The 144,179-nt window shown below is 34.4% G+C and overlaps 8 protein-coding genes and 1 pseudogene across 11 annotated transcripts; 7 read left to right on the top strand and 2 right to left on the bottom strand.

Moving 5' to 3' along the window:
- The first annotated feature begins 30,244 nt into the window (after nt 1-30,244).
- LOC142608885 (histone-lysine N-methyltransferase ATXR7) lies at nt 30,245-41,228 on the top strand. Of its 3 annotated transcripts, none has more exons than XM_075780552.1 (19): nt 30,245-30,378; nt 30,823-31,014; nt 31,092-31,647; nt 31,778-31,894; nt 32,673-32,996; nt 33,079-33,429; nt 33,518-33,814; nt 33,995-34,411; nt 34,569-34,953; nt 35,047-35,526; nt 35,646-36,067; nt 36,142-36,264; nt 36,363-36,443; nt 36,878-36,931; nt 37,017-37,168; nt 37,668-37,714; nt 37,790-37,851; nt 38,914-39,019; nt 40,846-41,228. In XM_075780552.1, the coding sequence occupies exons 2-16, from the start codon at nt 30,842-30,844 to the stop codon at nt 37,687-37,689; spliced, it is 3,954 nt and encodes a 1,317-aa protein (XP_075636667.1). In that variant the 5' UTR covers nt 30,245-30,378; nt 30,823-30,841; the 3' UTR covers nt 37,690-37,714; nt 37,790-37,851; nt 38,914-39,019; nt 40,846-41,228. The 3 variants fall into 3 exon arrangements, with proteins under 3 accessions (XP_075636667.1, XP_075636662.1, XP_075636664.1); XM_075780547.1 differs by having other exon boundaries at nt 33,932-34,411; XM_075780549.1 differs by having other exon boundaries at nt 30,246-30,378; nt 30,826-31,014; nt 33,932-34,411.
- A 15,338-nt stretch (nt 41,229-56,566) lies between these two features.
- LOC142616247 (uncharacterized protein At1g76660) lies at nt 56,567-60,481 on the top strand. The gene is made up of 3 exons (XM_075789130.1): nt 56,567-56,907; nt 58,029-59,175; nt 59,929-60,481. Exons 1-3 carry the CDS (start codon nt 56,869-56,871, stop codon nt 60,135-60,137), a joined length of 1,395 nt encoding a protein of 464 aa, XP_075645245.1. The 5' UTR covers nt 56,567-56,868; the 3' UTR covers nt 60,138-60,481.
- A 2,225-nt stretch (nt 60,482-62,706) lies between these two features.
- LOC142622178 (histone deacetylase 19-like) lies at nt 62,707-69,267 on the bottom strand. 2 transcript variants are annotated; one of them, XM_075795610.1, is made up of 7 exons: nt 69,123-69,267; nt 67,922-68,457; nt 65,870-66,310; nt 65,213-65,443; nt 63,935-64,005; nt 63,765-63,822; nt 62,707-63,134 (listed from the first exon to the last, which is right to left on the bottom strand). In XM_075795610.1, exons 2-7 carry the CDS (start codon nt 68,447-68,449, stop codon nt 63,039-63,041), a joined length of 1,425 nt encoding a protein of 474 aa, XP_075651725.1. In that variant the 5' UTR covers nt 68,450-68,457; nt 69,123-69,267; the 3' UTR covers nt 62,707-63,038. The 2 variants fall into 2 exon arrangements, with proteins under 2 accessions (XP_075651725.1, XP_075651726.1); XM_075795611.1 differs by having other exon boundaries at nt 69,098-69,239.
- Nucleotides 69,268-73,667: 4,400 nt separating this feature from the next.
- LOC142611394 (stromal processing peptidase, chloroplastic) lies at nt 73,668-93,314 on the bottom strand. Its single transcript, XM_075783513.1, has 24 exons — nt 93,014-93,314; nt 91,845-92,088; nt 89,025-89,266; nt 87,029-87,227; nt 86,451-86,498; nt 86,099-86,206; nt 85,817-86,005; nt 85,417-85,716; nt 84,644-84,745; nt 83,774-83,908; nt 82,354-82,578; nt 81,305-81,508; nt 81,021-81,191; nt 80,590-80,739; nt 79,804-79,941; nt 78,889-79,116; nt 78,626-78,778; nt 78,302-78,428; nt 78,079-78,211; nt 76,877-76,997; nt 76,709-76,789; nt 76,314-76,415; nt 75,849-76,133; nt 73,668-74,051 (listed from the first exon to the last, which is right to left on the bottom strand). The coding sequence occupies exons 1-23, from the start codon at nt 93,178-93,180 to the stop codon at nt 75,900-75,902; spliced, it is 3,801 nt and encodes a 1,266-aa protein (XP_075639628.1). The 5' UTR covers nt 93,181-93,314; the 3' UTR covers nt 73,668-74,051; nt 75,849-75,899.
- A 5,289-nt stretch (nt 93,315-98,603) lies between these two features.
- LOC142621679 (uncharacterized) lies at nt 98,604-99,759 on the top strand. The gene has a single exon (XM_075795016.1). The coding sequence runs from the start codon at nt 98,941-98,943 to the stop codon at nt 99,520-99,522; it is 582 nt and encodes a 193-aa protein (XP_075651131.1). The 5' UTR covers nt 98,604-98,940; the 3' UTR covers nt 99,523-99,759.
- A 6,848-nt stretch (nt 99,760-106,607) lies between these two features.
- LOC142622176 (uncharacterized) lies at nt 106,608-107,660 on the top strand. Its single transcript, XM_075795608.1, has one exon. The coding sequence runs from the start codon at nt 106,933-106,935 to the stop codon at nt 107,515-107,517; it is 585 nt and encodes a 194-aa protein (XP_075651723.1). The 5' UTR covers nt 106,608-106,932; the 3' UTR covers nt 107,518-107,660.
- A 3,536-nt stretch (nt 107,661-111,196) lies between these two features.
- Nucleotides 111,197-112,063, top strand: LOC142608619 (uncharacterized). The gene has a single exon (XM_075780315.1). The coding sequence runs from the start codon at nt 111,282-111,284 to the stop codon at nt 111,876-111,878; it is 597 nt and encodes a 198-aa protein (XP_075636430.1). The 5' UTR covers nt 111,197-111,281; the 3' UTR covers nt 111,879-112,063.
- Nucleotides 112,064-117,047: 4,984 nt separating this feature from the next.
- LOC142643537 (uncharacterized) lies at nt 117,048-118,099 on the top strand. Its single transcript, XM_075818207.1, has one exon. The coding sequence runs from the start codon at nt 117,306-117,308 to the stop codon at nt 117,918-117,920; it is 615 nt and encodes a 204-aa protein (XP_075674322.1). The 5' UTR covers nt 117,048-117,305; the 3' UTR covers nt 117,921-118,099.
- A 3,058-nt stretch (nt 118,100-121,157) lies between these two features.
- On the top strand, nt 121,158-124,165 carry LOC142622181 ((+)-pulegone reductase-like; annotated as a pseudogene).
- Nucleotides 124,166-144,179: the final 20,014 nt, after the last annotated feature.

The following is a 144,179-nucleotide window of genomic DNA, read 5'->3' as shown; positions in this document are numbered from 1 at the left end:
GAAGAAAGAAAATACTGTAGACATAAGAACAATATTTGTAATCTATCCTTTAGAAAGAGAAATATAAGAACCAACCTCCTCAGCTTGAGTCCAAGGACAATTTTTGTTACACAAATTATCTCATTTGTATCATATTGTGATCTAGCTCACTATTTTTGTTATCTAAACTCATTAGATTCTAGATTTCTAACCCACTCTCTAAAAATTTATTGTATTGGGCTTTTTGGGCCTATTCTTTTCCTATTTTGGGCTTAGGTGCAAATTGCGTCCTTACAATTGGTGCCGTTTGTGAGAAAAATCAGTTGGCGAGTCCTCACCGATTTGGTGGCTAAGTTCGCTAAGCCCTCTTTAGAAGAAAATGCTGAGAGGTCGGGCATGGATGAAAAATCAGTTGGCACAATCTCCCTAAAGGCACCTTTGCCGTGGAAGGTGTATGTGGACGGCGCCGCAAATCAGAGAAGATCAGGAGTGGAGCTAGTTGTAATATCTCCTAAGAAGATCGTTATTGAGAAATCTTTGAGACTCGGCTTCTCAGCCACAAATAATGAAGTCGAGTATGAGGCCCTAGTAGTAGGGATGACCATGGTTCAGAAGATGGGAGGAAAAACAGTAGAGATGTTTTCAGATTCGAGATTGGTTATAGGCTCGGTAGAAGGGGAACTAATAGCGAGGAATCCGAGAATGCAAGAGTATCTAAACTAGGTTAGACATTTACAATTAAAGTTTGAGTCTTTCATCCTAGTGTAAGTCCCTAGGAGCAGAAATACTCATGCAGAGTCTTTGGCCACGTTAGCAACATCTTGGCATAGAGCCTACCTCGAGTTATCCTTGTAGAAGACTTATGTAAACCTACTAAATTAAATAGGAATGCGGTTCGTGTTCAACAAGTCAAAGTAGGGCCTAGTTTGATGGACTTCATTGTACTGTTCCTTAAAGAATATATCTTACCTCAAGAGAATTTTAAAGTGGACAAGGTATGTAGGAAAGCTCCTCGGTTATGGCTATTCAAGGACCAAAAGCTATACAAACGCTCTTTTTTTGGACCATACCTGCTGTGTATATATCCTGAAGTAACTGAGCTACTTCTTGAAGAATTACATGAAGGGATTTATAGGAGCCACACAGGAGATAGATCCTTATCTCACAAGGTACTCACCCAAGGATATTGGTGGCCAAATATGCAGAGAGAAGCACAAGAGTATGTGAAGAAGTACTACCAGTGTCAGAGGTTTGCTCCGAATATTCATAAACCAGGAGGCGTCCTCAATTCTCTATCTAGCCCTTGGCGCTTTGCTCAATAGGGCTAAGATATTGTAGAACCCTTCCATAAGGCAACAAAGAATAGGAAATGGCTACTGGTCGGCACAGATTATTTCACGAAATGGGTTGCAGCTAAGCCATTGTCAAATATTAGGGACTTGGATGCAAAAAAGTTCATCTAGAAAAATATTGTCACTAGGTTTGGAATTTCTCATAATCTCATCTCAGATAATGGTCTTCAGTTTGATAGCAAGGCCTTCAGAAGATATTGTTGCGATCTAGGCATTACGAACAAATATTCCACCCTAGCTTATCCACAAAGGAATGGACAAGCTGAGGCTATTAATAAAGTAATAGTGAATGGGCTCAAGAAAAGGTTGGATGATGCAAAGGAAAAATGGGTGGAGGAATTGCCACACATCCTTTGAACATATCGGACTACTCTTCGCAGATCCACAAGGGAGACACCCTTTTTCAATGACTTATGTGGCCGAGGCTGTAATTCCTCTTAAAAATCGGATTCCCAACACTGAAGACAAGTTCTTTTACTCAGGACAACTATGATAGATTGTTAGAGAGGAGCTTGGATTTGGTTGAAGAGCAAAGAGATAACGCCATGGTTTAGTTGGCATACTATCAACATAAGCTCAAACAAGGCTATGACTTACACGTAAACTTAAGGCCACTAGCGCCAGGAGATTTGGTATTGAGGAAGGTTTTGGGTACTTCAAAAAACCCAGCATGGGGAAAATTAGGGCCCAATTGGAAAGAGCCATATCGCTTTACGTCGGTGGCTGGGATAGGGGCATATTATCTTGAAGACTTTGATGAAAAAATTGTACCACGCCCATAGAATGTAAATTACTTGCGAATGTACTATTATTAATAAAGGTCCTTTTTGTTGCATGTCGTTTATAATATTATGTGTTACATTTCATATTTTTCTAAGTATCAAACAGAACATTGGTTATGCCTGGCTCCTCGAACCACATACCTTGGGTAAATTGATATTTTTCAACATTTTTCTACGTGTTAAACAAAATCTTAGCTATGTCTGGTTCCTTAAACCATCTGCTTTGGGTAAATTAGCACTCCAAGTTATTTTTCTAAGTATCAAACAGAATCTTGGCTATACCTAACTCCTCGGCCACATACCTTGGGTAAATTGATATTTTTCAACAATTTTCTAAGTGTTAAACAGAACCTTAATTATGTCTAGTTCATCGGCCCATCTATTTTGGGTAAATTAGCACTCCAAGTTATTTTTCTAAATATCAAACAGAACTTTGGCTATGCTTGGCTCCTCGGACGACATACTATGGGTAAATTGATATTTTTCAACATTTTTCTAAATGTTAAACAGAACCTTAGTTATGTCTGGTTCCTCGGACCATCTACTTTTGGTAAATTAGCACTCTAAGTTATTTTTTTAAGTATCAAATAGAATATTGGCTATGCCTAGCTCCTCGGACCACATACCTTGGGTAAATTGATATTTTTCAATATTTTTCTAAGTGTTAAACAAAACCTTAATTATATCTGGTTCCTCAGATCATCTACTTTGGGTAAATTAACACTCCAAGTCATTTTTCTAAGTATCAAACAGAATCTTGACTATGTCTGGCTCCTCGGACCACATACCTTGGGTAAATTGATATTTTTTAACATTTTTCTAAGTGTTAAACAAAACCTTAATTATGTCTGATTCCTTGAACCATCTACTTTGGGTAAATTAACACTCCAAGTTATTTTTCTAAGTATCAAACAGAACATTGGCTATGTCTGGCTCCTCGGACCACATACTTTGGGTAAATTAATATTTTTCAACATTTTTCTAAGTGTTAAATAAAATTTTGGTTATGTTCGACTCCTCGGATCACATATGTTGAAGATTCCCACAATAAGTGATCTAAACAAATAGAAGTTCATGAGCATCACTTAAAGGATTTGTAAGTATATCAAACCTATTTTTTGTCTAGTCAATACCTAATTACTTCCTCAAGATCATTAGGTTTATGGGGAATGATGTGAATGATTGCTCTGTTGTGATGTATGAATTATGAAATTACAAGGGCGTTTTACTAATATTGTTGACTTAGTAAGTTTTGATTCTGTTGATTAGTTAGGAAAGTATTATCCCTTATGCAGACAACAAAATGGGGAATGTCTCATTGTCCTACTAATTAAGAACTAAGGAAAACAGAAACTATACAAGGAAAAGATACAAACATCACAATCATGGATAAATGATTTGTAACTTTCATTGATTAAAGCCTTGGGAAGAGAAAATTTGCTTACAAAAAGTCATATTACATTGCAGTTTAAAAAAAAAACACTAAGTCTAAGAGAAAGAATAGAGGCTAGTCAGGGCTTCATCCTTAACACCAGTTTGTCCTTGGAAGTCTTTAGAGACAGGTTAAAAGCTATGTTGGTGGAAGCAGACCCCTTACCCTTGCAGTCTTCCTTAGGGGTGATAGGAAGGGTTGCTAGGACAATCTCCATCGACTGGGTAGGTTCCTTTTCCTTAACAGGCTCCTTGAGGACAATGGGGAATTGGGCAGTATCATGAGCTACTTCTTGGGTTGTTTTAGTTGGTTTCCCATTAGCATCAGACTGCTTAGTCTCCTCAAACGGATGACTGGAGGAAAGAAGGGCTTTGACTGGACTATCATTTCCAGCATCTGCTTCCTGAGAGGTAGCATCAGCCGTAGGGACAGATGGGCTAGGTGCCTGGATGGCTGGAGGATAGTAAACACTTTCTACCCTTCAAAGAGTAGAAGAGGCATCAATCCTAGCCTAGGCGAGGGCCTCATTCCACACTTGGAGGTAGTAGTGTCTACATACCTCTGAGACCTCCAACCTGAGGTTTTCCTTGGTCTCAGCCACCCCAGCATCATATCCATCCTGCTCAGCCTGATCCCTTACCTTCTCGGCTACCTCCTTAGCTTTTTTTGCTACTTCTCTGACTTTATTGGCCTTCTCCCTAGCCTTCTCAAACTCCCTTAGACTCTTGTTGAGGGCCTCTAAATGTTTCTTTGCCGCCACGTAGCCCTTATCGGCCTGGCGAAGCTGAAGACGTTAAGTCTCAGCCTGCCTCTCGACCACCCCAAGTGTGGCATTGGTGCTTTTATTCTCGCTTTCTGCCAAGTTTAGCTTGGCAGTGACCTCTTACAGCTTCTTCTTTGCCACCTCAAAGGTCTTCTGGGCAGCAACGCGTTTAGCCTTCTCATCCTTCATTGTTCTATATGTGCTGATTATTATTTCTTCAGCCCTATGAGCAACTTTGACGACCATTTTCCCATAAACAAAAAGAAATGGAGAAGCATACTCAGGTAAAAAAAAAAATTAAGTGTAAAAAAAAAAAAAAACAACAAAGCAAACAAATAAAGATGAGTGAATGAAAATTGAAGAAAAGTTGGATGATAATCTTACTAAGGTGAGCTCTTTCTTCAATGTTAGGAAGACCTCATACTTCCTTATTTGCTTCAGTTCGTTCATGTTCTTGGGCAGCAAAATAGCTTACTCTAGTGTGTCGGCCAAGCAAGCAGCTGTTCCTGGGTCAGAACTTCTGATGAAGGCGTCGGCAATGATAGCGTGATTGTCTAGGATCATGCCCGGGGCCCAAACCAGGGTGGATGCTGGGGCCTGAACCTCAGTCCTTTTCTCCAAGGTCATCTGTGCCATCCGAGCCTGCTTGGCTTCCTTTTGGGGCTCAACTTCCTTGGGAGGGTGGCCCTTTCCCCTCTCCACCACCTCCTTGCCCTTGGCCTGGTCCCTTTTTCTTTTATGATTAACCTGGTCGGTACGTTGGGGTTAGGCAGGTGGAAGGGAGGGAAGTTTGGGCTAGAGGGTCTTCTCTGGCTCTTGACCCTGAGGGGAGGGAAGTTTGGCCTGGGCGGTCTTCCCTAGCTCTTGACCCCTCACCTGAGACTCCATTAGGTCTCAGAGGCTTTGTCAGGTCCTACGTTCAATTGGCATTATGTCCGAGGTGGTGGGTTCTTCTTGTGAGAAGCTTGTTTGTTCTGAAAATATGAGGCCGAGATCACCAACTGGACTCCCTGGGAAGAAGGTAAATTGAAGACATCAAATTCGTCCTCAGAATTTGAGACGTCAACTATTTCTTCCTCCTCCTTGATGATGGGTTGGGAGGATGCAGCTTCACCAGTCGTGTGTTGAAGCGGAATACCTTTAAGGATTGATTGGGTGGTGAAAGTGCCTTGGGGATAGGAGCGCCCTCGGGGAAGAAGGAAACCCAGGGCAGCAACACTTATCCGATGTAGGCGTGGATCTTTTGCTCTGATCACACACTTCAGTGCCTGAAAGGATTTGGAGATAGCAATATAGCTGAGGATTAGATGTGTTGCTCGGAGCTGATTATCAGTGTGAAAAAACATTTCAACCTTCAATATCTCGCCTAACTTCAACTGGTTGACAAGACTGAAGTTTGGAATAGCAGTGCGTTTGTCGTGTAAGCATGGATCTTTTGCTTTGATCACACACTTTGGCGCCTGGAAGGATTTGGAGATAGGAATATAGCTGAGGATTAGATGTGTTGCTCAGAGCTAATTATCAGTGTGAACAAACACTTCAGCCTTCAATATCTCGTCTAACTTCAGCTGGTTGACAAGACTGAAGTTTGGAATAGCAATGCGTTGTCTGTAAAACCGTTAAGAAAAGCAAAAAACGTTGTCAACAAAAACAAGACTAATCAAAGGAAAACTTCTATATAGACACAAATAAAAGAAGAAGAAAATGGGGTGATTATAAATAATTGACCTAAACCTAGAGCCCCACCTGGTTTCCCCTATCTCGTCGAGCGGGGGAGGCCATTGTACCACTCCCCAGATACGATTAGAAAATCTTTATTTAGGCCCTTGTTGGAATCGGGGAGGCATTAGATGAGCCTGACCTCGGGATACCTAGACTTTAAGTAGTATCCCTGCCTCGTTAGGTGGTGGAGATTGTACATCCAATTAATGTCGTGGTGGGTGAGTCCCAAACCCATCCTCTCATTAAGCGCATCTACACAACCTAGGACTTTAAACATGTTTAGGGCGCACTGAATAGGAGCTAATCTATGGGCCCTGAGGTAATCCCTAGTGATTGTGCCCATGGGGATTCTCATTCCCCCCTCTATAAAGGCAATCATTGGGATTATTACTTCTCCTTCCCGCCTTTTCTCATGCCACTCTCCTTCCTTACAATACCTAATAGACGCCCCTGGCGGAATCCTATACTGGATTTTAAAAGCCTCTAATTTCTCCTCAGAGTCTACCAAAGAAGCGAATCTACCCATTTTCAAAGGAGATTTGAAGGTATTAAAACGATAAAGAGAGGGATGAAGAGCCGAGGAGAAAAAGACAAAAAAGAGAGAAGTAGATGAAAAGAAAATAAAGGAGGAGATTTATGAAGACTTACACGAGACAAAAAACTCTCCTCAGACTAGTTCTTGGTAGTTGCGAGGGTACGAGTGAATTAGATAAGCTTGTAGGTTCAGCGTATAAGTGCAAAAGTGAGATGAAAAATTGATTTGGACAACTTTCATATCCAAGAGGAGCTGCAAGCGGGAAAACTCCCGCCCTGATTTTGATAAAATCCACAGCCGTTGGATTTACATCACGCCGTACAATGTGGGGGACATAAAGCCGTAAATTTTTAATCGAGGATGCGTCTCGTGTGTCGAAGCGTCGGGAGCGTGCCTCGGGCAGTTGAAAAGGCGCTTGCGCAGATAGATATGATGTATGATGGGCACGAAGTAATTATGAGGAGAAATATCGAGATCCTCATTTCTTCCCGAGAAGCCAAAAATAAGAATCTCGAGGGGTTATTGTAGGGGTAATGGGCCCAAGAATACATATCTATGTATCTATTGGGCCAGAGGCTCAATCCAAGGACATTAAGAAGTCCGAGGACAAGAAAATATCTTCTTAAGGATTCGGGTTGAAAAGTAAAAAGATAAAGTCTGACCAAGATCGTCCAAAAAGGTGGTCTAAGGAGGAATACTTCCTTGGTGGAGTAAAGCCGAGGTTGGGAGGGGTGGTTTATCACCAAAAAGCAATTTTCTAGGAGATTTTCTTTGTAAGGATGTACATGGTAAGAGTATAGGACAAGGAAAGACTATGAAATATTTAAAGAGAAAGCTGCTGCAACCGCATTGAATGCTCTGCAACTAACTCTCTGACCACATTAATGAGGAAGTGATGCCTGAGTAGCAGTGTTCAGCCTTACAGCTATCTTCAAAAGCTTCAAGAAGGTGCTGATGGGACAAGTATTCAACCTGGCAATCTGATCCATACATGGAGGGTAGAGAGAGGAGAAAGGGGAGTATAAAAGGAGAAAGAAAGCCCCAAGATAAGGGGACCAAAGGAGGAAGAAAGAAAACACTGTAGACAGAAGAATAATATATGTAATCTGTCCTTTAGAAAGAGAAATATAAGAACCAACCTCCTCAGCTTGAGTTTGAGGACAATTTTCGTTACACAAATTATCCCATTTGTATCATATTGTGATCTAGTCCACTATCTTTGTTATCTAAACTCACTAGAACCTAGATTTCTAACCCACTCTCTACAAATTCATTGTATTGGGCTTTTTGGGCCTATTCCTTTCCTATTTTGGGCTTAGGTGCAAATTGCGTCCTTACAATTGGCGTCGTCTGTGGGAAAAATCAGTTGGCGAGTCCTCGCCGATTTGGTGGCTGAGTTCGTTGAGCCCTCCTTAGAAGAAAATGCCGAGAGGTCGGGCATGGATGAAAAATCAATTGACGCAATCTCCCTAAAGGAACCTTTGCCGTGGAAGGTGTATGTGGACGGTGCTGCAAATTAGAGAGGATGGGGAGTGTGGCTAGTTGTAATATCTCCTAGAAACACAACAAAGCTTTAAAACATTAAATCTAACATACTGACATGCTTTTTAGACATACAAATGCATAAACCTAGATTACATAAGCATATTAAAGCATAAAACAACAAACAACTAAAACAAACAACAAGATTAAAGTGCAAAAAGGAAAAGGAAAGTTTATACTAGATACCTCCAATAAAAGCTCTTCAATCTTGATTTTTGACCGTTCCTCTCAGTCAAATTTCTTCACAATTCAATAAAAAGGTGATTAGTAATCTTAAACACAAAGATTAAGGCCAGAAAAAGTCCTAATTCAAAGAAAATTAACTTGAGGATGTTTTGTAAAAAACTCCCACTTTGATTCACTATTTTTAGTGAATCATAGTGTTTTTCTCATGGGATTTCTGTCTCTTTTGAAAACATATCATGTAAGTCTACTTATATTGTGAAAATAGGGGTATGGAATGACTCTCAAATGATATGAGATTCGTTCCAAACCTCAGCATTAATGCAGAAAATTTGTCTTATTTATGTTTTTGGAATCCGCTATGCGTGCGCAAGATCTTGTTTGCATACACATGTAGAAAGCTACGTGTGCAGACTAATTCTTGCGTGTGCACAGTGAGGGTTTCCTTGGCTTAACTTTTTCAAAAATAGATTTATTTACTCATTAAAAGTTACATTTTTCATTTTAATATTTCCGAAGTCAATTTATCATCTGATTGGGCCCTAAACCAATCTTGGGGTCTTAGAATTTAGCATCATTGGGGAATGGGGGCCCTAGTTCTAAAGGATACAAAATGCGGTGTCTACACCACCCAGGAGATTGTATTAGTCCAACCCAACTACCCAGCAAATCGACACAATCTGACCAACCCACCCACCAAATTGGCTCTTGTTGAGCTCGCAACCATCAAATAAATGCAATTGGAGCTCACCACCACCACATCGACGTAATTTGAGATTTGTCAGAGCTTGCCACTAGTTCGTCTCGCTACCAACAAATTCATAAATTCAAAACTTGCCATCCACAAAGTCTAACGTTGTTACCATTGATTGTCCAAAGCCCACCACCATTCACCAGCCACCAACTGAAGCCTTAAAGGCTGCATGTAAGGTTGTCAATGGACTGGCTCGGGCTGAATGGCCCATGGGCATAATGGGTTGTTGACTAGTCAATGAGCTAGGCCAAAATGGAGAAATTGCAGCACATGACCGCACCCATTGGCGATTTACATTTTATCTTTAACGGGCTGGGCTACTGTGTTGAGTCTAATGGGGGCTACCCATGAGCTTGTGTTAACATCTTGTTTATTATTTTTTATAAGGAAATAATCAATAATTTTCAGGGAATAATAAAAAAAATTAAGGAAATAATCAAAGAATTCTAAACTTATTTAAATTTCTTTGATAGTCAAACCTATTTAATTTTTTTTTTCTACAAAAAGAGATAAAGAGAAGTGGGGGGGGGGGGGGTGTGAATTAGGATTTTTTTTTTACACCAAATTTTGGCACAAAACCTTTTACAAGTTTGCTTTTCTAGTCAACAAAAAATGTTTTACAAGTTTAACCACATTTTACAACGAAACAAATCCTAGAAAATAAGGAAAATGTATTCTGGAAAACATTTTCAAAGATCATCTTCCTTTTTGCTTGTGATAACTAAACACTTTTTTCTCTCATCTTAACTTCAAATTAGTCATTTGATTCCATTTATGTCACTAATAAGCTTCTCCCATTACTCTCTCACTCTCTCTATTTAAATAAAAAAATTTATACACACACACTTAAAAAAAAAAAAAGACTACTAAGTGCTGACTTTTCCATTATATTTGAGTTTTATAAGTCTTTGAATATTATTATTATTATTATTGCAAATTATAATATTTTCTCGACCTAATTTCAAACTTATAAACTTGAATTTTATATTCAATTTTTCAAAATTTTTAATTTTAATTTTTTTAGTTGTTTTAAATCATATTATTTATTTATTTATTATTATTATTATTATAAACAATGGTACCCCGATCTCTTCGAGTATTTGACTATTCCCTTAGGTATATACAGTCCCCCTCTCCCACACATACAAAGTTATTACAGGGGAATTCCTTAAGAGTGACCCCAAGTTGTTGGCAAGAGGTCTCCAACCTAGGATCTCATGGATATCATGAGACCGTAGAAACCTAATCATATTTATTTTCTATGTGTAAACAGTTTAAGGTTTTTTTTTTTTTGGGTAGTCTATTTGATTTTACAGTGTTTTCCAGGATTTTCCCCGCTCTTTTGTTGGCTTCAACTTTATTATTACTAATCAATGTAAATTGTAAACTTCGAAGTTCCAACTGCGTAGAGCGTATTTAAAGAAAGAAACATTTCATTAGAAAATAAATCCAAGAGAGAAGAAAAACAACTAGGCTACCTAGGTCTTTCAACTTGTTTTGGTAGTTTTTGCATAAAATCCTTCGAATTGTACCCTAAGGCCCCGTTCGTTTGGAGTGAAAATAGGGAGGATAGAAAACAAAAGGAGGAAAATAGGGTGAAAAATAGCATTTTTCATTGTTCGTTTGAAGAGAAAAAATAGGAAGGATGGAAGACCAGGAGGAAAATTTTCCTCCCGGACCCACAAATATTTTCCTCCCAATTTTGGGAGGAAAACGTTGGGGAGAAAACGTTGGGATGGGGGCTTTTACTAAAATCCCCCATCCCACCTGATGCTTCTCATCTTTTTTTTTTTTTTTCTTCAACGTTACTGAATGTTCTCTTCTTTCTTTCTTTTTTTCAACGTTACTGAACGTTCTTTTTTTTTTTCTTTTTTTTTCAACATTACCTGAATTTTTTTTTTCAACGTGACCTAATCTAATTTTTACATTATAATAATAAAAATAAAAATAATAATTTATATATATGATGTGATAAATTTTATATTATGTAATGAGTATAAATAAATCTATTTCTTACATATTATGTAACAAGGGTATAATAGTCAATTTATATAAATTACATTTTCCATCCTTCCATTTTTCTCTCCAACCGAACAAAAGAGTTTTCCACCCTCTCACTTTTCCACCCCTCCAACTGAACACACAAGAGGGAAAACTAAATATTTTCCACCCTCCCACTTTTCCACTCCTCCAACCGAACAGACCCTAACTCTCTCTTCTCCCTTGCTTGGTTGAATAACTTCTCAAAGAACGAAACAAATATGCATTTACAATTAAAAAATATGATAGTAAGTAGCCAAATGTTGTCAAAAATGGTTTTTTTAAAGAGTAAAAATTAGGTGCTTAGAAACCTCATTTTACACCCTTTACAACTTAAACCCAATCCTTAATGACAATACCTAAAAGACCAATTCCCGAGAGGTCTTAGTCAAGCAAGATGCAAGATGACTTGAAGTATTTTCAAAGACCCTAAATAACCCTCTAGAACCTCCCTTGAGGCCAAAGTGGAAGCAACTAAAAATTATTCAAAAGCATGCTGAAACTCATTTCTGCTAAATGAACTTTGCTCACTCTTTTGCCAATATCCCTTGAACTACTGCAAATTTTTTGATGAGTTTTTTTTTTTTTTAAGCATACACATGGGGATTCAATTTAAGCACAATAATGACCTATTTTGGATATGAAATGAGTGACATAATTTTTTGAAGTTGATCCTACTTCTTGTTACGAGAAGTTGAAGGAAGATATGAGAAAACACGGGTTCAAGGTTTATTACCTTGAAGCATACATATTTTGTTTATTGTGGCTTTCTGCCTGCATCACCGATTCACCAAACCAATAATCTATTTGGATATGGTCTTAAAGATCACATTTTGATGATGTTTGGAGTGGGTGTTAGGGGAGAATTGTGGAGTTGGTATTTGTGATCTTTCTCACTCTTAATAGTTGACTTTGATACCACTGTTTGTCCCATAAAGGGATAGGCCCGTAAAGGTGGTGATGAGATTCAAAGAAATCTTCTTTCTTTCTTTCTTTCTTTTTAGGAGAATGGAGTGACCTAAATGATTCCACATTCATCTTATTTTTAAATGAGCAAAAACCATTCATGGAAATGACAGCCATAGGAAGGGTAATATTGAAGGTTACAACACAGCTGTATTATGAAAAAAAGCATCCTTTCAAATGTGGAATAAATTATATGTGGTTCATTATGTTATGGTGTATTCAACCCAAACATCTTAAGGCTAATTATATGGTATTGTATAAAAATAAAAACAAAATTTTATATTATAAATTATCCATATTTTAATTATATATCTCTTTAGAACTCCATGAAAAAAATAACATTTTTTAACAAATAAGATGTATAGTGTTTGGGTTTTGTTATCGTATGTTGTTATCAATAAAAACATAAGTTACTTTCAAGTTGACGAGCATTGTTGTTTTATGATCATGTAAGTGCACATGTAATTGATACATATTCTTAGTTACTATTTGTAACCATTTGCATGCTCTTTTTCTTTGTCTCTTTTTGTGATACAATTTGTCTCTAATTTTTAATTTTTTATTATTATATAGTGTATAAGTGATTAATATATTTCTCTTAATTTATCCTTATGGCTTCAACAAACACATTTCAATAAAATTATCATGTGTGTATCAATTTGTATACAACTAATACATTACTCTACATATTAAACAATAGGCGAAAACCACATTTTCGTCCCTACATTTTCACGCGATTCCCACTTTGGTCCCTAACTTTTTTTTCCACCGCTTTTTAGTTTCTATCCTGGAAAACTCGTCTCGTTTTTGTCCCTGTCGTTACATCAGAGACGGACATTGCACAAGTGGCAAACGGCATAAATTAAAAATATTAAAATAATGTCTACATAAACCAAGTGGCTTTCTATGTCAGCATCTAAATTAAAAACATAAATAAAAATAAAAAATTACATTAATTGAGATCTAAGTGTGTCTTAAACAAGAACACAAACCTAGATCTAAGAACACAAAATTAAAATCCAAAAGTCACAAACCCAGAAACACAAACACAAACCCAGCAACAAATCTTCCTTGTCAACCAAACACAAAAGCAACAAACACAAACCCAGCAACTGATTTTTCTTGTCAACCAAACACAAAAACAACAAACACAATCCCAACCATCAGTTATTCATACCTAATATATGGATTTGAAGAAATCCATTATAGTCAGCTCTTCGTACCCATTTTGCTTCGGCTACACCTCCCGATTCGCTTCGGCTCGACCTCGTTCCAATCAAACGAAGTGAGCGGAGTGCAGAACTCGAAAGTCTTGTTGTTGTTCAGCACGCAGAGTGGCTCGATCGAGTGGTCGCAAAGGTGCCAGAGGCGGATGAAGTCGTCGAAGGAGGCTAGGAGGTTAGGGTTCAAGGGAGAAGACGATGACGACGTGGCGATTGGGTGGAACATGAGCTTCATCAGCGGGTATGGGCGGTCAAAGGAGATAGAAGGTTGGAGAGGCTTGAGAGAGAGAGTCTCCAGGTCGAAGCTGAGGATGTTAACCCAGTTGTTGTAGGTCTCGATGAAGCTAGCGACGGTGATGCGGTTGTGGTGGGACCGAGTTGGGGACGAAGAGATCGCTAGGGAGTAGAGTGGGTATGGGGCCTCGTGGATTATTGAGTTTTGTTGGTATTGGTGTTGGAATTCTTGAGTTGAATTCTCCATTACTAGTACTCCTACTGTTTTTTTGGGATTTTGTTTTCTGGGGATTTTGTTTTCCATGTATGATAACACAATTCATATTGGTGTTGGGATTGTGTTTGTGTTTGTGTTTGGTTGACAAGAAAAATCAGTTGTTAGGTTTGTGTTTGTGTTTCTGGGTTTGTGACTTTTGGATTTTAATTTTGTGTTCTTAAATCTGGGTTTGTGTTCTTGTTATTCTTGTTTAAGACACGCTTAGATCTCAATTAATGTAATTTTTTGTTTTTAATTTTTTTTAATTTAGATGCTAACGTGAAAAGCCACGTGGTTTATGTGGACATTATTTTAATATTTTTAATTTACGTCGTTTGCCACCTGTGCAATTTTTATCTCTGATGTAACGGCAGGGACAAAAATGAGACACGTTTTCCGGGATAGGGACTAAAAGCGGTGGAAAAAAAAGTTAGAGACCAAAGTGGGAATCGCGTGAAAATGTAGGGACGAAAATGTGGTTTTCGCCTAAACAAGGCGAAAATGCACTTTTCGTCCTTACATTTTGGGTCAATTCCTATTTTGGTCCCAAAATTGATTTCGTTACGAATTTCGTCCCTAAAAAAAGAAAATCGTTTTTAAAATGGTCCCTGCCGTCAACCCATTGACGGAAACCTCCTACGTGGCAAACGGAAGGTCCTGATTGCTGACGTGGCAATGACGTGGCCATTAAAATATTATTAAAAATAATTATTTGAAATTTTTAAATGCCACCTCACATTTTAATTTTTTTTAAACAGAATCACGTCAGAAAATTAATATAAAAAATAAAATAAATTTTAAAAAAACCTTAAATCTAATTTAATTTAAAAAAAAATTACTTATCATTATTAATTTTTACAAGATCATTACACTTGTTCTTCATGTCCTTCCCAATCAAACCCAGCAGTGTTTTTCCCAATCAAACCCAGATTACAAGAACACAAACCCACAACCAATAACTCCAATCAAGATCACAACAACACAAACAAAAAAAGAAAAAAAGAAAAAAAAAAGAGATCGGAGACCCAGATCAAAATCAAGATCAACCCAGATCCACCGAGGCTCGTCACCTCCACCGTTCAGATCTTCCTTCGACTCGGTGGACCTGAAGAAGAGCGTTGCTGCTTCGGTGGTGCAGGTGGACTCGCTGGGGTCGGCGGAGGAGAGAAAGGTCGATCTGACCCACCACGCAAAGCCAAAAGACCCGACCCAGAGAGATCGGAGAGAAAATCCGACAGCCCAGATCCACCGAGGCTCGTCACCTCCATCGTTTAGATCTTCCTTCGGCTCGTTCCCTCCACCACCCAGTCCGTCTTGTTCAACCCAGATCGATATCTTCCTCTTTTCTTTTCTTTTTTTGGTTTTTGGCTTCAGGTGTTCTTGATGAGAGGAGGAAAGTTTGAGTTGATTTTTGGCCTTCGTTCTTGTTGATTAGAGAGAGGGAGGAGGAAGACGTTTTTGGTATTGTTTAGTAAAACAATTGAAGCTTGTTGTTCTCTGAAATGAGAAACATCAAGCTTTTTGAATTTTCTAATTAATTTAATTAAATAAATAAAAAAATCGTTTAAAACTAAAATAGTAAAATTTTTGTTTGTTTTTTATTTTTTTTAAATTAAACTTAAAATTGAGGAATTAAAAAAAATTTAAAATTTTTTATTAATTAAAATGCTGATGTGGCATTTAAAAATTCCAAATAATTATTTTTAATAATATTTTAATGGCCACGTCATCACCACGTCAGCAAGCAGGACCTTCCGTCTGCCACGTAGGAGGTTTCCGTCAATGGGTTGACGGCAGGGACCATTTTAAAAACGATTTTCTTTTTTTAGGGACGAAATTCGTAACGAAATCAATTTTGGGACCAAAATGGGAATTGACCCAAAATGTAAGGACGAAAAGTGCATTTTCGCCCCTAAACAATATATATGTTTATAAGTAAGAGCTTTATACCTTAACTAGTTGACACTTTTTGGTGTTTACAACGAAACATCTTGGGTTCAAAACTCTCTTTCCACAACTTTTTTCTTTTGTTTTTGCTTTATATATAGATATATATGTGTGCGTGTGTGTGCGCGCGTGTGTGTGTGTTTATACATTTGTTTCAACTTATAGTATGTTTTTAATTAGATGTGGAGTTCTAGACTTTTAATTATTTTAATCTTATTTTTACATTTTTATTAATTTTTCTAACCACAAAAATATCAAATTACATTTTAGTTTATGCATAATATGCGTATCTATTTTTTTGAAGGGAAAAAAATTATGCTTTAATTATTAGTTTTTTGTTTTTTGGAGTTGTTACTAATCACATTTGTTGTCAGATAAATTTATTAAGCCTTTTGTAATAAAAGTTTGTAATAATTTTAGCATTTTCATATTAGATTTTTGCATAAAAACGAGATTTTTTTTTTAGAAACAATTTAATTGTTAAACACACATACAAATGCTCACCATGGTTGGCAACTCGGCCAACTCCGGTTGAAGAAAATTGACATACAAATGCTTGGGAAGACATTGCTGACATTCGACAAAGCCATCACAAACCTAAAACATGATGCTTCATGTTAATTTAAATTTCATATATAGAATACAACATAATAAATTTCATATTAACTCATGTTGTGAATTCATAATCAAAATTTGAAATCATTTGAAGTCAAATCTAAATTTACATGAGTTGCAATTCTTGTCACAATATTTTAATATATGATTTGTACCCCCTTTTTTATATTATTTTGCAATACAATGTAATAGTGTAAATTTAAAATTTTTTTAAGTTACAATATCATATACAAAATATTACAAAATAAATTTCATCTTAATTCAAGTCATTCATAATTAAAATTTGAAATTATTTGAAGTCAAGTCTATATTTATATCTCATGAATTGCAATGGTTGCCACAATATTTAAATATATGATTTGCACCTTTTATTTTTTATTTTTTGCAATACAATTTTTTAGTGTAGATTTTAAATTTTTATTTCATTAGATAATATAATAATTGTTATCATTATTTTTAATCTATGTTCATGAATTCAACAAATACATTTCAATGAATCTACAATGTGTATCTATTTTCGTGGGCATGATGGACAGAGAGAGTGGAAGAGAGAGAAGTGAGTTTATATTATATCATGAATAATGCTAGAGATACAAACTATTTTACAAAATATTTTACAAACTGCTGATGTGTTGAGTAATTATTGGCAAATGAAAAAGTGATATTAATAGTAGGCTTAGATGAAAACCAATAAGATGTTGGCCACATCAACATTTTGTAAAAATGTTGTAAAATAGTTTGTAACTGTAGCGTTATTCTTATATTATTATTCAATTGGTAGTTTATATTATTTTAATGAGTTGTATATAAAAATAGAAATTGAGATGTTAGGTGGGTTGTAAAATAAGATGGTAAAATAGATAAAGTGGTGTTTGAGGATGCAAAATAGGTTCTTTTTTGCATCTCCGGATGCTAATGCTCTAAGGCACCAAAGATAGGATCTTTCTAAGTTCTAACTTATGTAATCAAATAAGTTTCTAACAGGATCTTTCTTAACATGGTAAAATGTAATCAAATAGTTTCTAACTTATGTTTCTATACAACAATAAGTAGAAAATAAAAAGAAAATGTTCACTGGATGTGTTCGTGTGTTTTAATAAGTATTACTGTTTAAAAAAAATATATATTAACATCTTCGTTTTCTTACACACTTACCTCTTTGTCTTCCTCTTCAACTTCAATATGGGGATTTTCACACCTCAGCATAATCACTTAAATGTACAACGTGTCCTTAATATGAAAGATTAAAAAAAACAAATTATTTGGAGAGAAACCTTTTCCCTTCACTTTTAGCCCACTCATTCGGTTAACATAGATTAATTAGCAGCGGAGCCAAGGGGGGCAGCTACCCCCTGACCTGCCCAGAATTTGTATATTATAATAGTATAATACTCGAGTTAGATGTTAGAAAGCCTAAATTGCCCCTACACATATTAGAAAGGACTTACTTTAAGAGAAAAAGACAATCACCATACTAATTTTCGTCTTTTCTTAGTGGGTCACTTAAATAATTAAATTCACTATTATAGAATTTCTTTACTTCTCACAGAGTTAGAGTATATAGTACAAACTACATACTACATACTGACATTTTTTAGATATAAAAAAGGGTCAATGATGAAAAAATTGAAATCACCTTTTTTTTTTTTTGTGTAGAGCATTAAAAAAATCTATTGTGTTCTTTCCATTAGGATGCAAACCACAATATATGATTTAAATTTTTTTTAATGACCCACATCTACGGGGTGATGTGCTAATTTGAGGAATGTTGTGAAATTGATGTGAATTTTTATTGTGTCATTGACATGACTCATTTTTGCTTCTAATTTTTCACAGTTTCATACTCTTTCTATAAATCTAAATTTTAACTACTTAAACAAATAAAAAAAATATATGCTTAATTCTACAGAATTTTTTAAAAGAATTCAAGGCACTAAAACATTAATACAACTTTATAGGTATATTATTATATTTTTAACACTCCTACATTATTTTATTTTCTCAACATTATGTATTTAGATGATTTTTTATTATTATTTACTATAGTTTGATTATTTTTGTTTTCTTTATTTGAATGATATGAAATACACACACACACACACACACACACACACACATATATATATATATATACACATGTTGTTAATTGAGCTTATGAAGAAACATGATCATAATAATGAGTATCAATGTGTCATTTAATCTTGCCCCTCTGCGTTGAAATCTTGGCTCCACCACTGTTACTTATATCATGTTCTCCTTTGGTATCACAGACTTAAATCACAGTACTTTGTGCAACCCTATTTGTTCTTCTATTGGTACTCACATTGACATGGTTTTTATTCTTCTTAACTCATGCCAAATTTAAATCCGAGAAATTCAGCTTTAGCATGCCTGGTAATCAATTAACAGAAGTGAGCATTTGGCAATTTTCTATAGCTAGATTGATCCCGATTAAAAATAAAAGGAGACCCAAATTAAATGACTGGAGCAAAAGCAGTACTTTAGCTTAATATATTGCAGGAATTACTTCTTAAGTACTCTTCTCAAGCCAAGGGCTATATCTCGTGCAACTTTTATATTATATCCTTGCCCCTTTTCTCGCCTAAGTTTCTTCCTGTAGGATCTTTGAGGTTTCTATTCCTAGAAATCTGTTGTTTTTCTATCTGTATATATCTAGTTATTAAGGAGGATACCCCAAGTAAGAATCTAGCAAAGACCAAGAATGTTCTGAAGCTACTACCCCTTCTTTATCATTCCTCTAAAGTGACTCTAGAGAGTGTTCTGAAGTCATGTTCTGTAAAACATGCTTGTTAGGATATTTATGAATAAAATGAAAAAACTATTAACATTTTCTAAGTAATAGGTGATTAATGTATAAATTCACTTATATACAACAAACAAATCAAAGTAACCCTACATAGATATGAAAATTTCACCTTCAAAGCATTGGGGTCACAGAAGGTTAAAAGAAAATGTCTGTATCATCCTTAGGAGGTACACAACACCACTTGCTTCTCTAAAATTACAAAACACACATATCAAGCAAAATTTACCAAATAACATGTTTGTAGAAAAAAAAAAAAAGGAGAATAGCACACAACCAAAGTTATTTAGCTACGTAGCACATTTTTTGGAACTCGTGTTTGGATGACAAACTCGAATTCCAAAAGTATGCTATATAACTAAATAACTTTGTCTGTATAGGCAAATATTTTACAAAATGACAAAATAATTTACAGTGAAGAAATGTGAATTCTGACTTCCTTCTTTACAGTTGTCGAAGATTTGTGATGATGCAGTGCCAGCTGTCTTCTGAATGAGTAGGAATTATTTTTCTGCAGGATTCTTTACTAACAAAGAGAATTATGGAACTGAGGGAAAGGACGAACCATCATGCATGAAAATAGTTGAAGTCTTGAAGGAGGTGGGTCGGCAATGAAGAAAGGAAAGCCAAGACAAAAGTGGTCCAAAAGTGGGTCCCACAAATTTTTTTTTTTCATATATCTTTTGTATATATCTTTCTCTAATCATCTCTTCCTTAGAACCATTCTTCATCAATTTCTGCATCTGGATCGTGGTTATGGTAATAAGGATCATCAAAGTCGAAAGGATTGGGCATTTCCCAATGGTGTTGATGGGGCCATTGCTGTCGGCAAACATCTGGGTCTGCTGGCACAATGTCTGGAAGGATTTCTTGATTGAGGGATTCTGCCATTGTGAGTGAATAGTGACAGGATATCCAAGATACGTCCATGTGTCTGTGAATAGTTCCATCGGCATTTGTTACCCAATGTACTTCTGGAGGGTGGACAATTCCTTCTGCTTGGACATTATTTTTGGAGTTCAGCTTAGCTACTAGACATGCTGAATTGATTTTGTGACCAAACCGGGGGTGATCTGTTTTGTGATACTTGAACCATTGACCATCATGAGCATCATTTTTCAAAATTTCATGCCAAAATTTGTTAAAATATTTATTTTCATGAGGAAAAGTGTATGAGTAGAATCGTGGCTCAAAATGAATGCATAAGTAGTACTCATTGAGTAAGTACCACATGTAAAAGTAATGTGCAACATTCCAATATGTTATCCAAAACGCAAATAAGGTTTTCTATGGTTGTTCAATATCTGGAAAAATGGTAAGGAAATGGCTTTGGTGTTGTTTGAGGTAATCATGGAGGACTCGAATGATTCTTTTGGATCTGGCTTGGAGGGTCAGGGTTTTTATTTGGTCTTTTATGTCTGGGGGAAGGGTTTCTATCATGTTCATGATATCATCAGAGGATGAAGTAGAAGGGTCAGAGGATGAAGAAGGACCTAAGGATGAGAATGGATCTGTTATTGGGTATACACATAATGGTGGAAGAATTATTGTGGTATAGAGGACTGAAGGCTTTCTAGAAAGGTAATCAGTGATAAGGTTATCCGTACCTTTGATGTGTTTAACTTGGAAGGATCATTGTGAAAACCAATTTGACCATCTGAGTAACTGGGGATGGGAGAGCATTTTTCTTTTGAATTGAAGCATTTTTGGGGAAAAAGATATATCCATTTCTACAAGAAAATTGTGACCAAGGAGGTGAAACTGGAACTTTTCAATACCATGTTTAACTGCCAGGATTTCTTTGAAAGTGGAATGATAATGGAGTTCTGAAGGCTTAAATGCACCGCTTTTGTATCCACAAATGTTTCTTTTTCTATCAATTTCTTCAAAGAGAGCTGCTGCCGAATACTCATCACTTGCATCTGTTTGTAGAATTCTTTTTCCTATTCCTAGAATCTACAAAGCAGGAAGTTTTTCTGCTAATTTTTTCAATTGTTGAACTGCTTCTGTATGGACTGAATTCCATGCTGGAGGAGATTTTTTCAACAACTTGGACAAACAATCTCTGTGTTTGAAAATTTTTGGAATGAAATCTGACATGTAGTTAACAATTTTAAGAAACTGCTGGATCTGTTTGGTGCTGGTGAGTGTATCTGAAAATTCACTGAGAGAGACCGCTATGTGAGGCTGCAGAGTGTACTTTCCATCTGAAATATTTACTCCCAATAAATCAATAGAAAATACTCCTATGACCATTTTTTTTTCTGAAAGCATTATCCCTTGGGCTTTTACTAAATTTTAGAATTCAGTAAGTAATTTTTCATGGGATTCTGCATCTTTTGAGAATAGGAGGATATCATCTACATAGATCAATGCATTTGACAACAGTGGTTGAAACAGAGTTACCATTGATTTTTGGAACTGGGATGGAACATTTTTTAGGCAAAAAGGCATTACCGTCCATTGATAATAGTGGTCTGGAATGCAAAATGCTGTCTTGTATCTTTCTTCTGGATGGATTCCTAATTGCTAAAATCCTGCTTTGAGATCAAACTTTAAAAATACTTTGGCATTGGAAAGATGCTGGAAGAGAGCACTTTTGTTTGACAGTGGAAACTTGTCATCAGCAAGGAAATGATTAAAATCTTGGTAATTGATTACCAATCTGAGCTTTCCTCGAACTTGTTCTGCATGCTTATTAACATAGAAGGCTTCACATGCCCATGGAGAAGTTGTGGGTTCAATGAGGTTTTCTGAAAGAAGGGTAGCTAACTCTTGCTTAGTTAGGGACAAGTGTTCTGGGTTCATACCTCTATAACTCGCTTTTGTAGGGTTAACATTTTCATTTTTTTGAAGGGGAGGGTTATAAAAAAGGCTGAGTTTTTCCACAGAGGATTTGGGTTTTTGAGGAAGAATTCTGAGTGGGTGGCTGCACAACATTCATTGATGATCTAGAATTTTAAGGAGTCAAAAGGATTTATTGAGAACAAATGTGGTACTTGGGTCCATGTGAGAAGGTGTTGTTTATGCAAAAGGCCTTTTGAGGACCATCTGAGGTTGGGTATCTGGTGAAGGAGGTCAAATCCTATGAGGAGGTCTCTGCCTGTGAGGGGGGATCCAAGGACTTGGTGTTTAATGGTAAGGGTTGAGAATATTCTAATGTGAATGGGTTTACTTTTCTGGGTAATCAGGAATGTTTCTCCATTGGCTACTTTGAACATCTGATGATGGGGTAACCAAAAATCTTCTGGTAAAATCTTAGGATGGAGGATTGTTGTTGCTGCTCCTGTATCAAACAAAGCTATCATTGGGATAGGTCTGGAATAGGTATCAAGGAGGATGTGAACTTGGGCTATTGGTGTGGGACCAATTATTGGGGCTATAAGAGGTTGAGATGTGTATATGGTTTGGATTTCTGGGTCTGAATCATCAGTAGTGCTTAGATCTGACTCATCTTCTGAGGTTGAATATGCCATGACTACCAAGGCTTGGGGAGAATAATCATCATCAAGTGAAAAGAGTGATTCAACATCTGAAAATGGTGTATCATCTGCATGAATCTGGGCTTGCTCCAAAAGCTTTACTGCTTTTGCTTTCTTTGGACAATTTTTTGCAAAATGACCGGGCTTTCTACATACAAAGCAAACTTTTGAAGTTTTGCCTTTGAACTGCTTTCTTCTAAGAAACTTCCATTTCTTTTTTTCTGAAAAACTTCTTCTTTGGATGAGAATGTTTCTTCTTCCAAGAGTACTTCTTGTAATGATCTCTTCTCTTGGTTGGACAAGCACAAGTTTTGTCATAACACTTGATCTGCAAATCTTTCCTTTTGCAATTGTCTTTAAGTTTGCTGTGGATTTTGTCAATCTCTGAAATAAACTTTCTTTGATTGCAAAGTTTTTCCAAAGCAATAAGGACATGCTGATAAATCTCACCTAAAGAGGCTTGCTTCAAAGTGATTTTTTAAAGATTCATCATACGAAGAGTCTCAACACCAAGTGGTTCTGGGAATGAATTCAAGAAAGTGTGCTTGGAATTCACATCATCCATGCCATTAAAGGCGTAGTATCTGCTTGACATTCTGTCAAAATGTTCTTCCAAATCTTTTCTTTCAAAAGAACAACATTTCATCAGTAGGAATTTATCTCTTGTTACTTCAATGTAATGGACTAATGAACCAAGAAATTCATTATGGAGAATCGTGAAAAAATCCTCGAGTGTGTTACACTGGGCTGCTTGTCTTTGCCTGTATTCTCCAAGGTTAATCCACCATTGTCATAGTCTGCCTGTTAGTCTTGCTACAAATTTGGCAATAATCTGGGCAACTGTATTGTTTGGGGCTTGAAGTTCTGCTGTACACCATGAATACATGTTGAAAATCTCATCATGCCATTTTGAAGGAGGACTGCTATCAAGGGTAAACAAGTGCTTTGAGTCTGTGGTTGATGAGTAGGTTAATCTTGTGTGATGATCAGGGATGAAAGGTGGTGTAGGAAATATTGGTGGTGGAGGTGGAGGTTGTTTAGGGCGAAGGACATCATCTTCTTCTTCTACTTTTGGCTCAGTCATGAAGACTTCATCTAGGTCAAGGCCAGACAAGTCTAAATCTGTGTTATTAATGACCGGGAGGACAAAGGGTTCTGTTAGTTCTTGAAGAGTTAAAGTTCTGAGAAATGATGATATCGGGTTTGGAGGATCAGAATTTATGGCCAACATGTTCATATCTAGGGGTCTGGAGGAAGCACCAATAGTTGGATCTAGTGGTTGGTATAATGGTTCTTTGTCTTTTTTGATGGGAGGAAGTTCCTTTTGTGGTTTGGTTTGAGGTTCTGGTCTGGGTTGAGATTCTAGTTGGGGTGGTGGTGTTGGGTTTGTTGTGCTGGAAAAAATTCCACATGGTTTGAAAGGGTTTTGAGCTGGATGTGTCATGTTTAGTGGTTGGAGGTTTTGATATGGGGAAACTGGGAAAAATGGTGAGGGTACAGGTATGGACAGATCTTTATACAATGATTGACGAGGTTGGTATGGCATGTAGACTTGCATTGGAAGTGCTTGGGTAGCTGCCTTTTGTGAGTTTTCCAAAGACTGGAGTTGCATCAACAACTGCTTTTTTTCTTTTTCTTTTTGCCTGATGAGTGGAAAAGAGACAGACAAATCTTTTACTGTGGAGGCAATTGTTTCCAATTCTTGTTCAACTGATTGTATTTTCTTCTTCAAATCTTCAATGAGAGAATTTGAGGATGAGAAGGTATGAGTTACTGCTTCAGTCAACTTTTGTTGATTATCAAGAATCTTTGAAAGGACTTGGTTTTGTGCAACAGCATTTTTTGCCTGCCAATTGAGAGCTGCTTCAGCTAAGGAAACTTGTTTTTTGGTTCCATCTGGATTGGTTCCAACAGGGTTTTTGATTTTCCAAACATGTTTAACATTGGCTTGTGGGTGGTCAAAACTTTCTAAAGAAGGAAAATTTTGTGAATAGAAGGGTGATGCATGGTCAAACATATAACAAGGTAAGGGCTTTTGTGTGTGGGTTTGATTGGGAGGCTTGGGTTGACATTTTTGTATTTTGGGAAGGACTTCTTGGTAATATGGGATTAGTGGTGGTTTCTGGTTTTGTTGGTTTGGATGATGACTTTCTTTGCATGGGGAAAGGGATGGAGGTTTTTGCTTTCTAGATCTGGGATAAAGGACATAGTAGTCAAACCTTCTTGAAGGTTCTCCAAGGAGGTCAACTTCTAGGTCTCCTGCTTCATATCTTTCTTTAAGAAGCTGCTGTGAAGACTTTTTCTTTATTCTTTTCTGATCTTCTTCAAATATTTCTTCTTCTCTGCATTCTTCACAATCACAAACATCCTACCATATATGGCCAGTGGGTGATTTTCCTTCATAGACAGGTTTTCCATCTTCTCTAAATGCTTTAATCTGAAGACCATCAAGACCTTCATATGAAATTGGTTGGATCATTGCCGTAGGAAAGACTGTGACTTCTTCTTTTTCTGGTGTGGCTATCATATACCTAACTTCAACATCATCATTCTGGTTTCTGATGAAGAAAGGAGTGTTGGACTGGATTGGTTGAGATACCTGGTGAAGAGTCTCATATTTTGTGATCCATGATTCTGGAAAGAGTTTTTTCATCTGATCTTTGTTCAACTGTCTTGGAACAAATGTGCACATAGGCGTCATGCCTGGATCAACTTGAATCAAAAGAGCATCATTGGACTAGGCTATCTCTGGTATAGCTATGTCAAAAGCATGGTTTTGGAGTCTGTAAACAAGCTGATAGTGAAGTATGGCTGCAAAAGTATCAGGTACTTGGGAAGCTCCTGTAATCTGAACTTGGACTTTAAGAGCATCACAAAGGTGAGGGTCTTTAAGAGACATGTTGAAATTGGGGAAAAGGGTGACAAAGACTGTTCCCGCATTGAGTGTGGTTTGGATAGTTCCTATAACTGCATTGTGGTATTCCATAAATCTAGAATCAAGAAGAGCAATTCTAGAAGCTATAAGGAGTCCTTTTCTGCCATGAAAAGTGAGTGCGAGTCTTACTGCACCAAAATGGAGGTGAGTATAACCTTGTCTTTGCCATGGAATGACAAATTCTCTAGGAAAGGCAAGAGTGATAAAGTTTTCTTTTTCACTAGCTGGAATATTAAACTGGTCAAACTTTGAAGCTTGGACATATTCTTTTACACTAGAAGGATGAGAAGGACCTAAAAACTTTTTTATGGATTTTTTGAAGGTTTTTTTATTTTCACAATTTTTCATTTCAATTCTCTAAATTTGCAGTTTGTCATTTCAGTCCTCTAAGTTTCAAATCTCCTCAATAAAGTCATTTGTTAACTCACATCCATATCTGCTGTTAACTTACCCAAAACGGGACGTTTTGGCTATAATTTAATATTTAATATTTATTTTATTATTTATTTCTTAATTTTAAAAAATGTTAATTAAAAAAAAAATCTGAAATTAAAATAACCCATTTACCCCACGGTCCCTACTCAACCTCTTCTGAAGAACAAAAAAAAAAAAAAAATCCCTCGCCTAACCCAAATATGAGAGACTAAGAGGGTGAAAGAGAGATCAAGAGGGAGAAGGAGGTGTTTTCAGTGGTTCTGCTCTAGGGTTTCTTGGTGGCTCAACTCCACTCTAGAAGGTCTACTCGGCGACTCCGGCCAAGAAGAAGAAGAAGAAGCAATAGATGGGAGAATATATGATTAGAAAAAAAAAAAAAAGAGCTTTAATGTGAAAAAAAAAATCATAGCTCTTTGAATTATCATTTTTCTTTTTATATTTTCCTCAAAGAGCAGTTTTTTCTTTTCTGGGTCTTCTTTATTTTACCTTAACTATCCAAAAATTTGGATGAAAAGTGAGGCTTTGTGTTGTTGTATTTGGGGAGTCTTAGGATTGGAAAGTGTTTAGTTTGGAGAAGTTTGTGTTCCTGTGGATTGGTTGGTGTCTTCAAGCTTTGTTGTTCCTCACAACTGCTATGGGTTTGTAGGTCCTTTTTTTATTCTCATTTCTCTGATCTTTTTCTTTCTTCTTTCTTGCTCTTTTAAAATTTGTATTTTAAAAACCCCATTATCTTAGGCTGCTAAGCTATAAATATTGCTCTCTTTCTCCCTCTCAATCTCTCACATATCGGATCAGGCTGGGGATTTTGTGTTCTTCAGATGATGTGGATTGTGGGTAATTGGGGTTATTTCAATTTCTGGGTTTTTTGTTTATAAGAAAATTTTGTTTTAAATTAAGAAATAAATGATATAATAAAGTATTAAATTATGGTCAAAACTAACGGTATATATGGATGGTAAGTTAATAGAAGACTGAATTTAGGAGATTTGAAACTTAGAAGACTGAATTGACAAAATGCAAACTTAAAGGACTAAAATGAAAAGTGGTGAAACTTAGAGGGTGAGTTTTGCATTTTGGCCTAAATAAAACTAAACCATTAAAGTTGCAAAGATCATTAATTGATACAAATCCATCACTATTGCGAATAGGGCAATCAAAACTAAATGAGAGAGAGAGAGAGAGAGAGAGAGAGAGAGAGAGAGAGAGAGAGAGAGAGAGAGAGAGAGAGAGAGAGAGTGTGTGTGTGTGTGTGACATCGAAAAGATCCGCTCATGCTTTTGAATCTCCAATCTTTGTTCGGTGCCTAGAATTTTCATAGCAACTAAATAAATAAATAAAATACGAGCCTCTAAATTTGTAATTGTACGACAGGTCAAAACACTTCTTTGAGTATGAATGGCTAATAAGGGTAACAAAAAGAAGAGAGAACTTAACCAAAAAAAGAAAAAAAGAAGAAGAGAAAGGGGTTACACTTACAAGGTGGACCTCCAAAGGTTGTTTGAGGATGTATTGCACTTACATGATGGACCTCCAAAGGTTGTTTGAGGATGTATCCCTCTTTTATTCTGATTTTTGCCAAAGGATAGTTAGTCAAGTCATTCGTAATGTCTTTAGTGTTTGAGAGAGACGTTTGACATTTGGAAGAGGCAAGAGAGGTACGGAAATCTGAAGTAAATTGCTTGGTTTACATTCTACTATTCTAGTCCCCTCCACTTTAGCGCCAATATTGTGAATATGGTTTTTTGTGTGGATCATTTGGCACCAAAATTGAAAGAAAAAAGAAAAGAAAAAAGGACACATGGCACAAAATTAACCTATAGTTAAAATCCAATTTTAAATCAAATTTAATTTTCTCTAAACTTTGTCTTTAAATATACCATGCAATTGTTATACTTAAGATTAAAAAAAAAACCTTTTAATTTTGCTTTATTTTCAAATCATTTTGTAATATTCTCATTTATTAGTTAATTTTATGTTTTTCTTAACTTTTCGATTGTAGTGGGAATTCCAATTTACCATTAGTAATTTAACCCAAAAAGAGAAGAAGAGATTTTCTTAGTAAATACGTGCTCATTTATTCATGCTAAATGCAAGGAATCGATTCCTAAACTAAAGAGGTCACCTAGCTATTGATGTTTCATGTAGGTGTTTAAAAATATGTGTGATTTGGTTTAAGAACCAAGTTGACTATAAACTTGGTTATTGTCAACGACTATAATTCTATTCAATATTTTTTAATTGGATGTGAATTTTAACAAATTCACTATTGGATAACATTTATTCTTATATCTGTCATGTTTCTAAAATTTATATAAAATCAAAAATTAATTGTTATGTTATCAATTAAATGTTTAAATTTCAGATTTTTGTAGTATAAAATTATGCATAAAAATAAGTTTATGGATCAAATATTAAATAATATCCGATTGGCATGAAATTTGATATTTTTGTTAAGAATATAAAGAACATGCAATTTAACTATCAGATTTTCAAATTATGTAATCATGTTAAGTTTTTTAATTGGAGTTATAGTGATTGGTTACAATTAAGCCTGTAGCCAAACTTTATTCTTACTTTAATTTCACTTTAAAAACATTTAAAATACACAAACTACATTTTCAGTTTGGGCTAATGTCACCTACTATCAGTTTTTTATTTTATTTTATAAAATATCTAAGTTGTTTCTTAAGCACAAATGTCACTTAATATTATATAGTCAAGACAAGTTGTTTGCAGGAAGTAGATGATTTTTTTTTTTAGACAAAAGAAATATCCTCTACCTCCTTTCAGCAACTTTTAAATAATGTGAAGTGTCATTTGTATTGAGGGAGCAAATATAATATTTTTAAAAAATTTTGGTAGTAACTTGTATTAGCTAAAACTTCGGTGGTTTTGTATTTTATCCTTAACTAATTATAGCAAAAAAAGAAGAAGTTTGGATTACAAACTTGATTATAGCAATGACTACAACTCTACTTAGAGCACTTGTAGCAGTGGAGCTAAATAGCTATATAGTCATTTTAGCTCCACCAAAACACAAAAATCAACCATACAGCAGTGGAGCTAAATGTATTTTTTTTTTTACCTTCATTGCTACAGTGCACAACTATCTATGGCTGTGCACTATAGCTGGGAGCTATTTTTTTTTTTTTTAATTCTCCAGCCCGGATTAAAATAATATATGTTTGTTTATTTTTTTATACTATTTTATTCTCAATGTGCCTCTGTCTCTCAATGTCACTCTCTGAAGCTCTCATTTCTCAAAACTCTCTCAAGCTCACTCTCTCAAACTCTCACCTCTTTGTTTCACTGGTGATAGTGGCCTGACTTATCCTCAACGTCACCGACCCACTAGCTGTCCCAAGCCGCTGATCAGCGTCGGTTGGTGGCTGGGTTCATCGACATCGGTGGGCTGTGGTGTGGTTGAATAGTCGGCATTGGTTGGGTTCATCGGCGTCGGTGTGCTGTGGTGTGGTTGGTGTGTTGTAATGGGTCAGTGTGGTTTATGAGTGGGTTGCTGGGTTTAATACGGTGTCAGTATGGGTGGGTTTGTGGGTAGATCGGTGTGTTCGTGGTGGTGGCTGGGTGTGGGTGTTGCCTGGTGAGTCTGGTAAGTGTGGGCTTAGTTGATTTTTTTTTCTTTGTTGTGGGCCGTGGTGATGGTTGTGTGTGTGGCTGTGATGGTTGTGTGTAGTGGATATATTATTTTATTATAGTAGATATATTATTTTATTGTGATGTTTATATTATTTTATTGTGTTGAAAGCTAAAATAGATTTACTGCTGCAGCACGTGTGTAAGTAAAATAACTAAATTTTTAGCTTTACTGCTATGGATGTTCTTATTTTTTTTATTGGACGTAAATTTTGAGAAATACACTAGAATTACATTTTCTTATAGCATCTTTTATACTTGCAAAATTTATAAAATATGAAATACTAATAATTATGTTATTAATTAAATTTCAAAATTTTTTAATTAAAAATTATGTATAATAAACTAGTTTATAGATCGAATAATATCTGATTGTCACAAAATATGACTTACAAATTAAGAATATAAATAACCAGCGATTCAACGATTTAAAAATGAATAGGGGAAACATAACATGAACTTGTTCGAGACTCAAATCCGTCTCTCATTGATTGTAGCTATAGAATATAAAATTAATTAAATAATTTGAAAAGAAAAAAAAAAAACCCGAGCACAAAAGGCTTTCGTGAATCGGGCGATCCTTATTGACTTATTACTCCTCAGTCCTCACAACAGATATAGAATAAAGAGAGAAGAGGGGTGGCGAGGGCTAGAGGAGGACCGGCGAAGTAGAAGGAGAAGAAACAAACCGACGTCGTTTCATCCACTCGTCGACCACAACAGGTATTACACTGTTCCAAATTCTAACCGTAACCCTAACCCTAATTGACCTTCTCTTTTTTTTTTTTTTTTTATAAATTTTATTGTCTTCTCGTTAATCGAACTCAACGATTAATGGATTTAAGAGATCCATATTCTTCAATTGTTCCTTAAATTCTATAATCAAGATCATCAGGGTTCGAACTTTAACAATAGAATCAGATTATTATCAGAATTAGCTTTGTATCTCATCCTCTCAGCTCGTCCATCGTCTAATTGATCACATATGTGCTAATATATATTCCAAAATTAACAATTTAATAAAAAATAAAAAATTAACAGTTTCTTTTCCAGAAGATCATGGCCTTGATGATGATGATCCATTGTTACTTTGTTAGTAGTTATATATCGCATAACTTTTGCATATTGGTTTTCTACTTCTTGAGTCCTCTGTCTCCCTTGTTGCAGCAGGGTATTTTTAGGGCGCATGGTGTCCTCTACAGGCCTTATGCGGGAACAATTCCCGTCTTTTGTCTCCAGAAAAAGGCGGAAGGTTTCGGATTTCGAGTGCCAAGATCAAGACTCACATGTATGCATAGGCAATTATGTTGATACTTCCTCATCCGTGCAGTCTACTGAGGAAGGGTGCTCTTCTCAATGGTATTATATGAATTCCGTTATGTGTCTGTTTTCGTTTGTTCCATTTTATATTATCATTTTGACTAAAGGTTCTTCAGGTGTGCGGATCTCGTTAATGTTTCTTCGTCTTGCTGCAATTTTGATGAAAAATATGTTTCAAGTTCTGCGAGGGAGATGAGCTGCCAGTCGAACGGCAATGGCAGTGATGTTCCACAGTCCTGTAATACCGGGGGAACTTCATACCCGGATAAGAGTTATAATGTGTATGTACCGCCTGCTTTTGTGAGTGGCTGGATGTATATTAATGAACAAGGACAAATGTGTGGTCCTTATATTCAGGAACAGTTGTACGAGGGTTTGTCTACTGGTTTCCTGCCTGATGAGCTTCCTGTGTATCCTGTGGTAAATGGGGCATTAATAAATCCTGTACCGTTGAAGTACTTCAAGCAGTTTCCCGATCATGTTGCCACTGGTTTTGCATATCTAAGTGTTGGCATCTCAAGTACAACTACTCCAACAAGTTTAAACTCCTGCCCAAGCTCTTATGCAGGTTCACAGCCAATTTCCCAATTACCTGTCAACAGCAGTTATGGCTCAAATCAGCCGATGTTAAATCTTGATGCAGTTCATTCTATTACTTCATGTCAACTACCGGTATATATATATATATATTTTCCCTTTTCTTGGTTGTTTGAGCCATTCTGATTTGTTTTCCAAGAAAGGCATTTTGAGTTGTGTTTTACCAGCAAGTTGTCAGTCTGATTTATTTATCTTTTACCTCCAGTCAGGTGAGGAATCTTGTTGGTTGTATGAGGATGACCAGGGGAGGAAACATGGGCCAAATTCTCTTTCAGAGCTACATGCTTGGCATAGCTATGGCTATCTCCAAGATGTATTAATGGTAAACTATGAAATCACGGTATTATGATAGAAGTTGAATGAGTTCAGTGCGGAGGCCGTTGGGTTTTTTTAACATGTATTATTTCCGGTTGAATGGTTAATCAATGTAATTATACTCATTTGTGTAAATAAGACTAAAAAAGTGAAATCAGTATTCTAGTTATATGTTATTGAGAGTTAAAAAACTTCCAATTGTTGATGACGTGGTTTATTGCAATTGAATGTTTCGAAACTGTTGCAATTTGCTAAGGCATGGATTATCTTCTAATGAACAGCTCTATCACTTGGCATTTGCCTGATAGATTTCCTTTTTGAGTCCTGCACCGCTGCAATGCGTTTGAAGGTTCAACCTTGTTGAATAGTTGGAGATTCTTACGGAAAAAGTAAAAGAAGGGGGAAATTTTGTTGTAGAAAATTGTTCTGTGATTGCCCATACTATTGGGGTAAAGGGCAAATACTGGACATTCCTGCCCAATTTGGCAACAAATATCTTTTCCTTTTAACAAAAAGTTTGTGCTCAGCATGAATAATAGTATAGTTCTACTAAAAGAGAGTAGCTATTTTTTTTTTCCTGCTCAACTTAATCAGTAATATAGTTCTGCTAAAAAAGAGATAGGAGGGAGGGGGTGGGGGGTAGGGGATTTTTCTGGATAATATTTTGTAGTGAGTTGTTGGGTGACAATTTTTATTGCTTGGACTTATATTTTTGCAATCTGTTTTGTGTTACAAGTTATCGTTATTGTTTCTCACTGTGGTATTCTGGTGTTTTCATTCTGCAGATATATCATATTGAAAATAAATATGGACCCTTTACTTTGCTGTCTATTATGAATGCATGGAAAAGAGATGGACCTGAAACTTTCTCCACATCTGTTGCCGAAAGCAAAGAGACTGGCTCTTTGCTAAGCTTCATTTCTGAAATTTCTGAAGGAGTTTCTTCCCAACTGCACTCCAGCATTATGAAAGCAGCTCGTAGAGCTGTGCTGGATGAAATCATTGGAAACGTTATTGGAGACTTTGTTACTACAAAGAAAAATAAAAAACATCTTAAACTTGAATCAGTAAATCATGAAACCCAAAATTGCTCTTTAAATGGAACAACGGTAATGCATCTGATTGCTGAAGAAAATACTGATTGTGCGATATATGCCTTGCCTGATAATTTAATATGTTTTCCTTTGACAGTCTAAAATTGCAGGGGAAAGGAAGGATTGTGCTGCTCCTGCATGTGAGGTTGCATCCTCCGTCTCTGTAGTTGACCACGCTTGTATAAATAAAATCTCCACACAGTCTCCTGCAGTCACTAAATCTGTTGGAAGCATTGAAAGCTTTTGGAGATCTAATGAAGTTGTTTGTCGAATGCTTTTTGATTATTGCATGCAAGTGATGTGGAATGCTGTCTTTTATGATACTGTAGCAGAATATTCATCTGCCTGGAGAAAGAGAAAACTTTGGTCTGGTCATACAAAATTTGAGATACCTGCTGGTGAATTTAGGAACTGTGACCAAAAGCCTGAAACACTACCTGATGAAGATGTAAGTTGTTAGCAAACTTGATGTTCCTTTTCTTATTTTTTACTGCTTTTGTTGTATGTATCACAATTTTTTTTTATTCGTTTTACAGTCTAGGCAAAAGGAATCTGTGTGTGTTGTTGATTGCCCTCCTGGTTTTGAACCAATGGCAATGGTTACTGATGATCATGCCCAGTCATCCTCGGCCCCTGGAGGAAATTCATCTGCAGAGAAAACCTTGTCATCCACTGATCATCATAGATATGCAGACATGACATGTATTTTAGAATGTGTAGAAAATGAGCTTCATTTTTCTGCAAGGGCGTCTTTGGAGGAGTATCTTGAAAGTTTTGTTGAGGAGGAAGTGAGGAAATTCTTTAACTCTATAAATGATGACAAATTGAATGAGGTAACTTATAAAATCTTGTTTTTCCTTTTATCATTTAAACCTGCTCCCCCAGTTACAATTTTAGGTAGTGGTACACACACACATCAAATATGTTGAAGGAACATTCTATCTATGCAGAACACTGTTGATTCTCTCATTCAGTGCCCTCATAGTATTGAATATGGTTCTTCTGATACACAGGATGAATTAAGGACTGGTGCAAATAAAACATCTGATGATTACCTGTCACAAGCAGCAAAACCCATTAGTCAGTCTCTATCTGACAATGGTGTGTCTAATTTGTTGGCAAGTGCGTTTAAGGATATTTGCACAAATGAGGATATGGGTGAAAATGAAGAAATTAATGAGCCACTGCCTCCTGGATTCGAAGACAATACTAAAACTGTTGTTCCATTGCGTATTTCTAAGTTTCGACCCTCAAGGTCAGATGAGTGTATCCCTAAGATTGGAGAATATGTTGCAATGGCAATGTTCCGGCAAAAGTTGCATGACGATGTTCTTAGGGAATGGAAATCTTTGTTTATGGATGCTTCTCTTCACCAATTTCTTGTATCATGGCGCACTCCTAAGAAACCCTGTCAACCTGACGGCATTGAGGTACAAAATTTGTAATCTAAAGTTTCAATAAATGCTCCTACAAAACCAATAATTAAAATTTGGTTTGACTACTCGTCTTTTTACCCTCCCTGTGTGTGTGTTTGTCGGAAGTAACCAATTTTTTGGAACTTCAAATTGATGTTTATACTTGTTTTAGGAAGGAGAATTTGATGCAAGTGAAGAACATTCTGGCAATTCTCTGACTTCACTAAGCAAGCACATTCATAGTCTTGCCTCTTTGAAAGAGTCCCAGGTGGTTGGTAAATATATTTATTACCGCAAGAAAAAGATATCACGGAAAAAGTTGGGACCTACCCCTCATTGTTTGATGCCAGTTGATGCTGGAGTAAGGAGTCAATCTGCAGAAAAGTCTAGGAAACAAGTTGCTTGTAAAGTGTCTGAGACTGCAGAAGTTGAAACTACTGCTGTGGGGACTAAAAAATTGGGGTCAAAATCAAATAAAAGCTGGGCTGAATCATTTGTGTCCCGAGACATTATTAAGAGTGGTCAAAAAGGAATGAAAATTGCTCATACAGTTCAAAGTATGTCACTTTATTTATTATTTGTTTTGGTAGTCTAAAGTTTTAGAAGATTATGTATCTTTCTAATGTTAGCACTATTGATTATTTCTTCAGATGATGAGCTTGCAAAAGATGTTAAACTTAAGGTTCCAAGGGATGCTATTAAACCTAAGGTTCCTAAAGATGCTGTTAAACCTAAGGTTCCAAAGGATGCTGTTAAACCTAAGGCCCCAAAGGATGCTGCTGAACCTAAGGTTCCAAAGGATGCTGTTAAACCTAAGGCTCCAAAGGATGCTGTTAAACCTAAGGCTCCAAAGGATGCTGCTGAAGCTAAGGCTCCAAAGGATGCTGTTAAACCTAAGGCTCCAAAGGATGCTGCTGAACCTAAGTTTCCAAAGGATGCTGTTAAACTTAAGGTTCCAAAGGATGCTGTTAAACCTAAGGTTCCAAAAGATGCTATTAAACCTAAGGTTCCAAAAGATGCTGTCAAACCTAGCAGGGATAGAGTTTTGAACTTACCTAAGAATCCTAATGATGTTGAGAAGGTTGTTGATAGCAATGGCCATGATGCTGCAATGCAGGGAGATTTTACTGGTAATTGCTTAAAAAATAAATGTGCTAAAATGTTTTTTTTTTATGGACATTTGTGCTATTTATTATCCTATTTAGAATGTTTTAAGGACATTTTATGGATTGCCTGTTTGTGTTTACAGCAACTAAAGTGTCAAAGTTAAAAAGAAAGCATATAATGGATGGTGTGCTACTGTCACGTCCAGCTAAGGTTTCAAAAGTAGCTAATAGTGCTGCCAAACAAGCAGCATGTGGACAGGTTGGAGTGCAAAAGACCAAGTCCAGTAAATCCAGGACATTAAATCCCTGCCCTAGATCTGATGGTTGTGCTCGATCATCAATTAACGGCTGGGAATGGCATAGATGGTCACTAAGTGCTAGCCCTGCTGAAAGAGCTCGTGTGAGGGGAGTCCGGTATGCTTATACCATGTATTGTGGTTCTGAGGTAAATGCTTCTCAGTGGTCAAATGGTAAGGGTCTATCAGCAAGAACAAACAGGGTGAAGCTACGCAATCTTCTTGCTGCTGCGGAGGGTGCTGACCTTTTGAAAGCTACTCAATTAAAGGTGAAGAATTAATTGTTTTGGAAATTTACATTGCTGACTTTGATCATTACAACGTGTCTATTGTTACTTGCCAGGCAAGGAAGAAGCGCCTACGTTTCCAACGGAGCAAGATACATGATTGGGGTCTTGTTGCCCTGGAGCCAATTGAGGCAGATGACTTTGTCATTGAATACGTTGGAGAGCTAATTCGTCCCAGGGTATAGTTGACTCAATGTTTTCAGTTACCCTTTTTTTAGAAGATCCTAAATGATTCTTAAATTAGTCAATGGTTAATTTGACTTTCTGGATTTTTCAGATATCTGATATACGTGAACGTCATTATGAGAAGATGGGGATTGGCAGCAGTTATCTTTTTAGACTTGATGATGGTTATGTGGTAAGTATAGCAACAATGATTGTGTTGAGATTTATTTAGATCTGTGCTAATATTTATCTCCATCTTTTGGGTACTTCATATATCATGTGGTATCTGTAATTATTTTGCCAGTTCATGTCTAAGCTTTTTAATTGTTGGCCTTGGCCAAGAGCCTTGTAGCTCAACTGGTTGGCACCTCTTGGTGATTCCAATGGAGACATCTAGGTTCGAATTATCAAAATTGTTGGCCCTGAACCTGATTTTTTTTAAATTATTTTTACATTAAAGTAATTTTCTAATTATGTTTAGAAATTTTAACTTACCTTCTTTATTTATTTTTAATAGAGATGATTTTCATATTGTATGTAATATTCTCTTCTATTATTTGATGTTATTGTAATGGGCTGGTGGGTCAGTGCACTTTGTGGAATAATCTCTCTTCGAAATACATGTAGGTTGATGCTACGAAGCGTGGTGGAATCGCTAGATTTATAAACCATTCTTGTGAGGTAACTGTAAAATTTTAATATAAATTTGTTTATCAAATAGAAACATGATTTCTTTGTCCTCATGATCAACTCATATGCTTTTCAGCCTAATTGCTACACCAAGGTTATTAGTGTTGAAGGACAAAAAAAGATTTTCATTTATGCAAAACGGCATATAGCTTCTGGTGAAGAAATTACTTACAATTACAAGTTCCCTTTGGAGGAGAAAAAAATTCCCTGCAACTGTGGTTCTAGAAAGTATGTATTATTATTATTATTTTTTACCTTTTGTGTTTTTTACTTTGCGTCACTTTTTTATTGATAAGTTACACGCTTTGAAAGGGTTTAAACCCAGAACCTCACCCTCTTCCACCCTCTCACAAGGGGGGAGGTGTGCCATTTGAGTTGGATCTCATTAGCTTACTCTGTGCTGTTCTTGATGGCTTTGGTTGCTATGAAGCAAGAGTTACTGTAATATATATTTATTCACATTGGGAATCTTAAGGCTATAGATGCTGATTGTATGAGGCTTCAAAGAATCTAAAAGTTGTAGTTACTAATGAGCTCTATTTCAAATGGCATTTGCACCCCTAGTAATAGCAAGGTGGAGGGTGAGATTATGCGTTCAAGACCCCCTGGGTGCGTGTGTAACCTACTGATAAAAAAAAAAATATAAAACTTGCAGTTACTTAGGCTTACAACTCATAGTTTGAACATTTTTGCTAGACTGTTTGTAAAAATGCTCTCTTTTGTTTAGGTGTCGTGGATCAATGAATTAGGAAGTTGTTGGACTTGCCAAGCCTGGTACGTTCTATACATAATAACTTCTTAAAGTGAGCTTTGTGCTAAGATTCATATTAACTCTTATCCGTTGTTCAGTGCTTGTGTAGGTCATTCTCTTGGGTTTTGCTTCTCATAGTGGGCTATGAATTTTGCCATAGGTATGCTATGGCGTTCCTTAATTTTCAATCTTTTGAACTGCATCTTACTTCAGTCTGTGCTGCTGCATACCACTCTAATGTTAGGCCCATATGTTGGAAAGGTTCAGTTGAGAAAAATTTGCTTAGTAGTGTAGACGCTTCTTTTATTCCCCCCATGTTTGAGTTATTTGATGTGAATTGTATTTAGGCCTCTGGGGAATTCAATCTGTATAATTTTTTTCCTCTATTTAAAATGCTCCCAAATTTAGATTGCTATCTTGATATGTGAAGTAATCTGGCCATGTGCTTATTGGTTGCTGAATGCATGGTCACAAAAATTCCCTACTACAGAGAAATTGCATCTTGGTTGCATGTTATGTATCATGGCTAATACTTTACAGTTTCAGCTGGAATTTTATTGCTTTAATCGGTGCACAGAAATTGCTGCTGGTCATGTAGGCATCAAGAAATATACTCTATGTTTGGTCAGAGAAAGTGCTAGTGATGTTGACAAGTTGCTTGGGCTAAAAATCTTGGTGGGCTAACCCATGGCCCAAGTTCTCTGTTATATTTATATGAGTTGATAGGGAAAGTATTCTAACTTAAAATTTAGCAGTGAAGAATGAACTGAAATTAAGAGATAGGAAAATTACCCATTCTGGCTAATTGTTCAGTACAATAACCAAAGTGGCTACTTGGGACCTTGGATGAACCAGATTGTTCCATCATTGTGAAATTTGTACTTGTTTTATGATTGGGTCTGTTGGGAGTAATGGTCGAAGCGTTGGTTGAGAATTGAAATTATCTGTTCCAGTTGGTTTTTGTGCAAAATTACATTTTCTTTAGCCTTCGGGATTCTACTTTGTCGATTCATGTCCAGGAATTCCTTGTTATAATCTTTTGTGAGTTAGAGGGATCTTTTATATATTGGCCTGAAAAATATTCTGGTTGCCAAAGGGATTGCCGACATTTTATTGTTTTCAATTGTGTTGATGTGCAATGAATATTTCTTGGTGGTTACTCTCACAGTTGTTTGAGTAAATGTGCATTTTAATGGACATGAACATTTTTTCATTACTGTAGGTTGGCACTCTTGGGAGGAGTTTTGGTATTGGCCTGCAGTTGGAGTTTTAGAATAAAAAGATGAATGAGTTGCAGCTGAGACCTTTGGCAGAGCTGATTATCAGTTGTATGTTTCCAATCACCACTGGTTAATTGCAGTTGGATTTCATAATCTTTTTATTTTTTATAAGTAAGAAAAGTCTATATTAAAAAAACTACATATGCAAAAAGAGCAAAAAGTAGTCAAAGAGTAAATGGGAGAGAAGAACAAAAAAACAGAAAACTAATTACAAGAGAGGAGAGAACTAGTGAACAAATGGAGAGAATCACCAGATGTGAGTTCCCAAACCCGATACTAATCTAACAAAAAACCACTAAAAGAAGCAAGCAATTAGTCCCCTGAACTATCCACGTTCTCAAATGTATGTCTATTATGTCCCCTCCATATACATCACATCGGCACAATGGAACTAAAATTTAAATGTCTGACGAATGCTTCCACAACCAATTCCTCCGGACAAAAAGAAGATCTAGTACCATTCTTGGTAGGACCCAAGAAAACCCCAAAAGATCGAAGGACAAAACACCATAACTAAGGAGTCTTCCCACAATGAAGCAGTATAAATGATCCACTGTCTCCCCACTATAGTGACACATGCAGCACTTGTCAACAAAAGCAAGACTTTTGCTCCTCAAAATATCACCTGTGAGTCTCTTGCCCCAAGCTGCAGTACAAACAAAAAAAGAAACTCACCTAGGTGCCTTTAATCCCCCAAATACATTTCCAAGGAGACAGAAGAGGAACCTCATAAAGCATTATAATGCAAGTGGATGTCAAAAAACCCATTCTTCTTCAACTTCCAATTTATATTATAATGAACAATCAGTACCATCTTTTACATATGGGGTTATATTTTGCATGTAAAGTTGTTCATTTACCTTCTTCTAAGAGGTGAAACCTTGGTGCAATGGCAAGTGCCCTTTACCCAAGTGACGGGTAACAAGTTCGAGTTCGGGAATCAACCTATTCAAATTTAGGAATGTATATATACCTCTTGCTATATCAGTCCTCCGTTACTCCATTAAAAAAAAAAAAATCCCAGTTCCTTTTTAAAAATATTTATGTTTGACCAATGTCGGCACCCTTTCATCTGTCTGCAATGGATTATATTCCTCTCCCATTTTGTTTGTCCACTATTCCAATTTTGATGTCCCAAAATGCTTGCCCAGTTTTAAAGTAAAGTGGCCATTATTTTACTGACTACGCGTTAAATCCCTGCCCTTTATTTTATTCAGATTTAAATTCTCAAGTGTTTATGAGGGCAATATTGAAAAGATGGAGGGGGTAGTTTTTATCAAATTCTGGACTTATTACTGGGTTGTATCCAACACAGTGCAATGTGTCTTTATGATTTATGTAACAGTAAAGCCTTGCCACTTGTCCTGCTATTGCAACAGAACCACATCATCTTGTAGTAAGAGTGACACTGATGAAAGTGTCCCACCAAGTAAATACATAGTGGTTTGCACGTTGAGCAGCCAACCTGCCAACAATATCAAACATGTTCACTAGAAGCCACTGGGTTGGTAGTATCAACTAGTAGCAATTTGCAATTATATAGTCTGCCTAATCTATAGTGTTATCATCTTTTATATATAAAAAACTAAAATTAATTCTTCCTTGACATTATAGTTAAATGAAGTTGTGTAACCAACTTTGTTCTTGAATGAAATCCCCCATAAATCAAATTGAGCCAGCAAGCCAATGGTGTTACTGTGTTAATACTTAATCCTACAATTCAATATGACTTCCATCTTTTACCCATGCATGAACTCATCTTTTGGCGACAGAAATTGGGTTTTTATTTCTATTGAGCTTGCCCATTAGCAAAAAATAATGAACCATCTCTTGCCTGAGTTGTTGGCATTGATGTGAGTGTTATGCTGTTTCAGGCTGCACAGCTAATAGGCATCAAGAGAAGCGGGATGATGTGATTATGATGAACGTCATGGTTTAGACTTCTGCCTGCTTGTCAAAGATGAAATACTGTCCCATGTGCATTCTTGTAGATACCTCTGTGTTGCAGATGAGTTTCTCCCCTTAGAAACTGTAAATCAGTTTATTGTTTCTTTGCTTACATGACAAATTGGAATATCAATTTTTTGTACGACATGCATTATTCTTTATTTTTATATACAAAAAATAAGTTTTATGTTGCAAATGCTTGAATGATTACAAGGTTTATGTTGGTTATTTGTAGTTATTACTAGTAAAAACTGTTATTTCCCTTTTGCTCAAAACTGTCTTAACTTTGCTCGTGTTATATAATGAGAAATAAATAAATAAATAAAAAGAGAGAGGGGATAACTGAATACGTTTCCCCAATTCCCAATAGCTAATATTAATTACAGGGAAAGCTTGGGCAAGCCACCAATTACTTAATGTGTCTGATGGTTGGGCTTGCATTTTGAGCAGCTATCTTGATTGCAGGAATTAGTCACAATCTGTATGGTGGATCTGATTCAAGTCTTGCTCTTGTTGATGTGACTTCCTAATAATGAAAGCCCCTCAATCCATTGTGGTTTATGAAAAAATGGTGTGAATTTGACTTTAAAAAGGGGGAACATTTGATTCATGCTGGTAGCTCTGTGAATCATTTTATCTGGGAATGGTTGTAAGTAAAAAGGATAAAGTGAAAAAAGAACAAGAAAAAAAAAACGTTTTACTTGTTTTTACTAGTTTCTTGGACTATGCTCATATTCTATACCAGATCATTTTATGGTTTTAAAGGATAAATGAAAGTTGCAACAAATGAAGTGGGAAGAGATGGTTTGCTCATTTAGCTTGCTTGCAAAAACGATTCATAACTTGCTAGAGTTTTTGCTCTAGTGGATTGTTGATTACAATCATTTGAAGGCAATTTTTTAAACTCCAATTCGCCAGAGGTGTTAGTGTGGTCAACTTAGTTATGCAAACTCTAAACCGTTAGCTGGGTTTTAATTCTTTTTTTTCAGGAGAAGCCAAATGGGAAATATTTTCTTTCTCAGACAAATCTATAAAATTCTGTGAGAGTTTCCTGTCTTCCTTTATTTTGTTTCTCTTTTCATTAATTTTTTTGGTTGCAGGAGTAGATCGACTAGGAACACCACCTTAGCTGCTGGGTGGAGGTCTATTTGTGTCCTCTTGGTACGTTTTTCTTTCCTTCTTTTTATCATTCCTGGTACTTTACAATTCTTGCGACTCCTAAATTTTTTGAAAGGTATTGGGCCCTCTCACAGATACTGATGGTCGATGAAAGCTTAAATTAACAAAAAAAAAAGAAAAAAGAATTTTTTTTGGCCATTTTGAAGAGGCATTGGACCCGCAAAGAAGAATGCATGCAAATAATTTTCCGACTCGAATTCCAGTCTAACTGAATTGAGAAATATAATTTGGCAACAATATGGTAACTAGTGACGAGAACCACTAAAAAAATAAAACCTATAAAAATCAGTTCAACCAATTGAGTTGGTTGGCCAACTTGGCCATACAGGTTCCAGAAATTTGAAATGAAGTTCAAAATAAAAAATCGATGTGATCCAATTCATGTTTATGGGAACTTGTGGTATAGATTTGGGGCCTTCGTGGAAAATCCAATTATAGCACTTTCCAACGGTCTATATTTCAAAATCTGATCTTCCACCTCAATTTTTATGACTGGAGAATTCATATTTGAACTAGTTTATCCTAGATCTCCAATATTTCTGTTTCTCGGTTCAATTGGTTGAACTGGTACTATAACCTGGGCACGATGGCTATGAGCAATTGGATATTGAAATATTGACTAAACAATTAAATAATACGCAATGATGGCAAAGGTTCTTAGTCCCCTATGAGCAAATTTTCTGCATTAGGGCGTCAGAGTTATTGCTATACGCAAACAATTTGTTTTGCACCTTCCTTTCAACGCCACATTAGACATCACTTGTCTTATTCAAGTTGTGTACAAGACGTAGGACCTGCAAAAGAAACTGTGTAATTTCGTTTAGTCATTAATAAGGGTGTGCTAATGGAAATGTTGGAAATTAACTTGGTCTTGTATGCTAGAATTGAGAAACTAAAGAACTTGGGGGATTGAGCTTTAATAATTGGAGGCAGTCTTGACTTTCCTTAAATGTGGGTTGAGTCAGAAGGCGTATAAGTTGACAAGCCCAAATATACTGTCATGTTGTGTGCTGGAAGTGTTGTACTTTGCTAGTCTTACCCACAAGCATAAATGTTATTCAAGGAGCGCATATGCTTCATGGTTCTTATGCATATTGCTTGACGCATAATGGTCGTTAGCTCAGTTGATTTGAGTAAAATGGTTACAGTCCTTAATCCTGAGACTCATTAATTTTTTAAAAGAATGTCTGACCACCTTCATCTTTCCTCTCCTCTCCTCTCTCTCAAATCCTTTGCATTGAAATGTAGGGTTGGTTCCTTGCTCAAATTGGGCATATTAATGAAATTGAAGATTCTTCCCATTAATCTGGTGTATGAAAGAAGTAACTCCGCCTGTGTTTATTTTTTTCATTCTCTTGTATTTGACACAGCCGGTCCCAAGCCCGGATGAAGGAGGAGGGTTCGTGTTTTATTTAGAAAAATAGATTATAAGATGCTTTTTCGGATGGAGCTTATGTCAAATAGGAATTATAAAGTTGATTCAATGAGGTTTGTGGTAAGGCTTCATTAGTTGTATATAAACTTGAAGTAACCCTAGATAGTTTGTCCAAGAAAATGAGATCGTTAAGAACTGCACGTGCCCAAAAGTGTTACATAGCCATCATTTGCATGGAGGACTATTTTCGACATGCGGGAGCAAACAACATAAGCTGGTTAGAGAAGATTTGTATGGTCGAAGGTGGAATTTCATGGTTCAATAGGTACTGACACCGCAACTTGTTAATATCTTGAACGCTCCATTTCCAAGACATACATTGGTTAGTGTCTTCAAATTTGTTCATTGCTATCTTGTCCCTGTTCCCACTCCTAGGTTACTTGGGGGTACTTGCTTTGGATCTTCATCTTCATGCAATCAACAACTCTAATGACAATGAATTTCTCAACATTTTTCTATGGTAAATTGTGATTGGTGTACAATAAAAATGACGTTAATGGCAGTCTCATGTGAAGTGATGTTACACTAATCACTATCTATCACTTAGTATGAGAAAAAAAAAAATTATGAAATTTGTTATATATGTAGCATTGGTGTCATCTCCATGTGGTGCTATTTGCTAGATTAGTGTTGTCTTGCAACTAATTTCAAGATAATATGAGGCATGGCTATGTTGAATTAAGTAGAAAAGAAATGGGATCGTGTGCCCAAATTGAAAGGAATTTGCTATTTGGTCCAAAAGCAACCTTCAGTTAGCCGAAAGTCCATAAAATGAAATGAAAAGCTTTAAAAGAAAACTCTATTTCCTTCAATTCCAATTTGTCCTTTTTTTTTTAGCTAGACCCCTAAAATTCCTCATTTGAGATGCTTGCCGTTTTGAGAATTGTTGTCGCCATATATTAGCTCTGTGTTGATGGGTATGCAAATTACATATGAAAAAAAGAAAGAAAAACTCATTCAAGTAGATGTGCTTTAATTTTTATCCAAGCTATTTTGTTGTTATGAGTCTGACTGTCTGACTTCATTTTGAGTACATATGAAAACTTAATGAAATTTAGCTTAGACAGCATAGCATCAATTTATTGCTAATCCTTTTTACTGGCTGTTCTATTTCATTTTCTCTTTAATAAGTCTTAAACTTGCTACTTCTCTTTTTCATGGATTATTTATTTATTTATTTATTTGATAAGTATTCTCTTTCCCATGGATGACGTGGTTGCTATCAAGTTATAAATTTGAAGACTAAAGTTTGTCATATGTTCATGTATTTGTAATATGGTACGTAATTATAGTCTCTTATAATTAATTTGTATAAAATTAATCAATGATTTGTTATCATCATTATTAGTGATTTTTCACCTTTCTTCTATGAAAAGTAAAATCTTATGATCATCTGATCAATCTTATGATCTGATCCCTGAGACATCTCAACGATCCTATGTAGGATCCTGGTCCTAAACCATGTTTGTTAGAGATTGCAATAAAGATTTAATATACACACATAATTTGTAATCCTATAGTACATGTATTGCACATCAGAATTTGTCCTACATCTAGAATTAGTCTATAGTTAGTTTAAAGGTAGTCTTCTTATATCGACATCCCATAGGTTTATTGTAACACAACAATTCGAAATGGTAGATAGCGCTTGGGAATGGAATTATTCCTATGTTTGGTTTGGTTAAGAATGTACTAAGATTCCATGAAATATGAGATTCCTATATTTGTTTATTCTTTGGAATCTTATAATAATTAATAATTGTTTACAAAATATCTTTAGATTTATAAACAAAATACTTTTGTGGGTTTTTTTCCCCTGCAAATAGATAATGAGAAAAATAATAGAAACTATAAATCAAGTCAAATTTAATACAATAGTCTAACTTTTCCTATAATACAACAATACAAATTTAAAATTTATGTTATTCATCACATATCACGACATCAAGTTTTGTCAATAAAATAATTTATTTTCTTCTAGCACTTAACTAAATCTCAAATACGAGATGCAAATCAAGAAAATATCAGATTTCATATTTCTCTTTTTTATTTTATTTTTGCTAAGTTAGAGTAGTTTTATTTTTATTGATTAAAGAGTGAAGATGAATGAGGTAAAATTGTTAGTTTATATAAAATAAAACTTTTTCTAGGGATGAGAATGTGTATTGCCACATTTTAAAAGGCAAGCCACATTCCTACAAAAGTAGGATTTGAGTGGGAATTCATATGCCCTCAAGCATATGGATTCTCTTGTATAATTTGTAACCAAATATGAGAATGCTAAGAAATTTTTCGATAGTCACAAGAATCTTAAAAGGTCAACCATTATCATAAGGTTTTTTGTCATAGATATAGGTTGTCAAGTTGATTACATTAATCTTTGCTTCTACTTAATTTCTTTGTTGTAGATATAGATTGTCAAGTTGATTACATTAATCCTTGCTTCTACTTTCGATTTTTATCTCTTATTTCTCCCACTTTCTCAATCCAACTAACGATTTTTGCATAATATGAGAGTTAGTTCTCATGAGGGTAGATACGCCCCTCAAAGGTTTAAACCTGTTGTCGACCAAGCTAGTCCTCTTAGGGGTAGATGTGCTCCTCAAACCAAATGTCCGCCAACCAATAACATCTCAGCCATTGGCATATCTTGCATTTCAAACGTAAGGTATCTTCAAGCTTTTGCATTTATTTTAAGAAAGGATTTTAGAGATATCATTCTAGAGTCAATGTACTTGTGCAATTTGTACTACTTCAATATTTATACTGCACATCATAGCTTGTACTACATCCTACGTTTAGCAACAACAAAAAACATCCTAAGATTAGCCTATGGATAGTTTAGGGTTTTTCTTCTTTTATATATTGCCTTTAGTAGGCTCAATTGTAACACAACAAGTGCATTTAGTATAGATGTAGCCTCGTAAAGTTTGCTTTCAAGCCGTCCAATGCGAACTAGGTCAATCTTTGCTTCCACTCTCCAATTTCTCTCTCCTACTCTCTCAATACAATAAATAATTATAATACAACCTCTTCCATCTAATGAACAAGTTTAACGATTTTAGAGATATCAAGACTTAGCCCTAATCGAGGCTTGAGTATATTATATAACTCTAGGCCTAGTCATAGTCCGTTTGGGAACAACAACTTATTTAGTTGAAATTGAAACTTTTTTGCTAAAAGTGTAAAAAAAAAAAAGAGTTAAAAACTAGTTTAATAGTACAATAAAACCCATAAATAACGCCAAAAAGTGCAATATGACTCATGAATAGTACCAAAAAGAAGCTAAAAACTCAAATAAGCTGAAACTTGCATCACATCCCAAACCGGCTAATATCTAATCATAGTTGGAGTGCAAGTGAAGGAATCATAATCTTTCTTGAAGCACAGGCAATCATAATTATATTTGTAATGTAAGTATTGTAGTAATATTAAATTAGTTTATGGTTAATTTAGGATTCAGCCTACTATAAATATCTGTTAATGAGTTCATTATAATATATATATATATAGAGTTTAGCATACATAAATCCACTAGTTACGACAAAGTATGCTTATTATAGACAACCTCTCCTTAGGGTCAAACAATTCATTCTTTTTTTATTTTTATCCAAAGTCCTTCTCTTATCGCTACTTCTAGTCATTCTCTTGCTATAGACAACCTCTCCTTAGGGTCAAACAATTCATTCTTCTTTTTTTTTTTAATTTTTATCCAAAGTCCTTCTCTTATCACTACTTCTAGTCATTCTCTAGGGCTCATCCTAATCTACTCCATAATATTGACAACTTTAGAACTGATATTTTCCAGTAAGAAAATTTTAGTGATTTCAAGTTTCAACTACATTCAATTGGCGTGTGCATCTTTCTTTTGCTCCTAGATTTTGGATTTATTTTTGATCATGCGTTCTCAACCATATTGACTAAATCCTTCTTTTTGGTTGTTTATCTTTATCAGCGTTATTCAAAAAAACGTGGCTCTATCAATTTTAGACAGTTTTTTAGCCAACACTTCTAATTAATAGCCTTCACACGAATGATGCATTGTGCTAAGCATTCATGCCTCAAAGATCATTGCACACATCTCACCTTTGTTTCAGCCTATCATCTATGCTTCATTTAATTCTGTCCAACCTGATCCACTTTACATTCAATTTGGTTATGCTTTCTTTCAATGTTTCACATTCTTTCCAAACTCAAGTTGTCCTCAAGTTTCCACCTTCAGTTTGAGGGGGATGTTAGAGATATTAAGATCCCACCCATCAAAGCACATATAGATTATGTAAGTTATAACTCTACTCCATGCTCATTGTATTTAATCATTTTAGAATGCAAGCAAAGTATTCATAATTATAATTATACTTATTGCGCAAGTATTGTAATTATAAGTTATTTTAGGATTTAACATACTATAAATGCCCTTCAATAGATTCATTGCAATGTAGAACTTGTCAGTGACTTTCCATTATGGATGCAGGATTTTAACATTTAAAAATTAATCCTCTACGTTTTCTTTCTCTTTCTCTTTCGGACTTATTTATTGTCTACTCTATATTTTATCATGATATAATAGTTCTTACTTTTTGTCTTTTTCTGATATGATATTCTGGTATAATATCAGAGTTGTGTTTTTATTTTTATAAAAAATAATAATGCAGCTTTTGACTTTAAACAAAAAGTTTGTGTCTTAGCGTTTGTGTAAAGGGTTCGTATGGGCAAGTTGGTTGAGGTAAATGTCTACCGAATTTCAATCTGGCCAGTGTTGGTTGCGGGAGCTCTAGAAATTCCTCCAACTTTTCAAAGTCCTTCTTATCCATGGAATAATGGATTGACTTGTCAAGAAATTAAATTAATATTTTAAGAATTAATGTCTCTATCAAATTCGCTAGCAGTGATCGATGAGTTAATGGAGTCGTTCACTACCTTGCTGTGAAGGTTAGACAAAGCTTAATCCCTCTAATTGAGTATCAACTCATCCATTGGAACTAAAAAGATGGTTATTTGATGATAGTAAAAAGAAATAACCAAATCAATCCATTGACTTATCGATCACTGCTAGCGAATTTGATAGTATTTTTTCGATAAGGTTATATGATTTCGCATCCTAGACTCAAGTTAACTTATCTGTCTAGTTGTGGGTGAAAAGAAATTTTTTTATAAGTAAAAAGAAATAAATAGGCGAAAATAACTGGAAGAAAATTAAAGCGAAGAGATATTAGTAAAATTTTGAACACAAATCATATATTTATCTTTCTATCATAAATATATTATCATGTAAAGCAAAACTTGAGTTTAGTGCTTTTGGATCACAAGAGCACTAGATCCAATAGGATGCAAAAATGTGGCAAGTTTTGGATACATGCCCACCATATTAGGTTTTATTTTTTATTTGGTTAATTGGTATTTACTCCCGTTGACAATTAGGATTTCATACTAATGTTGAAACAAATTTTATTGATATTAATATTATAATTTTTTTAATAGTTAAGATATACATATTTCACTAACATGAATAAGTTAGAGACTAAAAATAATGCAAAGGTGTTTCAAAAATAATAAAATATTCAATTTATGTTCTCCCAAAAGTAGCCAAGGTGTTTGCACATTTATTCACTTCATTAAATACATGAATTTCACATTTATTCACTTCATTAAATTCATTAAGAAATACATATTTCACTAACATGAATAAGTTAGAGACTAAAAATAATGCAGAGGAGTTTCAAAAATAATAAAATATTCAATTTATGTTCTCCCAACAGTAGCCAAGGTGTTTGCACATTTATTCACTTCATTAAATACATGAATTTAAGCTGTAGTAGAGATGAAACCAATAACAAGAACATCCAATTCAATATCCCTTAGCATCCAAAGCTCTATCATCACACTTATGATCACATTAATATGTTATGAAAAACTATAACCACTTACTATAGTGTTCCCTAACAACATTATCGCTCTATAAACTTGTATCAGATTTCTTATTCAGTAAAAAGCAAGACCATCACTCCACAAAGTTGTACTAGAATTCTTATGCAGTAATCTTGTATCAGAATTCTTATTCAGTAAAAAGTGACACCATCAATCCACAAACGTGTACTAGAATTCTTATTCAATAAAAAGATGTTTTCAAGATCAAGGCTTGAAATCTCAACCTTACCTAAATAGAATATGCTTTTCTTTTTTATACATAAAAAGCTAAAACATTTGATTTGTATGTTTTCATCAAGTGTATTTTAACTTTCTTTTATACCATATTTTTGCAATGAAAATGAAATGATAGTATTTTAACTGACACAATTTCATATATTGATAGTTAAAAACTTTAAGTTTTTCAAGTAAAATTTTCAATATGCTTTCTAGTTTTCTTTTATGAGTATTGTAAATCAACAATAATTTCATATAATTAGCCAAGTTATAACATAATATGCGATGCATTTGTCATTAGTTTACTCCAATATTTAAATAATATTTCTAGTAAAATATTGTAATTTTAAGTGTTTTACAAAATAGAAAGACAAAGTAGTGTTTTAGTGATTTGCTCATACTAGATGTGTTTTCAAGTTAATAATTGCATGATATAGTCATGCTTTATGGCTACTCAAAAATGCAAATATCATTTTGATAAATTAAAAATTCAAACATCCTTCAATTATTTGAGTTTTTTTTTAATTTTTTACATTCTTGATTGTGTGTCATTAATTTTTTTTTTCTTTTATTGGGCTTTGTTTTAATTGCGCCAAAAATAACTAAATTTGAGGAAGAATAACATATTTCAAATAAATTATATATTTCTTCTATAAATCTTAGAAAAATGATATAAAAATTTTATTATACTTAAATAATTAATGCACAACTTTAAAAATAATTAATATAATAAAATAAATGTATTTATCCTATTAGTAATCTTTTAGATTACTCAAAGAAGTTAGGAAATCTAAATGGTTAAGATTAATTTTAGTGAATTCTCAAATATTTAATTTTTCAATGGTTTTTATGTAAATTGCTTTAAAAAAAACTAAATATGAGAAAACTTGTAATATTATTATTTTAAATAATAAAAATTTCTTATATAAAATTTATGTAAGCGTGGAACCACTTACTAGAGGATCCCGCACCCCCCCCCCCCCCAATCTCAAATATTAGAGAATTACCCCCAAAATTTTCCTAAAATTTTCAAAAGATATATGATTGGCCCCCAAGCTCTTCATATTTCTTGTATAACACTTTTGAATTGATTCAATTCTATATTTATTAATATTTCTGCTTCCCATTCATAAAATTATAGTTTCTAATTAATATATGTATTGACTCTATTATTTTCCACAAAAATATTAGTATTAATAAGTCCTAAAAAATAGCATGTAGTTTTGGTGTTGGCGTGTGAGTGTATTCCCTTATCTTATCTCCCTTCCCCTATATATGTGTGTGTGTGTGTATTTCTAAAAAATATATATATATATATAACTCCTGAAAATTATTTTCCACAAAAATATCAGTTTTAATAATTCCAATATGGCCATATGTCTATAAAAAGCTTGTATTCCATTAACTAATAAATTTGAACCTTTTTGTGTGTATATATAGCTATATGTATAAAAAACTTGTATTCCATTAACTAATAAAATTGAACCTATTTGTTTGTATCTACTTTCACCTTCTTCTTTTTTGGTTGAAAACCAGCATAACTTCATTTCACTCTACTCAAATAGATTACATCATTATTCAAGTGTTCCAATGGAAATTTTGAAGATCCCTCTATCCAAGTTATAAAAGTGCAAAAATTATAGGAGTCCAAACTTTACGACACTTTTTACCACAACTATCATGGTATGTTGGTGATTATGAATGGTGGTCTGACAAGTGTTTATGAAAGTGATAAATAACAAATCACAATCTGTCACATAAAATAGTTGTGAGAATAGAGTACAAGAGTCTATTCTATACTTCTATATAGGTAGGCAATATATACTGTACAAGTAAAATACGCTATGGGCCTAAGTCCATTGGGCTTATATTCTCACAGCCCCCTCAAACTCATGTTGGATGAAGTGATGTTAACTTGAGTTTGGAAGTTCATTCTCAAAAAAAAAAAAAAAAAAAAAAAAAAAACTTGAGTTTGAAAGTCAAAGCACTGAAGTATCTTGGTGGAGGAGGCGTAGTAAAGATCAGCAAAGCATGTTAAAGTCTGAAAAACTAGGTATAAAACTGTAAATAATATATTACAAGGGTCTGCCCTGTATAGGTAGACAATATGTGTTAAAAAAGTAACCTACACTATGTGCCTTAGTCCATTGGGCTTACAATATGAGCCTAAGTCAATTGAGTTTATATTCAAAGAGGTATACTCATGAAAGTGATTGTATCTCCTTCCAAAATGTTGTCACGTTAGCCCACTTCATGTGCAAAATTTGATAGCTTGAATAGCTGCTTCGAAGCAGTGTAAGTCCAAACCGATTTCAATTTTATGTTTAATATTTAATAAAGTCGAAGTTTTCAATTCTCTGTTGCATCACTCCTATGCATTCTGTTGATAATTGATGGAATCCTAGATTGACAGAGGACACAAATTTCAAAATAGATTTCAGCAGCAAACTATTTTTCCAAAATTTCTTTCTCAATGTTTTATATTTCCTTTTTTCCTTTCACATTCATTTGTCAAATTTATACTTGATTTTCAAGATTAAAGGTAAATGCAACCAACACATTGTCAGAAACATTATGAAAGTAATACTATTAGTATAATAGTTTAATTTGAAAATTCAAGAAATAATTTATATAAGAGACAAATTTTAAAGAGCATAGTATAAAAATCGTTTCTCGTTCTTTCTTTTTGATCGTGTCTTTATTTGTATTATTAAAATTAGCCCAATCATCATGCATGAGGACATGCAATCTGATCCACAAAAAAGGAAAAAAAAAAAAAATCTTCCTTCAAGATTTTTTTTTAATTTTTAATTTTTTTTCTTGATCGCGTTTTGTTTGGAGAATGCATGAGGCCCACCACTATGTATATTGAAGTGGGCCCAATGCGGCCTTATAAAACAAATCCCAGCTGTTCTAGACGGGCCATGTGTAACATAACGGGCCTAGTTGAAGTCGGCCTAATTTCATCATTTCAATGAGAAGTGACGTGTATAACAACTTTTATAACAAATTTTAAGTGATAAGTTGTTACTAATTCTAATTTAAACTATTTGTTAAACTTATTATTTTGACCACTAGTAATAATTTACTACTTATAATTTGTTATCAAAAATGTTATGAACATAGTTCTATTTCCATCATATCATTTTTTGATAAATTTTTTTAGAGTAATATTGTGTCCACAATATTTGTACAACAAATTTTAAGTAGTAAGCTGTTATTACTTACTAGTTGAAATTTAGACTCACTATTGACATCACTTTTTTACTCACTAATAACAACTTTCCACCTATAATTTGTTATAAAAATGTTGTGCACATGACATAATTTTTTTTTTTTTAAAGAAAAGAATTCAATTACAATTATTTAGGTCTGTAATTTATAAATTTTGAATTAAATTTAAGCATGCAGTCACATTGAGCATATAGTACAAACTACAAACACTATTATCTTTCTCTAACTATAGTTAAATTTCAACCATTTGGCTTATAGGCTAACATAACTATTTGATTAAAATTTAATGGGTGATACAACCTAAGAACCATTTTTTTCACTCAACATGTCCCCTTTAAGGCTTTTCTTTTCACAACCCTCTAGGAATTTTTCTTTAGCTTTTCCTTTTCCACCTAAACACAAGGATTTCAATAGCATGTAAACATAAATACCTCGAATAGTTGGTTAAGATGATGATGATCTGAAATTAAGATATCTTAGAGCTCTTATATTTAATTTTATTAAATTTTGTCCCCAGAGATATTATTGTACATAAATGTATTGTGGAGGAAGATAAAAAAAAATAAAAAATAAAAAACATTGAATCTAAGATGCATCATGTCTATTTATCTCCAAACTATAAAGAAGTATCAAGTATGACTAGCGCTTTAAATTTTGGATAATGCTTTAACTGAAAGAACCAGCAAATGAGCGCACATTGGGTGGATTATTCACGTGTATCTGCTATTTGGTTTTTTTTTTTTTGAGTAAACAGTAATATTTATTAGAACACACACGAAAATAGTAATATTAATATTTTAAATCGGGTTTATAATACATTACATAACCAGAGTACAACTATAAAATAATTGTCTAACCTTTGGTTATTTTGTTGCATCTTTGTCATTGGGTAAGTGTAATAATTTAACATTTTTTTAATAGAAGCAAACATAAACGAGAGAGAGAGAGAGAGAGAGAGAGAGAGAGAGAGAGAGAGAGAGAGAGAGAGAGAGAGAGAGAGAGAGAGAATGTGGTTCTAAAATAAAAGTATATCACAAACTCCACTAAAAATTTAGTGTAACTTTTACGGAAAGGTGTAACAAGTTATACTATATGTATGTATATATATATAAAGATTCCTCTCTTTCAACTGGACTTTTATGTAGTTCAAAAATACCCTCATTAATAAAGAATAACTTTGTTTAGAAATAGGATCATAAATGTCAAATAACAAATTTCATTTTGAGATCAAAAAGAGAATTCCTACAATTTAAGATTTTTTTTCCCTTTATATTCAAAAAAGAAATTGCAGTTATTATTGATCTCTAAAATTTATCATTTTTATTTGTTCGAAAAAAAAAACTTCTAAATTATAATATATGCAAATTATACTTTTACCGAAATAGAAAAAAGAAAAAGAAAGAACAAACACATGAGAGCGTATTCAGAGGTATATATATATACACACACACAACACAATACTCTTTCCAAACCAATATGAAACAGTTATTCATTTAGCATCTATTACAAACTTTTTGTATATAACAATTAATTTAATAACCGAACTTAAGAATAAAAAGTAATTATTTAATAAAAATATATTTTATTCTTACTAAAAATAATAATTTAAAAAACCAAACTTACGGAATAATTATTTAATTATAATATCTTCTATTTTTACTAATAATTAATATTAATGAATATAATTGTCATTCAATGTATCAAACGTGTTGGAAACGCGTTGGATACGCATGGAGATTTGGATAGGTGAAAATGACAGTAAATACACGCTCGTTATTCCTGTCTCTATATGTGTGAATAATTTTGGTAAGGGAAATGCAAGGACGGACTAAGGAGGGGCGGCACATGTAATGTAATGTATTATGTAAAACTAAAGGAGCATCATCAACTTTTACGGGCCCCACTCCAAAAACCCTTAAAGGGCCCAGCCCACCACCACCTCCTTAAAAGCTCTAACTTTAATGTAATGCTTATGCCGTCTCTTTTCCTATTTTCTCTGCTCTCTACACTAACCTCTTGCTTCACTTCACTCTTCACTCCCAAAAAAAAAAAAAAAAAGTTCTAGCTTATCCACTAAAAAAAGCTAATAATTCAATGACCTTTTCCCCAAACCCTATAAATATCAAATTTATTCTTTACATAATAAATGCATCAAAACAATAATAAAAGGAGAAGTGGATAAAACTTAGGTATAACTACTTACCGTTGTGTCTTAAATTCTTTAATTAAATTCAATAATATGGTTTTATTAACTATACATAATATCACCACATACTTTTTATGCGATGGTTACTCTTCAAGTATAAGTGTTTGTGGGGTGTAGAGAAAATTATGAGAATTAATAGTAAATATTTATTTTGATTGTGTTTATATATGAAATTTGATAATTATAATTTTTTAAGAGAAGTGCAACGTTTACAACATTTTCACAATAAATTATATGTGCTAAGTTGTTATTAATTCTAATTTAAACCTATTACTAAAATTACTTTTTTGCCCATTAATAACAACCCATAACAATCTGCCATTTATAATTTGTTGTGAAAGTGTTATGGTTATAACATTTTTTTAATAGAGAAATTATTATATTTATTAATAAGTATTTATGATGATTATGTTTTTATATGAAACTATTATATACATATATATATATATATATATACACATAAAATAATAATTAGTATATATTTAGTATGATTATGTTTGTATATTGAACCATCTATTATATACATTTTTTCTTCTATTATATCAATTTTTTAAAGAAAGTATTATATACTTTAATTGATGGTTTAGCTATACAATAGAATTTAAATCCAATAAAAAAATATTAAAAATTGACACTTAGGATTGTGAGGACAAAAAAACTTATATGGCAAAATATTATATGATTAACCAAAAGTTAAATATCTTTGATTATATATATATATATATATAATAACTATTATTATTAATAAATATTTAGTATGATTGTGTTTTTATATTGAATTATCTATGATATCAATTTTTTAAGAATCTATTATATAATTTAACAAAGGGTTTAATTATATAATAGAATTTAAATCCAATAAAATATATATATTAGAAAATTTACATGTAAGATTATGAGGACACGAAAATGGATGTGGTAAAATATTATACTGTTAACCAAAAGTCAAATATCTTTAATTTTATATATATTATGAATTATAGATTATAGTTGTTAGTCATTAACTTTGTTGTAACCTGTTATCAAAAAGAAGAAAGAAACAAGGAAGTAATACTGAAGGTGAGCAGCAAGAAGGAAGAGTTATCAAAAAAAAAAAAAAAACTTTGTTGTAACTTAAAATTCCAATTTATTATTATGTATAACTTTGTAAAACCTTTTTTTTTTCTAAATACAATTACATTTGTACACAATTTACTTTTAAACAAAATAAATTTATTCAAAGTCGAATCACACACTACAATAACTCCTAAAAAAAAAAAAGAAAAAAAACTAGCATCGTCTCTCTCTCTCTCTTTAAGAGTCTCACACACAACAGCACACTGGTGGTTCACTTTCTTTTTTATCTCTCCATCTCTATCACTTGAATCTTTTTTCGCTTTTGTCTTTCCTTGTCCTCTAATCAATAATTAATTAATATATCAATATCCTTTTTCTTTTTCTTTTGTTTTTATTTATTTTTATTAGTAGTACTATCATTAAATTTATTTTGATCGATCTTTCTCTCCCAAACTTTTCTTTTTTTCCTTTCTCTTTCTTTGGAGCAAAATCTAAATGGTGTCAGCTTCTGCTTAAGAAATGTGAGAATGGTTTCTTTGGGGTGTGTTAGTTACTGCACTCTCTAACTAACAACAACAAAAATTCAAACCCACTATTAACTAATATAAACAGAACAACAACAACAACAGCAAGCTGAAGAAGAAGAAGCTGAAGATAGCTCACTAACTCACTCAGTGTCTCAGCTCTGTATAATACATGGGTTCGGAGCAAAATAGATTCCCTCAGCAAGAACGGGTACTGCTTCTCTCTCTGTCTTGATTTCTTTTGGTTCTTTGTTCATTCTTTTTTGTCTTTTGGGGGCTTTGATTTGATGCCAGATCTGGGTTTTTGTTTTGGATTCTTGCATTTTCTATTTGGGTTTTGGTTTTCAACTTAAAACCTGTGTCTAAGCATTCGCATGTAGTTTGTTGCCCAGATCTGGGCTGGCACTGGTACCTATTTGATTAATTAGCCCAAAAAAGAAAGGACCAACAACATCAACTAACTCCATTAACTACTTGTGTAATTCTCTAAGTTTAGATGTACTAAGTTAAAGACAGAGAAAAAAAGTTGTTGTTTCCTCAGAGAGACTTTCAGGCTCTGGATTACACTTGGAAAAGGGTTTGCCTTTGGTAATTTATTTTACCAGAAAATGAATGCATCAGTTTCACAGAATTAGCCGTCAGATCTGATGGAAACTCTCTTTGGCTTTGACCCACTTACTCAGAGTGAAGATCACGCCATCCTAGTTAAATTTTGCTTGTCAACGTCAACATTATTTTTAGGCTTTTCTTTGAGTTAGATCTCCAAAACATGTACTTAAATAGGGACACATCCAACTTACCCAATTGTGAAAACACCATTATCCAACTTCATTTTAGGTCATCATTAACTATTATAAAGCGTATCTCCTCATTTTTCCCCTTAAAATCTTTGCATGAATATGATATTAAGCATTAATGACTATGATATGCTTTTAAATGATACCCTATTCTCAGTTTTTTTTTTTTTTTAAACTGCTAATTGTAGTTTTAATATCCCTTTTAGCTTGATGTCATTTTGCATTGTAGCAGACTATTGTGAAGTGAAAATTGTTCAGTCAAATTAATTTTCTATATTTTTATTACATGGCTTCATATACATGATCATGCATGAAAAACAAAGGAACTGGGTGGATGGTCAGAATGAACAAAGATTTAGTTAATGCATTGAGCTACTTGGGCGGATTTTTGGGCCAACTATGAACTGTTTTGTCAAAAATTTAGTATGAATATCTTCTTGTTTAAATTCAATTCATGCAGAAACACACAATAAGACAAAAAGCTTTGTTGACTTAGAAATGTTAAATGAAATATGATGCTTAACTGTCTTGACAGCGAAAGAGATGGGCAGGATGTTGGAGTGCATTGTCTTGTTTTGGTACACAGAAAGGTGGAAGGCGTATTGTACCTGCATCTCGTATTCCTGAGGGAAATGCAGCCGCAACCCAGCCAAATGGACCTCAAGCGGCTGGGTTGACCAATCAGGCTACCGCACTAGCTCCATCTCTACTTGCCCCACCTTCGTCACCAGCATCCTTTACGAATTCTGCACTCCCTTCAACAGCTCAATCACCCAGCAGTTTCTTGTCATTATCTGCCAACTCACCTGGAGGTCCTTCATCCACAATGTATGCCACTGGGCCATATGCCCATGAAACACAGCTCGTTTCTCCTCCTGTTTTTTCAACCTTTACAACTGAGCCATCTACTGCTCCTCTCACTCCCCCACCAGAGTTGGCTCACCTTACTACACCCTCTTCTCCAGATGTGCCTTTTGCTCAGTTCCTCTCGTCTTCAGTGGAACTCAAAAGCACTAATAAGACCAATTACATGGGTGCAAATGATCTTCAAGCAACATATTCACTTTATCCGGGAAGTCCAGCTAGTAGTCTCAGATCACCAATGGGATCCTCGTTTCCTGATCGGGAGTTTACCACACAATGGGATCCTTCAATTTCTCCCCAAAATGGCAAATATCCAAGGAGTGGTTCTGGCAGGCTATTTGGGCATGACACAACCAGTGCCTCCATGGTGTCTCAAGATTCTAATTTCTTCTGCCCTGCTACATTTGCTCAATTCTATCTGGATCATAATCCGCCATTTCCTCATACTGGCGGGAGGTTAAGTGTGTCCAAGGATTCAGATGTTTATCCTTCTAGTGGAAGTGGACATCAGAACAGGCACAATAAGAGCCCCAAGCAAGATGTAGAAGAAATAGAAGCTTACAGAGCATCCTTTGGGTTCAGTGCAGATGAAATTATTACTACCACCCAATATGTGGAGATTTCTGATGATGTAATAGAGGATTCATTTACCATGACTCCTTTTACCTCTAATAAACTACCCATGGATGAAAATACAGAATATGCATCAGTGATTGAAGGACTGAAAGCTCAGAAAACACAAACAAACTTGTGGAGTCAAAAAAGCCTTGATGAGGGTGTATACTGTGATGTGCCAGTGTTATGCAATGGCCATGAAGGTGAGTTGTCATTATTTGATTTAAAACTACACATTGCTCCATTGGTTGTCAAGAAATCACAGTAAAGGGGAAAATAAAATAGGGGAGGTGGGGGTGGTTGGGGGGCTTTTAGGACAGCTGATCAACCCTAATCTGTCATAAGCTTTCAATTCTATGGTTTCTCAAAAATCAATGGGAGCATACCTGTTTTATGTTGTTATTATGTTTACACGTCTTTATTTCTCATGAGTTGGGTTTCATGCGAGGAGCATATATAGCATATTGATTCATGTTATCTTTAAATTACAAACTTAATTATACTCCATCAAATCATTGACCTCTTTGAATAGACAGCAATTAATGCCAAATTTGTCCTACTTTTTTTCCGTTCAATTGTTGCCTTCCAATTATTTTAACTAGATCTGCAGGGGGGGAGGGGGGTGGTTGGGGGTTAAAAAGCAGCTGAAATTATTAAATTGAAGGAGAGTTTCTGAAATTATTTGTGTGTGGGGACCCTGCGCATGTGCGCAGGGGGGGGGGGGGGGGAGAGGTTGGATTGGAGGACAGTTCTTGTCGTGGAGGGACCTTGCCTTGAACTATATTGAGGCCATGTACGTTCTATGACTCTTTGATTGTGCTTATACTGCATGCAAGTCTGTCTCCTTGTAAGGTGTCTTTAGCTTATTAAGATGCATCTGTGCTTTCTCTTATCATAAGATCCCTCCTCCTTTCTGCATGCTTGCTGGCAATAATGTTCATTTCATGTATACCCAGATAATAAGTCACGGAGACAACCTAGCAATCTCTCCGGATCAAGTACGCCCGGTACTCTGACTGATGAAGAGGACATATATTCGAAGATGGAGTTATCCAAAAAGGGTAGCAGAAAATACCCGCTGGGTTTGTCTTGCTCTGATGCAGAAGTTGACTATAGGCGAGGAAGAAGCGTAAGAGAAGGCAGAGGAGATTTTGCCTGGCATTGACTGAGAATCAGTTCAAAATAGGTTGTCAGTTGTTTCCGATGTGAATTAGTTTGCAGGTTTCTTTGGTCATACACTTTTGTTTGGGGTTCTCTGTGATAGATGGAATGGTCTAACCTATGATCTAACCTGTTCTCTCTCTCTCTCTCTCTCTCTCTCTCTCAGGTGTGTGACGTGATCTTTCTGATTGATGAATGTATCTCTATGTTCCTATTTCCTGTTAAGTTACATAGGTGGTGCATCTAATTATATGTATTTGGTGAATGCAACTGGTTTAAGTCATTTATACTATGGAACAACTATTGCAACATCAGTTTAGCTGATGTTCTGGAGTATTTTCTGTACTATCTTTGGGGGCTGTGACGGTCCTAATTGTGAAAAATCTTTTTATCAAAAGGGAGTCTTTTTTTTTTTTTTTTTTATAAATTTTTTTAATGGGGTGGATATTACCGGGCAACTTTGTTAAAATAGTAGGAAGTGTTGGTTCAGCTAATTAGCAGATAATAAATCTAGGCAAGGTAAGGTTGGAGAATGGGCCAGAGTTTGAACCTCAGTCGTTGCGTGTGGGGGGATTGGGTAGTCTTTTTAGGATTGGGAGGATTTCCAAGCATGTTGCTCAAGGGACCAAACTTTACTCTTATTGGAAGGTGGGTTCTCTTTTAGAATGATGGGTATATACATTACCATGGTTTGGTTTGGTTTGGAAAAGTACTATTTTTTTTTAAAAAGTAATAATTAAACAACTCTTGGGATTTTTTTTTTTTTGTTGATAGGAAAACAACTCTTGGGATTATTTTTTGGAGATGCAGATACTATTTCATGATCCGGCGGCTCCATTGCATGTGCATGATCTGGCGGCTCCATTGCATGTGCATGATGTGGGGTAGAAGTTTTGTATAAATGTATTTAAAAAAAAAATAAGATAAAATTCAATATTTTAAATGGGAACCGTGATAATCTGAAACACCAATTAAGTTATAAAGACTTTTGGTAGTAATAGTTATACATCTAATTTCTAATAAAATGTCTCTACATTGGTAATTGCTTCTATAATGCATTTAACAATTAAAAAAAGAAAAAGAAAACTGTATTGGTTATATTCATAATCTTTTAGGGACTAATTTTTTACTAAACATGTTGAGTATGTAACATGGTTTTAAAAACTAAATCAGATTGGCCAGTTTGACCAGTTGAACCAAGAACTGCCAACAACTCCAAAATCAGTCAAAATTGGCTAAAACCGGTCAAAAACCATGTTGAACCGGGAATCGGAGGCAAAAGCAGTTTTGCCCCGGTTTGGTTTTTAAAACCATGGTTCACGCCATTGAAAATAAGAATTTGAGATAATTATTTTTGTTTTATACATGTTATTTGAAATGGGAAACGTGATAATCAGAAACACCAATTAAGTTATAGAGACTTTTGGTAGTAATAGTTATACATCTAATTTCTAATAAAATGTCTCTACATTGGTAATTGCTTCTATAATGCATTTAACAATTAAAAAAAGAAAAAGAAAACTGTATTGGTTATATTCATAATCTTTTAGGGACTAATTTTTTACTAAACATGTTGAGTACGTAACATGGTTTTAAAAACTAAATCAGACCGGCCAGTTTGACCAGTTGAACCAAGAACTGCCAACAACTCCAAAATCAGTCAAAATTGGCTAAAACCGGTCAAAAACCATGTTGAACCGGGAATCGGAGGCAAAAGCAGTTTTGCCCCGGTTTGGTTTTTAAAACCGTGGTTCATGCCATTGAAAATAAGAATTTGAGATAATTATTTTTGTTTTATACATGTTATTTGAAAATTTTAGCTGACAAAGCAAGATGAGTTCATAAACCATTGTAATAAAGAATTTAAATTTTTTTTTTATTTGCGTGTGTTATTTGAAATTAGTAGACTATATATTTTAGGATAATTGACTTAAGGTTCATATTAATTTTCTTATTAAGTTAATGATATTTTGAGAAAAATAAATAATTAAATAAATAATTTCTAGAAATGTTAATGATATTTTGAGAAAATTAATAGTAATTTCCATAAAATTTCTAGGAATGTACCAAATAAACTGTTACATTTTCCATAAATAATAGTCTTTTGAGATTCTTAATTAAATCACATGCAAGCATAGTTGCATTTTTAGGCATCTTGGCTCTCGGGCTTTACTTTCTTGGGAGTCTGGATGTCGAGGGGATATTAAATTCAATAAAAACTAAACCTTATGTAAGGGGTTTACTATTATCAAAAGGAGAAAAAAAAAAAAAGTAAAACCATGTAAGGGGTTTACTATTATCAAAAGGAGAAAAAAAAGAAAGTAAAACTTGGTAAATCAATAATTCTCATGGTTTGATTAAAACTAGAATTAGGACATTATCTAGGCCCCCAAAATTTTCCCCTCGTAAGGGGTATTTTTTAAATCATTTATCAAAGAGCTCATAAGATAATAGTTTAGGTATAAATCATTGCATATAAATTCAAGTTTAGAAAATGCCATCACTATCAAAAGAAAAAAAGAAAAAAGAGTTGCCTCATGGCTAAGATAAGTACGTCGTTTGGCCAGCCAATATGCAGAAAGTATCTCAAGGTACTACCACAGTTTTACAATTACAAACTACAAGAATATCTTCCACCAACCAAGTGAAGAGAAATCTAAAATAATTGATTGTGGATGATAATTGAAAATGCGACTAATAACACCAATGGTATCGTTGAAATAAGCACAGAGGGGAAGAACAAAGGGCACATGCTTCCAAGGATCACATTTTTTAATTTTCACGCCAATTCAATAAAGCGTTTGAAACAATCCCGTTGAACAATGTGAGAATGCTGTGATTGAAGCCACAATAAATACAAGTGTACAAATATTGCATGCTATTGAGGCACTCGATCGATCTTTGGTCATGAGTTCATATCAGTGTGTTGATCCGATGATTTGTTCGAGTTATCCTGCTCCACTTTGATGGATGGCTCATCTATTGCCATCATAGTTGGTGCCTAAAAGTGACAAAAATACTTAATTAATGCCTTCAATAGTGGCATAATAGACAAGGGAGGTGTTAACTCAAATGACTCTTTTCTATGTAGTAAACTTCACTTTCAACAGCTAAAGTTGAACTATACAAGTAAACAGAATATTACACACTTTTAACACAACAGAAGGAAGCAGAAGACATAAGCCATAATTTTTATATAGTTTAAAGAAGGGGCAAAAAGAAAAGAAGAGATGCGTCTTTTGTAAACTTCAAAACGCAATTGGGAGAACTTAAAATAACATTTCACGGGTTCCCAATAAAAGACAAAAAGGAAAAATAAAAAGGGTAAAAGAAGACCTATATAACTTCCACTTGCCTAATCTAGATAAGACTCCTATGAATGACCAACAGTGGAGACATTACATTGAAGAGCAGATTCAATGCTTTATAAACAGAATTCCTTTTCTTGGTCAGGAATAGAAACATTGACCTCACTTCTTTACTTTCAAGTATAACAGCAGAGATAAATTACCACTTGAAACTAAAAAAAAATCATGCCAGAAAAGACAAATTAATCTCTAGCTGTGTAGCTAAGTTAAGATGTGTGATACTAATTTTGGTAATTACAGAGAGATAACAGATTTGAACATACCAAATTTTTAGGTTCAGATTCGACGTATTCTCTTTTTACTCGACCTGGCAAAGGTTTACTGCGCAATAAAAAGAGACAAAATTGTTAGCAGCCTCAAGAAACAAACAAACAAACAAACGCGCGCGTGTGCGAGCACACACACAGAAGGAGGGGAGGGGTACTTTGCATACCGGTCATCATCAGAATCCATGTCAGAATCAGGATCCCATCTAGCATCTCCATCATCTTGATCTTCATCATCCTGAAGACAAACATTTTTAATCATTAACTTAGACAAATTCCACCTATATATTGGAATTTGGGCAATGACATCAGAATATTATAAGCAATATAATACCAGACCAAAATAATGGCAACAAAAAGAATGACAACAAACATGAGATTGGGAAGGGAAATGGGGTTTGAAACAAGACTGCATAGTGCTAACTCACACCCCAACGAGCCCATGAATAACAGTTAGATGTTCTGCTTTACTTTTCTAGAAACTCACACTAATCTATTGTGTACATGCATAACACTAACATTCCACATATTTGCATACTCTTGACTTCTCCTAAGCTTGGATTAGCCAAGTATGACTATAGCAGGTTTTAATATAGCAGCATCCAACGCATGTGATTGTTTGAAATTAAAAAAAGAAAAAGAAAAGAATTTGATAACATCCAAATTCCTTCCCATTGCATGCTAAGCCATAAAATGAGAGTGGCACAAAGTAAGCACTCTAAGCAACAAACAAAAAGGAACAAAAATATTTTGAAATGAGTAGCCACAATGAAGTACATTCTAGATGGGTCAAGTCAATCAAATAGTGTTTTGGTTCCTACCATTAGGATATTTTGGGACTTCCATATCTTTTATGTATATTTGTGCTAACAAATAAGAATTTCTCAATTATGCAGCAAAATTTCCTGCACCAAACATTAAACACAAGTTTCAAAGCACTCTGTACCGGTTTCCACAGACATATTTTCAACTAATTTCTACTCCTTTCCTCATTAACACCAAAGCCTTCAGATTAAGCTATATGTATCACTCCACAAATAATAAATTGCAAATCCAACATCCACAGTTTAGAATCATAATATATCATCATAAAAGACAGAAAACTTGAATAATTACACTTATTCTGATCTAACATCCACAATGGTAGAATACACAGTTGGAAGAACATAGAGAGTTACAAAATTATTAATTCTGAGATTTAAGCTCTATAAATTGGTTTTCATTTTTCATTCCTTCCCTTTTTTTTTAATCACTATTTTAGAGAGAGAGAGAGAGAGAGAGAAACTAAGATTTTTTTTTTTAATTTTAAGAATGTCGCATAAATGAACAAGGATTTATCAGTTTAGTGTTCATAATAGAACTTACTTGAAAATGTTAGGCAGAGAAGAAACAAGGACAACATATACCATGGCAATATAATGATAGTACGAGATGCAAAAACAAACCTCGAGAAGCTGTGTATCAGGTGGGCGCTCTTGGAACTGGGCACTTGGTGCATGTTGCAGCTTAGATAGATAATCAAGGAGTCTTTCTCTTATCTCATCCAATAATTGACGGGAGTTCTTGTTTTCCATGTTACTTGGAGCTACATGAAGATTATAGTCTGGACCAAAGTACTCGTAATACTCATGTTGTGGCATCTTATCATCAACTTCAATCCCAAGAGCAACACCTGTCTGCTCAACAAATAACATGATAATGAGTCTTAGGACCACATCAAACCTTATAACAATGACAAATGCAATACTTAAAGAATCAAGGTTTCAACATTTTAAAATTAAATGAGGGCTTTTATACAAAATAAGGACACATATCTTAGGCTCATAGCTTTTTGTTATTTTTCATTGTACTTTCTAGTAAACTCCTGAATTTTAAGATAATTGTAAATCACACTGCACATATTGATTTCTTACTATATATTTATTAAAATTTCCAAATGTCACCCAAATTCCATGTCATGTGGCATTTTCTAAAGTTTTTGTTAAAAATGGTCATTATACAACAACCAAAACCAACATATAACATTAAGCTTCTTAAATCAATAAATTATATAGGTTTATCTGAAGGAATCTCAATAATTGCATTGCAAAAATATAGAATACCTCATAACACCAGCAACGAGCAACATTTCGTATTGTATAACCACCTCCACCCACCAATAAAAGCGGAACATTGAAAGATCTAATAAATCTAACACACTCTGCATGGCCTTTAATTGATAGATTAAAACACCCTAATCTGTCACCAGACAAAGAGTCTGCACCACACTGTAGGACCACAGCACCAGGCCTGTAAACTTCCATCACTTTCCCTATTATTGGCTTAAACAGTGACTGGTAGCTCTCATCATCAATACCATCATCTAGGGGAACATTAAGAGAATAATATTTCCCTTTTCCATATCCAATATCACGAATATCGCCCGTACCAGGGAAATAGTCTCCAAATTTATGAAATGAAACAGTCATGACTCTATCAGTTGTGTAAAAAGCCTCCTCTACACCATCGCCATGGTGGATATCAATGTCTACATACAAAACACGCTGCATTGATATGAGAACACAGAGTTATATTGATGGCCATTTACAGCAAATAGTAGATAGTAACACATGCTAATAGAAAAATAAAAGTTTGTCATTTGCTATATCTTAGAGCCAAATTGCAACATCTCTTTTTCAGCCAGCCAAAATCATAGAGCTGAATTCAAGTTGCCATCTGAAAACAATAAAACTAATGATGATCATGATAATTAAAAGGATCGGTGTCAATTTGTCATTAATCCATGGCATTCACAAAAGCTTAGCAACAATTAGTGACAAATTCCATGAAACAACTTGTCATTCATCAAATTAGTTCAAGAATTGTTTGAACTCAAGCATAGCTCAAAGCGAAATTTTGCACTGAGAATGACTGGTGACACAAATGCAAAAACGTACCTCATGATCTTGGTCAGTCCAAGAACTGTTATCACACCCCAACACCCAAATTCAAAAACAACCATCAGACTTTACAGTTTTAGGTTTTTTCATTTTAGAAGGCATCCTGTTATAAAGAAGAATATATACATACATATATATATATATTATTGGTAAGTTACGCACACACCCGATGAGTAATGAACTTCCCCACCCTCCACCTTGCTGTTACAAGAGGTAGAGCCGTGGAGGTGTCATTTGAGTTAGACCTTATTGGCAAGAAAGAAAGAACAATAATGAGCAATTAACAATCAAAAAGTAATTTTAGAACACATCCTAGGGGATCGATTGATACAAACAATGGTAACACTGTGAATGGCACTTTTTGCATAGAAACTCCTATTGAAAATGACTGACAGACAATGCAGTCATTTTTTTTAATCACTTGTATTTATGCAAATGCAAGACTTGATGGTAAAGTCCTAGAAAGAGCAAAATGTTTATCAAACGTTTATACCAAAGGCAAAAGTAGCTGAAAAGAATGAATAGATCAACATAATACCACTATCAGTTGCATGATGTGTGTGTTGCACTTTATATCACACTTAACTCAAGCTAGATGAGTAGCTTCTAACTAGACCTCAAAAAGAAAAAGAAAAAGAAAATTTCTTGCTCATCTCAAAATAGAAAAACAAAGAAATAGAGAGTACAACAGGAAAAAAATCAACCAGAAAAAAAAGGCATCTGCAGCTCTTCTAAAATTAGTAGAATAATAGTGCCTTCAACATAAATAACAAAATAGACAAGGATTGGCACCAAACAGACATTTTTAGTGATGAACTTGAGAGAGAGAGAGAGAGAGGGTCTATATATGTAACTGTATGGTGTTTTATCATCTTAAGTGTAGACAACACATCTCAAAACCTAACAATGCAAAAAGCTGATTCCTCCAATTCAACAATTCATCAAACAACAACAATAAAAATTACATGGACTTTTCCTTGATGATTTATAAATTCAGTTCAATTCATTCAAGAATTAGTGCAAACTGCCAATAAGCTATAGTTCAAATGGCATTTTGTACTCCCACAAGAATGGGGTGGAGGGTGAGGTCATGTTTCAAGGCCCCATTGGGTGTGTGTGGGTGTGTAACATGCCAAAAAGAAACATACATTCCAGAATTGGTCCCGATCTCATACATGAAAATAAACAAATACGAGATAAGAAAATTTGACAAACCTCATGTACTTTGAGAAGCTCCAGAATTCCCAAGACAATATCATTCACATAGCAGAATCCAGAAGCCTCACACTTTTTGGCATGATGCAACCCACCAGCCCAGTTTATCGCAATATCACAGCTTCCTTGATTCAATTTAACAGCACCACCAACTGAACCCCCAGCATAAGTCTGACAGAATGCGTAAAGACCATCAAATACCGGGCAGTCTTCACCAACATTAAACCTCTTTAGCAGCCTCAGCTGATCTTGCTGCGTCTCCGGGGTGATGGCTCTAAGAAAATTCACATAATCATCAGCGTGGAACTTGCAAAGATCCCTATCTCTAGCAGGAGTGGGCTTCAAGACCTGCATATGTTGAAGCAATCCATAGTGGGCTAAAAGAGCATGTGTCATTCGAATCCTATGAGGCTTCATTGCATGACCTTGTCCATAATAATAATTTCCAACTTCCGGGTCATAGAAATATGACACTTTCCTCTTCACCCCATCAGGGCCAGACGGAAGGGAATTGCCTCCCGTTTCCATAATGTGATCTGAGAAGAGGTGAATTTAAAGCTAATCAAGATTAAAAACAACACAGTTTCCAAATAAATCAAAAATTTAACAGAGTTTCCAGCTCTCCACCTAAAGCAAATTAACTGCAATTGGTTCCACAAAGAACCTAATGTGGATTTGAAGTCAGATTGAAAAAACAAATAAAAAAATTGATTTCGAAAGTAAAACACCCATGTACACATTTCACATAAAAAGGTTAGAAATTACTTAGTCAAAGCACATAAGAGAGACCCTTTTCTTTTCTTGGATTAAGTATGAGATAGCAGACTTCTTTCATTCCAAATTAACAAGTTTGGGCAACACAGGCATAATGATACATAAAGAAAACACAGAAAAAAGTGTACTAACAAAATAAATATATTAATTTGATGCATAAAGAAAACACAGAAGAAGTGTATTAAGAAAATAAAAAATATTAATTTGGCATAATAATCTTTAATAATATATCTAAATAAAATACAAACAAAAAAAAAAACCCAAAAAAAAAAAAAAAGGTGTGGCACACAAGGACAAATCTAATCAGTGAATATATCCAAAGAAGTGCCATAACTAAAAGCAACAATAACAAGAAGATGTGAAAGCTAACAAGCAAAATCAAGACTCTATGAAGAAACTTACAACGAAGTAGGGAGAGAGAGAGTACCTTAGTGCCGCAGAGACACCACAAACAAGAACTCAAGAAGAGTTGGAAGAGTCCAGAGAAATATGACCTCGACCGCCTCTTTTGCTCTCTCTCTCTCTCTCTCTTTTCTTTCTCTTTCTTTTCTAATTTCTACTATTACTGTGTCTGTGGGATTATTATTATTATCATTATTGATAGAGATGTGGGATTATTATTTTTGTTCTGTACTTTCTGTTTTCCTTTTTTACGTTGTTATAATATAGAATTATTTAGAGACCGACATACAAAATGCAAAAAAAAAAAAAAAAAAAAACCATTATTTTAGGTTTAAGTTGAATTTTCTTCATCGCTTTGCACTGCAAACCCAAAGTAGAATAAAACATGTACATTTGCTTTATAATTTGATGACAAGCTCCTTATTTTTGTTAGCTTATTTTCCTTTTAGATAAAGAACAAAAATATTATTGTAATTACAAAAGATAAAACTTTAAAAATTTTACTGTAAATAAATAAATAAGTTAAAGAAAAGCAAATTCGCTTTTAAAAAAATAAAAATAAAAATCTATGGCTTGGCTTGGCTTTACGTGTAAAAAAAAAAAAAAAATCAAATAAGTTGGCAAGCATTATTTTTTGCGTTGCACACTAAATATGTTTACATAAACGGGGATTCAATCTTTTAGCTGTTCTAAATCTGATCGGATGTAAATGTAAACAAAAAAAAACTCCACTTTTTAGAATGAAAAACATGTATACATTATCTTCTCATTATAGCTCAAATTATATTTATATATATATATATATATAGATATATAATTATATAATTTGATCTATAATGGAAAGATAATGTGCACATTTAGGGTAATGAAAAAGCAAGTTGGGGATTGAAAGATAATGTGCACATTTGGAGTACTTTCTATCGTCCTAGTATTGTGGCCTCAAGTTCTTTTTCCTTAAAATCTCCCCCAACAATATCATCACCACAGACCACAGTAGAGTTTAACCACCAATTATTTTGGAATGGATTGGTGTTGTTGCTCTACACCAAGGAAAAAGATCCTCTCTATTTTTTTATAATTCAGAGTTTAAATATTATAAATGTAAAGATGTATAATTATATTTTTTAAATTTTAAATAAACACGTCAATTTACACACTTTAAAATCTAAAAAATAAAATCTTAATTATGAAATAGACAAACTCCTTTCGAATAAATTATTGTGTTATAAATTATTATTTACACTAGGAGGATTGTTGATGTAGTCTTCCCTAACCAATGAGATGATGTTATCTATGCAAATGTATGTGTGAGCTTCTTAATTAACATAAGAATAAAAAATAAAAAATACCAGATGATGTCACATTTACATAAATAATAACATTTTATTGCTGAGAGGTCAGAAGGACCACGTCAATGAGAAATTATTATTTATACAGAGAGGCATGTTGATGTGGTTCTCTCTAACTAATGAGATGATGTCATCTATACAAATGTATATGTGAGCTTCCTAATTAGTATAAGGAATAAAAAATAAAAATTATCATATGATGTCACATTTGCATAATTGCATAAATAACAACATTTTATTGGTTGGAAGGTTAGGGAGGACCACGTCAATAGTCCTCCTGATGGACTTAATAATTTCTTCACATCAATAATCCTCCTGGTGGACATAATAATTTTTCCTCCTCTTGTCTCTGTAATAGGATAGTTTACATAGAGAATGAGGTTAAGCAAGCAACAAAACAAAATCAAGTTACTGTTCATGCAATCTCAGTCGAGCAACTGTCGAGTAAAGGTCTTGCGAACTTCCAATTTAAGTTTCAGTTGAGCAAGTCTCATGAACATTCCGTTCGATATTTGCACAAGCGAGAAAATTTTTACTCAAGTCTTCTGTAGCTTGAGTTCTGAATTTATACTTCTTAACTCGACTTAATACAGACTAAACTTAAATAAAATACTGCTCATACAACACTTTATTTTGACACGGCAATTTAACCAACAATTTAAAACCTTACAATAATTGAAGTAGTTAGTGAGAAGATTACCGTCTACCATTATCTTTTTGTATTTAAATGTAGAGAGGTACTACGTTAACAATGCTTTTACAACATTTTCACAACAAATTATAGTAGTTAGTTATTATTGGTTCAAATTTGAACATGACACTAAGATTATTTTTTTGCTCCAACAATAACAATCAGTAATAATCTACCACTTAGAATTTGCTGTAAAAATATTTTGAAAATGTTGTGAACATATCATTTCTCTTAAATGTAAGCAGTCATAGGCTTAGTAGTACCTCCATTTCACAGTAAAGAGTTTATTTCTTATACCAAACAATATATATATATATATATATCATATTGCGGCGGGGCAAAAAGCAAAAAAACAGCTTTATGTCTTAAAAGATAAGTTTGCTATTTGCTGTCACGGAAAATTATTGAATACTCCGGGAGTATCATAAATACGTACTCTCCCTCTTATATGAATTATGGATCCCACCATAAATTTAATTAGTGGGACTTACAATTATGTGAGAGGAGGAAGTACGCATTTATAGTACTCCGGTAATACCCAATAATTACCCTTGTTATCACATTAATTTTTTTAGAGATAAGAAGTCAAGTCTATTTTAAAATATCCAATACAAAGATCAAGAAGGCTTATGTCATAGAATTAAGGGAGGAATGGTATTTATATCATTGATGTTCAGTTTGAAAGATGATTAAAAGAAAATACAAGTGTAGATCCTCAGGTCTTTTCCGAGAAAGATGTTACAAAACAAATGAACTCTCTCTCTTTTTTTTTTTTTTTCTCCTTCTCTAGATGTTTTATTTTGCTTTATATATCCAGTTTTAATGCATCTGAACTCTACACTTGGAGGGTTAGGATCACACTCCTAAAATTCCTGTCCCATCCAGAACTTACCAGCAAGTTTTACACTAAAATCTTAGCTGTGCCACTGTTTATAGTCACTTCTTCATTAATGCGACCAGAAAAGTGGTTGTCTTGTATTTAATGTAGAGGGAATGACTTCTATACCATTCTCTCTTCATCTTTCTTGCATTCCGTGCCAAGTCGGTTTTCTTTCCTTTTTGGTGGTTTAGCTCTATACTCTTTATACAACTAGTGCTTGTCCCTTTGAGGTTTGAAGTATGTCTTCAGAATCTTCAACAGGTAAGTTACCCCAATTTCCCTTCAAATTGTGGGATCGCTGCCCTAGGTCATTTTTCGGGTTTTTGCTCCTTGGAAATAACCTTGACCGCCCGTTTACTTGTTTTTGGATCCTCGTCCCCCCACAAATATAATATGTCATTTAGAATTCTAAATAACTAGTGTTAAGCCCATGCAATGCACAGCTTAATAGAAAAATATATGTAAATCAAACAATTTGTTTCAATAATATAATTAAATTACTTATCTAAAAAATTAAATTAAAGACTTTGAACTTATAAAGGACATTTGAACAAAAATAAAAATGTAATAAGCATGTATAAACATTTTTGTTCAATATGGATTTCATAAATTATGAGAGAAGGAGAATTATTGGTAATGGGGAGAGAATTGATTAGAATAATAAGTAGTTTTTCTATTTTATATATATATTAGAAATCCTAACTCAATTAGGATTCAAAGTCTTCATCTAATAGATAATCTCAAAAAATAATAATAATTTTTCAATTCATGTAAATGACACCCATAATTCTAACTTGATAAGTTTAGAGGGTCCTAGCCATGAATGTTTCTCTCTAATTGGTCCATCTCTATAGGAAAAAGACCTGAGTTATCAAAAATACAAAAAATCGGATAATGAATTTATGTTTTTTTCTTATTATAAATAAACAAATGACTTTATAGGGTTACCAAGTAGACTTGGATGAGTAGTATATTCCAATGTGTATGTAACTCCTATTCATGTAAAAAGGAAAAGAAAAAAAAGAGTAAATATGTGTGAAGAGGAAATAATCGCAATGAAAAGTGATTTGTCTCAATAATCAAATAGATCTAAGTTATAACTCTCCAACTCATGCGCATGTCTAACTCTTCCTAACTATGCACGTTCGCTTTTTTAATCCAAAGAAACAATAAAAAGTAACCTTGTATGACTGAAGAGGGAAAAAAATAGTAATAAATAAATTAATAATAAAATGATTAAAATTTGGATTGTAGTTAAATTAAGGTTTTTATAAACTTAGAAATTATAGAAGAAGAAGATAAGATTAAAAAAAATTATTATATCTATTTTCTTAAAAATCTAAATAAATTTCTGCAATTTGGTGAAACTACTTGGCGCAACCATGACTTCTAAACCCAACTTATATTATATAGTATATAACATGATGTCACACCAGATATTACTGCTTGCCAAGTCAATGAAACAAAAGCACCAAGAAGAAAATCAAGCATAAATAAATTGTACAGGAAAAATCAAAATGAAGGGGAAAAATAAACAAGAGCTTGTTCAAAAAGATTGGGCAGCAGGTTGGTGAACCACCACTTATGGTCCCTGCAAGTGTGAAACTAAAATTTAAAAAGAGAGAGAGAGAGAGAGTTGACTCCAGCGTCTATGCTCTTGATCAAGCCAAAAAACCAACTGCTGGCTTCTGTATACTAAAAAAGCTATACATTTTTTGTTTCCTCGTCCAATAATTACATTGTATCAATAAATAATCAGTACCAATGCTTTTCAACTACTGATAAAAATAAAAAGCAAAATTGATCAGGACAAGATTTTATTACGCATGTAGCGATCAATCAACTTGATGTATAGGCTTACTACTTTGGACTGTTTGAAGTTTGAACGTCCAAGGCCCAAGGCAACGAGCAAATTCCACCAACAACTTCAGTAAAAGGGTCTTCACATCAAGACATCAAGGCATCAAGCAATGTGAGCTTTTCACCATGCGTCTATGTCAATCTGATGGACGCTCGTTTTTTTGGCAGGCAAATCTGACATGCAAAAATGAGTTCACTATTAATACCCACAGCCACACACACAAAAGGGAAAGCAACAATGATATCCCTAGTGCCACACATATACAAGTAATTGCAACTGACAATCAAGTCTTCGGCACATAACTTATACATACAAGGATTGAAGACAAAGCATTCACATATATTGGCAGATAGCATGCTCTCTCATGCAAACTATAAACTAAACCTATATATATTTCAAAAAATGTGGTGAAGTTTTGATTATCCAACATTGCTGAACAGAGGGTAGTTATCTAATGCTGTGAATGTTAGTTTACAATTCAGGTTGCTGCTGAAGGGATAAGCACAGGTTTCTATGATAATCTCATTTCGTTTCCGAGAGCTTTCACAGAGCATCTCAATGTAAGAAGCAAAAGCCAACTTGGGAGCTCTTTCACAACAATACATTTAAACAAAGGATCTCCACAGCTTATCACAGTCATCTTCTTGTCTTCTTCTGCACCATGTCACAAGATGACGTTAGGGCAAGAAATTGGTGGAATGTCAGGTTTTGGAATCCAAATAAATCAGAGTATACCCTGCCTGATGACCTACAAGATAATGGGGAAGTAACTGGAAGCTTCCTTTAAAGACTTATAAGAGGTGAGAGAAAGCTGGTTCTAGTGCTCAAGCATTAATTTGTGATGTTTTCAATGATGGAGAGCTCTCTTGGGACCTTGCTTAGTGAGTCTAAAGTTGAATCAAGTCTTATTTTATTGTTTTTTTTTTCTTGTTTATTTGCTGCTTATCAGCTTTGACTAAGTTTTACTAGAATACGGGCAACTTGGTAATTTTCAAATTCATGGAATGGGCTGTTCTCGGCTGTACCAAAGGTCCAAAGGCCCATAAGTCTTTATTGTTTTGGTACTTTTCCTATTTGGTTTAGAAGTTCTTAAGTACTTTGTTAGTTTTTTTGTTCTTAGTAATCCTAGTCATTCTAGGAATGGATTATTTAGAGTCCTAATCCTTCTAGGAAAAGATTTAATAACAGCCTATATGAAGTCTTTATTGTAATCACTAATACTCACAGTTAGATTGATTTTAATAAAATTTCAGCAGCTTATTTAATCTTTGAGGGTGTGATTGTCTTCTCCTACCTAACTGTGATTGCTTAGGAAAACCTAGGTGTGTTTGCCTAGTGTTCACCTTTCTTTATTTCTTGTTCTATTGACTATTCACTGTTTAACACCAAACAACCATCAAAGTATTTAAGATTCAATATTTTCTTTACCTGAGCCCTTAAAAATCAATCCTTATTCAAGAACCCTTCAAGATCTCATCAAGAAATCAAATTTAGTGCTGAATTCCTAAAGATCCTACATCACAAGAGCAATTAGTGCCTTGTAAATGTACTGCTAATATTATTGCCTACATGATAGTAGTATGCGCCATTAGGTAGAGAGTATGATGTCTGGAAGTTGGACTCAACATACATTCATTCTCTCTCTCTCTTCTTTATATGGTAGTCCCCCCTTTTGTTTCTTTTTATAAATAAAAGAAAGAAATGCAACACAAGGACTTCCCAAGAGATCACCCCTAATACTACTCGCAATTCTAGAGCACAACGTTTTCAAAGCTCCAAGCATAATAGCTTCAATCCCATAATAGTATGTTTTTGTGTGTGATAGTAGGTTTGTGTATGTGCGTCTAGCTTGCATGCTAGTAGAAGACCCAAGCTTGTGAAAAGTTAACCTCAAACAAAAGAAAAATTACACACACATACATTTATTGGAATGCATTTTAAACACAATTACGTGCTACCAAGAAACATACCTTCTAGCCTCAATAGCAATTCAGTACAAGACAACAGAGTAATTTCCAAGGTCATGTTGTAGGCCGTGTCATTGTCGATAAACCACGTCCCACAGGAAGAACTCCAGGAAAACCTTCACCTGATCCATCCTCACTAGTAATTTCCTCACCAGCCTTAGCCCCAGCAACCCCAATACACGAATACAAAGAATTCTCATCTACTTTCAACTGGTCATAAGCAAGGTATATGTCCTTGATACTGGCAGCTTCATATAGTGATGTAAGATCTTTGATGCATGATATGTCCTGAGCCAACAACATCACAAGGGGCATATATTAATACAAAACAATGAACATAAGAAATTATAGGGAAATGTCAAGATTCCATGCAACATAGGCAACTAGACTCTATTTTTGCTTCCAACAGCAAAATTTCTACTTGATATCTATCATTTATCTTCTCTCAAGGAGATGTTCCCATTTTACCTTCCTTGGAACAGAAGAAGCTTGCAAGTGGGCTAACAATCCAAGCCAATAGGCATTTGACTTGATTTCAGCTTCATGTCTCATGAGAAGGGTCCGTCTAGCCTGCAAATGCAATAGGTGCAAGGAATGGACAAACTTTAAGCAAAAATACTAATATATTTTATTATTGCAAAGACAAACTCTTGGTCTTATGCCAAGAAACAAGGGGGAGCGAGGGGGAGGGGGGTGGACAGATGTTGAACCACCATGCCAAGTTAAAGAAGACTTGGAGCACCTGAACTTCTGAAAAAGTTCATTTCACATATCTGGCACTTGTCATGCTTGCTTAATTGGAAGTTTTCAAAATAATAATGCTATCATGAGAAGCAACACAAGCAGTTTGGGTAGTAACTAACCCTATCCAACTCCCTTGGAGTAATCTGGTTGCTATGCAAACCTCTGAGAACACTCTTGCACGCCTCAACAGCTTTATGTACCTGAATATTTAGTAAATCCAAACAGATGAAAAAGGTTGAAATGACAGGAAAGCAATTTTATAAGACTACTTGAAATTGAACCCGCACCTTCCCTGGAGTTGATGTTACTGATATTACATACCATCCAAGCTTAAGCCTATCAAATAGGTTTAATTCGAATGACACATCATATGTCAGCCCAAGAGAATCCCGGACGGATGTAAAAAGCCTATACAAAGCACATGGAAGGAAGTAGTCAATACCATATTGGAGACTTTCGGTTTGGTCAAAATATTTCAGTACTGGTTAATACCAGTGTATTGTTTTGGCTTTACCACTTTATACATATTCATAAATGTGAAACTAATTTGACAATTTAAAAACTTACTTAACATTATACACAATAAACCATAGTATAAAATATCATAATTACAAATTAATACAACTTAAAATACATGCTAGGCTATACACCAAACGTCAAAAAAACACAAACACAACTTAGAGTTCACAATTACAATCATTACATAGAATAGATTTTCCATTTAATGATACTGTCCCAAATTTCAAACTCAAACGAAAAAATCTATCATATATATATTAATGGTGTTGTTTTTGCTCTAGAAGTCCCACCGTGGTAGGCTTGTAACTCTCTATCTCTGTGTCTAAGACTGAATGTCTATTTGTGTGTCTCAAGACCCTAAATTCTAAAACACCACTCATTCTATGAAGCCACATTATGCAAGATATTGAACTTAGGGTGATGCAAGCAAACAGAAAAACCAAAGTTAGTGGAGGAGAACAAATAGCAAAGACCACAGAGAGATCAAAGAAGAAGTTTCAACTGTCACCAAGTCATAGAAAATTTCAAAAAACTCCAAAAAAAAACTGTCTTGTATCAGCCCAAGACTACTGAAATTGGCCAAAAAGACCAGAACTAGTTGAAATGTCCCAGAATCTGACCCATAAGTTTCTAGGGAGTTATTATACTGGTTTGGTGACTGGTAGGATATATTTCAGCCATACCATCTGGTATGACACAAAATTCATAACTTTGCATGGAACACTTTTTCCAGTAATGGAAACTAGAAAATCCAGACAAACAGAAGGTGCTTGAGAAATATCTACAGCCATCACAGCAAATGCTCCTGCTATGCAATTCCGAAGCTATATTATCACATTTTATGTAAATTAATGATGACAAGAAATCCAAAGGAAAACAAAAGTTTCAGAAACCATATTCTAATCTGATGTTATTCTGATACATAAACATAAGTTTCAAGAAAAATGTACAGTTGTGCAGGAAGAGCTACCTAGAATTTATGACCTCGGCCAGCAACCCCATAGTGATGCCAAAGAAAAGTGGATGACCACGAAGTTTTCTTTGCCTTTCTTTCTCCAAATCTGTCCCCTCCAAGTGCAGTTCTTCAGATTTTGACTGTGCAACTGCAAAGGGCATTGCCCAGCAATGCCATATGAATAGCCAATTCCCAATCACATTTTATACCTAGTTCTAGATATGATGCACTAACTCACCTTCAGCTGTTGAAATATTACTAATTGACTTTAACAGGTCTTTGCCATCAACTGTAAGACCCCAACGGTTTGGTGCTGGGCCGGCAATATATGCACATGCTCTCTCATCGGTGTCTTTCAAGAATACCTGGACAAATAAAATCTAAGTACTCACATGGTTGATGTATAAACTACAGCCACTCAGAATTCAAAAGCTCCCAAAGAAGAAAAAAACTTAAACTAGGCACAACTCAATCAAAAAGTACTTCAGATGCATCACAGAATTAATAATGTCCAAAGCATCAACAAATGCAAGTATTCAACTAAACCAGCTTTGTTTCTCACTTGCTGAAACTGCAAATCAGATGGAGATGGTCGAAAGAGGATTGGCCTGAATTCATGTGTACTCTCAGAATTTCTTGGTGCTCTGACTGTGCCCAGGTAATCAAGAATACAAGACTCAATCTCCTCCTCCGAGAAGTCCCCAACAATACTCACCTGTCCATTGAATACATACAAGCTTTTCATGATAAGAAATGCAGTGTTCAAAAGCAATATGCCATCCAGTGATGTTCACAAAAAAGATCTAGAAGTAGGTAACTATGCACCTCCATGTTATTGCCAACAAACTGATTCATCACTGCATCCTTCACAGATTGCAATGTCAAATTTTGTAGAGAATTTGGTGTAGGCTCAACAAAACGCTCATCTCCATCCAACATTGCTAACATGAGTTTGTGAGCAGTTGACCGCTCTAAGCTTTTCGGAATGGACCGGTAATATGACAAATATAACTGTCTCGCTCTATCAAATGCGTCTTCAAGCCAGACACTATGCTGCAAACCCAGAAAACCACCATTAGGTATTTGAATGAACAAAAACATTAATATCCCTAGCAAGGGCACAGGGAAGAGGAAGGAGGGCTCAGGAAACAATCTCCCCACCCATTGCAACCCCTGGAGTGTGTAATACATACAAGTTCTTTTGGGTCATAGAAATGCATTGTCCCACAACTTTTAATGGCAGTCATTTTGATGTAAACCTAACTGGTTTGGGAAAAATAAAATGGAATGTGCAAACTGTAATTTCAGGAAACATTGATGAAAGCGCATGCTTCTTTTTTCCTTTTTGGTTCATTTCTATGTTACAAATAAATCAATGTTTTAAATTAAGATAATAATGATTATGACTTAACAATTAACAAAACTCTTTTTTTTTTTAATTCATTTAAAAAATGATAAATGATAAAACTCTTTTCATTTTGTAGTAACTTTTGGTTTCTGGTCAAGTGACAGAAGAACTGAAACCCAAATCACCTACCTCAATCTCCTCAAATATCTGTTGGTCATAGGATGTGATCTCATATTCACACAGAAGTGAACATTAAAAAACAGTCACTCACATGAATTTAAGGGGATTAATTAGGGTTCTAATTCTTACTCTGCTTGGGACAAAAAAGTGAAGCCCAAAACTTCAAAACCATTACTGACTGAAACCACAAGTGCTGTTGACAATGGGCTTACCTCCAGCACCATATGAAGTAACTGGAAAGCTGCACGCATCCCATTATCTCTTAATGTAAAACGGAACTCCATACAAATAAACTCCTCTGTAGACTCCAAAGAGCAATTTATCAGATGATTCACACAGAAAAGTTCTACCTGCAGAAGCACATTAAGCATATGGCACACAATTAGCATAACATGAGGAGGTCAATCTATCCTGACAGAATACAAGTAGAACAAGCACATTATTTGGTGATAAGAGCAAATGAGTGTGGGTCTCATCAAATAACAACTGACTAATCACTCTGTCCCATGGTTCAAATCAAATACACCAGCAGGGAAAGGGAACAGCAGCTATATATATAGTAATAACATACATGAGTTGCTCCTTATTTTTTAGCTATCATTCAAATTATCTAAATTCAAATAGTTTCAGATACTTTAAACACAAAATTAATTCAGAAACTATTGACCGATGCTTGAAATATAGTCAACCAATACGAATCTTCTCTCTGCCAATGATTAGTGATAGTAAAAAAAAAAAAAAAAAAAAAGAACAAACAAAATACCAAAACCCTCATCTAATTTTTTTTTAACGAAAAAACCCATAAGTGACAAACATTATCTAACATTTTTTAGAAAATTTCATTTAGCTTTAAATCCTTACGATAGCATTGTGGTAAAGTTGTATCTCCCCATCTTGAAACTGGGATGCAAAATTAATATTATGGTTCTGGCCATATGGAATGTACAATTAAGGATTGTTTTCATTTGGTTAAAATTGGAAAAATAAAGTGTTAATACCTGCTCCCTTGAAAAGTTGCCAACACGACCTCCTTCACTAAGAGTTCGAACACCCACAACAACAGCTCCTTTTGACTCAGAGCTTTCAGCTGCTCGCCCCCCACCAACTATAAGCCTCATTACACCTCCTTGAGCTTCAGTACTAGAAATCTGTTTATAAGAAAGATGTGAATAGTAAACGATGAACATTAGAGAGAAAGAAGCTTAAAGGTAAAAATTAAATTTATATTAAAAGAAGAGAAATACAAACATGTCTCACAACAAAAACTGCATCTTAAACCAAGGTTCCGTTCTTCTAGAACCATATCTAAACACATACATGCAGATACAGTAGACCAGATCCAATCACATTTCAAAAATATTGAAATAGTGAATGTCCATTCATTGTAATTGCTTCATGAGCAATTGAATACAAACATCTCCAAAAATACCTTGTAATTAATGGGAATTCCGTTTGAAAGACGGCATTGAGTGATCCCCGTTTCCTTGTCATGCACTTTTGTGGCATTCGTTTCTTGACTTAAAGGAATAAATGATGGTCTTAGTTGGAGCCTTAACTCCTGTAACTGTGATGACGTAATCAACTCTTTTGGCACCTCAAGCTGCTCAAAAAAATATGGAAAACGAAATCAGCAATAAAATCTACTTTGCAAGAAGTTTTTACCATATGAAAAAATTTAAGTGGGAAGGAAGCAAAATTGATGATAAAGAAAACCTCAGGCTCAGCCTCAATGGGTTCCTCTAATCCAGCTTTCATAGCATCTGTAATCTCATTTGGGGATATCTCGAACTCGGTTTCACCCATTCCTTCAACATGCACTTTCTTGGGAACACATGCTACAATCGCTGCAGGAAGGGGTGCAGTGGCTTTTCCAAAATCAGCAATATACTCCAACACCTTAGCACCAACAGAATTTACCTGGACCACAAAATTTATTTAGAAATTGAAAACATAAAATGCAAGACAGCAATGCAAATAAAAAACTGGAGAAATAAAAGTGATCAGATTATAGCTCCAAAGGCAAACTGAAACATTTCAAGAGTAAACCAGCCCACATGCACCAAAACTAACTTGAAAACATGTCCCCTAACATTAAGCTTGCCAATAATTGATTCTCCCATCATATATTTTTCTTGGAAATCAAGGCATTTGGTACCAGGTAAATTTGAAAATTGTAAACACTGCCACAATCATAAGAGTTTTTTTTATTTTTTTTGGGCTAGTACAATCATACAAGTTTAAGATACAAAATTTGTTGATAGTTACCAAACAAAGATGTGTGTTGATCAACCACAAGTCCAAGACGATAAAAGGAGCTTAGTATAAGACTGAGGTACCCAAAACTTACAATGAACCTTATACTTTCTTTCAACTTGGACGCAGAAAGGCATTAGGATTAGGAAAACAATTTTAAAGAATATAACACAAAAATATGGGAATTCAAACCTCGACTAACTAATAAATATTAACAGGAACAAACGAAAAGACTATTTGGAAACCACATTTCTGTCTGTAACATATTACATATTATGATACCAATATAAATTATCAAAAGAATTGTAATACAAAGTTACAAATACAAAGAAGTAATTAGTATAAGGTGATGCTTCATAATGTCATTGCATATTTAGTAAAAAAGTTGATGAAACAAAAGCGGAACTTAAATTTTTGCGAACCTAATATGGAAAGAAAGGAAGAAGAACAAAACTTGATTTATCAATGCAGTAGATGATAACAAGTAGGGTCATCATAAACGAAATTACCTCTTCAAGTGTAACTGTTCCAGCAACAGCTACCAAGCTCTCATGTCCTTGTATCTGATCCATCACTGTATGGCCCAGTGCATCACTCTCCATAATAAAATCCAAATTATCTACGGATGACACATTATCTATCATAGCTGCTAGGTGTTCACTATCTTTTAACAGAGCATCCATATAGCGTGTCAATTCACCCTTGGTGACACCAAACTCTTTCAGCCTTCGAACCTGCATCACACAAAACTTATTAGATACTAGAAGAAAAGAACTATGCAGAAAATTAAGACAATCATCTTAGTACTTCAATGGCATCAAGACAGCCACAAAATTTCTTTCAAATAGAAATGGAATGCATTGGCCACTACAATAAAATATAAATCTCAGAGTGATCGTTGCTGCATCATATTTTAATATTTAGCAAATAAAGGGAATAAATAAATAAATCCAATCACTGAAACGTGATAAAAAGACCTTATCATTGGTAGGAGCAGGATTGGGGCCAGGCTTTAGGCCTGTCATTAGATTCAATGTGCAGATCCCTGCCCTAACTGGCCTAGTTTGAGCCTGTGCTCAGCCCTGTAAGAAAAAATGATAGCGAGGCCCGCTTACGTTGGCTTAAAGAACAAACTTTTTCTTTTTCTTCCTTTAAAAAAAATCCATAAAACACATTGAACCTCCTCTTGGATCTGAGATCAACAGTTCTAAGTAATTTGAGACTGACACAATCATGTGGCACAAAGCACAAGCTCCACTGCACATTCTCACAAGGAGCTTATGACAGTATTCTTTGGCATCAGTCATGGCCAAAGGATTGAGGACTAGTTCTAGGGGTTGGAAGTGTTATATCTTACTCAGTCAAATCATCTTAAATAAAAACACACACACACAATTTTGCATTACAGGACAGGCTGCTCTGCAAAGAAATTTCCAATTAAGCCAAGTCCCACCCTGAACAGTAGTTGGGTCTTGAATTTTGTGCCAGTCAGGCCAATGAGACCTCAAAAATCTGCCCAAGCCTGTCCAGCTAATATATATATGGCATCAGAAATGCCCAAAGGATAGAGGATCGGGTTTAGGGGTACACGTGTTATATATTACTTGGTCAAATCATTTTAAATAATAAATTAAAACAAACGCACACAAATTTGCAGCCTAAGACAGGCTGCTCTATTATGAAATTTCCAATTAAGCCCATTCCCACCGTCAAAAATAATTGGGCCTTGAATTTTGTACCATCCTGGCCCCATGGGCCTCAAATAACTGCCCAAGCATGCCCAAATGCAAGCCAAGCATGTCCAGCTGAGTGCCAGTCCATTATCAGGTTCAATGATGACAACCAAAAAAGATACTAAAGAACATAACATAGCTACTACACCAAAATCAATACATGAAGATTGTATTTATGGAATGGTAGAGTACAAACCTCTTGGACAGCCACCTTAATTGCACTCTGCCAATTCTTCGGTTCGGCACTTACTGTAAGAGTAGTGACAGTGCATCCTTCCCTTCCAGAATCACTATGGTCCAATTCAATTGAAGTGAAGGGCGGATTTGAACTCTGAAAATTTATGTAGATTAGCTACACTTTTTGACAGAAAAAACCGGTTTTTCCAAGCACCAAACAGGGTTTCAGCACACAGACAAAATGATTTAAGCAGCATCTATCGTACCTATTATCAACCTGATTGAAAGTTTCAAATGACTTATTGCAATTTCATTAACTGGTTATATCTTTCAAACATGTTATTGCAATTTCATTACCTGGTTATATCTTTTTTTCTCTTTTAATATGCAAATAGTTAACACAGGTAATGAATTGAAATTGAACCTCTTACTACCAATAAGTAAATTTCCATTGTTTGTCCCTTTTTTTTTATTTTTTTATATTTTATGATGTGGAACCTCACCAAGGTGGGTCCATTTGGACCCCCCCCCCCCCTGTTTGTCCATTTTTAGTAGCACTAGATACTTTCATCATTTTTCTAGACCTAGCAAAAGTAGAAGCTTTGTGCATTAGGTACAACATTTATATACTTTTATCATTTGCACATAGCTTAAGGAACAATCTTCACTTGCATAACAAAGAAGATGAGACAAAACCCACTCAAACAAAAAAGGAAAGGAACATGATGAAAATCATACTTTGATTATAAGAGAAATCAGTTGCAATCAACTCAGACAGAACAATTTTCAGAGGGGAAGGAAAAACTCATACAAAACAATAATTACCTGAATTGCAATCAACTAATTTATAATAGTGGTAGCAAATAGTACAATAATAATTACAACCCACCTTGTATCTTGTATTGATTCGGAAATGTAAGGCAGATAGAAATATTCTCTTCATCAAAACATTTCGCAAATCACTGTACGTTTGAACCTTGTTCACTGGAATCTGCACAAATTAAATCCCCCCAACCAAAAAAAATGTCCATATTAAAAATAAAAAAAGAGAGAGAGAAAAATGGTAATCATATACACTTGTTGAAGGCTACAAACATTAGATATGAATCATAAAAAACTGAAGACCACCAAGTTAACCAAATTGTTTTTTAATAAGTGCCAAGTTAACCAAATTTTAAACTTTGATATTAGCTTGAGTTGTATTTTTTGGTGTTGCTCTTATACACTCCCCATGTAATAGGTGAGGCCCTTTTTTGGGCTCTTAAACATATTCTTTACTTATCAAAAAGGGGGGAAATTCTTCTAGGGCCAATCCTTTTGTTAGCCCAATGTAGACAAATATATGGTACTATTTCTTCCACTTGTCTCTTATTTGTAAAGAAAACAAGGAACCAATTTTCCATTTATTCTCCTTTAGCATTGTAGTATGAAGCAATCTACTACTTCTCAGTAGAGCATCCCTCCAAAGTTTTCTCTATATTCCCTTTATTATCTCTTCAAGTTTACCATTTAAATTAAGTTATTCTTTAAGTAGAAAGTCGTAAAGGCACAAACTAGTGACCAAACCACAGTATTTACCAACAAAACAAAGACATCTTCACATGAAGCCCTATATTAACGAAACATGACAAGTAAATTTATTTATTAAAAATATCACCATACCTTGCAGAAGAAATTGATTGAGAAGTTTTGTAGCAGCTCATGCTGGAATATCTGTGGAAGCTTCACATCAATGCTGCTTCCAGGGAGAGACCAATTATGCTTCACTGGAGGACGAACTGCATGCCTCTCTTTCTTTAAAATTTTAGATTGATCTAAAGAACTAGATGATTTCTCATTAGATAAACTTCCAGCAAGCCCAGCTGAGAGCTTAGGAACAAGAAAACTAGCCATGGCACCAAATGCACTAGGACCAGGTGCAGAAACTGGCTCATTTTCTAGACCAGTCTGCCCAAAGATAGCCTGCATGGAAAAAACTAACTATTATCAAATTCAAAAGTTAAAATATTTCTCATCTGGACTCCGATGTTACAAATGATAAATAACAAGATTTACAACATACTTCAATCTGGTCAACTGTCTTTGAGATGTTAACAATATCCCCCACTATGTATAAGGTTGCATTTGCAGGAAAGTACCAACGCTCATGAAATTTTCTTATTTTATCTGCATCCCATTTCTTAATCTGCTCTTCTAATCCAATTGGGAACCTTTTGCTCAGCTTATTTTCAGAATGCAGGTGTTGTAACAACTGAGTTCAAAAGAAGGCAAGAAAAGTAAGACATTTGGCCACCAATGTGCAAATATCAACCAGCTAAAACACAAAAATATCTTTAGTCCATACCTGACAATCAACACGATACTCTATTGTATTCATCATCTGGAGTTCCGAAAGTATAGCACGACGTTCCTTTTCAACTCTAGAAGAAAGAAATTTTGGGTGGAATGCTATCTTTATGCATGAATGAAATAGATTTCGTCAGGCAGAGCATTACAAAACTCATTACATAAGATGCTGTACTTCAGCTAAGAAAAGCTTTTTTGATAAAAGGGAACAAATTGAAAGAAATTAAAAGATGATTTCCGTGCTAATATGAAATAAGCACTAAGTAGCAAACAATCAGCTTAGTAATGAATTATCTTTCTCCAACAAGGCACACACAAAAAGCTTATGGCAGAATCCAATCAAATCTTACCTCGTTCAGAGCGTCCAGCACAGATGGAAGCAGATCTCCATCAGAGTCCTGCAAGCACCACCCAACTACAGTCAGTAAATGAATGAGACATTGATTGTAACTCGTATTCTTTATTTAAAGAAAACAAAATGAGATACCAATTATCTATCCTTCATAAGTAAACACAAAATTCTGCATGTCACTAACTTGACTTCACAGATTTGTGTTCCTTTACAATAAGTACTTTTTAACGACTAATAAGTTCAATAAATTCTGTATAAAAGAAAATGCAATACATGCGCATATGCATCAAAAAAAGGAACACCTACCAATGGAGCATAACTTAAGTTGGTAAGAGAAAAAATCAAACAGCCCAATTAAATCAGTATCCAATGTCTAAACCTTGTAATCATAAAAATAAAAATAAAAAGGTCCATACATAGTAGAAAGTATTAATTAAAAAACTAAAAGAAGAAACCTTTTCTATAAGTAATAAATTTTTTATTAAAGAATAGAAGAATCACTACACAAGATGATCATAGGGCATCCTTTCAGAAATTACAATCAATTAATTCAATAGGGCAATAGGAAAAAAAAACCTTTGTGCTAGTTGGAGAATGGATGTGGAACACTGTATGGTGGAAATCAGTATAAGCATTAGATCGGGCTCCTGTTCCAAGAAGTTTCTCACGTTTCTTACTTCCAAGGAAAGCAACATGTTCAATCATATGGGCAATTCCTTGCTCGTCATCCTCCTCATCAATTGATCCAGCATGAACTTCCATATGTGCTTCAAACCTAAAAACAAAGAGGCAAATCATGTTTACGTAAGAGCAAGAAAGAGGAGGGCAGAGATCATCTCATCTGCATAGTATTTTTTTAGCAAAAGTGACAATCAATACAAAGAAAACAAGTAGGCAATTCTTTCCATTATGCCCTTCTGATACATGAAGAGGCAAACTTATTCATTAATCATCGCACTTCGAGAAAAAACATTCTAAGTTATGCCTATTATCAAGCTTCTACAGTTTTCTTTTTTTAACCAAAACTTATCATACTATTAAAGCTAAAGGCATTATATTAGTTGTTTACATATGATAGATTATCACATGCATATTCAATACTTTTGTGCAGACACTTAACGTTTAATCCTCTGACATATCACATATTTCTGTAACATCTACTATTAATTCTTTAAAATTTCTTTGCTTTCAAGTCAAAAGGGACATGTCAAGTTTTCAACCTGTGGGAGGGGAGGGTTTTGCGGTAGGTAGGCTAGCTCCACTATATAGCTACTACTTGTCATTTTTTATTTATTTATAACAAAAAAGATAAAATAAATAAAAGTTTTGCTTCAGGTGTATGCCTAACATTGTTGATGAAGAAGAAGAAAGGTGATAAAACAACAATCACAAAGAACAGTTGGAGAAGGGTGAATGAGGAGCCATGCCCAGTCACAACTTTTTTAATGAAATAGAGAAATATTTCAACAATCCAAGTTTAGAGAAAAAAAACTTGCTAGAGGCTAGTTTAATAAAACCAACGCTAGTTCAACAAATACAACTATTAGGTACTAATTATAGTTCACTGAACATAAAAATCATATTGAACTAGATTCTTTGTCTTCCATCATCATTTTATATTTGTGCTACATCAATGGTGAATTGGCAAAGGAGGTTAGTCGCCACACCGCCATTGTACTTGAAACATTTCATCTATAACTCTACATTAAGTATAAAACCAAGTGCTAATCACATATGGAATCGCAAACGGAAAATGACAAAACTTGAACATTAGGATTAGTTCCAATCAACATCATCTATAAAAAAATTAAGTGTGCATTAGGGTTAACTTTTTGTTAAAAAGCTTATTTGCAGAAAAGTTAGTAAAAGTACAGCAATACCCAGAAAGAGGGAGTATTAAAAAGGTACATTTAATCTAATAAGCTAACGGGAAAAAAAACTAATCCAAACGCATTTCAACATTAAAATATTACCAACCCCTAAATTTAGGTTCGAGATCAATCCTCAATTAGCACTCACTTTAGACAAGCATACCTGGAGTAAACAATTTTTTTTTATGAGTGAATAAATGCATTTAAAAGCACGAAAAGAGAAGCAACCCCTTGGAGTAAACCAATTATTTAAGAGGAAGATTACCAAATAAAAAACAAAATGTTGGAGCAATGGACATTTTTTGGAATTAACCTATAACCTTGCATTGACAATGAGTCTAGCAATAAAATTGCAGTGCAATGTATGCTATTTGTGCAAAGAGAAATGAAACATTAAATTTCAATGAAATTAGCATAAAATTTTACAAATCTATGAGCAATACTTCCATGTTTTGTAAGTGATACGTGTTTTAATTAGCTGCACATTAAACTTGTGGCTGGTCATTATCATGCATAATCCATGTATAAACCATTCAGTACGCCTTTTTAAAACCACACTTTTTCAAAGTACAACTTTTCACCCCCCCCCCCCTCAGGTACAACTTATTAGAACACTTCATTTTTAAAAAGCTATAAAAAAAATTTAGAAAAAATTAAAAAAAAAAAAAGGTACCAAATGGACAGTTGTGTGTGAACCATACCTATTTGGAGGTACTTTATTTGGTAAAATAAGATATCGCAGTCCATTTTTCAGCTGTCCTCGATACAACTTTGGGTGAGACGGGAGTTCAGAACTTAAGAACCCATCCAAATTTAGTTGTTCTCTCTCAGGATAAGATATATCTAAATCTTGTTTTTCAAGAACACCATCTGGCCAGGCTGTATTTGCTGCATGTGGCTCATCTGGACCAACAGTTGCTCGCGGAATATGATCAAACTTCACCTGAAGAATATAAAGAGTACAAAAAAGTTGACAAATATTGTCCTGGGAGTAACAAGAAGGGAAATTGGAGTGCATTAAATTAAAACAAATCATCTCATACATGCCTTCTCTTTTATTTCAATTAGTGAATTACACACATATCAAGTGGATCATAACCACAACCTCACCCTCCGCTCTGTTATAGAGGAGGTACCATTTGAACCAGATCTTACCTTAAAAAAGCCATCTTAATATACAACAGACAAAAGAATCAGTATCTGACTAAATATGAAACAGTACAGATATCACAGTGAGCTGTTTTTAGAATCAGTATCCGACTAAACTGTTTCTAGAAGCCCACCCCCCACCCAAAAAGAAGAAGATAAAAGCCAAACATTGTTTTGCAATTCATACAGATATCACAGTGAGCTGAAAAATGCAGTTTCAGGCTAAAGATAGCTCTTCATTAGTTGCTTGATAACAACAAACAACAAATATAACAGTAATAATCAGCCTAAGACTGAGTAAAACCATATGCCATACCATTCAGATAACAAGCTAGGCAAAAAAATGAGATGACTGCAACTTTCTGACCTGAACTAGGAAGTTAGAAACAAATCACTTCAAGTAACTTTTTTTTTACTAGAAGTAACTTTTATTTATAGGTAATAAAGATATATATTCAAGAACACTACCTTATGCAAAAAAAACATAAGGCCGAGAGAAAAATACAAAGGGAAGAGCGAGAGTAAAAAGATAAAAAAAGAAAAGAAAAAGAAACTAAGTACACAGGAGAGAGCTAAGGAACATAGGGAGAGAATCACTAGAGGTGAGCCCCCAAGCCCTAGACCAGTCAAACAAAGTGCCACTGAAAGAGGCCAAAAGCTGGTCATCTGAACTTTCCATATCCTCGAACGTCCTCCTATTTCGCTCCCTCCGTAGGCACCATATCAAGCATAATGGAGCTAAATTCCAAATGCTAGACAAATGCTTTCCAGGCCAATTCCACCAACCGAATAGAGTATCCGCAACCGAATCAAGCAAGACCCAAGAAAACCCAAAAGATCTAAACACCAAACTCCACAGCCGATGAGCCTTCCCACAATGTAGTAACAAATGATCCGTCATTTCCCCATTACTGCGGCACATGATACACCAGTCTACAAAATCCAACACTCTACCCCTCAAATTATCACCTGTAAGGATATTGTCTCATACAGCAGTCCACACAAAGAAGGAAACACACTGAGGAGCCTTAACCTTCCAAACTCCTTTCCAAGGAAACATAATGGGAAATGGGCTTCTCAACTTATTGAAAAACAAACGAATATCAAAGTCCTCATTCTTTGTCAACTTCCAGCGCATACGATCTCCGTTCTCAATAGGAGAAAGATTAGAGCCCAAGGTACGGAGAAAATCATCCATTCCACCCATTTCTCAATCATTTGATCTCCAGGTAAAGTGAGCATTTCAGCTTCTCCGCTCCTCTATCCCCAACCGTTCAAGAAAAGAGGCCACCGATGCCTCTTTATTGGATGCAATCCCATACACACTCGGAAAAGTCAATTGAAGAGGAGAATCCCCACACCATTGATTTGTCCATAGCTTCACTCTATCCCCCACCCCTACCTCAAAGCGAATATTCTTGCTAAAATCCTCCCATCCCATGCGGATACTTCTTCACAAGCCACACTCATGCACCCCTCTACCTAGCTTGGATGTCCAACCCCCCCATTCTTCCCCAAACTTGAGGGCCACCACCCTTCTCCAAAGCCTTGTCTCTTCAATCCCAAACCGCCATAACCACTTCCCTAGTAAGGCTTTATTAAAAGTAGTTAATTTCCTTACTCCTAACCCACCATATTTCAAAGGTGCACATACCTTGTCCCATCCCACCAAATGAAACTTGGAATCCCCCCACAAAAAATCCCTTTGCAACCTCTCAATTTTATTGGCCACATGCGTAGGGATGGTAAAAAGAGACAAATAATAAGCAGAGAGACTAGATAATGTGCTTTAAGCAACGTTGGTCTTCCACCTTTTGACAAATACAACTTCTTCCAGCCGACCAACTTACGCTCAATTTTCTCCAAAATAGGATTCCAAACAGTAGGAGACTTGTAGGACGCCCCCAATGGCATACCAAGATAGGTCCTAGGTCATTGACTGAAACAACTCAGGTGCAATCCTAGTCAACAAAAAGGTCCTACCTTCATTGGGTTCAGATTAGAGGAACCCACCAAAAAAACAAAGAAAAAAAATATATTTAAGTGATTGTTCTAAAGGTTAGAGAAAAACACGTATGCGGTCATCAATGAACTATCGAAATGGTAACCCAATATCTGTTCCAAAAAAACCATGCTAATAAAAATAATTATTTTCTCTTCATATTATGTGATGCAACTTCATAAAAATTAGAAGCAACTGCTCAATTACATATGGAAGTTCATAGACACCTCCAAGATTTTTTTTGGGGGGGGGGGGAGGGGAGAGGAAAAAAAACACTTGATTGCGTGCACATAGACACACACATAAAAATCAGTCAAGAAGAGCAAATTCGATGTAATCTAACAGAAGGAATTTGATCTGGTATACTTACAGAAGTATTGCCAAGACCATGCTTGGAGAGATGAAAAGTAGATTTGTCATAAAAGGCCCATGGTATAGATCTTTTGAAAGCAGGACGAGTTATTCTGCGGTTGAGGGAGCAACTAAAGCAGGCGGTCTGTCCTAAAAAAGGTGCTTCAGTCACCGGTTCACCAAGCATGGAAGAATAATGTTTCCAAGCATTATTCTTCTTTCTGTGTTTCACTAATCTTCCATGACCAAGTTCAAGTGGGTACCTATCATCCACAATAACACAGAAAAACAATTTAAAAAGGATTATTATTTCTACCCATTACTATAAATGGCAATAAAGTAGACATACTGAAAATGTAAATACACAAGTATATGGCAAACTAAAGGCAATTTTTTTAAACAGGTTTTAAACTAAGGCCTCATCCTCGGAAGTGCCATTTGAGTCAGAGCTCATTGGCCCTAAAAGGCAATTATAAAGGTACAACAAAAATTGGCAAGACCCTTTTTTTTTATTTTTATATATATAAAATTTTTAACTGGTTTTTTGAGACAAGAATTGCTTAAAGAAACATGCCCTAAAGCTTAAGAAATGTAAGTATGTGATTGTTACAAGAAAATTGAACATTCAATAAAAACACGCCAAAAGCTTTATAGCTCAACTAGCACCTTCTAATGTTTCCAACAGAGGCATCTAGAGTTCAAACCACCTCCCTCTTCCCCACTGTAACTATCAAACTATAAAATTATAAATAAATAAATAAATAAAAAAACATGCGAAGGCATTTGTTATTCCACTAATTATTTTGGATAATTCGATAGTTGGGGGTGGGGGATTTGAACCCGGATGTGTTCATTGAAAACTAGGAAGTGCAAACCAGTTGAGCTGTAAAGCTCTCGGCTGAATTGGTCATTATTAGTACTAGTTAGTGAGAGTAATTACTCCCCGTTTTTGGGGACACGGATACAAAGCATTAAATAATGAAAGACGCAACACTACCAAGCACGCAGACTGATTAATTTCACTTGTTTGTTTTTTGTTTTGGTTTTGAAGAACATAGGGACAAGAAGCACAAACAAACATATGCTAGTATGATATTCATGTCAATTCCATGGCTATGAAAACAAGTTTGTGTGATTGAGAATTAACAATAACCTAATTAATAAAGCCGGAAAAAAAAAAAAAAAAACCTGGTTCTGGTGGAAAGATGGTTGAGATGGAGTCGGGTCAAAGGGTGAGAACGAGGAGGTAGAGAGAGGAGCGAATTAAGGCGTCTTCTGGGATGAGTGTCTCTCTGTTTTAAAGATTGGATTTGAGGGATGCTGCTGCTTCCAACCGCGGAGCTTAACGCAGCCATTTTTGCAAGATTGAGAAGACAGAGAGAGAGAGAGAGAGAGATAACTTGGTACTTTTGTCTGAGGGTGGGGTTGGGAAGCCGGGGAGAGCAGGCTTGCCTCACAAACGGATCCTTTCGATTGATTTTTTTTTATTCTTCAAGAGAGTAGGGTTCCCATACACCGCCAATGCAGCTTATGGAAATCAACAAGTGAGGTGTAGTGATTAGTTAGGTTGACCTGTGGGCCTGTGGCGCCTGGCAAGATGCATCCCTTTATTTTATTTTTTTTTTTTTTGGGTAATATGCTTAATTTTGTGAACACATGTTAAATTATTAAAAAAATAAAATAAAATTGGTTGCGTTAAGTTGACACCAAATATACTCATTTCAACCCATTTTAAAAAATAACTCAACTTCTCTATGTGGCTTGAGGTTATAAGCTCAACATTTAACTTTTATATACAGTATTTTCAAATTCTACATATATATTTTAGTGTATTTTTAGTAAATAGTTAGATAAGTTGTCATTTATCCTAAAGAGCTTTTCTAACAATATTTTCAAATTCTCACCCAAATTTCTATTTTACCTACTATACGTGCAAATTATATTAATGAGAGTGGAATAAGTTATCTAACAGTGCATTTACATGAGAAAACTCAAAAAAATGCAAATTTTGACACGACACTCAAACAATAAATAAAGAAAGTGATGGTAGGACATGAAAAAGATGCACATTTAGAGAAGAAAAAAGAAGCTGATTATCAAAACAACATAGAACGTACGTGAAAAATCCTAGAGAATGAATAAAAAAAACCATGTTTTGAGCAAGAACACAACATTCTTGCCCGGTTTTGCTTGTATTATGTATTATAAAGAGGTTAGTTTATAATGAAGTGTTCCTTTTCTTCCTACCAACTCTCCACTTTTTTCTCAAAATATCTAGTTGGGTTCTTGTGGGGGGTAAAAAGATCCTGATGGGAACATGGGCCTTTTGGGCCGTGTTAAGGAAGGCCGACCTGACCCTGGGTTTAGAAGTTGTTAATACTATGGGTCGGCCCATGCGCCGAGGATCCGAGGACCCAGCCGAGGGTGAACTTACCCTCGGATGAGCACCGAAGAACTCGGGATTTCATAGTAAAGGTTAGGGGATGGCACAGTTAAGGCCAATGGTTAAAAGGGGAAACCCTAGAACGCCCAAGCACGGTGTTGAAGAAATGTCAAAGATAAAGGCTGCTACCTCCACATTAAAGACCCCGCACCTACCACCCAGGCCGCATTAATGAGGAAGTGACACTTGAACCGTGGAAGGGAAGCTACTAGTTACTGTTCAAAGGCACTAAGAAAAGAAATATCTAGGCTAAGGGATGAAATGGGGCAACACGTGTATAAAGTATTAGAAAAAGGAGTATTTAAGGGAGGACTGAGACGGAAAAAAGGGAGGAGACTTCTTTGTAACCTAAAAAGAAAAGAAACAAAGAAAGATATAATATAAGAACAGCCCTTGGCTCACGTCCGAGGAGGCCAATTTTTGCAATATTCCTTGTTGTTTCCAATTATTTACCACCCTTAGTTTGTTATTTGGTTCCCACCCATTTCTAATCTAGGTTTCAAGCCCACACTCTACAAATTCGTATTGTTTAAGGCTCATTGGGCCTGAGCCCATAACTGTTCTTGGGTCCAGGTGCAATTGTGCACTTACTTACTCTAGAAGTTCAGCTGCATGTTCCTTTAATACTCTAAGGAACATGGCAAAGTACAAGGACAGGTGTCAAGTTACCATATTCTCTTTCTTTTCATAGTTGTGATATAATCTGTTGACTAAGGGATAATAATTGCACCAACATGGCACTAGGACCCGAAGGTAGGTAGCTTTGCCACTATTTGGGAGACAAGTCTTGGTCATCAAGAGGGACATCAGGAATGTTGTGATTGGTACACGTGTCTCCAAGGTGACTTACTATGCATTCAACCAATAAGGGATGTCCTAAAAGCTTTCAACTTTGAAAAGTCACTATATCCCTTTTTGGTAATGCTTGAGTACCGTGTCAAGTGTAAATTTCATTTTCTTCCCAAGGCACTCACGCCTTTAGCACTGATCAAGACAAAGTCTCTTAGCTATCAACTACTCTCCCTTATATCACAACTGTTCTATGTGTAGAATCTAGATTCAACCACTTATGCATTCTCCCATGTCTTAGTGGTGTTATGTACACCTACTTAGTTTAAATCATTTTCAAGATACTCATTATGTTTTCTCTATTCCATTTGAATATCTATTCAAAATTCATTTTTTAGATTTCTTTTCATATTGTGAACTAAAACCCATTACCTTTTGTTAAATAAATAAATGATTAATTTAGAGAGTTACATTGGCTTAGTAGGTGTGGAGAGCCACCATAATAAATGTGAAAGAGTAAATAATTAAGAGCTAAGATTATTTATTTATTTATATACATAATACAAGATGTTCTACTAATTTTGCAACTTGAACCATTTCTCCCTAAACCATAAGCACTTGGTACATGGAAATGTGACAATTAAATTATAAAGCTCTTAAATTAAGAGATTTTGTTGGAGCATTTTGAGTTTGGTTTTGTAAAAAATTGGAGAAAGTGAAATATAAAGAATTTATTGGACATATTCTAAGTCCTAAATATTGCTTCATAAATTTTTGGTGTTGTATATGTGCTCTCACAATTTCATTTTTCTCCCCCCTTCCACATTGTTGTAAGCATGAATTATCAATTATCAAAAACAATATATTCTTCTTCTTCTTCTTCTTCTTTTCATACTAAAATACACTTAGACTGTTAAATTTTGAGATTTTTTTCATTTTAGCTATTTATATTTCAGAATTTTCATTTTGATCCTTCATTTTCATTTTGTTTTCATATTGACCATGCCATCCATTTTCGTAAGTAATATAATTGTTATGTGCCCAGCATGTTTACCTATTTTATGAAATCCTAACTTTGAAATGATGTAAAATGCAGGAATTTCATTGTTATAAGAAAAAAAATATTATGGACAATCAAATTATTATTTATTAGAGAAAATGGATGGCAACATCAATGTAAAATAGTATCAAATAAGAAGAGTAAAAATAAATTTTTTTGAAATTAAAAACAATCTTAAACATGAAGCTTAAGGATCAAAAGTATACATAACTCATATTTTATTTCCTAGCAAGCTACAACTCTTCTGACATGGGCCCATGTCTAGAATCGGTAGAAAAATCCAGCCTGGTTATTTTCTTGAGCCACAATCCAGCTAAGGTTGATAAAAAATTTTACACGTCTAACCCAAAGATAGCTATAATCGTGGGATCCATCTTGAAATGTATAGCTTAACTTAGATCTTTCTCTTGCCCTGCTACAATGGTTCTCACATGTTATCTAAAACTAGCAAACAAATATTCAACTTTCTTAAAAATAAAAATAAAAATAAAACATGACCCATATGACATACTAGAAAAATCTACTCATTGTTTCACAATTTGGTATTTACACTTCTAACCCAAAGATAACTATAATCGTGGACCAGGTTTGGATGATTTAGCCCAATCTAACAGGACCGGACCTGTTTTACATTGGATAAGTTAGAAATGGGCCTGACTACCTAATTTATTAGGGCAGAACCTGTCAATCTACCCCAAAGTTTGATACACATCATATTTTGTGGAATAACATTCAACGTAGAAAACCAAGTCATTTTATTCAAATACTTGCAGAATGGTAGAAGAAAAAACTGATTGTGGGCAAACCAACATTTCTTGTCTTTCTACGGTTCCACTTGAACTGGATACTGTGCTAATGAGTAATGAATGTGCTGCAATTTTTGCAGTTCTACGTACAAAAGAAACTCTAGCTGATTCAAGTGTTCTCAAAGTGTTGCAAAATCCAAGATGCAACAGCCAACAGCTCAAGCCCAAGCAGTTCAAGAGTGTCAAGCTACAGTCGGATTGGAAACAAAGTTACAGTAGCTTTCACACCGTTTTCTGTCAATACATAAGAGATTTTTCCCGCGTGTCACTTATCCCTTGTATATGCATGTGAATAAAACAAAAGTAACAAATTAAATGTACTTGCATATAATTTTTAGGTGCATTATATCATAAGTTTTTATTTAAATTCAAAATATGATTGAATTGACCGATTCAATATGAATACAAGATAAGATAATGTTGAGTATTCTCTTATTCCTAGCGATAATTAAATTAAAAAAAAAATTATTTCTCACCCCGCACACACAATACACACTTTCTCCACATTTCTCATAGAATATTCACATTTTTTTTTTTTCACTCTACCGTTATTTGTTACATAATATATATATTAAAGGCAAATGTTAACAAGCACCGCACATGCTTGTTAATGTTGCACTAATGTAGGTTTCATTTGACAAAAAAATTGAACAAAAAAAAAAGACATAAAACTGACCCCACAACTTATTTTAATATATTTTTTCTATCTTTATAAAGCTGATCTCACCACTTAAAAACTGCAAAATATTGCATAAAGCTGCAATAAAACTAGAAAAAAAAGTACAAAGGGCTATAGTTAACGTGCAACTGATGGTGCTAGTTAACACAACTCTATATTAAAAGTTTAAGAGTATCTACTGAAAGAGGAGAGAGAAGGAAATATCTGTTTTTCTTAAATTCTTTTTTGTAAACTTTCGGTGAGAGAAGCAAATATCTGTTTTTCTTAAATTCATTTTTGTAAACTTTCGGTGAGAGAAGCAAATATCTGTTTTTCCTTAAATTCATTGTTGTGAACAAGTTTCTTTTCACAAAAAATAAACTCACAATTGTTGTCACAACTCACTTATATGGCTAACTATGATTAATTGCATATTACTTTCACATGGTCCATGGACACGTTATTTTTTTTCCAATTCTCAGAGTCAGCTACAAAAAGAGTTGTGACAAAAATTGTAGTAATGTTGTTGTTGGCAAGAGATTCCTAGTAATATTGTTATTGTTTTATAAAAATACGTGTAGATAAAAAAATAGGTAAGATTTAAATACTAAAAACTATTGTTTAAAATAATACCGTATACCCTTTCGATATTTTGCATAAACAATTCGGTGACCGAGTTGTAGCTTTAGTTACTTACCACAAGACTTAACGACACCGCTGGCCCCCACGTGTCTCCAATTGATTGCGGCTAAGCTTTCCCTATTGACAAAGGAAAGAATAGAATATCAAAAAAAAAAAAAAAAAAAATCCGAAATGTCCGGAAGAGTCTCAAACTTTCATTAATCTTCCTCCGCAGCAGGCAGCAGGCAGCAGGAAACTTCCTTCACGCGCTGCCGTAAAGCTAAATCCAACTCATTTGTCTTATCAACAATTCACATTGTTAGAGCCGCTCTCATTAAAAACAATTTGTAAGTCGGCTAATATCAATATCGTGATGCTTTATAATGCACTTTGATAGCTCAACACCGTGTCCCGTGTAACTTATCTGGTATATACCTATTGAAAAACCAAAACTTAGACCATAACTTCAATAAGTTTGCGCGAGTTTCTTGTCGTGTGCTCCAAAACATCATCAGTTATTTCATGCTTTGTTTCTCCTTCCCTTTTTAGGATTCCTTTTTCCGCGTCTGTTTCGCTTTCAAATAATCATTTATAGCAAATTTCTCTCTTATATATATAGCGAAGAGGAAGAGCCAACCTTGTTCCATTCATTCAAACTAATTTCAAGTTCAGGTTTATACACAAAATTCAAAGTTCTTTGATTTAGCAAACTGTCTTCAATTAATCTCAGGTTTCATCATGAAGACCACACACGATGCAGCTTCTTCGTCGTCTTCTCCAACTACAATATTGGAAGAAAGGCGTACTTCAACTTTACCAAAAAAATCAGTTTTAGTAAGTTTAAGTCGTAAATTGTCTTCAAGAAGAGAGGCCAATAAGCTCTCTCTTTCATCAAGCAAAAACTACAGCAATGAGCTCCAAAGGGTGTTCGATTACTTTGATGAGGATGGGGATGGTAAAATATCTCCCTCTGAATTACAGAGCTGCGTGAGAACTGTGGGGGGAGAGCTGTCAATGGATGAGGCAGAAGCAGCTGTGAGAGCATCTGATTTGAACGGAGATGGGCTGCTCGACTTCGAGGAATTCCAGAAGCTAATGGACGCAGGGGGAGAGGAAGACAAGAAAGAGGAGCTCAAAGAGGCTTTTGGTATGTATGAGATGGAAGGGTCGGGTTGCATCACTCCCACAAGCTTGAAGAGGATGCTGAGTCGACTCGGTGAGTCCAAGTCCATTGAGGATTGTAAAGCTATGATTCGAATGTTTGATCTCAATGGAGACGGCGTCCTAAGCTTTGATGAGTTCCAATCTATGATGCGTTGATTAATTCATATCCATTGCTGTTCACCGTAAATATTTGTACTTTTACGATTCCTTTGGTGATTGGTTTTTGTTTTGTTAACACTCCATTCTTTTGCTTGTTACACATTTGTAAGGAAAATATTTCCATTATCTTGTAGAATAATCAGCTTATATTTTTTGACCTTTGTTTATATTGATGTATTATACAATATTCACTCGTTCAATCCTACAATATTCTATGTTTAGGCCCGCCAAAAAGGAAGTTTGAAATAACTGGTTAGTAAAGTAATAACACTCCAACTACCGGATGGCTAATCAGGTTTGAAACCAACTTTCAGTATTTAATATTTATATAAAAAAGTTTATGGACATATACATAGTTTATATTACATCAACTTGTACTTAAGTGATAATTAGATTGTTCTTCGTCAAGTCCTAGTGATAGTTTCATATGTAAATGATGTAATCCAATTTTAAATTGGCAAAATTGAAAATTGTGTAGAAAAGTGTGTGATCTTAAAAGAGTTGTGTTTATATTGACATCCCTTGGGATTAACAATAAATAATGAATTCAACACACTTATTGACGAGCATTGTTCACTCAATGCATCATTTTTTAATTAGCACACACACTCTTTCTCATGTTCTCACTGCTTATCAACAGACCATAGTCTCTCTCTCTCTCTCTCTGCCACCAAATTGGTCTAAAAGATCTTGTGATCTTCAATGGGGAGAACAATGAATCCTCAAGTAGTGGTGCGAGGTTGGGCTGACGCGATTTAATTGCAGCAGCGTGAGACTAAATCGACGCTTAAAACAATGATGTCGCATTGGTGATTGGGTTTGATGTTGGATCTGGTTGGGTTGTTTTAGTTTTGATATGGTTGTGTTTTATTTTTATCTAGTTTGATGGTGGGTCGGCAACACTGATGGATTGATGTTTGTAGGTGGTGATTTGAGAGAAAAAAAGAAGTGAAATTGGAGAAGGATGAGGTGAAAAAAAAAAAATTTAAGAAGATATGAAATAAGTTTTAAATAAAATTGTGATGAAGTATTGAACTGATGTAGTTGTTTGTAAATAGTAGATTAGCTAAATTAATAAAAGTGAGAATTTTAGACTAAATTTAGCTAAAAATTCATTGAGGCTGATGTGAATGCTTAATGAATCTAAAATTTTCATAGTATCTATGAGTTCTAAACATTATTTAGATACAACACTGATATTTACTAACACACATGGACGGAGCTGTTATTGGACTGCCCCTCCCAAATTTTTTAAAAAAATATTATTATATTAATAAGTACCAATTTTAGTAATTTTGTTCAATAAAATTACACTTTGTCCCTTAATAATGCCATCAATTCTTTTGAGAGTAATCTTATAGTCAAAAATGTTTTTACAATGTTCATACAAACTATTGATGTAGCAAATTTTTATTGGTTCGTACACTTGCATAACTTTTTACGTATCAATAACCACTCATCACATTAGCAATTTGTAAAAATTTTATAATTTTAGCATTTTTCACCTTTTAAAGGACATAAAAAATTAATAGATTAAATCTAAAACAAAATATACAAACTCAAAAAAATTAGCTCAACAACAAAAATTACCAATAATAAAACTAAAAAAATTAAGTCCAATCAATCTATTTTACCCAAAACAAACTACTTGGCCATTTAAAAAATTTTAAACAAAAATCCTTAGTAGTAAAGCAATAGACTTAAAGGTCGGAGCCGCCGCATACAACTAGCAGCAGAGTCGCCCCCTAACTCCAAGTTCTGGCTCCGTCCTCGCTAACACATGTTATGAACACATAAATAAGTATATTAATGCTTACATACATAAAAAGAAAGAAACAGAAATCTCTGAAATTTAGAGTGTCTATTCTGTTGAAGTTTACCACAACTTTGCAAGGAATAGCGTCGTTGTAGTGCTCAAACTGACAAGGCCAGATCCCCCCAAACCTTATCTTTAGGTATTCATAGGCAATGCACGAGGAACTCTGTTTTCCTGCTACGTTTGGAAAAATTATTGCCAATTCGCCGGTTTTACTTAATTACCTTTACTACCAAGTTGAGGTCTTGCAGTAAAACATTATTGCCAATTCGCCTGCTTTACTTAATTACCTTTACTACCAAGTTGAGGTCTTGCAATAAAACATTGGGTGCTTGCTTGATTTGAATATTGTTAAACATTCTTAGCTAGTGCTAGATCTTATATATGGTCTTCTAGAAAGATTTTTAATCTATCCCGTTCTTTGGTCCTGGAACTGGAGCATGTCCCTGTAGTTTGGGCTATGCTCAGGGCTGTCTCAATGCAATTTGAGTGATGCTAGGTATAAGGGCACGTTTTGAATTCAAAGCCCAAAAGTGAAAAGGACTAAGGTTCAAAGAGCCCAAAACAATGAATTTGTAGAGAATGAGCTAGAAACTAAGCTTCAATGAGTTGGACAGTAATTACAGTAGGCTGAATGATACTTGAAAGCATGAATAAACAATTTTGTGCAAAGAAAATCCTTCTCGGCAAAGTCCAAGGATGGTAGTTCTTATATATTTCTGGTAGGCTTAAACACAATTACAGTTTTTGAGTGTACTGTGATTTTTTCACAAATTATCTGATGATCCCCTTGTAATGGGGATTTCCTTCCTTATATTCCCCTTCCTCACTTCATCTCAACCCTTCACGTGTAGATCAGATTACTGGCTTTGATACTTATTTTATCAGTACCTTCCTAAAATTTTTGTAGGTAGCTGTAAGGCTGGAGGTCACTATTCAGGTATCACATTCATATTAATGCGGCCAAGGGGTTAGTTGCAGAGCATTTAATGCGGTGGCAGCATCTTTCTTCTCAGATATTTTTCAAATCTCTTTTGTCTTATCCCCTCCTAATGTTTATCCTTGCCAAAATGATCGTTTGTTGTCCTGTTCTTGACTAAATGTCGGATGTATAACCTTTACCCTGCTCAACTGAGGAGGTACTTCTCCTCGGACAACATCTTCAACTCCTTATGACCAGACTTCTTCCACGGGCTATTATTCTGTAGGCCCACGTCATTATTACCTGTCCTCGGACTACTTTAACTCCTTGGACACGGCCCACAGCCCAATACCAATATCTGGGCCCTTTACCCCTACACTAAGGATAAGCCTTACAAAATTGAGGTGTCGTGAATAAAAAAATTGATTTAAACATTCATTTATTCTGTTTTGGTCTATCATTGCCATATCAGTTTCTAAGTATTTTGCATTAATTTTAGCATTTTTCATTCAGTTAATGGTAATTTGGCTAGATTTCTATTAATCTCTAATTCTTTTTTTTGGTGGAAAAATGCTAAAATTAGTTCAAATTTTACTACAAAAAACTTATAAAATAATGTGAAAAATAATGCAATTAATGGCACTTCAAAACAATAATAAATGAATATTTGAATTATGTATTTCTTATGATTGGTGGCAACAATTTGCACAACCTAAGAGCATTCACACCCAGTTTGTAAAAAAAAAAAAAAAAAAAAAAATATTTTACCATTTCAAAAGCTACTTCATATATCATTTATACCATATTATTTTACAATATACACATCCTAAACTCTATTTTTTTTTGCAACTTTATTTAAATATTCTTTTTTATTCCTTTTTTACTATTTCTCTCAATCTTCCTCTTCCTCTCTTCCTCTAAGCAACCGACAACCACAACATCACTGCCACCGCCACTCACATCCCAGCAAACCACCGGCTACTGGCCAACAACCACCACCACAATCACAATAGTCCATGCCAACTACCAAAACCCATTCAAAAAACCACCAAACAACCACAACAATACATTGCCACCACCATTCATATCCCAGCAAACCACTGGCCACCACTAGAAACCTCCACCATGCCACCAAGAGAAAAAAAAAAAACACACACACACACACACACAACAACCAAACCCAGAAACCCTCCACCGATCTAGAAACCCAGAAACCCATAAAACAACTTGTCAATCTAGAAACTTAGAAACACACACTGATCTCAACTGTCAGAAACCCACAAGAACTCACCAATCTCCATTGCTTGAAACCCACAAGAACTCACCGATCTCCACCGCCAAAAACCCACGGCCCACCACACCTATCCACCACGATCCTCAGCCCCAGACCCACTAAGCAAACCCACGAGATTCTGATTAGTAATCCTCAGTCCCTTGACCACGTTGATCTCGCCTAGAAAATTTGATTAGCAAACTCACAACCACGCTATGAGAGAGGGAGTGATGAGAAAATGGGCAGAGGGATAGTGGCTAGTGAGAGGCATGGGGAGAGAAAGGGTCATTAGGCAGTGCCATCAAAGAGAAAGGGTCATTAGCAGTGAGAGGCATGGGGACAGAAAGGGTCATCGAGCAGTGCCATCAACGAGAAAGGGTCATCAGCAGTGAGAGGCACGGGGAGAGAAAAGGGTCATTGGAGAGAGAGGGGAGATGAACTCTAAGAGAGAGAGAGAGAGAGAGAGAGAGAGAGAGAGAGAGGAGTTGAAAGACAGGACTGAAAGGAGAGATAAAACAAAAGGTGAAAAGGTATTTAAATAATATATTTTAGTTTACAATTATGCTACAGTGCCATTTGGCACTGTAGTATAATTGCAATTTTTTTTTTTTTTGCAATTGTAAGATTTTGCAAGACCAGGTGATGAGAGGTTTTGGAACTCTAATGCTAAATATTATCAATATATGGCATATACAAGGCCCAATGTGAATGCTCTAAACAATTAAATTTGTAAATTTATAGCATCAATAATTTTTTTTTTCAAAATATCTCTTGGGTCTATTTTTATGTAAGAGCATTCTTAGCAAATGTGTCAAATGATATAAATGCTATAATTTAACATCAAATTTTAAAAAAGCTCCCTCCATCAAAGGTGCTAAATGTTATTAATTTTGACATCTAGCTATAGTAAACTGCTATCTCTAGTAGCCCACTGTAGCAAGATGTTAAAAAAAATTGTTTGTTTAATGAAACACTGTAGCTACAATTGATGAAATTATTGATTTAAATAAATAAAGACTAAAGAAAGAATAAAAAAGAATATTTAAATGAAGTGGTAAAATAATAGCACTTTTGATGTTAGGTGTATTGTAAAGCGAGTTGTTAAAATAAATAAAGTAACTTTTTGAGATGGTAAATGCTATATTTTATAGCATTCTTGATGAGAATGCTCTAAGAGGATATCTAATTAATGCATGTATGCTCTGTTTGTTTCGATAGAAAATATTGTGAAAATATAGTTTTTTGTATTTTCTAATATTTGGTAATATTAGAATAAATAAGTTAAAAGAAAACTATCTTAAGTCAACATATATAAAAAATATAACTAAATAAGGAAAGGTATGTGATTATTTTTTAACTCATTTAAATTGTTACCAAATATAGAATAGAAAAATAAAATAGTTTTATGAAAAATATCTTTTAAAAAATGATTCATTTTTAGAAAAACACCAGGGTAGAAACCAACCTACCTTCTCAGAAAAAAAAAGAAAAGAAACCAACATATATCACCTCTCATATTTGAGAGGCCTTTCTTGGGGTCTCAGGCCTGACCCAAGTCACCTAGCTAGGCCTAGCTATCTGCATGATGTATCCAAGCTTCCATGTTTCGTACGAGTTTAAAATATGCTAACCCCTTTTCTTTTCTTCTGTTGCTAGAAAACACGCTTTCAACCCTTTTCTTTTCTTCTGTTGCTAGAAAACACGCTTTCTTTAGACAGTTTTGACCGTTAATTGTAAAATATTATAATATCTTATAAAGGAAAGGTAGACCGAAGGAAATTAAGAGACCATCAGCTTATTTTTATTTTATTAATTATTTTATTTTTATTATTATTTATAGACTTACTTTTTGATACTATTCATAAGTTTTACTATATTATTTCAGTTAAATTTATTTTTATTTATAATATTTTCAATAAAAATTTTTAAATTTCAAAAAAATAGTTGGATCTCAAACCCACCTATAATATCAATTTTTCTTTATTGGATTGATTTGTGGTAAATAATTCCAATGACCATGTGTTACCTACCGCTATTCTACGTCACTGCAGAGCGCCTCCAAGTCTACAATTACGGTTACAAATGTGCAAAAATCGATTGCAGTTAAGGTCTCCCTACGGTCAAAGGAAAGAACGGTATTAGGGGAAAATTTTGAAAATTTCCGAATTGTCCCAAAAAGTCTCTAATATAGTTTGTGTTTGAAAATTATTGAAAAAGTTTTGTTTTTTTTTTTTCACCTTTTGTCTTACGTTTTTTTTTTGGGTTTTATAATTTTAAATAATTTAATTTTTATTACTTTTTTAAAAATAAATTATTTTTTAATTTTTTGTAACACGTTTGACGTAAAAATGATAAAGAACCATATTTTTTGATAGAATCTTTGCAAGTAAGCTACTAAAAATAAATTATTCTCAAACGGATGGCTTTAGGAATTTTTAGGGTAATTATTAAGAAATTTAAATTATACAAAATTTAATAAAGAGAGTTATTTTCTATAACTGAAAACTGAGTCACTAAGGAAAGCAAAATATATTGTTTCATTGCAAAACCAATGAGAGTAAAAATGTTCTACTTGTTGTACAACAAGAAGAACTTACAACTACAATATTTTTCTTTGTATTGTTTTTTCAGGAAAAATAAAATTATAGATTAATTTTTATTGAATGAGTGAACGAATTAAAAATTTCAATTATTAGAGATTTTTATCTTTTTATTTTAGAATAGACTTTTTGTTAAATAATTTGTTCACTTATAATTGTTGTTATTTGGTCTAATATTTTTCTTTGGGTTATTTTTGTTGATATTTTAGCTAATTTTTACTGATGTTATTAAGTGTTTTTTTAAAAAGAGTTAAAGATTATATTTATAATATTTATAATAAATTCTTTTTAATTTTAACAAAATAAATAAATCCCTAACAAACCATATATCTTATCATATATTTTATCAACGACGGTTACTCCCTCGCACAAGAAAAAAACAATTGGCCGTCTGCAAAAGTCAAAAGTCAAAACTATTATACGGAAAAAACACAACTGAAAAAATATTGGTCTCAAAACCATGTTCTGCAAAAACTTCCAATTCCACATCCCTCTGGCTCTGGGTATCCCATTAAGGCCATAATTTATCAAATAAAAGCTTTCCACCACGACTCTGTCGTCACGTTCCACAACATCAGCACTTATATCATCATACCTTTCCCTTTTGGGATTCCTTTTCCGCTTGTGTTTCGAAGTTTCGAAGTCATGATTCTATTTCTATATAACTTGATATCTCTCTCGCCAACCTTGTTGGTTGTTACGTTCATTCAAATTAACTAATTTCTAAATTCAAGTATATACCCAGTTCAAAGTTCTTTGATTTAGCAAACTGCCTTCAATTAATCCAGGTTTCATCATGAAGACCACATACGATGCAGCTTCTTCTTCTTCTTCCTCTTCTCCAATTACAGTATTGGAAGAAAAGCCCAGTTCAGCTTTAGGAAGATTACGTAGTAAATTGTCTCCAAGGAGAAAGGAGGATAAGCGTTCTCTTTCACCAACTGGTTCCAATGCAAGCAAGATCTACTGCAGCGAGCTTCAAAGGGTGTTTGACTACTTTGACGATGATGGAGATGGTAAAATATCTCCTTCTGAATTACAAAGCTGTGTGAGGACTGTAGGGGGCGAGCTGTCAATGGATGAGGCAGAAGCAGCCGTGAAAACGTGTGATTTGAATGGAGATGGGCAGCTGGATTTCGAGGAATTCCAGAAGCTAATGGAAGCAGGAGGAGAGGAAGACAAGAATGAGGAGCTGAAAGTGGCTTTTGGGATGTATGAGATGGAAGGGTCAGGTTGTATTACCCCCGCAAGCTTGAAGAGGATGCTGGGTCGACTTGGTGAGTCCAAGTCTACTGAGGATTGCGAAGTCATGATTCGAATGTTTGATCTCAATGGAGATGGCGTCCTGAGCTTTGATGAGTTCCGAACTATGATGCGCTAGCTAATTCATATTCCATTGCTGCTCATCGAGATTATTTGTCCGTTTCCTTCAATGATGTATTGTTCGTCACTTCATTTTTTCATCTTTTGTCAATTACATATTTGTAAAGAAAAGATTCCACCAATCAGCTTATATTTTTTGACCTTTGCCTATTCTGAAATCCTTTACTAACAATTACTCGGAAAATTTGTTTTTTCAGCAAAATAAAACTTCTGAAAAGAAAATCGTTGAATCGTACAATATTCTATGTTTGGGCCCGCCAAAAATGGAGGTTTTAACTAACTAGAGATAATTTAGTAACAACATCCCAACAAACTGATGGCTGATGCCATTATAAAGAAACTTTCATTATTTATATTGATAACCCTTGCTTTATATATATATATAGCTGCAATTATTGCCTGGGAGGTAAGAAGATCACTTAATAAATAATATATATTATTTTAGTTACCAAAACACTAAAAAGAAGTATGAAGATGGAAATTTAAATCTATATTTTTTTAATTCATTCTACGTGCATATCTATAGATAGATGTCGTTCATAAAGCTAAAAAAAAATTAATTTTTTATTTTGTGTTCACATTACCTTTTTATTGTGGTGTTTTTATTGTAGTGAGATGTATTATTTTATTGTGATAGATATATTATTTTATTGTGATGTTTATATTATTTTATTGTATTGAAAGCTAAAATAAATCCACTGCTGCAGCATGTGTGTAGGTAAAATAGATAAAGTAACTTTTGGTGGAGCTAAATTCCTAAATTTTTAGCTCCACTGCTGTGGATGCTCTAACATAAGGAAAGAGACAATAAGGTTTGGTTATTGTCGACAACGTTTTTTTGTAAAGCACACAAATAAATGAGAAATTTTGAAATTTTGTTTGATGTTACTAAGTGCCAACGAAAGAGGTGTTGCATAGAGAGATAGCCAAGGAGAGCTATGTGGAAAAGAGAAAGAAGAAGAGAAAGAAGAAGAGAAGAAAGATAGAAAAGAGAGAGCAAAGTATTGCCGCATTCGAGATAAATAATTAGGTCCGTTTGGATACAGTTTATTGCTGAAAACTGAAAATATTATAGCAAAATAATTTATAAATGTGTGAATAGTGCCATAAGACCCATTTTTAATGAAAAATTGCTGAAAAGTGAGGTTTGTAGGTCCTTCAATAGTACACGAGACCCACTAGTGTGTACTGTTCACACAGAAAAGTCAAAAATCACGGCTAAAAAAAAAAAAAAGGAACGCAAACTCAAAACGCGTTGCTGAAACGCAATCTAAACAATCACTTAGTGTGTATGAGAGCAAAGAAAAATAATTAGATTTTTTAAACCGTGAGACATAAACAAGAGGATTTATTATTATATTTGGTGGTTTTCAAGTTAGGCATAAACTTGAAAATTGTTATAATTGATTTAATAATAGTGAATTGATTTAGAGTTTGTCCCATGGTTTTTTTGTTTCCTTCAAGGATGTAAAATTTTCTACATAAATATTTCTGTTTTTATGTGTGATTGCTATTTGGAATTGGAAATTTGGTGATAATATTATTTAGAATTCAATAGTTAACAGACTATTTTAATAAAATTTTAATATCACTTTTATGAAAAATATAAGAAGCATAGTCCCTAAACTAATACAATTAGGACATTTGTTAACTTTTACCTTATTCCAAATGCAAACTGTTTGAAGAAAAAAAAACAGCATACTTACCTTCAATCATATGCTTCCCAGGGGTAGATCTTCCCTGAAAATAGATATCCAAAAACCATAGAAGATCTTTGTTAAGATGACATAGTCTACTAGATGACATACTAAAGAAGGCACAAAAACCTATGGACCTATCTTGTTGAGGAATGTCTCAGTATCATGCATCCTGAATATCAGAGTTGTAATTCTCATTGATAGCAGGGGATGCACTGTGCTGCATTAAAATAAGAGATGAAATTCTATCAAACAAAACCTTGATGAACATGAAGAGGAAATTACTTGATGGATATCGTAATATTACAGAAGAGATGAGCAAGGCCACACTTGAATTCTGACCGATGTTGCCCAATTTCCTTCACGATCTGATATTTTAGAAACAAATGTAATGAGTGAATAAGTGCTGATTATTGAAAAAAAAAAAGAGAAGACAAAAGATGGTCTGAAAAATATGCTGGTACCAACTGCATGTACTTGCTGTTTTTCATGGTATTAGTCACTAATGTAGTATTGTGAACTGTGAACATAACATAAAACCAAACTACGTACTATATATAAACATAATCACATTCATACTTAGAGAAGAGATATTTGTAAAATAATTTCAAAACCATTAAACCAGAACCATTCTCAGTTAAACAATAAAGTTTAGGATATACTAATCCCTATCTATTTCGTTTGAAAACACGCTTTCTTTAGACAGTTTTGACCGTTAATTGTTAAAAAAATAATAAATATGTTAGAAAGGTAGGATAGAGAGAAGCAAAGCCTGTTTTTCTCTATTTTATTGTCGTAAATAATTCCAACGGTAGTGAGCGACAACAGGTACTATGAGTTAGTCATTGTACGACACTGCTGAGTGCCTCCACGTTTACAGTTGCAATTACAAATGTACGATCAATTGCGGTTAAGGTTTCCCTATAGTCAAAGGAAAGAACAATTCAAAGATTAAAAAAAAAAAAAAAAAGAAGGCTAAATAGACTTTTAATCTTTTTACCTTTTGTATTTTTTTTTTGTCCTTACATTTTATTTTTACTACTTTTAGTCTCTAAACCAATTAACGTCTGACATTTAGATCATTTTCGTCACCCAACTAACAGCAAAAGTTAATGTGGGTGGAATAAAAAAAAATATATAATCACAGACATTAATAAATTAAATTAAAAAATATTAAAAAAAAAACTCATTAGTTTAGTTTGGTTTTAGTTAGAAATTGTAATTGGAAATAGAATTGGAAGAAAGAGATATTCTGAGCATGTTTCTCGCCAAAGATTGAAGAAAAAACATGTTTTTCTGAATTTTTCACATATTTTGTTTTTTTTTTTTAAACTTTGTTCAAGATACTTTTTAGATCTTAATTTTAGTGGTCTTTGGGTTTTAATTATATTTTTTTATTTAGTTAAAATTAATAAATTAATTTTTTTAATTTTTTATACTGACGTGGCATTATATTATGTGTGATTATATTATTTTTTTATTTCACCGTCAGCTTTTGCTATTAATTAGGTGATAAAAATAATCTAAATATCAGATATTAGTTAGTTTAGTAACTAAAAATGATAAAAATAAAATATAAAAACCAAAATACGAAAGATAGATTAAATGTGGATTTACGCCTATAATAAACAAGTCACTGAAGTGCCTCGAATCTCGATAGTCAAAAGTATCTATATGTTCTCATCCCTTCACTCGCTACTGCCACCGAATCCAACTCATATTATAGTATTATACATTTCTTATCTTATCAACAATTGTCATGGTCGTCGTAATCTCATCTTCTAGAAAACAACTGGCGGTCCAGAAACGTACATGAAAAAAAACATCATACCATAAATATGTACTCCGTGTGATGTGACACGTCAAAACCGTGTTCCGGCCGTAACATCATCAGTTACCTTTATTCTCCTTTTCCGCACGTGTTTCTAATTTGATACATCTCTCTGTATAAAGAGCCAACCTTGTTAGTTGTTAAATTCTTTCTAACTAATTTCAAGTTCAACTATATACCCAGTTCAAGGTTCTTTGATTTACCAAACTGCCTTCAATTAATCCAGGTTTTATCATGAAGACCACACACGATGCAGCTTCTTCTTCCTCTTCTCCAATTGCAATATTGGAAGAAAAGCCTAGTTCGAGTTCACCGAAAAAATTAGCTTTGGGAAGATTACGTCTTAAATTATCTCCAAGCAGAAAGGCGGTTAAGAATTCACTTTCACAAACTGGTTCCAATGCAAGCAAAAAAAACTGCAGCGAGCTTCAAATGGTGTTTGATTACTTTGACGAGGATGGAGATGGTAAAATATCTCCTTCTGAATTACAAAGCTGTGTGGTCACTGTTGGGGGCGAGATGTCGATGGATGAGGCAGAAGCAGCAGTGAAAACATGTGATTTGAATGGAGATGGGCAGCTCGATTTCGAGGAATTCCAGAAGCTAATGGACGCAGGGGGAGAGGAAGATAAGAATGAGGAGCTTAAAGAGGCTTTTGGGATGTATGAGATGGAAGGGTCAGGTTGCATCACCCCCACAAGCTTGAAGAGGATGCTGAGTCGACTCGGTGAGTCCAAGTCTACTGAGGATTGCCAAGCCATGATTGGAAGGTTTGATCTCAACGGAGACGGTGTCCTGAGCTTTGATGAGTTCCAAACTATGATGCGCTAATTCATATTCCGTTGCTGCTTACCTAGATTATTTGTCCGTTTCCTTCAATGATGTAATATTGTTCTTCACTTCATTCTTTTCGTCTCTTTTGTCAATTACACATTTGTAAAGAAAAGATTCCACGCCCATGCTGAAATCCTTTACTACCAATCATTTAGAAGACCATATTTTTTAGCAAAATAAAACTTCCGAATAAAAAAAATTTCGTTAAATCCTACAATAATGAACGTTTAGTCCTAAAGGCTAAACCCACTAAAAAGGAAGTTTGAACTAACTAGAGATAATAAAGTAACAACATCCCAACAACCTGATGCCGTTACAAGGAAACTTTCATTATTTATATTGATATCTCTTGATTCTATATATATTGCAGTGGTGTCCTAATCTTTGGCAAACTATTCTACATCCCATCATTAAAACTACTTGAAAAACTTTTGAATTTCTAATGTGGTAGATTGAAACTTAGACCTCCAAATTTGCATCACTAGCTCATACACCATCCACACCAATGGTATGAGGAGGGGGGGGGGTGTTTAGAATACCTACCCTAGTGGCAACACATAATTTCATTAGTTATTATAAATGCTTATGGGATGTGGGGAGTAAGGGTCGGATTCAAGTTTCAAGGAGGGAGCTTCACGCACGTATATATTTAGATTAGGCTAGAGTAGAAATTTTATCTTGTGTAAAAAAAAAAAAAACTCCCTTGAACACTATCATTAATTGATCAAACTAATTAATATAAATTTCTCTCATAATAGCTTAGGTTCTTAACATCACTCAGATGCTATCTTCCTTGAGTACGTTCTTAACATCAAGTCTGAGTTCTTAACTAAAGAAACAACACATATTTCTTCATTATTAATCATTCTAAAATCAATCTATTATACCGTCCGTGATAGATTAGAGCTCCCTTTAACGCCAGTTGATCAAACTAATGAATCTAAATTTCTCATAATAGTACGAGTTCTTAACATCATTCAGATGCCTTCACAACAACAACAACAACAAAACAAAATTCATTTAGATGGCATCTTCACAAAGCTTTATCCTTCTAATTAAAATAGTCATTTACTAACACATTAAGAGTCTGTTTAGGATTAACTTATATTATTGAAACTGGATTTTTTTTTTTACTGAAAGTTGGTAAATAAAGGTAAAAGTTAGTTGAAATAGTAAAGTGAGACCTATGAATAGTATCAAAAAATGCAGTAAGACCTATATATAGTAGCAAAAATAAACTGAATAGTAAAATAGACTGGCCTTTTAATTTGAAACCAAACGCACACTATGTCATGTACACACAAATAAGTATATTATTCCTAAGAAACAAGACTCTAAATTTAGAGTTTCATAGTCCAAACTTTGTGAGAAGTAGCGTTGTCACATTGCTCACATAGTAGGATCCGTTGAGGCATAATAGCATTAGGAACTTTTATACATTTAGAGCAATTACATCAGTTCGGCTAAATTTTTTCATCTATTTTACACTAAGAACTTACTTTTTCTATTTTACACAACCACTTTTCAAAAACACCCACATCAATTTATCTATTTTACAACATATTCTATTTAAATAATAATTTTTTTTTTAGTTTTTCATTATTATTTTATATTTTTCTTTTGTTCCTATCTCTTTATCTCTTTTGTCCCTATCTCTTTATCTTTTCTTTTGTCCTTATCTCATCTCTCTGATCAATCTCTTGTCCCTCTTCTTCTTCTTCTTCTTCTTCTTCTTCTTCCTTTCATGGTCACGGTCAGATCACCTCCCCTCCACAAACATCTTCTTCTTCTTCTTCTTCTTCTTCTTTTTCTCTCACAATCAAATCACCTCTCCACCACAAGCATTGATCTTTGCTGCTAGCACTGATCCACAAGCATCAAAATCCATTACAATCGACCCACAAGCACCAATCCACAAGCATGCATCCAAACCCATTTCCGTTGACCCACAAACTCTGATATTTGCTACCAGCACCGATCCATCGATCCACAAGCAACCAACACCAACACCGATCCCTCTCTCTTTGTTGGTTTGTTTGTGTGGGTGTGTTTGTGTAGGTATGTTTGTGTGGGCTGTGATTGTGTGCATTGAGGAAAAAAAAGTTGAGGAGAGAAGAAGTTTGAAACTGAGTTCGTTTTGCACACAGAAGAGAGAGAGAGAGAGAGAGAGAGAGAGAGAGAGAGAGAGAGAGAGAGAGAGAGAGAGAGAGAGAGAGAGAGAGGTGCAAAATTAATAAAATAATAGTATATACAACTACAATAATTTGTATATATAGACCGTTACTATAGCAAATATGTAAATATACACAGCTTTTCAAGAACTGATGTGGGAAGTTTTGTAGCTTAAATGTGAAAAATTTATCTCTTTTTATATTATACAAGAGCTGGTGCGGATGCTCTTAGATTTAGTAATTAGCTGAAAGGAAAATGTCAAACATGTTATATACAATTATACATGATTGATGTATATCACCCAAGGAACGTGTCCATGATTTACATGGTTGACTTAAGTTAAGGATATACCTCTTGTTTACTTGGGGAATCACAAAATTGAAATGCTTACACTAGATGAAGTTAAGCCCTAGAATGCCTAGCTCTGACATTCCATTAGAATCACGTATCTTCTATATGTGTTCTAAAGGATATATTTTCAATTTCATCTGTATTTAACACCAAGTATTACAGTAGTAAGAGTTTACCTAGATCAATAGGATTTTAGCTGGGTTGTAAAAGAACATGACACGTATATACATTTTTTTCTTCTTTTTGGTTTGACAAGTAACATGTATATACAGAACCTAGCTGCAATTCTCGTTCTAAAGATCTTTATCACTAGCCAAGAGAAAAGAGGACTGGAACTGCTTCTCCAACCAATGACACATTAGTATTTTTTGCTTTACTTTTCTTCTTTTCCCTTGTCTTTCTTAAATACAAAAATAATAAAAGTTGTACATATTTTCATACACTTTGCTACAATTGTTTTACGTGGCAGATTGTAAATAAGAGAAAAAAAAATGGGATTAATAGAGAAAAATTGTGAATCCATATGACAATAGCATACAACTAATCACAGTCAGTTATATAAGACAATTGTGGCAAAGTACGTTAAACTAGAATTATTTCAAATACAAACTCATCTTGTTGCCCTAAGGTAAATTAAGCCTATTTCAAAAAAAAAGAAAAAGAAAAAAAAAAAAGCATTCTTCCTTCAGTCGTATACTTCCAAGGAAAAGACCTTCCCAGAAAATAGATATCCAAAAACCATAGAAGATCTTTGTTAATATGAGTAGAGATGACATAGGCTACCAGATGACATACTAAAAAAAGGCAAACAAACCTCTAGATCTATCTTGTTGAGGAATGTCTCAGTATCGTCCCTAAAATCAGGGTCGTAATTCTCATTGATAGTAAGGGATGCAGTACTTGTGTGCTGTACTAAAATGTTTAAAATAAAAGATGAAATTCTGTCAAACTAAACCACGATGAACTTGAAGGGGAAAATGCTTGATGGATATCGTATATTCGTATCACTTACATAAGAGATGAGCTAGGCCACACTTGAATTCTGACAGATCTTGCCCAATTTCCTTCCCGATCTGACATTTTAGAAGCATATGTAAGTTATATAAAAGATGGTCTGTGATTATATTGAAAAAGCAGAGAAGACAAAAGACGGTCTCTAAAAAACTAAAATATGCTGGTACCAACTGGAACTGCATGTACTTAACTGTTTTTTAGTGTATGAGTCACTATTGTGAACTGTGAACATAGCATAAATAAAACCATACTACTGTATAGATAATCATATTTATAGTTAGAGGTACTTTGGTGCAGTAAACTGCAATTTGATGGATAACTTAGCCGTATTCAAGGCGACTACCCTCCTAGAAATTATAGGGAGAGAGAGAGAGATTTGGGATTAAAATTTTGTTTGCCTCCTATTTCACTTAATACTCTTAAATACAAGATGGATTGGAATTCAAATACAAGAGATAACCAAATCCTATCTAACAGAGTCCTATCGAAAGATAGCTCCTTATCCTAATTCATAATTCAAATAACAATCCTAATTCAATAATTCAAACGATACTAATCTGCAAATAACAACTAATCTTGAGGCAATATCCTTATCTTCTTATAATTCTTATCTGTAGCCACTTTCTGCAATTTCACCACTTGATTGCACGTAAGACATAATATTTGGTCTGTTTGAGATTTGCTTATTTTACTGAAATTGAAAACTTTTTATTAAAAGTACTATAAATAAAGGTAAAAGTTAGCTAAAATAGTATAGTGAGACTCATAAATAGTACCAAAAAGTACAGTGGGACTTATGAATAGTAACAAAATTAAATTGAATAGTAAAATAAGTTAGCAAAATTAATTATACTAAAGGGACACTTTGTAAAATAATTTCATAACCATTAAACTAGAACCATGCTCAATTAAACAATAAAGTTTAAGATATACTAAGTTTTTGTTTGGCTAACTTATTTTTTGTCAACTTATTTTACTATTCAGCTTATTTTTGCTACTATTCATAGGTCTCACTGCACTTTTTGGTACTATTTATTAATTTCACTATACTATTTCAACTAATACATATCTTTAATTACAATACTTTCAACAAACATATTTTTAATTTTATTCCATATCTAAATCACTATTCCCAATTCATTTCGTTTGTTGCTAGAGCACACGCTTTCTTTAGACAGTTCTGACCGTTAATACCGGTTTTTCTCTATTTGATTGTCGTAAATAATTCCAATGGTGATGACCTCCTACAACAGATACTATGAGTTACTTATTGTACGACACTGCTGAGTGCCTCCACGTCCACAATTACGACTAGAAATTTACTAAGGAAAGAACAGTACAGAGGAAAATTCCCAAAGTGTCCAGAAAAGTCAAAAGTCAATATATACTCTCATGCTCTCATCCCTTCACTCGCTACTGCCAACTCATATTGTATGTATATCTTATCAACATCATGGTCGTCGTAATCTCCTCTTATAAAAAACAGCTGGCGGTCCCAATAAGTAAAAAAAACAACATACTTGAAATATGCTGCTCGGTGTGACACCTCAAAACCGTGTTCTGCATAACATATCCAACCATATTCCCATTAAAAGGCCACAAACATATATAAAAGCTTTTCCACGGGTCTGTCGTCGCGTTCCACAACATCATCACTTATTTCATTATATCGTCATACCTTTGCTCTCCTTTCCGCTTTTAGGACTCCTTTTTCCGCGTGTTTCAAACTCATCATTTTATTTCTAACTTGAGATCTCCCACTATATAAGAGCCAACCTTGTTAGTTGTTACATATTCATTCAAACTAATTACAAGTTCAACACTATACCCAGTTCATATAAAGTTATTTGAAATAGCAAACTGCCTTTAATTAGTTCAGGTTTCATCATGAAGACCACACAAGATACAGCTTCAGCTTCTTCTTCCTCTTCTTCTTCCTCTTCGCCAATTACAATATTGGAAGAAAAGCCTAGTTCAAGTTCACCAAAAAAATCAGCTTTAGGAAGATTACGTAGTAAATTGTCTCCAAGGAGAAAGGCGGATAAGCGTTCTCTTTCACCAACTGCTTCCAATGCAAGCAAAAACCACTGCAGCGAGCTTCGAAGGGTGTTTAATTACTTTGACGAGGATGGGGATGGTAAAATATCTCCTTCTGAATTACAAAGCTGTGTAAGAACTGTTGGGGGCGAGCTGTCAATGGATGAGGCAGAAGCAGCCGTGAAAACATCTGATTTGAATGGAGATGGGCAGCTCGATTTTGAGGAATTCCAGAAGCTAATGGACGCAGGGGGAGAGGAAGACAAGAATGAGGAGCTGAGAGAGGCTTTTGGTATGTATGAAATGGAGGGGTCAGGTTGTATCACCCCCATAAGCTTGAAGAGGATGCTGAGTCGACTCGGTGAGTCCAAGTCTACTGAGGATTGCAAAGCCATGATTCGAATGTTTGATCTCAATGGAGACGGCGTCCTAAGCTTTGATGAGTTCCGAACTATGATGCGCTAATTCATATCCAATAGTATTGCTGTTCACTGAGAATATTTGTCCGTTTCCTTCAATGATTGGTCTTTGTTACTTGTTAATTAATTAGTTCATTCTTTGTCTTATTACACATCTGTAAAGAAAAGATTTCTATAATCTTGTAGAATAATCAGCTTATATCACTCAGAATTTTTTTTTTCTTCCCTCTTTCCCTGGCCCCTCCTCGACTTGCTTCTTTTTTCTTTTGTTTTTTTCCCCTCTTATTGTTTGTACTTTATACAATTATGCGGCAAAAAAAACTTATAAACCATAAAAGACGAGGAAAAAAAAAATTTCAATTGTGGAATCCTATAATAGTCCATGTTTAAAGTCTTTAGACCAGCCAAAAATTAAAAGGAAGTTTGAAAAAACTAGACAGTAAAGTAACAACACGTACCCCAACTACCTGATGGCCGGTGCCATTATAAAACAAACTTTCATTATTTATATCTACATCCCTTCATTCAACAAGAGCAAAACGATAATAATAGACACCCAAACCTAGAAAAAAAGTATCTTAAAAGATGGCCTTACAAGACTTGTCTCACATAGCATATATAGATTCCACGTACTATGTGAGGATAGTCTCGTGAAAATATCTAATGAAATATTTGTCTAGATATAAACGAAACACTTACCTTAAGGGCACCACCGCCTTCTAGGCGAGTTGGTACCTGGGATCCTAGGTGACCTGTTGCTCGGAGTTCAATCTCCCGAACTTACTTAGCCAAAAAAACAAAGAAACACTTACCTTAAGGGAAACACATATTGCTTCGTTAGTCTCTCTAAAATCAATCTATTTTATTGTCCTTGATAATTTAGAACTGTCTTGAGTGTCAGTTGGCATTATCATTAATTAATTAAACTAATGATTCTAATATTTCTCATAATAGTTTGATCTCTTAACATCATTCAAATGTCTTCGCCCAAAAATAAGGAAAATTATTGGATAGCATTGAGTATACTCCCTCCCTTTCAACCAAAAAAAAAAAACTATTGCGTACTTCTAAAACTAAGTTCCATATCCTTCATCCTAATCTTCTTCTTCATCTGCTATTCCTCTTGACCCAATCATTCATATTCATCATTCTCTTGATGATGATTTGCTTGATGAGCTTCCTATAGAACCTCCTGATCCAGTTATTGATCCTAGTACTCTTAGAAGGTCTTCTAGGATTGTCAAACCACCTTCTTATTTACAAGCTTACCACTGCAACCAGGTATCCACTATCCTTGCTGCCACTCCTCCTCAATCAAATACTTCCCATCCTCTTCATCTCATGTTTCTTATAACCATCTCTCTCCTTCTTACAAATCTTTCTGTTGCTCCATTTCTTCCCTTATTGAACCAACTTATTTTTTCCAAGCTACTTCTAACCCCAAATGGCAAGAGGCCATGGCTGCTGAAATAGCTGCACTTGAGGCTAATAATACTTGGACATTGATCCCTCTTCTTGCTGGTAAGAAAATTGTTGGGTGTAAATGGGTTTATAAAATTAAATATAAGGTTGATGGTTTAGTTGAGAGGTACAAGACAAGGTTGGTTGCTAAGGGATTTACACAGAAAAAGGGAGTGGATTATTTTGAGACTTTTTCCCTTGTGGCCAAAATGGTTTCAGTCAAGGTATTTCTTGTTGTGGTTGCAATTCAAGGCTGGTTTCTCAGTCAATTAGATGTAAATATTGTGTTTTTTCATGGTGATTTGGATGAGGAAGTGTATATGGCTCTTCCACAGGGGTTTCACAGCTAGGGGGAGGTAGTTTGCAAGCAAAATAAGTCTTTATATGGCCTTAAACAAGCTTCTAGGCAATGGTTTGCTAAGTTTTCTGGTACTTTACTTCAACTTGGTTTCAATCAATCCAAGGCTAATTATTCTTTGTTTACTAGAAGGCAAGGGGCTGTTTTCATGATTTTGTTGGTGTATGTGGATGATGTCTTAATGGCTTGTAATAATAAGGCTGAAATAGACAGGTTCAAGATTTTGCTAGATGAGAAGTTTAAGCTAAAGGACCTAACTGACTTGAAGTATTTTCTTGGACTAGAGGTTGCTAGATTAGACAAAGGCATTGCACTTTGTCAAAGAAAGTACACACTTGAGATTCTTAATGATGCTGGTATGCTTGGGTGTAAGCCATCAAAGACACCTATGGAGCAGAATCTCAAACTCAGTAAGCCGGAGGGAGAAGAACTTAAAGATCCAAGTAGTTATAGAAGATTAGTAGGCAAGTTATTGTACTTGACCATTACAAGACTAAACATCACTTTTGCTGTCCATAGACTTAGTCAGTACATGTCTAGACCAAGAAAGCCACATTTGGATGCAACTTATAGAGTATTGCAATACTTGAAAGATGAACCAGGGAAGGGTCTTATGTTTTCCTCTAAAACAGATTTACACTTGAAGGGTTTTGCAGATGCTGATTGGGCTTCTTGTCCTGACACAAGAAGATCTGTGATAGGTTATTGTGTGTTTATTGGTGATTCTTTAGTGTCCTGGAAATCAAAGAAGCAATCTACGGTCTCAAGGTCCTCAGTAGAAGCTGAGTATAGAGCCATGACAGTTGCTACATGTGAGTTGATGTGGATTTTACACTTTCTCAAAGACATTAGGGTTAATCATAATAGAGAGGCATTGTTGTTTTGTGATAGTCAGGTAGCACTACATTTTGGTTCTAACCCTGTCTCCCATGAGAGGACAAAGCATATTGAGGTAGATTGCAATGTGGTCAAGGATAAGGTTTTAGAAAGAGTTATTAAGTTGAATCATGTAAGGACTCATTACCAATTAGCAGACATGCTTACCAAAGCTTTGGGTTATAATCAATTTCCAATCTTGTTTACAAGCTGAGAATGATAAACATACATACACCCTCTGCTCTTGAGGGGGAGTATCAGAGTGAAGATGGTGAAGAACACAATGAAGCAACAAGAGCAGAGCTTACAAGAGCATTGGAGTGTGATGAGAACAAAGTCACTGCATAAACGACTTAAACTTGTACATGTACTGTGTAAATACGACTTGTAGTTTTTTATGCTTGTTTTAATCATTGCAAGTGATGGCACGTGGGAGAGGTAGTTACCACTATATGTGCACGTGTAGAGTTAGTTGTTGTTCTGTTAGTAGCAATTAGTCTGATAGGTGTATATAATACTTTGTATCTTTATTTTTGGCTAATTAGTCATATACAAAATTCTTTCTTCCATTTCTTGATACTTGGTGATTTAGTTTCCGGATTTACTGGCTGGGAAGAGTACAACTTGATTTACAAAACTGAGCAGTTGAGAAAAATTCAAGCAGAGGATATTCCACTCTTATACCATGTTGGCCTCCTTGGTATGATAACTTTCTAGTTTTGATATCCCTCATATTTCACTCATAAAATCTTCCAAAAATAAATTATTATTATGTGACCTAGGTATATGTTAACCAAACCCTTTTTGCATTGCTTCTTTTCACTTAAGTACACTATAACACAGTAGTTCTCAGTATTCAAAGTAACATTTTTTAATGGTTACAGTAATGTGAAAATTGTGGGATCCACCTAAATCTAATTTGACAAAGACAGACCTAACGGTGCTTTTTCTCTCTTTTCCCCTTTCTCTCTTTAGAGCATCCATAGCAGATGTGGTATAAAAAAAATGCCATTTTGCAACATCAAAAGCCTATTTTATTATTTTACCACATCATTTTACAACATCCCATTTATCAGATGTTCTATCATTCAATTCTATACATTAAAATAATATATTATCTCCCTCTATCATCACCATCAACAACAACAACGACACGTCCACTACTGCCGCAACAACGGCCACCAACAATAACAACACCGACCAGCCACCACTGGCATAAACCCACATCCACCAACGCCATCTTAAAAAAAAAAAAAAAACAACAACAACAACAATAACAACCAAAGAGATCGGCACAACCGCAAATCCCAAAATCAACCAACCACTGCTCAAATTAGCCAATCATGACTCAAATTAACCAAACAAAACCCACTACATCCATCCTAAAACACAAAACCACCAAACACAACCCATAACAACCACCCTAAAAAACACCGCCATAACCACCACAAGAGAAAGAAGAGAGATTCGGCAGTGTGCGAGATGGTTGAGGGTGAGATCAGAGAGACTTAGACGACCTGGACGGTGAGATGGTGATGAGCGAGATCAAAGAGACCTGGACAGCAAGACAGCGGCAAGCGAGATCGAGCAGAGTTTGACAGAGGCGAGATCGAGATCAAGGTGAGAACGACGCCGTCCCATTTGCATGAGCTCGAGATCAGCAGATTGTGAGGTTGAGGGAGGAGCTGAAGTTTGAGGTTTGAGGTTGAGGGAGGAGCTGGGAATCTCATCTGAAGAGGAAAGAAAGAGACAGATTGTGAGGAGAGAGAAAAAATCAATTAGAGAAGTGAGAGGAGAGAGAAAGATGAATAAAAAAATATTAAACCATATGCCATTCAGTGTCCGTATCGTGCCAAAATTGTAAGGGTACTGCTCAATGTTGCAAAAATTTGGCACATTTAACACATTTAATAAAGCTTCGTTTTTGGTATTTGGTGTGCCAAACGTGTCATATTATAGCATTTAGCACATATACCGCATCTGCTGTGGATGCTCTTACTCTATAGTTCATCTCTCACACCTTTCATTAGCACTTTTTTCTTTTTTGTTTTTTTTCCTCAGGTCCTTTTTTTTCAATATTTAGTTCAAGATCCCCAGGGCCCTTTTTTCTTAGTTCTCTTTTCTTTTCTTTTTTTTCTTTTTTTTTAAATCTTTATACAAATATGCATTTGAAGGTTTTCCATTGCAAGGCCTGTGAAGTAAAATTGCTTTATATTGTGGTTCTGAGTTTTTTTTCTTTTTTAGTAATATTGTTGTCTTATGTTGTTCTCTGTGGCTTGGGTGTCACAAGATTGAAGTGAAATTGCTGGTTGAAACTGCTTGGTTGATTTTTTTTTTTTTTGGTGGATTTGAGTTGTGGCATAGGTTTCTCACTATGTTGTGTTGTGAGTTCCATTGATGGTTGGTTTGGGTACGTGAAGAGCATCTTTGCTGGGATTTCTTTGTAAAATTTGCAAGTCTTTCAGATGATTTTGCAAAAGAGAGGAGAGATTGTGGACGCTTCAACATTTTTGAAAAAGAGAGGGAGATGGGTAGAGGAGAAGAGAAAAACAAGAAAATGGCACAGTTTTTTAGCCTGGACTCTCTCTTTCTTGTCAAAACCCACGAGATTGTGTTAGAAACTATACACCTTTATTATTATCAATAATCTTAAAATATTAAGTTAATGAAAAAGGAAATATTTAATTATTTCAACTATTAATATTAATAATTTTTCAATAAGATAGTGTCATCTAAAGCAGTCCCTTAAGCAAAAAGTTTTCTTATTCTTCTTCGTTTTTTCAACACAGGTATGCCAGGTTTTACTGCTTATGTAGGATTCTTTGAGATCTGCTCCCCTAAGAAAGGGGAATATGTCTTTGTCTCTGCCGCTTCTAGAGCCGTTGGTCAGCTTGCTAAGTTGCATGGTTGCTACGTTGTTGGAAGTGCTGGCACAAGCCAAAAGCTAAGTTTTCTCTTCTTTTAATGATCAATCAATTCCGACAAGCAAGATAACTTAAATCAGTGATTTTAGGTTGATTTATTGAAGAATAAGCTTGGATTCGATGAGGTTTTTAACTAAAAGGAAGAACCAGACCTTGATGTAGCATTGAAAAGGTTAATGATTAGTTTTTGAGAATGAAGTATGATAAAGAACTTGTTATGTGAATTGATAACCCCATTTTCTTTTATTTTTATCCTTGAAATAATTTGGTTTTAAATGGATGACTTAACTAAATAGGTATTTTTCACAAGGCATTGACATCTACTTTGATAATGTGGGAGGGGATATGCTCGATGCAGCACTTTCTAACATGAGGATTCGTGGCCGAATTGCACTTTGTGGGGCAGCGTCTCAACTTGGTCTCTCTAAGCCACAAGGGATTCACAACTTGTTCAATCTCATATCCAAGTCTGTCAAAATGGAGGGATTCGTGCAACACAATTACTTGCACCTATATCCACGCTTCTTGGAACATGTTACTGGTTATTACAAGCAAGGGAAAATTGTTTACATTGAAGACATGAATGAAGGTTTGGAAAGTGCTCCTGCTGCCTTTGTTGGGCTATTTTCTGGTAAAAATGTTGGTAAGCAGGTCATTTGTGTGGCCTCTTAATGATTCATGCCCAATGTGATGCATTTTCATCGTAAACATTTTGTAACAAGGTGAAGTGAGTTTAGGGTTTCACGATGAATCATGAATAATGAGACTTTCATTTGAAGTATCTAGTTTATAATTGAAATACTCTTATTCCTTAGATCGTGAATGAAACGTTTGAAATAAAAATATGTGGTCTGTGTTGTATACATAGTTATATACATGTGTTAGTTTTAGACCCTTGAACAAATAATGTTTTAAAATATTTTGTTTTATATATATATATATATATATATATATATATATATATATATAAATCGAAACCTCTGAAGAACTTACAATTTTTCATCTCAGCACAATATTTAAATAGTATATATATATATATATATATATATATATATATATATATAAAATAAGCTTTCACAAATTTTCACGTCAGCACAATATTTAATTAATCTATATCTATATATATATATAATAGACAAAGCTGAGAGAAAGTTGGTTCCTACAATTAATGAGGTATTGACAGATAGGATAACTGCATATCTAAAATTAAGACACGTTACACTTTAAAAAACGATACATTATATTGTTTAGCGAGTTTAGCACCGTTTGGCAGCGTTTTTTGCATGTTAAAAAAAAATGGTTAAAATAAAATAACAGAAACGTTGCAACTAAAAAATCCCTAGCCATCTCTTCTTATCACTCTGCTTAACATTTTCTCTCTCTAAAAAAATCCCCTACCGATACTAAGATAGAGAGAAAAAAGCCCTAGCGATCTCTTCACATCAGACTCTGCTTTGTGATCCAGTGGAGTTTCGTGCGGCCGGCCATCGCCATCTGATCTTCTGCTCTGCCTCATCTCTCCTCTGCAACAAATTTTTTTAAAGGTCAGCGTACTCTTTTCTTCTTCAAATACTGTTTTGGTTTTTAGAAACTTTTCACCATTGCGTTTCCTTTTCGAATTAGCATATTAAATCTCCAATATGTATATGTTTTTAGTTTAAAATTTTCTCCATACCGAATTGTCTACGGTTCTTCTTTGACTCCTTTTGAAATATAGATGGGTTTATTTCTCTTCCTATGGAAAAATTAAAATTTCTGGTTTTAAGTATTGGTAACATAAGGGATTTTGCCCCTGATTTTAATAGCCAAATTTCAACTTGGATGGTTATTACTCTGAAAGTTTAGAGTGTGTAATGATGGGTTTATTCTCTCTCTCTATGGATGATTCGGTCTGAAATAATTATTTTTGGTTTTAAGTTTTGGTAACATTAGGGAATTCGCCCTTGATTTTAATACAAGGATGGTTTAAAATCTGAAAGTTTAGAGTGTATAGTAATTTATAATTTTTTTTCTAAGTAAAATTATGGTTTTTTGGATTAATTGCTGGGTTTTTGAAAAATAAATAAATAAATTAATAACCAACTAATTACTACACACCTTCCAATAGATTGGTAGACACTGTGTTATTGAAATTATAAAAAAACCTTCTTACCCTGTCATTTTGTTGAAATTCAGATTTGTTGCAGTTCTCTGTCAAGTACAAAACTTGAGTAATTTGCAAGCAGAGTAGCTGGAACAAACTGATAGGTTAGGAAAGCCTAATTTTTCCTTTGTTTATCTGATAATTTTGTCCATTATGTATTTGTTGTTTGAATTTCCTCTGTTTTTGCATATTTTAGATAGCTTTTTCTATATATATATAAAAAGCATTCCATGATTCTTTTTCAACTAACCTGTAAAATTGTTATGTTTTTTTTTTTTGTTAGCGTCATGTTTTGTGATCAACTTCCTTATAATGATTACTTCAACTTCTTTTTGTAGACTTTGTGTCACTTTAGGACGGCCTTAATATCCCTCTATTTATCTGATATTTTCGATTACATTTTGTTGATTGATGTATTTGGGATAGTTCTAAGCAAAATTAGATTGTTAGAGTTCTCTTTGGTTTATTTTTTGATAATAAAAATCCTTTTTTCGGCGCTACTCCGACGAAAGGTATGCATCAATTCTATATGTTCGAACTTGAATTGAAATTTGGATGTTCATTCTCTTTTATGTACATTGTTACAACTTGCAACATTATGTTCAAAATCCTAAATTCCTTGATGTACATCTCTCTGTTTTCGTGTCATTGTTTTGGCTTTTAAAATTTTTTTTCATAATAATAATGATTTTTGTTTGGTTACTAAGAAATTATAGGAATCAAATAATGAACAATTTTGGGGTTTAATTTAGTGTGCTTGGGATTCAAGAATTTTTATATAGCTGTTTTATTTGTTTTATTGGTTGGTTAGTGTCAGTTTTTATTACTATTCATAGCTCAATTCTCCTTTCTAATTATTTCACATCCTTAGTGCTACTTTTTGTTATTTGAATTTGAATTAAAATCCGGATGTTTATTTTCTCTCTTTCAATGTTTTGGCCTCAAATTATAATCTTTGTTTTCCCTGCTTTAATAACATTATAATCTTTTCCAAATTGGAATTATTACATTCTTTTATTAATTACTGCCTTCTTGATTCATCATAATCCATTTTTAATGGGGGTGGCATCATGGGGTTTAGCCCTTGAATAACATACTTATTTTATAAAAATCTGAAGTCTAATGTATTTCAATCTATTTTACAAATAACATACTCTTACAAACAAGACAAAGAAATGGATATACTACCTTACTCTATGAATCTTTATGTATTTTTTTATATTGTTAATTTTTTTTTTAGAAGAGTATTTGCTGCTCTGCCTAAAAAATCAGCACTCTTTTTTTACTTCAAATAGTTTTTTTTCCTTAAACTTCTCACCACTGCATTTCCTTTAGGAATTATCATATTAAATCTCCAATAAATATATGTTTTTGTTTTAAACTGTATAAAATCTGAAAGTTTAGTAATTTTAACAAACCTGCTTACCCTGTCATTTTGTTTAAATTTAGATTTGCTACACTTCTCTGTCAAGATTCTATCCATTAAGTATTTATTGTTTGAATTAACTTTGTTTAGACAGATTTATAACATTCACCAGGTGTTCTCAAGAAACATTGCTGGATAAAGCTGATAGGTTAGGACATCCTAACTATCATTCTTATCCATTTGACTTCTACTCTTTTTAATTCCATATGAATCTGATAAGATTTTTTAATGTTCCAAAACATAAACTCAGATTGAATGTAGGTCTGTCAATAATGTAGTTATGTTTCCCAATTCATCTTGAACTAATTTAAATGACTCTGCTATTTTTGTTATCTTTGGTGCTGGAATATTAGGCTTTGCAAAATCTGGGGCTAGGAGTTTAGCCGTTGTAGATGATAACGGTTTTGAGTATAATGATATTACTGTATATAAGGGCCAATTATATGTGATTGATACATTGGGAAACGTTTCGTGGAGATTTACAGAATATCCACCCATCCTGGCTTCTCTCAAATTTACTTTAGGCCTATGTAAGATAGAACACTTCCAAAGTTTTTTATTGAGTTAAAATAAAGGAAGACATTATGAAGTTGAGAAGGTGGAAAATCTAGAATATATTTTAAGTTAATGCTAAATTCTAATTCTATTGAACTATCTTAGCAAAAAAAAATTGATGTAGATAGTATGGGGTTTGCTGTATATCATGTTTTGCGTCAAAGTAATGCTAGGATATTTGAAGCCGACTCAAGAATGAGGAAGGTAAATTACAAGCCATTGAGGTCAAGTCTCAATTAGTAACCAAAGTACCATGTTGTTATTTGAAGATGCCTCTTTTTGTGCTTGGCAAGTAAACTGAAATCTTTATTCATTAAGGAAGCGGTTTTTTCCTTTTTTTCTTGGCAAGTAAGCTGAAATCTTGACTGTTTCTGCAGAAGTTTTCACTGTGGCATGCCACTTAGTACTTACCACACATAAGATATGTACTCTCACTTTTGCTGATTGGTATAGCTTTGAGTGTTATCTCAAAGCATAGCTAATGTATGGTCTGTTAGTGTAGGTCTGTTAGCTAATGTATGAGCATAGCTAATGTTTCAAAAGTGTATCTCGAAATATGAAGTAGTATTTCTATTGTACAATTTTATTATAATTTCCCTTTGACACTTGATTTGCTGTCATCTTTTACAGCATAATCTAATAACTTTCTTTTTGCGGACCTGAATTTGAAGCAAAGAAATAGAAAGAGAATGTGTCATACAATTGTTAGAGAGAATAAGAAGGAAGAATAGCATTTACAGAATTCAATTTAATTTTCAATTATTATTTTCCATCCTACCTGTTTTGCTATTTTTGAAGAGTGATTGAAAATGTAGAACTTTGAAATCTAAAAGTGTAATTTTTTTTATACAAAGTTGATTATCTCTTAGATTTTAAGTTAATATTCCACTCTATCTACATAATTACTAGGGTTGCTACTTTAAACTTTTATTTTAATGGTAGATAAATGCAGAAAATGTATTTTGTTGTTGTAACTTTATGGTTGTTGGTGGGTGAATTTCCATTAATAAAACAATGAATGTAATTGCTATTAAGTTGACAGAAATTGCATGTAATTCATTTAGTAGATCATGTTTGGTTGGAGGACACCTCTTATTCTTTGAGTTTAACACTGTAGAATACATTCAAAGATTGTGTGTGCAACAACCAATGCGACATGACCACAAAGCTGAAGCTGCAAAGGGGTATTAAACATTTGATTGATTTACAGATGCTTCTTTTAATTTGCTAAAAATTCTACTGTAACCATCCACCCCCTTCCATATTTTACCATCACATTAAGTAAAATATATTAAGTTGATTTTTTTCTAACTCATAAAATGATCCCGCGCATTACGCGGGTTAAACACTAGTTAGATTAATTATGCAAGCCTTAGGCAGTGGTAGCTCTAGAAATTTTTTTTTAGAGTGGTAACTAATAAATTTAAATTATACAAAATCTAATAAAACGATAACTTAAATATTTGCTACAATTGTGAGTCGAATCACTAAGGAGAGTGAAATTGTTGTGGTTTCAAAGTCAAAAAGAATATAACTATTATCAATATCAAAGAGAATTGACAACCACAATATTTTTCTTGATGCCATTTTTAAGGGAAAAATGAAATTAGAGATTATTTTTATTGAATAAGTTGAACGAACTACAAATTTGATTGTTTAGCGATTTTTATCTTTTTGTTTTATTGTAAGCTTTTTGTTGAATGATTAGATCACTTGTTGTTGTTTGGTCTTATTTTATTTTTGTTTGGTTTATGTTTATTGTTACTTGGGCTAATATTTATTGTTTGTTGTTATTTGAGTTTTTTTTTTATAAATATTTTATAGGAGGGATTGAGGATTATGTTTGGGGGGTAGAATTAATTTTGGAATAATGCTATGTCCACAATATTTTAACAATAAATCTTATGCAAAAAGCTGTTATTGGTAAGTAAAAAAATAATATCAACATTGAACTTAAATTAGAATCAGAAACAACTTACTACATTGGATTTGTTGTAAAATTATGAAAATATTGTGAATGTAGTATTATTCTTATTTTATTTTTGTTAAACCCAATTTTTTGTAATTATCAAGTCAGGGTGTTTAACAATTTTATAAGGGTGGTAACAATAGGTTAGTTTAACATATAATTTTTTTTGGCAAGTGTATATATGCCATTTTTTGCAAGTCAAGTGTGGTCTTATGACCACCCTAGCTTGCATGTAGAGCTGCCAGTTGCCTTAGGTTAAACAAATAATCAAACATATTATGTACAGTAAAAAAGTAAATAACACAATAATATGATGATTCATAAAACCTTATGAAACGGCCTATTCTAAAGGAAAAACCTAGGGGACTAATCCCAAGAAGAAAAATTCAATATTAGATGGAAGTTTACAGTCAGAATATTTAATTCATAGTAAACCTAACTAGAGTTAACAAACTTAGTTCTAAATCTCATAGACTTCTCTGATATGGATTTGCTCCAACATGAACCTCCAGTCCATGACTCCAAGACCATCTTCAAAGGTTTTCTCCAACGTAGACCTACAGTCTATGACTACAATATCACACTTCAAGGTTTAGATCTCTAGCACCCTTAATGACTAGAATGATGGCAGCAACTTTGACAATATTAGATCTTGAGTTTCTTCAAAGAATATTACTAGTAGAAGATTTGAGAGAGCTTTTGTTACAGAAACCACAAATCTAAAATAGGATGCACAAGGGCACTCTTCTTTCTCTCTTTTAAAAGCTCTCTAGAGTTAACTTATAATGTCCTTTAAATACTGTAGCAAACAAATCACGGTTTGGGCTTGAAACGAACAACTTATGGGCTTTTCACATTTGCTGATTTTTACTGATCTACAACTCTGAATCAATTGAACTTTAGTTTTGACCAATCAAAACTGTGAAAAATCTAAATTCTTGAATCAATTTCTTTCTTATTCTTGCAAACTGAATACCAACATCTTAAGCATTATCCAATCAATTTGATAGACTCTATGAGTTATATCTAGACAAGTTTGTGTTCACGGATTTACCAATAAAACTATACAATACAGAACCTAACAACAAGTAGTTGTAATATATAATGAGTAATCATACTTGAACAATAGAAGAATAAAAAGTATTTTAAAGTAATAAAACAAAGTTTAAGAATTTGCTCAAAGTGGGATTCTGTTTCATTTGAGTTAGGGACAAGTGAGGTACTGGCCAAAGTTTCTATATGAATCTTGCTTGAGAGAGACACAAGTGAGGGACGATTGGACAAATGAAAATTTCATGTTTGGAATTTTTATAAACGATTACTAAAGAGCTCGCTCGATCAAGAAATTCTTGCTTGAGCGAGAAGACATCTCACTCAAGCATGGTGCATTCTCAGTTCTCACTCAAATGAAACAGCAATAGGATGTATGTTTTTGCAGAATTTTGCACCCAAAAAAAAAAAAAACCAAACAAACAATGAAGAAATGATTTTTTTTTTTTTTTGGTTCCTTATGACTAGTAATAGCCTTGACAACATTTTAAAGTGTTTGCCTCAACAGAAGTGACCTTTCAAATGTTCTTATTAGCAACTCTTCATGGTTTATAAATAAACAATAATATCATATATATATATATATATATATATATATATATATATTGCAAAATATGTAAAGAAATTCATAAGATTCTCTAAGTTTGATACTTATAGAATCCTAGAATAGTTGTATCGTGGCAAAAAATTAAATTTCCTACAAGCCAAATCCTAGAAATACCATTATTTGACGCCTTTAAAATATCAATTAAATGCTATTTATTTGACTTTCTATTTTATATACATTTTTATGTTTTAAAACTGTTTTTTTTTAGATGTAAAATTGTTAATTAAAGTTTTTGTATCACGGTTTTATTTATTTCTCCTTCACAAGATGTTAGAAAAATTGTCTATAATTAATTATTCAGCACATTCATAATAAGTTCATTCAACCTAATTTCAAGTTCAACTGTATACCCAGTTCAATGTTCTTTGATTAAGCAATCTGCCTTCAATTAATCCAGGTTTCATCATGAGGACCACACAGGCACACACAATGCAGCGTCTTCTCTAAGCCACAAGGGATTCGTAACGTGGCCTATAGACACATAGCTGACACTAGTACACAAAATAACAAAAACCAAGAATCGCACAATACACAAAGAAAAGAAATAAAGGAGGGAGAGAAAGAGACGGACAAAAACAGAGAAAAAGAAGAACTGTTAAGAGTTAACCCGATATGCCAATCTCTGGCCCAATCCGAATAAGTAATAAATATAAATATCTGTACTTAAATAAAATAAAATAAAATACCCAAAAGCTGAGCCTTTTTATTTTTATTTTTATTTTTTTTTTAAAACCTGAACCATTCAAATTTGAAGATCATTTTTAGAATCTACAATTTTTTTTGTCACAAACATAACAAATTGAGTGGTTAATCATCGGTTATATATAGATTTATTATTTTTTTTCTTACCAATTATATTTTGTTACGTCGCAATTATAGTAAAAAGTTGTGAAAAAGTTTGTAGTAATAGACTTTTTCAAATTTGAAAGCATGAAATCACCTGACCTACACAGTAGAGACACATAACTGACAGTATACAAAATAACAAAAACCCAGAAACACACAAAACAAAAAAAAAAGAAATAAAGAGGAGCAAAATAGACGGACAGAACCAGAGAAAGAAAAGAGCCTTAGCGATCGGCGACCTGTGGGTTGTGGTGGCGATCGCCAGTGACGTGGTGACCATTTCTAGCTTCTTTCTTCTTTTTTTACTTTTAAATTTTAATTTTTGTACCAAATGATTTTTGTTTTTCGATCAAAAAGACCAATATCACCCGATACGTCCAATACCAACCAGTATGTAGTGGTATGATACGAAAGGATTTTTGTACCAGTTCATTCAGCAACACAAAATATTTTTGTTGTACCAATTGGTACGGTACGGTATGGTATTAACTCCCTTCCTGCTGGCCACCTAAATATTTTCAATCCCCAAATTAGAGAGAAAAAGTTTGGACTAAAACACTGTGCTACAATGTGCTTGGTTTTCTTGGTTTGCTTTTTTTTTTTTTCTTTTTTTTTGCCTTTTGCCTTTTGCTTTCTTTGATTTGCACTTAGCTCTTCCTTCTTCTTCTTTTTATTTTTTATTTTTTTTTATAATAAATTTCCTTCTTTAATTTTTTTTCCTATTCTATACTTTTCATTCAATTGTCTTTTCTTTTTCTTTTTTTTAATTAGCGGTTGGTTTTATTTATTTATTATTTACTTGGTTGTGTTTCATCTTTTTTTTTTTTTGTTGTTGCTTCATTTGTTTTTTTTTTCCTTATAGTTTGTTACTTTTTTTTTTTTATCTAGTAAGAGCATGAAAGTAAATTTATATAAACCATTTTTTCTATCCTTTACTTCTTTACTCCCAAACCAAAAAATACGAGAGAAAATTAAAAAATTTTCTATTATCTCATTTTCTATCCTCCAACTTGTCCACCCCCAACCAAACAGACTCTCAAAATTTGCATCTAGCTATGTAATTTGTTGTTGCCAATGTCTATTACAAATATCACTACTGTTTTAGGAAAAAGAGTACTTGCAAAATCATCTCCAATTTATTGTATGACCAATGTTGTATTACTTCATCATATTACTTTTACTTTGTAATATTCATTTCTCTCAGGAGTTTGTCAAAAATTTGTCATTATGAAAAATGCTCAATTCTTATTCCGTAGGTCTAGCCCACAAGTGGAACAAAACCCACTTTTGAGTGGAATATGTGGTGAAGCCACGTGTCAAAAAGTGATTTTCTTGGGAAAATATTTCTACGCACATCTTGTTTTACACATTCTTACTTAAAGAAGATTTACAATTTGTCATACTTTGCCAATGCTAAACCTATTGAACCTAAAATTTAGGAAAAATTGCATTTTACCCACTTGTGGTTTGGCCTGTTTTAACAGTGTTTACCCGTAGTTTAAAAATTATCATTTAACCCACCTGAGGTGACCTCCGTTAGACACCCGTAACCCACCTCTGCCATTTCTGTTAAAAAATCCTATTTACTATATAAGCCACAATAGAAACAGAATTAGAAGCAACATATTGAAGAACGACTTCTCTCTCACCATCTTAGAAATAAAATCTTCAAACCCAAATCTCATTTCTTAACCCAAATCTTGTTCAATCAACGCAATAATTGATTCCCTCTTGATGTATATACTACCAACAATATACATCAAATCTTGCCATAAAAAAATAAAAAATAAATAAATTAGTTTAGGCTTCAAACCCAGATAGCAAGAGAAAACAAAAAGAAACCCTTTTTTTTTATTAGAAGGAACCCAGAAGATTCTCCATCTTCTTTTGGAGCCATAGATAGAACAAATCTACCAAATCCTAAAAACTCACAGTAGGAAAAACTAAACCAACCTAGAAACCCATTACACTTGCAAATCCATTAACCCACAAATCCATTAAACCTAAAAAATTTGAACCCACCAACCATAAGGAAATTTAAACCAACCCAGAAAATTCGAACCCACAAATCCATTAACCCCATAAAATTTGAATCCATCGATCCACTACTCTCCGCTGCTTCGATCTTAGCCATCTAGACAATCAGGTTGCTCTGCTACTCAACCGATCTCACGATTTCAATTTTCTTGTTTCTTTGTTTTTGCTTCCCAATCTGGAGTTTTGGGCGGTGGCTAACAGCAGAGGTGGTGTTGGAGGTGATAGTTTGGTGAGGCTATGATTTGATGGTTCAGTGAGTTGGCTGTGGTGTTGGATTTGCTAGATTGTTGGGTATTTTTTTAGAGAACCCAGCAAAAGAGAAAGGGTTACAGTTTTAGAGTTTTAGAGAGAGAAAGCTTAGGGTAAAGATAGAATCCAGCAAACTGGTGGATACCTTTTATCCTTAATTTTTGTATTTAATTAATTTTATTTTGTGATTGTTCTATGAAGAATTAAGTAGTCAATTTTTGGATTTATTAGTGGAAGGCTAGCGAATCTATGGGTGTATGTTCACATAAATTTATGGCTTTGTTTGTGACTGTAGATGTATTGGTTTTCTTGTCATTGTAAAAGTATGTTTGGCAATTGCAATGGGCATTGGGTAAGAACGTTAAACGCATCATTCCATATACTTTTTTGGGTTTTGATTTTAGCTCAATCAACCCAAAAAATGGGCACCCCATTTTGAAATTGAGATTATTAACTCAGATTTGTAAAATTACTTTATGGTTTGAAAAATTGCTTTGTCTACCCTCTTTCGTAAAACTTTGTGCTAATTATCTATATGAAAAATAAGAGAAAAAAGGAGAGAGACATAAACTATAATGGAAAAGACACATTTACCCCTATTTTTAACGATGAAAAGGGAGAGGTGGGTTATGGATGTCTAACGAAGGGCACCTCAGGTGGGTTAAGTGACATTTTTTAAACCACAAGTGACTTAGTTAAAATCAACCAAACCACAGGTAGGTTAACTGCAATTACCCCTAAAATTTACTTATTGCCACTCTAAGATTTTGAAATATATATATATATATATCAATTTCAATCTCTCTTAAAAATCATTTTAGCCTCTCAAATATTAAAAACCCAAAAAGAAAATTTTTGATAAAAATAACCCAAAAAAAAGTATTGTGGGGAGTAAAAAGACCTTGATGGGAATATGGGCCGTTGGGTCATGCTTAAGAAGGCCGACCTGCTCTTGGGTTTAGGACTTGTTAGTACTACGGGTCGGCCCATATGCCGAGGGTCCGAGGACCCAGCCGAGGATGATTTTTTCCCTTCGGATTGACACCGGAGAACCCGGGACTTCATGGTAAAGGTTAGAGAAGGACACGGTCAAAACCAATGGTTAAAGGGGGTGAACCCTTGAATGTCCTAGAAGCAACGATGTAGGAGAATATATCAAAGATAAAGGCTGCTACCTCCGCATTAAAGACCCTGTACCTACCGCCCTGGCCGCATTAATGGGGAAGTGACACCTGAACAGTGGAAGGGAAACTTCTAGTTACTATTCAAAGGCACTGAGAAAAGAAATATCTAGGCTAAGGGGGAGGTGGGGCAACACGTGTACCAAGTATTCAAAAGAGTAGTATTTAAAGAGCAATCTAAGAGAGAAAAAAGGGGACGGACTTTTTATAACCTAAAAAAAGAAAAGAAACAAAGAGAGGGAGATAATATAAGAACAACTCTTGGCTTACGTCCGAGGAGGTTGATTTACAATATTTCCTTTTTGTCTCCAAGTGTTTATAGTCTTTGGCTTGTCATTTAATCCTAAAACACTTCTAACCTGGGTTTCAAGCTCACACTCTACAAATTCATATTGTTTAAGGCTCATTGGGCCTGAGCCCATAACTGTTCTTGGGGCCAGGTGCAATTGTGCGCTTACAAGTATCATATGTATTTCTTTGACCCATAAATCCTCCAATATATCCATTAGAATAATTTTAATAAATTCCCAAGATCACCACCAAAAAAAAAAAAAAAAATTCCTTCTTAATTTCGACTTCTCTTAAAATCAAGACTCTCTATTTGTCAAAAATAAAATCTATAATATATAAATCAAGATAAATATTATGTTTATAACATTTTTACAACACTTTCATTACAAATTTTAAATTACAAATTATTATATCAGTTAAAAAAGTAGTTTCAGCAGTTAGTTTAGTGATAGTTTTAATTTTAGAATAATAATATATTCTTTGTTAAAGTATATATTATTTAAATAAGTGGTTTTTTTTTGTTATATTATATTAATATCATTCCTTTTATTTTTCGAATCATATTATTATCGTACTTTTTTGTTGTGGTTGATAATCGTACTATCAACGAACTCATCTTACTTATAATAATAATTTTTGTTTTTTTGAAAGTTGTAGACTATGCAGTAAGTACGAGTGGCTTCCAGCTCGCAATCAATTGAAAGCTGCCTACTCTGGCAGGTTACACTCTAACAAGCTGAGAGTATAAACAAAACCCAGTTTGTAGCTCAATTCCATACATGGAGGAAGTGGACAACAAGCAAGTTATATTGAAGGGGTACGTAGACATACTTCCAAGGTTAGTAAGATTAAGCTCAAGGCTCCAAAAGGGTCAGGAGCTTTTCTTGTCAAGAATCTCTACTTGTCTTGTGACCCTTTACACGAGAGGCCGTATGCGTGAGATCCAAGCCGCTAATTCCTTATTTCCTCCCTTTGTTCCTGGTCAGGTAAATCCATCATCATCTCTTCCACTCTTACTTCACTTGATTCACTCTTGTTGTAAGTTTGGTGTGGTTCTTGCTAATATATTGTTTGAGTATAGTTTTTCTAAGACCAGACAAGTTTTATCATAACATTGATGTGGTAAACTCAACTGTGAGTGATTTCTTATCATTTTCATTTGTATTTTTCTTTTTTCTCTATCATTCATAATTGACTACATAAGAGTCATAACAGAAATTGTATTCATAGACGTAACAGAAGTTGTATTCATAGACTTTCTCATTTGAGTATTGTAGCTATCAATTATACAAAGGCAAGAGGTTCCATAATCTAGCATTTCACCTATTGTTTTTATTATAAAAGTCAATTATTTTTCACAAATTCTCAACAATGGCGTGTTTTGATGAAGGCCTTGGAAGGATTTGGTGTATCCAAAGTTATAGATTCTGATGATCCAAATTTCAAGCCTGGTGATTTAGGGGCTGTTTGGTTTTTTTTTTTTTTTTCATCACTCATCACTCCTCACTCAATTTTCGTCACTTATAACTCATCACTTAAAATACCCCAATTTCTTAAACCCCACCCGTTTGGCACATGTTTTTCGCTTCTCATCACTCAATTTTTTCCACTGTTTGTGGGACTCATGCCTGTAACTTGGTTAGACCCTTCTGTTAGACTACCCGCTGAACCCTCATTTCCCACCAATTTTCTTTAATTCTCATTTCCTCTTCACCCTTGCTCCTCTCCCAAAACACAAACACAAACACAAACTTGAACCCACCAATCTCTCAAAATGGTTGTAGCTTTTGTTCAATTACTCAAGCACAGATATACACAAAGAACTGTGTCTTAGACAGAAAACCAAAGAAGTAAAAGAGAAAATCTTCAAATTTGAAGAAGTGGGTTTCGAAGAAAAATAGGAACAGAAGTAAAATGAAGTGGAAGAAGGAAGAGTGATCTAGTGGTGGCATGACCCAGCGGCGGCGTGACCCAGCAACAGCGTGACCCAACGGCTCGACCCAACCTTATGACCCACACTCCATTCTCTTCCTCTCTTATTAGCTCCAAAAAAATCACTCTCTGTTTTCAATCACTCTCCGTTTCAATCACTCTCTGTTTCTTTCTTCTTCTTCTTCTTTTTTTCTTTTTTTTCCTTCAACCCCCAATACCCACAAACAACGATCGGACCTGATGCAGCAACAATCGGACCTGCGACAAGTGGACCTACACAAACAACGGGCGAACCTGACGCAGCGACGATCGAACTTGTGACGATCTCCACCGTCACCACCGGCGGTGAAAACCAAATGGGTTTTGTGATGAAGAACAAAAAAAAAAAAAAAGAACTGCAATGAAGAACAAATGGGTTTTGTGATTAAGAAAAAAAAAAAAGAAAGAAAGAAAGAAGAATGGAGTGCAACGAAGACCAGAGGAATAAGAGAGAAAAAAGAAAGAAAAGTGGAGAAGAAAGCAGTTGAAGAGACCCTCAAAAGCAACGCTCACATGTGCTCTGACAATGGGTCCAGTTATGTGGATTTAATTATAAAATTGCCATTGAAAACTGAGTTTTGGAAACTAAAAACACCCAAAATGTGTTTTCAGTTTCCATAACTCATCACTCAAAAATCAAAAAATTGAGTGATAGAAACAAAAACAGAAAACAAATCCAAACAAACATTTTTTTTTGCGTGTCCCACTTATTTTGAGTTATGAGTGATGACAACAGAGTTATGGGTGATGGAAAACACAAAACTAAACAGCCCCTTAGTTTCTGGATTTACTGGCTGGGAAGAGTACAACTTAATTCATAGAACTGAGCAGTTGAGAAAAATTCACGTAGAGGATATTCCACTTTCATACGATGTTGGCCAACTTGGTATGATAACTTTCTAGTTTTGATATCCCTCGTATTTTTGTATTGCTTCTCTTTCACCTGTGTACAAGCATTCACATCACTACGTTTATAGTAAAAAAATGTGTAGAATTTACACAATTTTTTTATATAATTTTGTAAATTTATAAGTTTGATACAATGATCACGTAAATTTATACTAACATTATTCATTTTACATTTAATTATTTATTCTTTCTTTACATATCTTGAAGATGAAGGAAGAGAGTGGATGATGATTATTGTGTGTGAATAAAGAGAAAATATTTAAAAAATAAAGAAAAAATGATATTTTAATGAAATATAGGATAAAATAGATAAAATGTCGGTTGTTTTAAAAAGTGAGAAGGTAGAATAGAAAAAATAAGTTTTTATACTAAAATAAACAAGAATTTTTGCATGTACTAATGTGAATGATCTAACATATTTAATATTCTTCAATCGTTTTGACAATGATTTAAACTCTCACCTAAGCACACAATAACATATTTAATATTCTTAAACCATTTGGACAATGATTTATATACTCTTTTCACCTAAGCACACTATATCATATATAATATGACATAAATTCCTTATCAAAGGTATTTAAAATTTTAAACACTTTTTGAAAAATATAAATGATAATAAAATTTCTTTATTTTATTCTTGTCATAATATAAGTTTATATTATCGAATTTCTTGTCAAAATTTAATAATATTAAATTTATATTATTAAGTAGAGTTGTTATAGGATCTATTGACAAAGCTTTTACTAGAAATTAAATAAAAATTATAGAAAAATTATGTGAAAGGTTTCAAAAACCAACATCAAATTCATCAATCAATTAGAAGAAAATCAGAGAGAGAGAGAGAGAGAGAGAGAGAGAGATAAGGTTGAAAATAATAAAAATGTGTTCAAACACTTGAAAAATGTTGTTCAAACATGTAATATAAAAATTACTTATTGTATAAATATACCATGTACTTACATCATGTATATATAACTTACAGAATTATATCGATTGTATAAAAATACTATATATTTATTATTGATTGTAAAAATTGTTTTCCAAATGCATATATTACTTACATAATTTTACAAACAATACTTATTCCAATTGATTTTTAAGAAAAGAAGATTTCAAAATTGAAATTATTAAAATTCTACATAAAGTCAATATACCATAATAAGATAAAGAGTGTGGGGGCAGAAGGGTCAGAATATGTTTTTGAGCCTTGGACTAGTTTCGAAAGTATTAATCTGTCCGAGGAGGGTTTAGTGGGAATAACTATGTCAAACTTAAAAGCCCACAGGTCTACTATTGTTAATGAGGTTGACGGGAATGGTCCGAGGAGGGGCGTATCCTCGACTAAGTCAAGTGAAGGTCATATGATACGCCATGAGGTATGGAAGGAAATTCTGGAAGGTCTGGTAGATGAAGATGAAACGATTGCCTCCACAGTAAAAGATTTGTAACCTTGGAGAATACAGACAAAGACAGGCAGCCCAACCAATCCAGTCCAACACTCCTTTCTTCATCAAAAATCAAAATGGTAACGTTGAAGTTAGGTTTATGACAGCCGCACCAGAAAAAGAAGAAGTGACAGTCTTTCCTACGGCTATGATTCAACTAGTCTTGTATGAAAGTCTTGAAGGTCTTCAGATCAAAGTATTTCGAGAAGATGGAAAACCTGTCTATGAAGGAAAATCATCCACTGGCCACATATGGTGGGATGTTTGTGACTATGCAGAATGCCAAGAAGAAGAAATATTTGAAGAAGATCAGAAAAGACGAAAGAAAAAGTCTTCACAACAGCTTCTTAAAGAAAGATATGAAGCAGGAGACCCAGAAGTTGACCTCCTTGGAGAACCTTCTGGAAAGTTTGACTACTATGTCCTCTATCCCAGATCCAAAAAGCAAAAAACTCCATCCCTTTCCCATGCAAAGAAAGTCATGATCAAAACCAACAAAACCAAAAACCACCACTAATCCCATATTACCAGAAAGTCCTTCCCCAAATACAAAAATGTCAACCCAAGCCTCCCAGTCAAATCCACTCACAAAAGACCTTACCTTGTTATATGTTGGACCATGCATCACCCTCCTATTCACAAAATTTTCCTCCTTTAGAAAATTTTGACCACCCCTAAGCCAATGTTAAACATGTTTGGAAAATCAAAAACTCTGTTGGAACCAATCCAAATGGAACCAAAAAACAAGTCTCATTAGCTGAAGCAGCTCTCAATTGGCAGGCAGAAAATGTTGTTGCACAAAACCAAGTCCTTTCGAAGATTCTTGATAATCAACAAAAGTTGACTGAAGCAGTATACCTTCTCATCCTCAAATTCTCTCATTGAAGATTTGAAGAAAAAAATACAGTCAGTTGAACAAGAATTGGAAACGATTGCCTCCACAGTAAAAGATTTGTCTGTCTCCTTTCCCCTCATTGGGCAAAAAGAAAAAGAAAGAAAACAGTTGTTAATGCAGCTCTAGTCTATGGAGAATTCACAAAAGGCAGCTACCCAAGCTCTTCCAATGTAAGTCTACATGCCTCATCAACCTCGTCAATCATTGTATAAAGATCTGTCCATACCTGTACCCTCACCATTCTCCCCAGTTTCCCCATACCAAAACCTCCAACCACTAAATATGACACATCCAGCTCAAAATCCTTTTAAACCAAGTGGAATTTTTCCTAGCATAACAAACCCAACACCACCATCCCAACTAGAATCTCAACCCAGACTAGACCCTCAAACCAAACCACAAAATGAACCTCCTTTCATCAGAAAAGATAAAGAACCATTGTACCAACCACCAGATCCAACTATTGGTGCTTCATCCAGACCCCCAGATATGAACATGTTGGCCATAAATTCTGATCCTCCAAACCTGATTTCATCGTTTCTGAGAACTTTAACTCTTCAAGAACCAATAGAACTTTTTGTTCTCCCAGTCATTGATGACACAGATCTAGACTTGTCTGGCCTTGACTTAGATGAAGTCTTCATGGCAGAACCAAAGGTAGAAGAGGAAGATGATGTCCTCCGCCCTAAACAACCTCCACCACCACCACCAATATTTCCTACACCACCTTTCATCCCTGATCATCACACAAGATTAACCTACTCATCAACCACAGATTCAAAGCACTTGTTTACCCTTGATAACAGTCCTCCTTCAAAATGGCATGATGAGATTTTCAACATGTATTCATGGTGTACAGCTGAACTTCAAGCCCCAAACAATACAGTTGCCCAGATTATTGCCAAATTTTTCGCGAGACTTACAGGAAGACTGTGACAATGGTGGATTAACCTTGGAGAATACAGGCAAAGACAGGCAGCCCAGTGTAACACACTCGAGGATTTTTTCACGATCCTCCACAATGAATTTCTTGGTTCATTAGCCCATTACACTAAAGTAGCGAGAGATGAATTCCTACTGATGAAATGCTGTTCTTTTGAAAGAAAATATTTGGAAAAACATTTTGACAGAATGTCAAGCAGGTACTACACCTTTAATGGCATGGATGATGTGAATTCCAAGCACACTTTCCTGAATTCATTCCCAGAACCACTAGGTGATGAGACTCTTTGTATGATGAATCTTCAAAAAATCACCCTGCAGCAAGCCTCTTTAGGAGAAATTTATCAGCATGTCCTCATTGCTTTGGAAAAACTCTGCAATCAAAGAAAGTTTCTTTCAGAGATTGACAAAATCCACAGCAAGCTTAAAGACAATTGTAAAAGGAAAGATTTGCAGATCAAGTGTTATGACAAAACTTGTGCTTGTCCAACCAAGAGAAGAGATGATTACAAGAAGTACTCTTGGAAGAAATAACATTCTCATCCAAAGAAGAAGTTTTTCAGAAAAAAGAAATGGAAGTTTCTCAGAAGAAAGCAGTTCAAAGGCAAAACTTCAAAAGTTTGTTTTGTATGTAGAAAGCTCGGTCATTTTGCAAAGAATTGTCCAAAAAGAGAAAAAGCAGCAAAGCTTTTGGAGCAAGCCCAAATTCATGCAGATGATACCCTATTCTCAGATGTTGAATCACTCTTTTCCTTGGATGACGATTATTCTCCCCAAGCCTTGGCAGTCATGGCTTATTCAACCTCAGAAGATAAGTCAAATTCAAGCATTACTGATGATTCAGACCCAGAAATCCAAACCATATACACATCTCAGCCTCTTATAGCCCCAATCACTGGCCCCACACCAATAGCTCAAGTTCACATCCTCCTTGATACCTATTCCAGACCCATCCCAGTGATAGCTTTGTTTGATATAGGAGCAGCAGCAACAATTCTTCATCCTAAGATTTTACCAGAAGATTTTTGGTTACCCCATCATCAGATGTTCAGAGCAGCCAATGGAGAAACATTTTTGATCACCCAGAAAAGTAAGCCCATTCACATTAGAATATTCCCAACCCTTACCATTAAACACCGAGTCTTTGGATCCCCCCCACAGGCAGAGACCTCCTCATAGGATTTGACCTCCTTCACCAGATACCCAGCCTCAGATGGTCCTCAAAAGGTCTTTTGCATAAACAACACCTTCTCACATAGACCTAGGTACCACATTTGTTCTCAATAAATCCTTTTGACTCCTTGAAATTCCAGATTATCAATGAATGTTGTGCAGCCACCCACTCAGAATTCCTCCTTAAAAATCCAAATCCTCTGTGGAAAAACCCAGACTTCTTCATAACCCTTCCTTTCAAAAAGAATGAAGATGTTAACCCCACAAAAGCTAGTCATAGAGGTATGAACCCAAAACAGTTGACCCTAGCTAAGCAGGAATTATCCACTCTTCTTTCAGAAAACCTCATTGAACCCACAACTTCTCTATGGGCGTGTGAAGCTTTCTATGTTAACAAACATGCAGAACAAGTTCGAGGAAAGCTTAGATTAGTAATTAATTACCAATATCTTAGTCATTTTCTTGCTGATGACAAGTTTCCACTGCCAAACAAAAGTGCTCTCTTCCAGCATCTTTCCAATGCCAAAGTATTTTCAAAGTTTGATCTCAAAGCAGGATTCTGGCAACTAGGAATCCATCCAGAAGAAAGATACAAGACAGCTTTTTGCATTCCAGACCACCATTATCAATGAACTATAATGCCTTTTAGCCTAAAAAATGCTCCATCTCAATTCCAAAAAGCAATGATAACGTTGTTCCAACCACTGTTGTCAAATTCATTGATCTATGTAGATGATATCCTCCTATTCTTAAAAGATGCAGAATCCCATGAAAAAATGCTTACTGAATTCTACAATTTAGTAAAAGCTCAAGGGATAATGCTTTCAGAAAAGAAAATGGTCATAGGAGTATCTTCTATTGACTTCTTGGGTGTAAACATTTCAGATGGAAAGTACACTCTGCAACCTCATATAGTAGTCTCTCTTAGTGAATTTTCAGATATGCTCACCAGCACCAAACAGATCCAGCAATCTCCAGACACAGAGATTATTTG

This window comes from Castanea sativa, chromosome 1 (assembly GCF_040712315.1).
Source record: "Castanea sativa cultivar Marrone di Chiusa Pesio chromosome 1, ASM4071231v1".
Taxonomy (NCBI): Eukaryota; Viridiplantae; Streptophyta; class Magnoliopsida; order Fagales; family Fagaceae; genus Castanea; species Castanea sativa.
The sequence above is the reverse complement of the archived record's forward strand: the minus strand, read 5'-3'. Positions and strand labels throughout refer to the sequence as shown.

Excerpts from the sequence above, each read along its gene's own strand:
- LOC142608885 (XM_075780547.1), top strand. The coding sequence starts at position 30,842 with ATGGTGTCCTCTACAGGCCTTATGCGGGAACAATTCCCGTCTTTTGTC. Across the intron at positions 33,430-33,517 it reads AAACACTACCTGATGAAGAT|TCTAGGCAAAAGGAATCTGT; the intron begins GTAAGTTGTTAG and ends TTCGTTTTACAG. Across the intron at positions 37,169-37,667 it reads TGCAACTGTGGTTCTAGAAA|GTGTCGTGGATCAATGAATT; the intron begins GTATGTATTATT and ends TCTTTTGTTTAG.
- LOC142616247 (XM_075789130.1), top strand. The coding sequence starts at position 56,869 with ATGGGTTCGGAGCAAAATAGATTCCCTCAGCAAGAACGG. Across the intron at positions 56,908-58,028 it reads GATTCCCTCAGCAAGAACGG|CGAAAGAGATGGGCAGGATG; the intron begins GTACTGCTTCTC and ends CTGTCTTGACAG. Across the intron at positions 59,176-59,928 it reads GTTATGCAATGGCCATGAAG|ATAATAAGTCACGGAGACAA; the intron begins GTGAGTTGTCAT and ends ATGTATACCCAG.
- LOC142622178 (XM_075795610.1), bottom strand. The coding sequence starts at position 68,449 with ATGGAAACGGGAGGCAATTCCCTTCCGTCTGGCCCTGATGGGGTGAAG. Across the intron at positions 66,311-67,921 it reads AGCTTCTCAAAGTACATGAG|CGTGTTTTGTATGTAGACAT; the intron begins GTTTGTCAAATT and ends ATATCAATGCAG. Across the intron at positions 64,006-65,212 it reads CTGATACACAGCTTCTCGAG|GATGATGAAGATCAAGATGA; the intron begins GTTTGTTTTTGC and ends GTTTGTCTTCAG.
- LOC142611394 (XM_075783513.1), bottom strand. The coding sequence starts at position 93,180 with ATGGCTGCGTTAAGCTCCGCGGTTGGAAGCAGCAGCATCCCTCAAATC. Across the intron at positions 82,579-83,773 it reads TTAAGGTGGCTGTCCAAGAG|GTTCGAAGGCTGAAAGAGTT; the intron begins GTTTGTACTCTA and ends TGTGTGATGCAG. Across the intron at positions 76,998-78,078 it reads GCCGAGGTCATAAATTCTAG|GCTTTTTACATCCGTCCGGG; the intron begins GTAGCTCTTCCT and ends TGCTTTGTATAG.
- LOC142621679 (XM_075795016.1), top strand. The coding sequence starts at position 98,941 with ATGAAGACCACACACGATGCAGCTTCTTCGTCGTCTTCTCCAACTACA.
- LOC142622176 (XM_075795608.1), top strand. The coding sequence starts at position 106,933 with ATGAAGACCACATACGATGCAGCTTCTTCTTCTTCTTCCTCTTCTCCA.
- LOC142608619 (XM_075780315.1), top strand. The coding sequence starts at position 111,282 with ATGAAGACCACACACGATGCAGCTTCTTCTTCCTCTTCTCCAATTGCA.
- LOC142643537 (XM_075818207.1), top strand. The coding sequence starts at position 117,306 with ATGAAGACCACACAAGATACAGCTTCAGCTTCTTCTTCCTCTTCTTCT.